This window comes from Pan troglodytes, chromosome 18 (assembly GCF_028858775.2).
Source record: "Pan troglodytes isolate AG18354 chromosome 18, NHGRI_mPanTro3-v2.0_pri, whole genome shotgun sequence".
NCBI lineage: Eukaryota > Metazoa > Chordata > Mammalia > Primates > Hominidae > Pan > Pan troglodytes.
In genome coordinates, this window is record NC_072416.2 from 32,029,622 (window position 1) to 32,151,517 (window position 121,896).

General features: G+C 51.6%; 7 protein-coding genes across 21 annotated transcripts; 4 read left to right on the plus strand and 3 right to left on the minus strand.

The window, feature by feature from the left end:
• The first annotated feature begins 50,321 nt into the window (after positions 1 to 50,321).
• MAPK3 (mitogen-activated protein kinase 3) lies at positions 50,322 to 59,470 on the plus strand. Its single transcript, XM_016928783.3, has 9 exons — positions 50,322 to 50,523; positions 51,556 to 51,738; positions 55,027 to 55,216; positions 55,402 to 55,518; positions 55,781 to 55,895; positions 56,280 to 56,411; positions 56,562 to 56,671; positions 56,775 to 56,929; positions 58,867 to 59,470. The coding sequence occupies exons 1-8, from the start codon at positions 50,354 to 50,356 to the stop codon at positions 56,895 to 56,897; spliced, it is 1,140 nt and encodes a 379-aa protein (XP_016784272.1). The 5' UTR covers positions 50,322 to 50,353; the 3' UTR covers positions 56,898 to 56,929; positions 58,867 to 59,470.
• Positions 59,470 to 68,823, plus strand: GDPD3 (glycerophosphodiester phosphodiesterase domain containing 3). Of its 3 annotated transcripts, none has more exons than XM_016928791.3 (10): positions 59,470 to 60,257; positions 60,533 to 60,575; positions 60,804 to 60,939; positions 61,029 to 61,074; positions 61,173 to 61,291; positions 61,376 to 61,465; positions 62,076 to 62,209; positions 65,187 to 65,246; positions 65,355 to 65,406; positions 68,624 to 68,823. In XM_016928791.3, exons 1-10 carry the CDS (start codon positions 60,119 to 60,121, stop codon positions 68,759 to 68,761), a joined length of 957 nt encoding a protein of 318 aa, XP_016784280.1. In that variant the 5' UTR covers positions 59,470 to 60,118; the 3' UTR covers positions 68,762 to 68,823. The 3 variants fall into 3 exon arrangements, 2 of the variants coding, with proteins under 2 accessions (XP_016784280.1, XP_063653043.1); XR_008540006.2 differs by having other exon boundaries at positions 60,022 to 60,257; positions 65,187 to 65,251; positions 68,624 to 68,642; XM_063796973.1 differs by lacking the exons at positions 65,187 to 65,246; positions 65,355 to 65,406; positions 68,624 to 68,823 and adding an exon at positions 63,840 to 63,992 and having other exon boundaries at positions 60,022 to 60,257.
• Positions 68,824 to 77,373: 8,550 nt separating this feature from the next.
• On the plus strand, positions 77,374 to 81,331 carry YPEL3 (yippee like 3). The gene is made up of 5 exons (XM_016928817.3): positions 77,374 to 77,540; positions 78,203 to 78,385; positions 78,491 to 78,534; positions 78,740 to 78,848; positions 80,846 to 81,331. Exons 2-5 carry the CDS (start codon positions 78,269 to 78,271, stop codon positions 80,933 to 80,935), a joined length of 360 nt encoding a protein of 119 aa, XP_016784306.1. The 5' UTR covers positions 77,374 to 77,540; positions 78,203 to 78,268; the 3' UTR covers positions 80,936 to 81,331.
• Positions 81,332 to 81,711: 380 nt separating this feature from the next.
• TBX6 (T-box transcription factor 6) lies at positions 81,712 to 87,856 on the plus strand. 2 transcript variants are annotated; one of them, XM_063796961.1, is made up of 9 exons: positions 81,712 to 82,022; positions 82,404 to 82,569; positions 82,653 to 82,887; positions 84,451 to 84,718; positions 84,822 to 84,968; positions 85,045 to 85,115; positions 86,798 to 86,871; positions 86,954 to 87,137; positions 87,211 to 87,856. In XM_063796961.1, exons 2-9 carry the CDS (start codon positions 82,452 to 82,454, stop codon positions 87,422 to 87,424), a joined length of 1,311 nt encoding a protein of 436 aa, XP_063653031.1. In that variant the 5' UTR covers positions 81,712 to 82,022; positions 82,404 to 82,451; the 3' UTR covers positions 87,425 to 87,856. The 2 variants fall into 2 exon arrangements, with proteins under 2 accessions (XP_063653031.1, XP_063653030.1); XM_063796960.1 differs by having other exon boundaries at positions 81,712 to 81,772.
• Positions 87,857 to 88,272: 416 nt separating this feature from the next.
• Positions 88,273 to 97,651, minus strand: PPP4C (protein phosphatase 4 catalytic subunit). Of its 8 annotated transcripts, none has more exons than XM_001148577.6 (9): positions 97,521 to 97,651; positions 97,140 to 97,300; positions 92,311 to 92,362; positions 91,097 to 91,147; positions 90,784 to 90,885; positions 90,061 to 90,234; positions 89,847 to 89,973; positions 88,791 to 88,980; positions 88,273 to 88,713 (listed from the first exon to the last, which is right to left on the minus strand). In XM_001148577.6, exons 2-9 carry the CDS (start codon positions 97,235 to 97,237, stop codon positions 88,584 to 88,586), a joined length of 924 nt encoding a protein of 307 aa, XP_001148577.1. In that variant the 5' UTR covers positions 97,238 to 97,300; positions 97,521 to 97,651; the 3' UTR covers positions 88,273 to 88,583. The 8 variants fall into 8 exon arrangements, with proteins under 8 accessions (XP_001148577.1, XP_063653044.1, XP_009428883.1 ...); XM_063796974.1 differs by having other exon boundaries at positions 92,311 to 92,421; positions 97,521 to 97,640; XM_009430608.4 differs by having other exon boundaries at positions 97,515 to 97,640.
• Positions 97,652 to 103,193: 5,542 nt separating this feature from the next.
• On the minus strand, positions 103,194 to 109,864 carry ALDOA (aldolase, fructose-bisphosphate A). 4 transcript variants are annotated; one of them, XM_016928493.4, is made up of 10 exons: positions 109,345 to 109,864; positions 109,091 to 109,172; positions 106,236 to 106,368; positions 105,942 to 106,153; positions 104,910 to 104,964; positions 104,632 to 104,792; positions 104,221 to 104,304; positions 103,937 to 104,111; positions 103,579 to 103,778; positions 103,194 to 103,491 (listed from the first exon to the last, which is right to left on the minus strand). In XM_016928493.4, the coding sequence occupies exons 3-10, from the start codon at positions 106,345 to 106,347 to the stop codon at positions 103,396 to 103,398; spliced, it is 1,095 nt and encodes a 364-aa protein (XP_016783982.1). In that variant the 5' UTR covers positions 106,348 to 106,368; positions 109,091 to 109,172; positions 109,345 to 109,864; the 3' UTR covers positions 103,194 to 103,395.
• On the minus strand, positions 109,751 to 120,458 carry LOC129135257 (keratin-associated protein 10-2). 2 transcript variants are annotated; one of them, XM_054669200.2, is made up of 5 exons: positions 120,368 to 120,458; positions 120,086 to 120,121; positions 118,657 to 118,800; positions 118,257 to 118,412; positions 109,751 to 109,864 (listed from the first exon to the last, which is right to left on the minus strand). In XM_054669200.2, the coding sequence occupies exons 2-5, from the start codon at positions 120,089 to 120,091 to the stop codon at positions 109,751 to 109,753; spliced, it is 420 nt and encodes a 139-aa protein (XP_054525175.1). In that variant the 5' UTR covers positions 120,092 to 120,121; positions 120,368 to 120,458. The 2 variants fall into 2 exon arrangements, with proteins under 2 accessions (XP_054525175.1, XP_054525176.1); XM_054669201.2 differs by lacking the exon at positions 118,657 to 118,800.
• Positions 120,459 to 121,896: the final 1,438 nt, after the last annotated feature.

The window sequence follows — 121,896 nt, forward strand, 5'->3', positions numbered from 1 at the left end:
TGACTGTATTTACTTTCACATCTGTTATAGCTGCCTTTGCAAAGGAAGAATAGTATTATCTTATTTTCCAAGAGATATACACAGAGCAATTTTTTTTCTGCAGGGAACTTGTGCAAACCAACGTAAGATCTAAATTCTCCATATAATATATCAAGCAGGAAAAGCCTCATCAGATTTCTTTTTTGAATTCTGGGATGCTGACACTTTCCAATTAGGCAATGGTTCTTCATCCTGCAGTTGGCTCAGAGCTGCAGCTGACTGTGGGTCTGCCATAGCAGACATGATTTCTTTATTTTGAGATGGAGTTTTGCTGTTTCGCCCAGTCTGGAGTGCAGTGGCACGATCTCAGCTCACTGCAACCTCCTCCCCGCAGGTTCAAGCAATTCTCCTGCCTCCACCTCCAGAGTAGCTGGGATTATAGGTGCCTGCCACCATGCCCAGCTAATTTTTGTATTTTTAGTAGAGATGGGGTTTCGCCATGTTGGCTGGGCTGGTCTCGAACTCCTGACCTCAGAGTGATCTGCACGCCTCGGCCTCTCAAAGTGCTGGAATTCCAGGTGTGAGCCACCACATCTGTCTAATTTTTCTATTTTTTGTAGAGACAGGTTTCACCATGTTGGCCAGGCTGGTCTCAAACTCCGGACCTCAGGTGATCCGCCCGCCTCGGCACCCCAAAGTGTTGGGATTCCAGGTGGAAGCCACCACACCTGTCTAATTTTTCTATTTTTTTAGAGATGGGGTCTTGCTATACTGCCCAGGCTGGTCTCAAACTCCTGACCTCAGGTGATCCACCTGCCTCACCTCCCAGAGTGCTGGGATTACAGGCGTAAGCCACTGCGCCTGGCCTGAACTAGGTATTGAATAGGAGTTTGCAAAGCAAAGAAGAGAGGCAGGAGGGAGAAGAGCCATTCAGATGAAGGCAGGAAAATATCATGACGTTTTAGGGAATGGAGAGCTGTCCCCCAAGGCTGGGGCCTCAGATGCTTGGGGTGAGAGGAAAGGTCAGAATGCTGGGAAGGTCCATAGGGGCAGAGCATGGGGGACCTCAAACAGAGCCTTCTCAAGGAGTTTTCTCCAGTGAGTAGCACGGAGCCCCCACAAGTCTCCAGGTAAAGAAGTAACAGTTTCATTGGCAAGAGGTTGCTCTGGTAGCCTGGCACCTCCTCATGTGGCCCTGATCTTCCATCTACCTGCAGGGTCAGCACTGACTCACATTCCGAAAGCACTCCTGCCCGGGCACAGTGGCTCATGCCTGAAATCCCAGCACTTCGGGAGGCCAAGGCAGGAGGATCATTTGAGGCCAGGAGATTGAGACAAGCCTGAACAACATAGTGAGACTCCATTTCTACAAAATATAAAATATGGGCTGGACACGGTGGCTAATGCCTGTAATCCCAGCACTTTGGGAGGCCAAGGCGGGCGGATCACCGGAGGTCAGGAGTTCGATATCAGCCTGACCAACATGGTGAAACTCTGTCTCTACTAAACACAAAAAATTAGCCAGGCGTGGTGGCGCATGCCTGTAATCCCAGCTACTTGGGAGGCTGAGGCAGGAGAACTGTTTGAACCCGGGAGGTGGAGGTTGCAATGAGCTGAGATTGTACCATTGCACTCCAGCCTGGGCAACAAGAGTGAAACTCTGTCTCAAATAAATAAATAAATAAATAAAATAAAATATTAGCCAGGTGTGATGGCATGTGCCTGTAGTCCTAACTACTCGGGAGGCTGAAGCAGGAGGATCCCTTGAGCCCAGGAGTTGGAGGCTTCAGTGAACTATGATTGCGCCACTGCATTCCAGCCTGGATGACAGAAGGAGACCCTGTCTCTAAAAAAATGTTTTTAAAGTAATGGTTCTCATTGGGCCCAAGGCCGATCCCTCTTGGGACACATTCCTCCCATTTCTTCAGTGATCTCACCTCATCGTTTCACCCTTTTCTCCTCTACTGGCAGGCCTCTCTCTGCAGACCCTCTCTTTTCAGGATATAAAACACACCCAGGTTCCTGTGTGCAGGGGGAACCTCTCTCAACTTGGCAACCTCAAACCACTTCCCTATTTCACTCCTATTGTTCACATGTGAGTTTCTTGAGAGAACGGTGGACACTCACTGTCTCCACTTCCTCATTTCCTACTTTTCCACCTACTTGAGTCTGTCTTCTGCCCTCGCCATTCCACATAGATTTGCCCTCACCAGCCAGGCCCGGTGGCTCACGCCTGTTATCCCAACACTTTGGGAGGCTGAGGCGGGCAGATCACCTGAGGTCAGGAGTTCAAGACCACCCTGGCCAACATGGTGAAACCCCATCTCTACTAAAAACACAAAAATTAGCTGGGTGTGGTGGCGCACACCTGTAATCCCAGCTACTGGGGAGGCTGAGGCAGGAGAATCGCTTGAACCCGGGAGACAGAGGTTGCAGTGAGCTGAGATTGAGCCATTGCACTCCAGCCTGGGTGACAGAGCGAAACTCCATAAAAAAAAAAAAAAAAAAAAAAAAAAAAAAAGATTTGCCCTCAGCAGGGCCACCAGTAACTTCCTGGTCATCAAGTCAGGCAAACACGTTTTGGTGTCCATCCAATGCTACTGACTACGCCTCCTCCTTGAACATGTTCCTTTTGAATCTGCGACGCACCCTCCCCTTGTTCTCATCTTTCTCTATGGCTTTCTCTATCAATCCCCTGTGGGGTGTCTCTTCCTCTGCTTTACTCATTACACCCAGAGTCCTCCCAGGACTCCACCTCTTAGTTACTTATTTAGATTCAGGGTCTTGTTCTGTCACCCAGGCTGGAGTGCAGGGGTGCAATTACAGCTCACTGCAGCCTCAAAGTCCTGGGCTCAGGCGATCCTCCTGCCTCAGCCTCCCAAAGTGCTGGGACTAAAGGCGTGCAACACCATGCCTGGCTAATACTTCTGGTTTTTGGAGAGGCGGGGGGGGGGGGTCCCATAATGTTGCCCAGGCTGGTCTTAAACTCCTGGCCCTAAGCAACCCACCCATCTCAGCCTCCCAAAATGCTGGGATTACAGACGTGAGTCCCCGCGCCTCCATCTCTTCTTATTGCACTCAAACTCCCCACACTATCTTATCCACATAGGCAGCTTCAATTGCAAACTCTGATGACTCTCAGCCTGTCTCTGAGGTACAAAGCTGTCTCTGTGTTTCCTGGTTCTGACCTGCATGTCCCATTAGAACCCCAGGGAGGGCCTCCTGGAGTGAGGAGTCTTGACCTTGAATCTCCCCTTTTCTCTTCATCACTACCGACACTACCTGAGTTGAGTTGCTTCTACCATTGCAGGAACCCCCTAAGTAATCTGCAGGCCATCTCACCTTCTTCTGATCCATCTTTTATTTATTTATTTATTTATTTATTTACTTACTTACTCACTTACTTATTTGAAACAGAGTCTTGTTCCATCACTCAGGCTGGAGTGTAGTGGCACAATCTCAGCTCACTGCAACCTCCACCTCTTGGGTTCAAGCGATTCTCGTGCCTCAGCCTCCTGAGTAGCTGGTGTTACAGGCACACGCCACCACACCTGGCTAATTTTTGTATTTTTAGTAGAGATGGGGTTTCACCATGTTGGCCAGGCTGGTCTGAAACTCCTGACCTCAGGCGATCCGCCCACCTCAGCCTCCCAAAGTGCTGAGATTACAGGCATGAGCCACCACACCCAGCTCCCATGACTGCTTAACTGATAGAATGTGGTAGAAGTTATTCTGTGACAATTACAGGCCTATCCTTTCAGTAGACTAAAAGGTTTTGCTTCCTTTCTCAGGATGCTTCTGCTCAAAACCCCAGAATAATGAGAAATAACAAAATGGTTGTCAATTTGGCCAGGTGCAGTGGCTCACACCTATAATCATAGCACTTTGGGAGGCCAAGGCGGGTGGATCAGTTGAGCTCAGAAGTTCAAGAACTGCCTGGGCAATATGGTGCAACCTTGTGTCTACAAAAAATATACAAAATTAGCTGGGCATGCACCTGTTGTCCCAGCTACTCAGGAGGCTGAGGTGGGAGGATTGCTTGAACCAGGGAGGCAGAGGTTGCAGTGAGCCGACATCACACTGCTGTACTCCAACCTGGGCAACAAAGTGCAACCCTGTTTCAAAACAAACAAACAAACAAAATAATAATAAATAATGGCTCCAGTGTGGTGGCTCACACCTGTAATCCCAGCACTTTGAGGGGCCAAGGCAGGAGGATTTCTTGAGCCCAGGAGTTCAAGACTAGCCTGGGCAACACAGAGAGATCCTAACTCAACGAATAATATAAAAAGTTAGCGGGCTGGGTGGTAGATAGAGCTCCCTCTCCACTCTCCCCTCCCCCCTCTCCCCTCTCCCCTCTCCCCTCTCCCCTCTTTCCACGGTCTCCCTCTGATGCCAAGCCGAAGCTGGACGGTACTGCTGCCATCTCAGCTCACTGCAACCTCCCTGCCCGATTCTCCTGCCTCGGCCTGCCGAGTGCCTGCGATTGCAGGCGCGCGCCGCCACGCCTGACTGATTTTCGTATTTTTTTGGTGGAGACGGGGTTTCGATGTGTCGGCTGGGCTGGTCTCCAGCTCTTAACCGCCAGTGATCCGCCAGCCTCGGCCTCCCGAGGTGCCGGGATTGCAGACGGAGTCTCGTTAACTCAGTGCTCAATGGCGCCCAGGCTGGAGTGCAGTGGCGTGATCTCGGCTCGCTACAACCACCTCCCAGCCGCCTGCCTTGGCCTCCCTAAGTGCCGAGATTGCAGCCTCTGCCTGGCAGCCACCCCGTCTGGCAAGTGAGGAGCGTCTCTGCCTGACCGCCCATCGTCTGGGATGTGAGGAGCCCCTCTGCCTGGCTGCCCAGTCTGGAAAGTGAGGAGCGTCTCTGCCCGGCCGCCATCCCATCTAGGAAGTGAGGAGTGCCTCTTCCCGGCCGCCATCACATCTGGGAAGTGAGGAGCGTCTCTGCCCGGCCGCCCATCGTCTGAGATGTGGGGAGCACCTCTGCCCTGCCGCCCCGTCCAGGATGTGAGGAGCGTCTCTGCCCGGCCGCCCTGTCTGAGAAGTGAGGAGACCCTCTGCCTGGCAACTGCCCCGTCTGAGAAGTGAGGAGCCCCTCCGCCCGGCAGCCACCCCGTCTGAGAAGTGAGGAGCGTCCTCCCTCCTCGTCCGGGAGGGAGGTGGGGGGGTCAGCCCCCCGCCCGGCCAGCCGCCCCGTCCGGGAGGCGAGGGGTGCCTCTGCCCGGCCGCCCCTACTGGGAAGTGAGGAGCCCCTCTGCCCGGCCAGCCGCCCCGTCCGGGAGGGAGGTGGGGGGGTCAGCCCCCTGCCCGGCCAGCCGCCCCATCCGGGAGGGAGGTGGGGGGGTTAGCCCCCCGCCTGGCCAGCCGCCCCATCCAGGAGGTGAGGGGCGCCTCTGCCCGGCCGCCCCTACTGGGAAGTGAGGAGCCCCTCTGCCCGGCCAGCCGCTCTGTCTGGGAGGGAGGTGGGGGGGTCAGCCCCCCGCCCGGCCAGCCGCCCCGTCCAGGAGGGAGGTGTGGGGGTCAGCCCCCCGCCCGGCCAGCCGCCCCGTCCAGGAGGGAGGTGTGGGGGTCAGCCCCCCGCCCGGCCAGCCGCCCCGTCCGGGAGGGAGGTGTGGGGGTCAGCCCCCCGCCCGGCCAGCCGCCCCGTCCGGGAGGGAGGTGGGGGGGTCAGCCCCCCGCCCGGCCAGCCGCCCCGTCCGGGAGGGAGGTGGGGGGATCAGCCCCCCGCCCGGCCAGCCGCCCTGTCCGGGAGGTGAGGGGCGCCTCTGCCCGGCCGCCCCTACCGGGAAGTGAGGAGCCCCTCTGCCCGGCCAGCCGCCCCGTCTGGGAGGGAGGTCGGGGGGTCAGCCCCCCGCCGGGCCAGCCGCCCCGTCGGGGAAGTGAGGGGCGCCTCTGCCCGGCCGCCCCTACTGGGAAGTGAGGAGCCCCTCTGCCCGGCCAGCCGCCCTGTCCGGGAGGGAGGTGGGGGGTCAGCCCCCCGCCCGGCCAGCCGCCCCATCCGGGAGGGAGGTGGGGGGGGGTCAGCCCCCCGCCCGGCCAGCCGCCCCGTCCGGGAGGTGAGGGGCGCTTCTGCCCGGCCGCCCCTACTGGGAAGTGAGGAGCTCCTCTGCCCGGCCACCACCCCATCTGGGAGGTGTACTCAACAGCTCATTGAGAACGGGCCATGAAGACAATGGCGGTTTTGTGGAATAGAAAGGGGGGAAAGGTGGGGAAAAGATTGAGAAATCGGATGGTTGCCGTGTCTGTGTAGAAAGAGGTAGACATGGGAGACTTTTCATTTTGTTCTGTACTAAGAAAAATTCTTCTGCCTTGGGATCCTGTTGATCTGTGACCTTACCCCCAACCCTGTGCTCTCTGAAACATGTGCTGTATCCACTCAGGGTTGAATGGATTAAGGGCGGTGCAAGATGTGCTTTGTTAAACAGCTGCTTGAAGGCAGCATGTTCGTTAAGAGTCATCACCACTCCCTAATCTCAAGTACCCAGGGACACAAACACTGCGGAAGGCCGCAGGGTCCTCTGCCTAGGAAAACTAGAGAACTTTGTTCACTTGTTTATCTGCTGACCTTCCCTCCACTATTGTCCTGTGACCCTGCCAAATCCCCCTCTGCGAGAAACACCCAAGAATGATCAATAAAAAAGAAAAAAAAAAAAAAAGCAAGCACAAAAAAAAAATAAATAAATAAATAATAAATAAATAAAAGTTAGCGGGCTGGGTACAGTGGCTCACACCTGTAATCCCAGCATTTTGGGAGGCCAAGGCAGGAGGATCACTTAGGGCCAGGAGTTCAAGACCAGCCTGGGCAACAAAGTAAGACCCTTGTCTCTAAAAATATTTAAAAATTAGCCAGACTATAGGTGGCGTGTGCCTATAGTTCCAGCTGCTTGGGAGGCTGAGGTGGGAGGATCGCTTGAGCCCAAGAGGTCAAGTCTGCAGTGAGCTATGATCACACCACTGCACTCCAGCCTGGGCAATAGAGTGAGACCCTGTCTATACACAAATAAACAAACAAACAAACAAACCACTCTTTTTGGCGACAGATGGGGTTTCACCATATTGGCCAGGCTGGTCTCAAACCCCTGAGCTCAGGTGATCCATCCACCTTTGCCTCCCAAAGTGCCGGGATTAAAGGTGTGAGCCACCACACCCAGCCAACTTCTTTTGATGTGGAAATTTACAAAGGATTGGCAGCCGTCTTTCATTCACTAGAGAGGACTGTGCAGGTAACATGAGCATCTGAGGCAGGGCGGGTGAATCAGAACAGGGAGTGGAGGGGCTGTGGTGGTGCCAGCCACTTGTCACCATGGAGAAATGCTGGCCCTGTGTAGCCAAACTTGGCTTTTCAAGATAAAGTGGAAATATGGATTTTTATGTGAAAGCTCTAGATCTTTCAATGTTGGCAACTAATTCAAAAATTTCTAAAAATGTTGTGCGAGCAAAACTAAATATGTCTTTGGTTTGGATGTGGTTTTTCTGGCCAGATTTTTTTTTTTTTTTTTTAAAGAAATAGAGACAGGGATTTGCTATGTTGCCCAGGCTGGTCTGAAACTCCTGGCCTCAAGTGATGCTCCCACCACAGCCTACCAAACTGCTAAGATTATAGGCATGAGCCACCAGGCCCTGCCCTGGCCAGCAATTTTTCTTTTTTGACTCTGTTCTTTGCCCTTGACATGGGCCTGAAATCTCTTTTTTAAAATTAATTAATTTATTTATTTTTGAGACAGAGTCTTGCTCTGTCACCCAGGCTGGAGTGCAGTGGCACCATCTCGGCTCACGGCAACCTCCACCTCCCTGGTTCAAGTGATTCTCCTGCCTCAGCCACCCAAGTACCTGGGACTACAGATATGCACCATCATACCTGACTAATTTTTTAATTTTTTGGTAGAGATAGAATTTCATCACGTTGGCCAGGCTGGTCTCAACCTCCTGACCTCAAATGATCCACCCACCTTGGCCTCCCTAAGTTCTGGGATTACAGATGTGAGCCACTGCGCCTGGCCTGAATTTATTTTTAATTTATATATTTTTTAGAGACAGGGTCTTGCCATGTTGCCCAGGCTTGTCTCGAACTCCTGAACTCAAGCTATCTGCCTCAGCCTCCCAAAGAGCTGGGATTACAGGTGTGAGCCACCGTGCCCAGCCTGGGCCTGAAATCTCTTACTCTTTGTTTCCTACCAAACTTTTATGTATCCTACTTATCCCTTGAAACTTGGCGAGGTGTGGTGGCTCGGCGAGCCGAGATCGCACCACTGTACTCCAGCCTGGGTGACAGAGTGAGACTCCATCTCAAAAATATAAAAATTAAAATAAATAAAACTCAAGTCAAGATTTCTTTCTCTGGGAACTGCCTCTCCCCTGACCCACAGTCACTGCCCAAATGCTTTCCTTTCTGCTTTGTGTTAGTGGCCCTTGCTGTATCCCTCAATCATTGTAACTGGTACATTGGATAGTCATTGTTTATATGTCCCCCTCTACCACAGACTGAGTTGTTGTCTGTTTCTTTGAGACAGGATCTTGCTCTGTCGCCTTGGCTGGGGTGCAGTGGTGTGATTATGGTTCATTGCAGCCTTGACATCCCAGGCTCAAGCAATCCTCCTCCTGCCACAGTCTCCCCAGGAGGTGGGCCCACAGGCACGAGCCACTGGACCTGGCTAATTTTTCATTTTTTGTAGATGAGATCTCACTGTGTCACCCAGGATGGTCTCAAACTCCTGGCCTCAAGTGATCCTCCTGCCTCAGCCTCCCAGAGTGCTGGGGTTACAGGCATGAGCCACACCATGTCTGGCCTTCAAAATGAGTTGCATTTGCCCAGCACAGTGGCCAACATATGGCTGGCATTCAATAGATAAAATCCTCTTTCTTTCCCAACACTGCTAAGCAATGAGCACTTGCATACTCTGCCTCCACCATGTTATTTCCTGGCCAGTCCATCCTCTGTTCCCACTGCTATTACCCTGGCCAAGCAGAACATACCTTACCTCCTCTTCCCCATGGTGATTAGTTTACAGAAGAATTTATGACCTACTGTAGACCAATGAGATTCTTCCCAAGCACCATTGCAGGAACTTTTGGGGATGAGATTTCTTTTGACTCTGGTCGGCAAAATGGCAGAAAGAAGAGGCTGCCTGAAAATGAAGCTAACAGCCGGGCGCAGTGGTTCACATCTGTAATCCCAGCACTTTGGGAGGCCAGGGGAGAATCACTTGAGGCCAGGATTTCAAGACCAGCCTGGGCAACATAGCAAGACCTCGTCCCTAAAACAAAAAATTTAAAAATTAGCTGGACAGGCCAGGCATGGGGGCTCATGCCTGTAATCCCAGCACTTTGGGAGGCCGAGGCAGGTGGATCATGAGGTCAGGAGATCGAGACCATCCTGGCTAACACGGTGAAACCCCGTCTGTAATAAAAATACAAAAAATTAGCCGGGCGTGGTGGCACGCGCATGTAGTCCCAGCTACTTCGGAGGCTAAGGCAGGAGAATCGCTTGAACCCGGGAGGCGGAGGTTGTAGCCGAGATTGCACCACTGCACTCCAGCCTGGGCAACAGAGCAAGACTCCGTCTCAATAAAAAGAAAAAAAAAAATTAGCTGGAGATTGTGGCACTCACCTGTAGTCCCAACTACTTTGGAGGCTGACACGGGAAAATTGCTTGAGCCTCGGAGATTGAGGCTCTAATGAACCATGATTGCACCACTGCATACCACCATAGGCAACAGAGGGAGACCCTGTTTCAAAAAAAAAAAAGTAACCAGGTGCTTGCCTATAGTCTCAGTGACTCGGGAGGCTGGGACAGGAGGAATGCCTGAGTCCAGGACTTTGAGGTTAGAGTGAGCTGTGATTGCACTACTGGACCCAGCTCTGGGCGACAGAGTGAAACTCTGTCTCTTAAAAAAATTTTTTTTGTTTTTGTTTTTTGGTTTTTTTTTGAGATGGAGTCTCACTCTTTTTGCCCAGGCTGGAATGCAATGTTGCGATCTCAGCTCACTGCAACCTCTGCCTCCCAGATGCAAGCAATTCTCCCTCGGCTTCCCGAGTAGCTGAGATTACAGGCATGCACCACCATGCCCGGTTATGCACCACCACGCCCGATAATTTTTATGTTTTTAGTAGAGACGGGTTTCATCATGTTGGCCAGGCTGGTCTCGAACTCCTGATCTCAGGTGATCCACCCACCTCGGCCTCCTAAAGTGCTAGGATTACAGGTGTGAGCCACTGCGCCCGGCCCAAAAATATGTTTTTTTAATTGAAGCTAACACAGGTAAGGGATTGGTGAGACAAGTTCCTGATGACATTCTTTGAACACCTATTCAGGCTTTCCTGAAGCCAGCTATACACAGGAATTTTAATTTATATCAGTCAATAAATTTATTTCTGGCTGGGTACTATGGCTCACACCTGTAATCCCAGCACTTTGGGAGGCCGAGGCCGGTGGATCATTTGAGGTCAGGAGTTCAAAACCAGCCTGGCCAGCATGGTGAAACCCCACCTGTACTAAAAATACAAAAAAAAATTATCTGGGCGTGGTGATGCACTCCTATAATCCCAGCTACTTGGGAGGCTGAGGCAGGAGAATCACTTGAACCCAGGAGGTGAAGGCTGCAGTGAGCCGAGATCGAGCTACTGCACTCCAGCCTGGGTGACAGACTGAGACTCTGTCTCAAAAACAGAAAAAGAAAAAAAAAAAAAAGAATAGAGGTGAGTTTCACTTCAGTAAGAGAAGACTAGCGACGCCGGGCACAGTGGCTCACGCCTGTAATCCCAGCACTTTGGAAGGCCAAGGCGGGCAGATCACCTGAGGTCAGGAGTTTAAGACCAGCCTGGCCAACATAGGGAAACCCTTTCTCTATTAAAAATACAAAAATTAGCTGGGCGTGGTGGTGCACTCCTGTAATCCCAGCTACTCAGGAGACCAAGACAGGAGAATTGTTTGAACCCAGGAAGCGGAGGTTGCAGTGAGCTGAGATCGTGCCACTGCACTCCAGCTTGGGGGACAGAGCAAGATTCTGTCTCAAAAAAAAAAAAAAAAAAGAAGACTAGCAGCACAGATTTCACGAGCAACCTATATATAGCTATTTCAGAATCACAGAATGCAGTCATCTTCTAAAACACAGCCTTAATGATACTCTCCTGCTTTGTAAACTGGAAGAGCTTCTTGGCACTCTCCTGTTAAATCCAAACTCTTCCTTATAACCTCTATTCAGAGTTATGTCCTTTCCAACAGAATTGCCTAATTTTAAGAGCTGGGAGATATTTCTGTTTACTATTTTACATTTCTTTTTTTCTTTTCTTACTTTTTTTTTTTTTTTTCTGAGATGGAGTTTCGCTCTGTCGCCCAGGCTGGAGTGCAGTGGCACGATCTTGGCTCACTTCCAGCTCCGCCTCCCGGGTTCACGTCATTCTCCTGCCTCAGCCTCCCAAGTAGCTGGTACTACAGGTGCCTGCCACCATGCCCGGCTAATTTTTTGTATTTTTAGTAGAGACGGGGTTTCATCGTGTTAGCCAGGATGGTCTCAATCTCCTGACCTCGTGACCCACCTGCCTTGGCCTCCCAAAGTGCTGGGATTAGAGGCGTGAGCCACTGTGCCTGGCCTTTTTTTTTTTTTTTTTTTTTTTAAGATGGAGTCTTGCTCTGTCGCCCAGGCTGGAGTGCAGTGGTGTAATCTCAGCTCACAGCAACCTCCGCCTCCTGGGTTCAAGCGATTCTCCTGCCTCAGCCTTCCAAAAAGCTGGGACTACAGGCGCCCACCACCACACCCAGCAAATTTTTGTATTTTTAGTAGAGACGGGGTTTCACCATATTGGCCAGGTTGGTCTCGAACTCCTGACCTTGTGATCCACCCGCCTCAGCCTTCCAAAGTGCTGGGATTACAGGCATGAGCCACTGCGTCCAGCCTCTTTGTACTTTTTATTTGCATTTCCTTAATGACTAAAGATGTTGAGCATCTTTTTATGTGCTTATTGGCCACTTGTACATTTTTGTAGAACTGTCTATTCAGATCCTTTTCCCATTTTTAATTGAGTTGTCTTTTTATTACTGTAGTGTAAGAGTTCTTTATATATTTTGGATACAAGTCCTATATCGACTTGCAAATATTTTCTCTTATTCTGTGGGCTGTTTTTTCACTTTCTTTTTTTTTTTTTTTTTTTTTTTTGCCTTTAAGCATCTGTTTAATAAAGCACATCTTGCACCACCCTTAATCCATTTAATCCTGAGTTGACACACCACATGTTTCAGAGAGCACGGGGTTGGGGGTAAGGTTATAGATTAATAGCATCCCAAGGCAGAAGAATTTTTCTTAGTACAGAACAAAATGGAGTCTCCTATGTCTACTTCTTTCTACACAGACACAGTAACAATCTGATCTCTCTTTCTTTTCCCCACATTTCCCCCTTTTCTTTTCGACAAGACCGCCATCATCATCATGGCCCGTTCTCGATGGTCGCTGTCTCTTCGGAGCTGTTGGGTACACCTGCAGAAAGGCTGTCACGTCACACTTGGAAGATTGCACAGCAGCCAGGCAGAGGCGCTCCTCACATCCCAGAGAATGGGCGGCTAGGCAGAGGCGCTCCCCACTTCCCAGACGGGGTGGCGGCCGGGCAGAGGCTGTATTCTTAGGACTTTGGGAGGCCAAGGCAGGCGGCTGGGAGGTGGAGGTTGTAGCGAGCCGAGATCACGCCACTGCACTCCAGCCTGGGCAACATTGAGCATTGAGTGAGCGAGACTCCGTGTGCAATCCCAGCACCTCGGGAGGCTGAGACGGGCAGATCACTCAAGGTCAGGAGCTGGAGACCAGCCTGGCCAACACGGCGAAACCCCGTCTCCACCAAAAATACAAAAACCAGTCAGGCGTGGCGGCGCATGCCTGCAATCCCAGGCACTCGGCAGGCCGAGGCAGGAGAATCACAGGAGCCCGAGGCAGGGAGGTTGCAGCGAGCCGAGATCACGGCAGTATAGTCCAGCCTCGGCAACAGAGGGAGACTATTGAAAGAAAGAAAGAGAGAGAGAGAGAGAAAGAAAGGCAGGCAGGCAGGCGTTTTTTCACTTTCTTGACGGTGTTCTTTGAATCACAGAAGTTTCACTTTTTTGTTTCAAATTCTTTTTTTTTTTTTTTTTTTTTTTTGAGACAGAGTCTCACTCTGTCCCCCAGTCTGGAATGCAGTGGCACGATCTCGGCTCACTGCAAGCTCCGCCTCCTGGGTTCACACCATTCTCCTGCCTCAGCCTCCTGAGTAGCTGGGACTACAGGCACCAGCCACCACACCCGGCTAATTTTTATTTTTATTTATTTTTATTTTATTTTATTTTTGTATTTTTAGTAGAGACAGGGTTTCGCTGTGTTAGTCAGGATGGTCTGGATCTCCTGACCTCATGATCCACCCGCCTTGGCCTCCCAAAGTGCTGGGATTACAGGCGTGAGCCACTGCGCCCGACCAAAATTCTTTTACACTTATTATGATTGTTGATTATTTTCTATATTTTATTTTAAATCCTGGGATACACGTGCAGGATGTACAGGTTTGTTACATAGGTAAACGTGTGCCATGGTGGTTTGCTGCACCTATCAACCCATCACTTATGTATTAAGCCCTGAATACATTAGCTTTATCCTAATGCTCTTGCTCCCCCCACCCCCTGACAGGCCCCAGTGTGTGTTATAAGTTTCACATTTTGATGAAGCCCAATTTATCTGTTTTCATTGTTGTTGCTTTCCTTTTTGTTGACATGTCTAAGAAGACACTGCTGGGATGGGTGCGGTGGCTCATGCCTGTAATCCCAGCACTTTGGGAGGCCGAGGCACGTGGATCACAACGTCAGGAGATGGAGAACATCCTGGCTAACATGGTGAAACCCCGTTTCTACTAAATATACAAAAAATTAGCCGGGTGTGGTGGTGGGCACCTGTAGTCCCAGCTACTCGGGAGGCTGAGGCAGGAGAATGGTGTGAACCTGGGAGGCTGAGCTTGCAGTGAACCGAGATTGCGCCGCTGCACTCCAGCCTGGGCAACAGAGCAAGACTCTGTCTCAAAAAAAAAAAAAAAGACACTGCCAAATTTGAAGCTACAAAGACTTGTCCCTATGTTTTCTTCTAAGAGTTTTATAGTTTTAGCTTTTACATTTGGTTTTAAAACAACAATAACAACAACCCTATTTTGAGTTAATTTTTGTATATGGTATGAGGCAGGGGCTCCACATTCCTTATTTATTTATTATTTTTTGAAACAGGATCTTACTCTGCTGCCCAGGCTGGAGTGCAGTGGTGTGATCACAACTCACTGCAGCCTTGAACTCTTGGGCTCAGGTGATCCTCCCACCTCAGTCTCCCAAGTAGTTGGGACTACAGGCACACACCACCATGCCTTGCTTATCTTTTTGTATTTTTTGTGGGACAGGAGTTTCACTATGTTGTTCAGGCTAGTCTCAAACTCCTGGGGTCAAGTGATCCACCCACCTCGGGCTCCCAAAGTGCTGGGATTACAGGCATGAGCAACCATGCCCAGTCAAGTTCATTATTTTGTATGTGTATGTTTTGTACATGTTCACTGTTACATAGCACTGTTTATTTAAAGACTATTCTTTCCCTCATTGAATTGTCTTGGCACCCTTATTTAAAATAAATTGACCACAGACATATAGGTTTATTTCTGGACTCTAGATTTTTTTTTTTTTGAGGCAGAGTCTGTCACTCAGGGTTCAAGTGATTCTCCTGCCTCAGCCTCCCAAGTAGCTGGGACTACAGGTGCCCACCTCCACACCTGGCTAATTTTTGTATTTTTAGTAGAGATGGGGTTTCACCATGTTGGCCAGGCTGGTCTCGAACTCCTGACCTCAAGTGATCCACCCACCTCAGCCTCCCAAAGTGCTGGGATTATAGCTGTGAGCCACCACATCCAGCCATGGACTCTATAGATCATTGATCTATGGGTCTAGCCCTATGACAGTATCACATTGTCTTGATTACTGTAGCTTTGTAGTAAATTTTGAAATTGGGAAGTGTGAGCCTTCAACTTGTTTCTTTTTCAAGATTGTTTTGGCTATTCTGAGTCCCCTGAGTTTCCATATGAATTTTAGGACCCATTTGTCAATTTCTACAAAGAAGTCACTGGAATTCCAATAGGGATTGGGTAGATTAATTTAACAATATTAAATCTTCTGATCCATGAATGTGGGGTATCTTTCCATTTACTTAGAAATCAAATCTTCTTTGATTTGTTTCAACAATTATTTCAAGGTTTCAGAGCATATATTTTGTACTCCTTTTGTTAAGTTTATTCTTAAGTATTTTATTTTGGGGGTGCTATTGTAAATGGAATTGTTTTCTTAATTTCGTTTTCAGAAATTGTTCATTGCATTTTTTTTTTTTTTTTTTTTTTGAGATGGGGTCTCGCTCTGTCACCAGGCTGGAGTGCAGTGGCACGATCTCGGCTCATTGCAACCTCCAACTCCCTGGTTCAAGCGATTCTCCTGCCTCAGCCTCCTGAGTAGCTGGGATTACAGGCATGCGCCACCACACCCAGCTATTTTTTTTGTATTTTTAGTAGAGACGGGGTTTCACCATGTTGGCCAGGATGGTCTCTATCTCCTGACCTCGTGATCCACCCACCTCAGCCTCCCAAAGTTCTGGGATTACAGGCATGAGCCACCACACCCGGCTTTTTTTTTTTTTTTTTTTGAGATGAAATGTCACTCTTGTCGCCCAGGCTGGAGTGCAATGGTGCATTCTCGGCTCACCACAACCTCCACCTCTCAGATTCAAGCTATTCTCCTGCCTCAACCTCTCTAGTAGTTGGGATTACAGGTGCCAGCCACCATGCCTGGCTAATTTTTTTGTTTGTTTGTTTTTGTATTATTAGTAGAGATGGGATTTCATCATGTTGGCCAGGCTGGTCTCGAACTCCTGACCTCAAGTGATCTGCCCGCCTTGGCCTCCCAAAGTGCTGGGATTACAGCTGTGAGCAAACGTGCCTGACCTGTCCATTGCAATTATATGGAAATATAATTGATTTTTTTTTTTTGCATATTGACCTATATCTTGCAACATTACTGTTTTCATTAATTAGTTTGTTTTTTGTTTTTTGTTTTTCAGATGGAGTCTCGTTCTGTCACACGGGCTGGAGTGAAGTGGCATGATGTCGGCTCACTGCAACCTCCGCACCCCATGTTCAAGCAATTCTCCTGCCTCAGCCTCCTCAGTAGCTGGGATTATAGGTGCGTGCCACCACGCCTAGCTCATTTTTGTATTTTTTTAGTAGAGATGGGGTTTCACCATGTTGGCCAAGCTGGCCTCCATCTCCTGACCTCAGGTGACCCACCCACCTTGGCCTCTCAAAGTGCTAGGATTACAGGCATGAGCCACCTCACCTGACCTTGGCCTTTTTTTTTTTTTTTTTTTTTTAGACAGTGTCTATCTCTATTGCCCAAGCAGGAGTACAGTGGTGCGATCTTAGCTTACTGCAGCCTCAACCTTCCAGGCTCAAGTAATTCTCTCTCTTCAGCCTCCCAAATAGCTGAGACCACATGCATGCACCACCATGCCCAGCTGATTTTGTTTATTTTTGTCGAGACGGGGGTTTCACGGTGTTGCCCAGGATGGTCTCGGACTCCTGGGCTCAAGAGATCCTTCCATCTCAGCCTCCCAAAGTGCTGGCATTACAGGTGTGAGCCACTGTGCCTGGCCAGTTTTATTTTCTTATTGTGATAAAACACATAACATGAGATGTACCCTCCTAGCAAGTTTTTGTTGTTGGTTTTTGTTTGTTTGTTTGCTTTTGACGGAGTCTTACTCTGTCGCCCAGGCTAGGGGGCAGTGGCACGATCTTGGCTCACTGTGGCCTCTGCTTCCCGGGTTCCGGCAATTCTCCTGCCTCAGCCTCCATGCCACGCAACCATCCCTGGCTAATTTTTATTTATTTATTTTTTAGTAGAGACGGGGTTTCGCCATGTTGGCCAGGATGGTCTCGATCTCCTGACCTCGTGATCCGCCCGCCTCGGCCTCCTAACGTGCTGGGATTACAGACATGAGCTACCACACCTGGACCCAAGCAAGTTTTAAGTGTACAGTACTTTAAACTACGATCACAACATAGTGCAGCAGATTCTAAAATTTTTCATTTTGCATGATTGAAACTCGATATCCAATAAACAGCAACTCCTCCTCTCCCCCTCCCCCCAGCTGCTAAACATCACCTTTCTAATTTTTGTTTTGATGAGTTTGACTACTTTAGATACCTCGTATGAGTGGAATCATGAAGTTTTTGTCCTTCTATAACTGGTTTATTTCACTTAGTATAATGTCTTTGTCTTAAGCCGTTCTTGCTTTGCTATAAAGAAATGCTGGAGACTGGGTAATTTACAGTGAAAAGAGGTTTAATTGGCTCATGGTTCTGCAGGCTGTACAGGAAGCATGGTGCTGGCATCTGCTTGGCTTCTGGGGAGCCCCCAGGAAACTTAAAATCATGGCAGAAGGCGAATGGGGAGCAGGCATGTCATGGCGAAAACAGGAGCAAGACAGCGAGAGGGTGAGGGGGGGTGCCACTAACTTTTAAAGAGTCAGATCTCGTGTGAACTCAGAGTAAGGGCTCACTTATTGCTAAGGAGATGGCGCAAGCCATTTATGAGGGATCTGCCCCCGTGATCCAAACACTTCCCCGCAGGCCCCACCTCCAACATTGGGGATTGCATTTCTACAAGAGATTTGGGCAGAGACACACATCGAAACTGTATCAGTCTTCAGGGTTCATCTGTGTTGTAGCATATGACAAGATTTCCTCCTTTTTACAGCTGAATAATATTCCATTGTATGTCTGTGCCACATTTTCTTTCTTTCTTTCTTTCTTTTTTTTTTGAGATGGAGTCTTGCTCCATCACCCAGGCTGGAGCGCAGTGGCGCAATCTCGGCTCACTGCAAGCTCCACCTCCCGGGTTCACGCCATTCTCCTGCCTCAGCCTCCTGAGTAGCTGGGACTACAGGCACCCGCCACCACACCTGGCTAATTTTTTGTATTTTTAGTAGAGATGGGGTTTCACCGTGTTAGCCAGGATGGTCTCAATCTCCTGACCTCGTGATCCGCCCACCTTGGCCTCACATTTTCTTTATCCATTCATCTGTTAGTGGACATTTAGGTTGTGTACACCCTTGATTATTGTAAATAATACTGAAATGAACATGGGAATGCAGATATCTCTTCGAGATTCTGATTTCAATTCTTTTGGATAAATACCCAGAAGTGGCCAGGCGCAGTGGCTCACACCTGTAATTCCAGCACTTTGGGAGGCCGAGGTGGGTGGATCACTTGAGGTCAGGAGTTCAAGACCAGCCTGGCTGACATGGTGAAACCCTGTCTCTACTGAAAACACAAAAACTAGGCTGGGCACGGTGGCTCACGCCTGTAATCCCAGCACTTTGGGAGGCTGAGGTGGGTGGATCACTTGAGGTCAGGAGTTCAAGACCAGCCTGGCTGACATGGGGAAACCCTGTCTCTACTGAAAACACAAAAATTAGGCCGGGCACGTGGCTCATGCCTGTAATCCCAGCACTTTGGGAGGCCGAGGTGGGTGGATGACCTGAGGTCAGGAGTTTGAGACCAGCTTGGCCAACATGGTGAAACCCCGTCTCTACTAAAAATATAAAAATTAGTCTGCATGGTGGCAGATGCCTGTAATCCCAGCTACTCAGGAGGCTGAGGCAGGAGAATCGCTTGAACTCGGAAGATGGAGGTTGTAATGAGCCAAGATCACACCACTGCACTCCAGCCTGGGCGACAGAGTGAGACTCTGTCTCAAAAAACATACACACACACACACACACACACACACACACAAATTAGCTGGACATGATAGCACACCCCTGTAGTCCCAGCTGCTTGAGAGACCAAGGCACAAGAATCGCATGAACCCAGGAGGCGGAGGTTCCCGTGAGCCAAGATCGCACCATTGTACTCCATTCTGGGTGACAAGAGCGAAGCTCCGTCTCAAAAATAAATAAATAAATAAATACCCAAAAGTGGGACTGCTGGATCATATGGTAGTTCTATTTTTAATATTTTGAGGAACATTCACACAGTTTTCCACATTAGCTGTACCATTTTACATTCCCGCCAACAGTGCACGGGGTTTCCAATTCGCTCTCATTCTTGCCACACGTATTTTCTGGTTTTGGTGTTTTTTGTTTTTGTTTTTTATAGTGGCCATCCTAACAGGTATGAGGCAGCACCTCATTGTGATTTGGTGATATATATATATACATCTAGATTTTGTCCACAGTTCCTGGTTCACAGCTCCCATAGCTCTTGCTAGAATGCTGGAGTGCTGCAATCCTCTGAAGCAGGCCTCATTAAAAAAAAGAATCTCTTGGCCGGGTGTGGTGGCTCATGCCTGTAATCCCAGCACTTTGGGAGGCCAAGGTGGGTGAATCACGAGGTCGGGAGTTCAAGACCAGCCTGGCCAACATGGTGAAACCCCATCTTTACTACAAATACAAAAATTAGCCAGGTGTGGTGGCGGGCGCCTGTAGTCTCAGTTAGGAGGCTGAAGCAGGAGAATCGCTTGAACCTGGGAGGCGGAGGTTAGTGTGAGCGGAGATCGCTGCACTCTAGCCTGAGCAACAGAGCAAGAATCCGTCTCAAAAAAAAACAAAAACAAAACAAAAAAAACTCTCTCTCTGTTTGACCTTCTGCTCTCCTTTCACCTGCTTCTTTTTCTCGCCAAGGCAGGAATCTTCCCCTACCTTTCTGTATTGAAACTGGCCATAAAGAAACTCTCTGACATACCTTGTCTGAGTGTAGTTGATGACACCTTCATTTCGGTAGGACTCCTGCCCATACCCTGGAGGAAGGAAAGCTGCACAGAGAGGCCAAGGAGCTGCTGAACACAAGGGCCTTGCTGGGGTTCCCCATTCAGGGTATTAGTATTAGATCGTGCCCTTTTTGACCAATCACCTTTCTACACATTTGTCCATGCTTGAGTCATGCCTATCCAATTAAGTCTCCATAAAAGGCCAAAAGGACAGGGCTTAGGGAGCTTCCGGATAGCTGACCATGTGGAGGTCATACAGGAGTTAAGAAGAAATTACTTAGGCAGATAGTAAGGGTACAGAAGTCTTTGGTAAGGTTCTCCTTTTAATGAAAAGCAGCCCCAAATTATTTTCCTTTCTAACGAAGAGTAGCCTGTAAAATCGAGCTGCAGACATAGATGTTGGCAGTTGTGCCAATCATGTTCAAGATGGTGGCTCCATCTTCCCTTCTCTTTGTCAGCCACGTGTACAGTAAAGAGCAGACAAGATGGCGAAGGCCAAGGGGAAAGTTCATTTGCATAATAAGATTAGGGTGAGGCAGCCAGCCTTCCCTGCATGCTATGTAATATCACACTTGATCAAACCAATCTGTGAGTCCTATGTAAATCAGGCACCACATCCTCAAATCTGACTATAAAATATGGCACATCCCCCACCTGCTGGTCTTTTCCTCTCAGAAGTCCCCAATCTCACCAAAGAGAGAGCTGTGCCAGACATGGTGGCTCATGCCTGTAACGCCAGCACTTTGGAAGGCCGAGGCGGACGGATCACGAGGTCAGGAGATCGAGACCATCTCTGGCTAACACAGTGAAACCCCATCTCTACTAAAAATACAAAAAATTAGCTGGGCGTTGTGGCATGCACCTGTAGTCCCAGCTACTCAGGAGGCTGAGGCAGGAGAATGGCATGAACCTGGGAGGCAGAGCTTGCAGTGAGCTGAGATCTCTGCCACTGCACTCCAGCATGGGTGGCAGAGGAGACTCTGTCTCAAAAAAAAAAAAAGAGGGAATCATGGAAACCCCAATTTGAAGCCAGTCGGTCAGAAGTTCTGGTGTGTGTAAGGGTGCAGTCTTGTGGGATTGAACCCTCAACTTGTGGGATCTGATGCTATCTTCAGGTAGATAGTGTTGGAATTGAATTGGAGGACACTCAATTCAGAATTGTCCATTGCAGAATTGGTTGTTTGCTTGGTGTTGGCAGGAGTTCCCCCCAACATTTGGTCACAGAAGACTTCTTTTTTTTTTTCTTTTTTCTTTTCCTTTTCTTTTTTTTTTTTTTTTTTTTTTTTTTTTTTTTTTTGAGACCAAGTCTCACTCTGTTGCCCAGGCTGGAGTTCAGTGACGTGATCTCTGCTCACTGCAACCTCTGCTTCCCTGGTTCAAGCATTTCTCCTGCCTCAGCCTCCCCAGTAGCTGGGATTACAGGTGCCTGCCACCACACCTGGCTATTCTTTTTGTGTTTTTAGTAGAGATAGGGTTTCACCACGTTGGTCAGGCTGGTCTTGAACTCCTGACCTCGTGATCCACCCACCTTGGCCTCCCAAAGTGCTGGGATTACAGGTGTGAGCCACCGCACCCAGCCCGGTCACAGAAGACTTCTGTAGTGATTGTTACTGTGGTGTGAGAGCCAAGAAAAAAAACAGTTTGTGTTTTTTCTTCAGAGGTTTTGATTTGCATTTCCCTGGCGATTAAAGTTCTGATTTTTTAGTGGGTTCCTTAGGATTTACAGGATCTTATATATTTTCTTTTTTTGTTTTTGTTTTGTTTTGTTTGAGACAGAGTCTGACTCTGTCACCCAGGCTGGAGTGCAGTGGCACGATCTCAGCTCACTGCAAACTCTGCCTACCAGCTTCAAGGGATTCTCCTGCCTCAGACTCTGAGTAGCTGGGATTACAGGTGTGCACCACCATGCCCAGCTAATTTTTTGTATTTTTAGTAGAGACGGAGTTTCACCATGTTTGCCAGGCTGGTCTCAAACTGCTGATCTCAAATGATCTGCCCACTTTGGCCTCCCAAATGCTGGCATTACAGGCATAAGCCACCACGCCCGGCCTTGGATCTTGTATATTTTCTATATACAAGATCATGTAATCTATAGATAGTTTCACTTCTTTCTTTCCAATCTAGATGCCTTTTATTTCACTTTCTTGCTTAATTTTCCTGGCTAGAATCTCCAGTACAATACAGAATAAAAGTGGTAAGAGCAGACTTCCTTGTCTTATCTTGATCTGTCAGGAACTTTCACCATTAAGTATGATGTCAGCTGTGGGTTTTTCACAGATGCTCTTTATCAGGTAGAGGAAGTTGTCTTTTACTTGTAGTTTGTTGCATGGTTTTTTTCTTACGAAAGAATGTTGAATTTTGTCAAAGTTTTTTTCTGCATTTATTGAGATGATTAATTGCTTTTTTCCATTTATTCTAAAATTATGGTGTATTAAGTTAATGTATTTTCAGATATTGAACCAACCTTGCATTCCTGGGATCATTCGCACTTGATCATGGTGTACTGTCCTTTTGATGTGGTGCTGGATTCTGTCTGCTGGTATTTGAAGATTTTTGCCTCTATATTAATAAGAAATACTGATCTGTAGTTTTCTTTCTTATGTCTGGCTTTGGCATCAGGGTAATACTGGCCTCATAAAAAGAGTTGGGAAATGTTGCGTCTTCTTCTATTTTTTGAAAGAGTTTATGAAAAACTGGTATTAATTTTTCTCTAAATGTTTAGTTAAATACAGCAGTGAAGCCATGTGGGCATGAGCCTTTGTGGAAGTTTTTTGTTTTTTGTTTTTTTTTTCTCGAGAGGGAGTCTCGCTCTGTTGCCCAGGCTGGAGTGCAGTGGCACGATCTCATCTCACTGCAAGCTCCACCTCCTGGGTTCACACCATTCTCCTGCCTCAGCTTCCCGTGTAGCTGGGACTACAGGCCCCCACCACAATGCCTGGCTAATTTTTTTTAGTAGAGACGGGGTTTTACGGTGTTAGCCAGGATAGTCTTGATCTCTTGACCTCGTGGTCTGCCCACCTCGGCCTCCCAAAGTGCTGGGATTACAGGCATGAGCCACCACGCCAACCTGTGGGAAGTTTTTTATTACTACTTCAATCTATTTACTTGTTATATGTCTATTCAGAATTTCCATTTCTTCCTGAAATTTGGTAGGTTTTTCTTGTTTTTCTAGGACTTTGTCCATTTTTCTAAGTTGTTTAATTAATTGGCATACAACTATTTATTGTATTCCTTTATAATACTTTTTATTTCTTTAAGGCTCATAGTAATGTCCCCAAGGTGTCTAATAAGAGGTCAGCTCTAGTTAAGTGGAGGCTGAAATAAATCATTTGAACCTCAAATAACTTTGGGGGAGGTCAGGTACTACATATATATATATTTTTTTTTTTTTTTTTTTTGAGATGGGGTCTCACTCTGTTGCCCAGGCTGGAATGCAGTAGTGTGATCTTGGCTCACTGCAACCTCTGCCTCCCAGGGTCAAGTGATCCTCCCACCTCAGCTTCCCAAGTAGCTGGGAGCTGAGAGCACAGGCATGCACCACCACACCCGGCTAATTTTTTGTATTTGTTGTAGAGACCGGGTTTTGCCATGTTGCTCAAGCTGGTGTTGAATGCCTGAGCTCAAGTGATCCACCTAGCTTGGCCTCCCAAAGTGTTAGGATTACAGGCGTGAGCCACTGTGACCAGCCTAGTACTACATTTTAAATCTTTCATTTTTGCTGACATGAAAAGCTATTTATCTGTAAAAGTGGAACCTATCAATTAATCAGATTAAGCAAAAACTTTACATGTGGTCTGTCCAGAATAGGCAAATCCATGGAGACAATAATTAGATTAGTGGTTGCCAGGGACTTGGGGAGTAGGGAGGGGACAGGGAGTGGCTGCCAATTAGTATAGAGTTTCTTCCTGGGGTGAAAATATTTTGGAATTACATAGTGGTGACAGATGAACTTTGTGAATCAACTAAAAACCAAACCCACCAAACTGTACACTTTGAAAGGGTAAACTTAATGGTGTATGTTTTATATTCCAGTAAAGCTGTTATTTTTTTAAAAGGTTATATGGGCCAGGCTCAGTGGCTCACACCAGTAATCCTAGCACTTTGAGAGGCTGAGGCAGGTGGATCACTTGAGGTCAGGAGTTCGAGACCAGCCTGACCAACATGGTGAAACCTCGTCTGTACTAAAAATACAAAAATTAGCCAGGTGTGATGGCGGATGCCTGTAATCCCAGCTGCTCGGGAGCCTGAGGCAGGAGACTCACTTGAACCCAGGAGGTGGGGGCTACATTGAGCTGAGATTGCGCCACTGCACTCCAGCTTGGGCAACAGAGCAAGACTCTGTCTTCAAAAAGAAAAAGAAAAAAAAAAAAAAGGTGGCCGGGTGTGGTGGTTCATGCCTGTAATCCCAGCATTTTGGGAAGCCAAGGCGGGTGGATCCCAAGATCAGGAGATCGAGTCCAGCCTCACCAACATGATGAAACCCCGTCTCTACTAAAAATACAAAAAAAATTAGCTGGGTGTGGTGGCACGCGCCTGTAGTCCCAGCTACTCAAGAGGCTGAGGCAGAAGAATCGCTTGAACCTGGGAGGCAGAGGTTGCAGTGAGCCAAGATCGCGCCACTGCACTCCAGCCTGGTGACAGAGCAAGACTCCATCTCAAAAAAAAAAAAAAAAAAAGTTATATGTGAGCTCTGTTCCTAATTTTAAGTTATGCTGTATGTTCCTACCTTTCAATGATGGAATATGAAAGGAGAACAAAAAAGGAAAAGAAAAGAGATAAGGGCTCTCTTACTGTCAACTTACTGTATTACCCTTCTAAAATATAAACCGGGCCGGGCATGGTGGCTCACGCCTGGATTCGCAGCCCTTTGGGAGCCTGAGCCGGGCAGATCACCTGAGGCCAGGAATTTGAGACCAGCCTGGCCAACATGGTAAAACCCTCTCTCTACTAAAAATACAAAAATTAGCTGGGCGTGGTGTCACGCACCTGTAATCCCAGCCACTCAGGAGGTTGAGGCAGGAGAATCACTTGAACCTAGGAGGCGGAGGTTGCAGTGAACATAGATTGAGCCACTGCACTCCAGCCTGGGTGACAGAGCAAGACTACATCTCAAAAAAAAAAAAAAAAAAAAAAAAAAGCTGGACGTGGTGGCTCACACCTATAATCCCAGCACTTGGGGAGGCCAAGGCAGGTGGATCACCTGAGGTCAGGAGTTGGAGACCAGCCTGGCCAACATGTGAAACCCTGTCTCTACTAAAAATACAAAAATTAGCCGGGTGTGGTGGCGGGTGCCTATAATCCCAGGTACTTGGGAGGCTGAGGCAGGAGAATCTCTTGAACCCCACAGGCAGAGGTTGCAGTGAGCTGACATCATGCCACTGCACTCCAGCCTGGACAACAGAGCAAGACTTTGTCTCAAAAAAAAAAAAAAAAAAAAAAGACCGGGCGCGGGGGCTCACACCTGTAATCCTAGCACTTTGGGAGGCCGAGGTCGGGGGATCACGGGGTCAGGAGATCGAGACCATCCTGGTTAACATGGCGAAACCCCGTCTCTACTAAAAATACAAAAAATTAGCCGGGCGTGGTGGCGGGTGCCTGTAGTCCCAGCTACTCAGGAGGCTGAGGCAGGAGAATGGCGTGAACCCGGGAGGCGGAGCTTGCAGTGAGCCGAGATCATGCCACTGCACTCCAGCCTGGGCGAAAGTGCGAGACTCTGTCTCAAAAAACAAAGTGATTAAGTTTGAACTGACAAGTAGTTTGTTTTCTCTACTTCTTCTCACTGATCTCCTCCTTTCAATTAATGAGTGCCCAGATAAGCTCTGTCCTCAATCTGTCATGCAGCCTAAGGGTGACTGCACACATTGGTAAATGAGTTTGATATTCCTGTGGCCCAGATTGCTCAGCCCTTGATCATGTTTTCCTTTTCCTTCACATCCACCTATGATGCTCAAGCATCAGGTACAATCCTGACATCCCAAACTTCTATTTTTTCACCTGTTAACTGGTGCAATCAATGACATCACTCACACCAACCGGGCATGAGGGAAAAGTACAAATTATCACATCCTGTCTATATTTGTAAATGTCTTCATCAACATTCAAATGTGCAAATGTTTTTACTGCAAGGCTCTGAAGCTGACTAACATGATAAAATGCTCTCATTCCTTCTAGCAGAAAATCCAGTCTTCTTATCCCAGCCCTCAAGGTCTTCTTTGCCATCTGCTGCTCCAATTGTTCTCCACACAACTCCTGTTTTTTTTTATTGATACATAATATATTCCAGGCCAGGCGCAGTGGCTCACACCTGTAATCCCAGCACTTTGAGAGGCCAAAGCAGATGGATCACCTAACATCAGGAATTCAAAACCAGCCTGACCAATATGGTGAAACCCCATCTCTACTAAAAATACTAAAATTAGCTGGGTGTGGTGGCGGGCGCCTGTAATCCCAGCTACTCGGGAGGCTAAGGCAGGAGAATTGCTTGAAACCAGGAGGCGGAGGTTGCAGTGAGCCAAGATTGTGCAATTGCACTCCAGCAACAGAACAAGATGCTGTCTAAAAAAGAAATATATATATTATATATATATCACATATATAATATATCACATATATTATATAATATATCACACATATCATATATAATATATATCACATATACCACATATATTATATATGATACATAATATACCACATATATTATATATGATACATAATATATCACATATATTATATATGATACATATCACATATATTATATATGATACATAATATATCACATATATTATATATCATATATATCACATATATTATATATCATATATAATCTATCACATATATTATATATCATATATGATATAATATGTGTTGCATATGATATATCATATATGTCATATATATATACACCATGCTTATGGGGTCCATGAGAGTATTTGTTACATGCATAGAATGTGTAATGATCAAGCCAGGGTATCTGGGGTACTCATCACCTTGAGTATTTCTCATTCCTATGGGTTGGGAGTAATTCAAGTTCTCTTCTAGTTACTTTGAAATATACAATTCATTGCGGCCAACTATAATCACCCTACTCTGCTATCAGATATTAAAACTTTTTTTTTTTTTTTTTTGAGACTGAGTGTTGCTCTGTGGCCCAGGCTGGAGTGCAGTGATCTTGGCTCAGTGCAACCTCTGCTTCCCAGGTTCAAGCAATTCTCTTGCCTCAGTCTCCGAAGTAGCAGGGATTACAGGCACCTGCCACCACGCCTGGCTAATTTTTTTTTTCCCAGAAGAGGTGGGGTTTTGCCATGTTGGCCATGCTGGTCTCGAACTCCTGGGCTGAAGCAATCCACCTGTGTTCACCTCCCAATGTGCTAGGATTACAGGTGTGGGCCATCACGCCCAGCCTAATTCTGTTTTATAGTCAAATAGTATTCCATTCTGTATACATACCATAGTTGATTTATCCACTCCTCCATTGATAGATACTTAGGTTGATTCCATATCTTTGCTTTGTGGATAATGTGGATAATGATGTGGTAAGAATATGACAACTCTTTTTTTTTCCTTCAAGACAGGGTCTTGCTCTGTTACCCAGGCTGGAATGCAGTGGTGCAATCACAGCTCACTGTGGCCTTGAATTCCTAGGTTCAAGTGATCCTCCTGCCTTGGCCTCCCAAAGCACTGGGACTATAGGCATGTACCACCACACCTGGCTATTTTTTTAAATTTTATGTAGAGACAGTCTCACTCTGTTGCCCAGGCTGGTCTCTAACTCCTGGCCTCAAGCAATCCTCCTGCCTTAGCCTCCCAAAATTTTGTGATTACAGACATGAGCCACCATGCCTAACCAAGACAAGGTTTACTTTTAAAAAGTTAGAAGGGGCCAGGCACGGTGGGTCACGCTTATAATCCCAGCACCTTGGGAGGCCGAGGCGGGCAAATCACCTGAGGCCAGGAGTTCAAGACCAGCCTGGCCAACATGGTGAAACCCTGTCTCTACTAAAAAAAAAAAAAAATTAGCCAGGCATGGTGGCAGGCGCCTGTAACCCCAGCTACTCGGGAGGCTGAGGCAGGAGAATCGCTTGAACCCAGGAGGCAGAGGTTGCAGTGAGCCGAGATCACACCATTGCACTCCAGCCTGGGTGACAAGAGTAAAACTCCACCTCAAAAAAAAAAAAAAGTTAAAAGGCATCAGGTTAAAGATAGTAGACTAAACACATGTATTTACTTCTGTTCTTGCCCCAACCATAATAAAATGGCAGTAAGAGAATCTTTCTAATGCCACACACCCACAGGAAGAGTAAGAATAGGAAAGAAGACAATAGGAACAAAAATGTTTAAGCCAGGTACTAAAAGATGGACTCATGGTAACCAATTTACTAGAACCAAGGAAGTGGAATCGAGCTGGCATTGGAAAAAATGAGAAATTGCCAGGTTTTCTTTGCAGAAGCCACAAAAGACATAGAAATTGGCACCTTCAGGCAGGAATTGGAAGAATCTTCTGAAGGGACTGTGATCAAGCCAAGAGGAAAGTCCTGAAGACACTGACATCAGGAGCTCCCTGGGAAGCCACCAGCAAGGTCACCCCCTAGCACACAGTGCCACACAGTGGAGAGAGGTTTTTGTTTGTTTGTTTGTTTTTGAGATTGGGTCTCACTCTGTCACCCAGGCTGCAGTGCAGTAGCACAATTACAGCTCACTGCAACCTCAAACTTGTGGGCTCGATCGTCCTCCCACCTCAGCCTTCCTGGTATCTGGGACTACAAGTGTGCACCACCGTGCCTGATTTATTTTTTTTCTTATTTTTTTTTGAGATGGAGACTTACTCTGTCGCCCTGGCTGAAGTGCAGAGGCACGATCTCAGCTCACTGCATCCTCTGCCTCCCTGTTCAAGTGATTCTCTTGCCTCAGCCTCCTGAGTAGTTGGGATTACAGGCGTCCACCACCACGCCTGGCTAATTTTTGTATTTTTAATGGAGACGGGGTTTCACCATGTTGACCAGACAGATCTCGAACTCCTGACCTCATGACCCGCCCGCCTTGGCCTCCCAAAGTGCTGAGATTACAGGCGCGAGCCACCATGGTCAGCTTTATTTTTTTATTTTTTGTAGCGATGAGGTCTTGTTATGTTACCCAGGCTGGTCTTGAACTCCGGACTCAAGAGATCCACCTGTCTTGGCCTCCCAAAGTGCTGGGATTGCAGGCATGAGCCACTGTGCCCTCAGCCTGGGGAACTTTTAAAAGGCTTTTAATAGCTCCAGCTTTAGTATGCACAGACACCCAAGATTCACCACATGTTTGAGGAAGGCATCCAATATAGAAGACAGAGGGTCGGGAGCGGTGGCTCACACCTGTAATCCCAGCACTTTGGGAGGCCGAGGCGGGCGGGTCATGAGGTCAGGAGTTCGAGACCAGCCTGGTCAACATGGTGAAACCCCGTCTCTACTAAACATACAAAAATTAGCCAGGCATATGGTGGCGGGCACCTGTAATCCCAGCTACTCAGGAGGCTAAGGCAGGAGAATCACTGGAACCCGGGAGGCGGAGGTTGCAGTGAGCTGAGATCTCGCCATTGCACTCCAGTCTGGGCAACAGAGCAAGACTGTCTCAAAATAATAATAATAATAATAAAGACAGAGGCTGAAAGGGTGAATGGATAAACAAACTGTGGTACCTACATACAGTGGAATATTATTCAGAATTTTTTTTAAAATAGGAAATTTTGATACATGCTACAACATGGCTGAACTTTGAGGACATTATACTATGTGAAATAACCCTGTCCCCAAAAGACATATACTGCATGATTCCACTTATGTGAGGTACCTGGAGTCAGAGTCATAGAGATAGAAAGTAGAGTGATGGTTGCCAGGGGCTGAGGGGAGGGGAGAGAGGGGAGTTGTTGTTTAGTGAGTTCAGAGTTTCAGTTTTGCAAGATGAAGAGTTCTGGAGATTGGTTGCACCACAGTGTGAATGTACTCAACACCACTGAACTGAACACTAAAAAATGGCTCAGATGGTACTTTGGGAGGCCGAGGCGGGTGGATCACCTGAGGTCAGGAGTTGGAGACTAGCCTGGCCAACATGGTGAAACCCCATCTCTACTAAAAATACAAAAATTGGCCAGGCGCACATCTGTAATCCCAGCACTTTGGAAGGCCAAAGTGGGTGGATCACCTGAGGTCAGGAGTTCCAGACCAGCCTGGCCAGCATGGTGAAACCCTGTCTCTACTACAAATACAAAAATTAGCCGGACGTGGTGGCACACACCTGTAATCCCAGCTACTCGGGAGGCTGAGGCAGGAGAATTGCTTGAGCCTGGGAGATGGAGGCTGCAGTGAGTGGAGATCGTGCCATTGCACTCCAGCCTGGCCAAGAAAGCGAGACTCTGTCTCAAAAAAAAAAAAAAAAAAGGTACATTTATGTTGTGTGTATTCTACCACAATCACAATTAACTTTTTATTTATTTATTTATTTTTGAGACGGAGTCTTGCTCTGTCACCCAGGCTGGAGTGCAGTGGTGCAATCTCGGCTCACCGCAACCTCCACCTTCTGGGTTTAAGCAATTCTCCTGCCTCAGCCTCCCGAGTAGCTGGGATTACAGCCTTGTGCCATCACGCCCGGCTAATTTTTTGTACTTTTAGTGGAGACGGGGTTTCTCCATGTTGGTCAGGCTGGTCTCAAACTCCTGACCTCAGGTGATCCGCCTGCCTTGGCCTCCCAAAGTGCTGGGATTACAGATGTGCGCCTGGCCAATTTTTGTATTTTTAGTAGAGATGGGGTTTCACTATGTTGGCCAGGCTAGTCTCTAACTCCTGACCTCAGGTGATCCACCTGCCTCAGCCTCCCAAAGTGTGGGATTACAGGCGTGCAGGCGTGAGCTACCACACCCAGCCTACAATGAGTGCATTCTTTTTTTTGAGACAGAGTCTAGCTCTGTTGCCCAGGCTGGAGTGCAGTGGCACAATCTCGGCTCACCACAACCTCTGCCTCCCGGGTTCAAGTGATTCTCCTGCCTCAGCCTGCAGAGTAGCTGGGACTACAGGCATGCAAGACCATGCCCGGCTAATTTTTGTATTTTTAGTAGAGACAGGGTTTCACTATGTTGGCCAGGCTGGTCTCGAACTTCTGACCTCATGATCCATCCACCTTGGCCTCTGAAAGTGCTGGGATTACAGGCGTGAGCCACTGCGTCTGGCCATGAGTGCATTCTTATAAAGCCCAAAATAGGCAGGAACTAAGCCTGTTTAGAAATGCATACATGGTGCAGCTGGGCGAGGTGGCTGATGCCAGTAATCCCAGCACATTGGGAGGCCGAGGCAGGAAGATCACTTGAGCTCAGGAATTCAAGACCAGCCTGGGCAACATTGCAAGACCCTGTCTCTACAAAAAATTTAAAAATTAGTCGGGTGTAGTGGCACGCATGTGTAGTCCCAGCTATTCTGGGGGCTGAGGTGGGAGGACTGCTTGGAGCCCAGGAAGCTGAAGCTGCAGTGAGCTGTGATTGCACCACTGCACTCCAGCCTCCGGTACAGAGCAAGACCCTATCTCAAAATAAAACAAAACAAAATAATATGAAATAAAACCAATAGAAAATGGAATATGTTTGAATGTGATAAAGGATTGACATCTCAAGGTAGCATTCAGGATTGAACTAGTGTTACATAGCAAAAAAACACAGCAGCTAAAATGTGACATAATGAACTCAGTGTGGTGGAGGGGAAAGAAGGAACAACAGTGCAGGGAAGAAGTGTTTGTGGAAAGGGCATGGTTCAGCTGTGAACAGTGTTTACATAGCTATAGGATATAGACTCTGAATATCTGTGTACCCAGAACCGAGGCACAGTGACATGGAAGAATGAAAACAGGAAGTGCACACGTGCATATGTAGGAATAGAGATGTGGGCTGTCGGGGAGAGGTGGAAGAATTGTAAAGCCTCAACCTTCAAAATGATAACAGGTAGTGCCTAAAACCGAGAAATCAGCAAGTACAATATGAACATGCTGTTTAGAGACATGGAAGTCAATACCAATGGCCCAGCCAAAGCGGTGGAACGTTCTTGCCTCTGGGGAACAGGAAATGGGTCATGAAGGAGCCCTGGTTTTTCATAATAAGCCTATAGAGCCCAGCTTCAGTGGCTCGTGCCTATAATCCCAGCACTTTGGGAGGCCGAGGCGGGAGGATCACTTGAGCCCAGGAGTTCAAGACAAGCCTGGGCAACATGATAAGACTCCATCTTTACAAAAAATTGAAAAAATTAGCTGGATGTGGTGGCATGCACCTGTACTCCTAGCCACTTGAGGGGCTGAAATGGGAGGATTGCTTCAGCCCAGGAGTTCAAGGCTGCAGTGAGCAATGATCACACCACTGCACTCCAGCCTGGGAGACAGAGTGAGACCTTGTCTCAAAGAAAAAGAAAAGCCAGGAGGCCAGGTGCCGTGATTCATGCCTGTAATCCCAGCACTTTGGAGGCTGAGGTGGGCAGATCACTTGAGGTCAGGAGTTCGAGACCAGCCTGGCCAACATGGTGAAACCCTGTCTCTACTGAAAATACAAAAATCAGCTGGTGCAGTGGCGCACGCCTGTAATCCCAGCTACTTGGGAGGCTGAGGCAGGAAAATTGCTTGAACCTAGGAGGCAGAGGTTGCAGTGAGCTGAGATTGCACCACTGCACTCCAGCCTGGGTGACAGAGCGAGACTCCATCTCAACAAAAAAAGAAAGGAAAGGAAGGAAAGAAGGAAGGAAGGCCGGCTGGCCAGGTGCAGTGGCTGACACCTGTAATCCCAGAACTTTGGGAGGCATAAGTGGGAGGATGACTTGAGCCCACAAGTTCTAGACCGGCCTGGGCAATGTACTGAGTCTCCACAAAAAATCTGTAAAAAAATTAGCCAGAAGGCCGAGGCGGGTGGATCACCTGAGGTCAGGAGTTCGAGACCATCCTGGCCAATATGGAGAAACCCCGTCTCTACTAAAAATACAAAATTAGCCAGGCATGGTGGTGCATGCCTGTAATCCCAGCTACTCAGAAGCTGAAGCAGGAGAATCACTTGAACCTGGGAGGCAGAGGTTGCAGTAAGCCGAGATCACGCCATTGCACTCCAGCCTGGGCAAGGAGAGTGAAATTCTTTCTCAAAAAAAAAAAAAAAAAAAAAAAAAGTTAGACAGGCATAGTGGCACACACCTGTAGTTGAGAGGCTGAGATGGGAGGATTGCTGGAGCCCAGGAGGTAGAGACTGCAGTGAGCTGAGATTGCACCACTGCCCTCCAGCCTGGGTGACAGACTGAGACCCTGCCTCAGAAAAAAAGAAAAGAAAAGGCCTGGCATGGTGGCTCACACCTATAATCTCAGCACTTTGGCAGGTGGATCCTCTGAGGGCAGGAGTTCGAGACCATCATGGCCAACATGGTGAAACCCCATCTCTACTAAAAATACAAAAATTAGCCAGGTGTGGTGGTGGGAGCCTGTAATGGCAGCTACTCGGAGGCTGAGGCAGGAGAATCACTTGAACCCAGGAGGCAGAGGTTGCAGTGAGTTGAGATCACACCACTGCACTCCAGCCAGGGTGACAGAGTGAGACTCTTGTCTCAAAAAAAAAAAAAAAAAAAAAAAGTCCAACTGTGCTTTCGCATACGGGTTGCCCCCTTACACACAGGCTGTGTGGTTTTCAGTCCCCTTTGGGCCTGAGCCTACCCTCCTGCCACTGCAGCGCAGGCAACAGGCATGTGACTAAAGCAGCCATCTGCGAAGCAGATCCCCAGCCCCGGCTGTTCCCTCCCCATCCATTAGAGTTACTGTTGGCTGTTCGGGTCACCCCATCTGAGGCTGAGGCTCAGACATCACAGAGCAGAGTATAGCTTTTCCCACTTTGCCCTTCCCAAACTCCACCCACAGAATCAACGAGCATTTGAAAAAAAATTTTAAAAGGTGGTTGTTTCATGCCACTAAATTTTAGGATCGTTTACCACACAGTCGTAAATAAATGAAAGCTAAGGGAAAAAGCAGTATGTAATTGTGTATTAATGTACTTGAGGTGAACAAGACAATGCCTATGACTATTAGGATGCTAAATTAATCATAGGATGCTAAATTAATGAACAATTATCTCATTGCATGTGCTAAATATTTATCTGTGTTCCAATACTGAACTAATATGTATCATTTTATTTATCATTTCAAGAATATCCAACCTCCTCCCGCCTCCCCAAAAAACCAGCCACTCCTTCATCCCTTTTGGGTCCTGATGAAGAGGCAATCGGAATAGCATTTATAGGAGCCAAAGTGGCTGCACAGGAAGTTCTGTAATAAAAGAAGATGTAAGAAGAGCCGCGTAACCCAGGGATAAACACAAAAGCTGAGCATAAACCTATGAGAACAGTGTCGGGATGGCTGTAACTCGGAATGAGCTGAGATTACAAAACATGCTATAGACAACAAAAAGGGCTTTGATAGCTATATCTGGAGCAAGAAAAAGGAAGAAATAGGCCCATTGCTTAGGGTAGATGTTGTAATACGAACAGATGACCAAGAGGAAGCAGAAGCTCTCCACTTTCATTTAGTTTCTCTTTTTTCTTTTTTCTTTCTTTTTTCTTTTTTTTTTTGAGACAGACTCTCTCACTCTGTTCCCCAGGCTGGAGCGCAGTGGTGCAATCATAGCTCACTGCAGCCTCCACCTTCCAGGCTCCAGGGATCCTCCCACTTCAGCCTCCCAAGTAGCTGGGACTACAGGCATGCACTGCCATGCTCAGCTTATTTATTTATTTATAGAGCTGGAGTCTTCCTATGTTGCCCAGGCTAGTTTTGAACTCTTGGCTCGGCCTGGCACAGTGGCTCACGCCTGTAATCCCAGCACTTTGGGAAGCCGAAGTGAGCAGATCACTTGAGGTCAGGAGTTCAACCAGCCTGGCCAACAGGGTGAAACCCCGTCTCTACTAAACATACAAAAATTAGCCGGGCGTGGTGGCACGCACCTATAATCCCAGCTACTGGGGAGGCTGAAGCATGAGAATTGCTTGAATTTAGCAGACAGAGGCCTCAGTGAGTTGAGTTCCCACCATTACACTCCAGCCTGGGCGACAGAATGAGACTCCGTCTTAGGAAAAAAAAAAAAAAAGAAAGAAAGAAAGAAAAGAAAAGAAAAAAACTTGGCTGGGTGTGGTGGCTCACACCTGTAATCCCAGCACTTTGGGAGGCCGAGGCGAGCGGATCATGAGGTCAGGAGATCAAGACCATCCTGGCTAACATGGTGAAACCTCGTCTCTACTAAAAATACAAAAAAATTAGCTGGGCGTGGTGGCATGCGCTTGTAGTCCCAGCTACTCGGGAGGCTGAGGCAGGAGAATTGCTTGAACCCGGGAGGCGGAGGTTGCAGTGAGCCGAGATCACACCACTGCACTCCAGCCTGGGCGACAGAGTGAGACTCCGTCTCAAAAAAAAAAAAAAAAAAGAAAGAAAAAGAAAAGAAAAAACTCCTGGGCTCAAGGATTCACCCATCTCAGCCTCCTAAAGTCCTGGGATTACAGGAATGAGCCACTGTGTCAAGCCTGGTTTGTGTTTTCTCTCTCTCTCTCTTTTTTTTTTTTTTTTTTTTTTTGAGATGGATTTTTGCTCTGTCGCCAGGCTGGAGTGCAGTGGCATGATCTCGGCTCACTGCAACCTCTCTGCCTCCTGGTTTCAAGCAATTCTCCTGTTTCAGCCTCCCGAGTAGTTGGGACTACGGGCGTGTGCCACTACGCCCAGCTAATTTTTGTATTTTTAGTAGAGGCAGGGTTTCACCATGTTGTCCAGGATGGTCTCAATCTCTTGACTTCGTGATCCGCCTGCCTCGGCCTCCCAAAGTACTAGGATTACAGGCGTGAGCCACAGTGCCCAGCCTGTGTTTTCTATAAAGAGAATGACACTCAAGATTAAAATGCTTTTAGGTCCACACTTCAGTGGAAATTGAAGCCCCAAAGAAGTGGAGAATGATAATAGGACACTAACTCAACTGAAATGTTCAAGACCCCAGATTTGGATGCAGTCCACCCCTCAAAATGCTGAAAGTCTCTAAGATAAAGTTTTGGAACCACTGAAGACCACCTTTGAGAAATTTTTAAAAATGGGGAAAGTACCGGGGATAGGCAAATCTTGTTGTGGCTTTCAAGAAATTTTAAAAAGTGGCTGGGCAAGGTGGCTTGAGCGCCTGTAATCCCAGCACTTTGGGAGGCCGAGGCAGGTGGATCACTTGAGGTCAGGAGTTTGAAACCAGCCTGGCCAACATGGTGAAACCCCATCTCTACCAAAAAATACAAAAGTTAGCCAGGCGTGGTGGTGTGCACCTGTAATCCCAGCTACTTGGGAGGCTGAGGCAGAAGAACCACTTGAACCCAGGAGGTGGAGACTGCAGTGAGAAGAGATCGTGCCACTGCACTCCAGCCTGGGCGACAGAGCAAGACCCTGTCTCAAAAAAGAAAGGTAACATAAATAAATTAAAAAAAATTGCCCTAGTCCCAGCCCACAGCCTCCAGCTCTGTTGCAAACTTAAAAAATAACAGCCCACATTCTCAGAGCAACCTGGCAGCCCCCCGAGGGAGTAAAACGGAGCTGGAGTTCTTTCAAAGTTGTGTTTCCAAAGAACTGTCATTACTGGAGCTGTCTTGAGGTTCCCTAGAAGACTCCACTTGCAAGTCCATCTGTATGTGACCTCACTGGAGCTGGCCCAGTGCAAAAGGCCCTCTCCCCAGGAGGCATTCATCAGAAACATTTACAGGCAAGATTTTTTTTCAGGGAGACTTCATTGGATAACAGGTAGGATTTTTAACTTTGAGGCTGTCTGAAGTAGTAGACAGGTGTTGGAGCAAGCAATAGACTAACCCAAAAGCCTGAAAGGAAAAGCTGAGGGATGTGGTTTAGAACTGTGTGCCCACCCAAATCTCATGTCGCATTGCAATCCCCAGTGTTGGAGGTAGGGCCTGGTGGGAGGTGATTGGATCATGGGGGTGGGGTTTCTCATGAATGGTTTAGCACCATCCCTTTGGTGCTGTTCTCTTGATAGTGAGTGAGTACTCAAGAGATCTGGTTGTTTAATAGTGTGTGAAGGTGGGTCGCAGTGGCTCACACCTGTAATCCCAGCACTTTGGGAGGCCGAGGTGGGTAGATCACTTGAGGCCAGGAGTTCGAGACCAGCCTGGGCAACATGGTGAAATGCCCGTCTCTACTAAAAATACAAAAATTAGGCCAGGTGTGGTGGCTCACGCCTGTAATCCCAGCTATTTAGGAGGCCGAGGCAGGTGGATCACCTGAGGTCAGGAGTTCGAGACCAGCTTGACCAACATGGAGAAACCCCATCTCTACTAAAAATACAAAATTAGCCAGGCGAGGTGGCGCATGCCTGTAATCCCAGCTACTAGGGAGGCTGAGGCAGGAGAATTGCTTGAACCCAGGAGGCGGAGGTTGCAGTGAGCCGAGATGGCACCATTGCACTCCAGCCTAGGCAACGAGAGCGAAACTCCATCTAAAAAAAAAAAAAAAAAAATTGGCCAGGCACGGTGGCTCGCGCCTGTAATCCTAGCCCTTTGGGAGGCCGAGGGGGGCAGATCACCTGAGATCAAGAGTTCGATACCAGCCTGACCAACATGGAGAAACCCTGTCTCTACTAAAAATACAAAATTAGCCGGATGTGGTGGTGCATGCCTGTAATCCCAGCTACTTGGCAGCTGAGGTGGGAGAATCGCTTGAACCTGGGAGATGGAGGTTGCGGTGAGCCAAGATGGTGCCATTGCATTCTAGCCTGAGCAATGGGAGCAAAACTCTGTCAAAAAAAAAAAAAAAAAAAAAAAAAAAAAAAAAACCAGTGGTGGCGCATGCCTGTAGTCCCAACTACTCAGGAGGCTGAGGCAAAAGAATCACTTGAATCCAAGAGATGGAGGCTGCAGTGAGCTGAGGTAGTACCACTGCACTCCAGCCTGGGTGACAAAGTGAGATTCCATCTCAAAATAAATGAATAAAAATAAAATAAGTAAAGTGTGTGGCGCCTCTTCCCTTGCTCTCTTGCTCCTGCTCCTGCCATGTGACATGCCTGTTCTCCCTTCACCTTCTGCCATGATTGTAAGTTTCCTGAGGCCTCCCCAGAAGCCAAGCAGATGCCAGCATCATGTTCCCTGTACAACCTGCAGAACCATGAGCCAATTAAACCTCTTGCCTTTATAAATTATCCAGGCTTAGGTATTTATAGCAATACAAGAATGGATTAATACACTGGGGGACATCAAAGCTCTAAGATGACAGTGCCGGAGCTCTGAGGATCTTTTCCCCAGCAAAACAAGCAAAGCTGGTGAAAACCATTTAAAAATAAATAAACACTTAAAGTTTCTGGGAATTATCCTAATGTCATATAACAGATGAATAAACACTTAATTTTATTTTTTATTGAGATGGAGTCTTGCTCTGTTGCCCAGGCTGGAGTGCAGTGGTGCAATCTTGGCTCACTTTGTTATTCAAGAAAATCTACTAAAACTCAGTAAGAACAGGGAGAATCTGTGGCATTGAATTTTATTACTTTTATTATTATTATTTTGTAGAGATGGGGTTTCACTATGTTGCACAAGCTGGTCTCAAATTCCTGGGCTCAAGCTATCCTGCCACCTCGGCCTCCCAAAGTGCTGGGATTATAAGCATTGTTATCGGTGAAAGGTTATCCAAGTTACCGGTGACAAATCTGTACGGGTCTGCAGCAACCTCAATTCTTGCCTCCACAGAAGAAAGAACCGCAGGGCATACGGCAGAAAAAGAGACCGAGGCAAGTTTCAGAGCAGGAGTGGAAGTTTATTTTAAATGGCTTTAGAATGGGAAAGAAAGGTAAGTACATTTGGAAGAGACTCAAGTGGGCACCAAGGTCAAGCGTGGTGTTCAACCTTGATCCTAGGACTTTATAGGCTGGCTCCTTTCCCATGATTCTTCCTTTAGGATGGGCTGCCTGCATGCACAGTGGCCTCCTTACCCTGGGAAGGTGAGCATGCACAGTGTGTGTAGGAAGTTGTATGCATGCCTATCTGAGGTTTTCTTCCCTTTTCCGGTGGTCTGACCCCGGAAGGTCATGCTCCATCATTTTGTCTCTTTCTTTTTTGTTTGTTTGTTTTTTTTTTTTTTTTTTTGAGACAGTTTCACTCTTGTTTCCCAGGCTGGAGTGTAGTGGCCTGATCTCAGCTCACTGCAACCTCCACCTCCCGGGTTCAAGCAATTCTCCTCCTTCAGTCTCCTGAGTAGGTGGGATATCAGGCACCCGACACCACGCTTGGCTAATTTTGTATTTTTAGTAGAGACGGGGGTTTCACCACATTGGCCAGACTGGTCTTGAACTCCTGACCTCAGGTGATCCGCTCGCCTCAATCTCCCAAATTGCTGGGATTACAGGTGTGAGCCACCGTGCCCAGACTATTTTGTCTCTTAATGCACATGTCCAGGAAATTGCTTCTCCCTGGTGTCTGCATTCAATTAACACTCTAACATAACAGCTGTGGACCATCAGGAGCTTGTCTCTCTCTCTGGCGCTGGCTGCCAAATTATTTAGAGAGGCAATGTGATCATTGTTGAACCATCACTTGACATTCCTGGTGGGTGGGGAAGAGCCCTCTTCAGCCCTGCTCATGCCTGTTTAACTACCTGTAACATTATGAGCCACTGTGCCAGGCCATCTGTGGCATTTAAGCCAGGAGGACCAACTATCTCCTGACTGCCCTCCCCCCACAGTTCAGCTGGAAGGAAACTGCTCTCTGAGTAGATGTGGCCAAGAGGACAAGCTCCCTCTCCCCTCAGCTGCCAATCAAGGCTTACCATATCTCACCAGGAGGAGCATGCTGCCACCATTTTTCATCCCCTCCAACTCCAAATTGAAGAGGCTACATTTCTGGTGAACGTGGTAAAGAAGTAGGGCACTCTTCTCCTCCACCCAGCACTCGCCCACACCATAGAATGAAGGCTGTACCATCAGTGACAGTCCAAGAATACTGGGACCATAATCACACTCCTCTCAGCTTGCTTGTGGAACAGAGATCCCATGCCAGGAGGGGCAAGCCACGAAAACCAGAGGCTACTGCTCCACCAGTGTCCAAAATAGGGTCTCAGAGGCTTTGCCCAGTGGGACAGACAGTTCATAAAAAAAGAGACCCCAAGGGCCAGGCATGGTGGCTCACACCTGTAATCCCAACCCTTGGGAGGCCGAGGCAGGTGGATCACCTGAGGTCAGGAGTTCGAGACCAGCCTGGCCAACATAGTGAAACCCCGCTCTACCAAAAATACAAAAATTAGGCTGGGCACAGCGGTTCACACCTGTAATCCCAGCACTTTGGGAGGCCAAGGTGGATGGATCACCTGAGGTCAGGAGTTCGTGACCAGCCTGGCCAACATGGTGAAACCCTGCCTCTACTAAAAATAAAAAATTAGCCAGGTGTGGTGGCATGTGCCTGTAATCCTAGCTACTGAGGCAGGAGAATCGCTTGAGCCAGGGAAGCAGAGTTTGCAGTGAGCCACGATCACGCCACTGCACTCTAGCCTGGGGGACAGAGTGAGACTCCATCTCAAAAAATTTAAAAAAAAAAAATACAAATATTAGCTGGGCATGGTGGCGCACACCTGTAGTCCTGGCTACTCAGGAGGCTGAGGCAGGAGAATTGCTTGAACCCGGGAGGCAGAGGTTGCAGTGAGTTGAGATTGTGCCATTGCACTCAGCCTGGGCAACAAAAGTGAAACTCCATCTCAAAATAAATAAATTAGATAAATAAATAAATAAACAAACAAGACAAAAAGAGACTCTTGGCAGCAGCAAGAGAAAAACAACTCATCCTGTACAAGGAAACTCCAATGAGAAGGAAACTCCAATGAGATTGACAGTTGATTTCTCATCAGAAACAACGGAAGCCAGCAGGTGGTGGGATGACACATTCAAAGTTGATTCTTGTCTCTGTGGTGGTTATATTCCCCAAAGTCACCACAAACAATGAATTAGAGAATACTGAACATTGCTTCTAGCGGAAATACATGGTGAAGTTCCTGCCAGCCTCTGATCACCACACTTTTGTCAACCAATCAGTCCACAGCTGTGTGTTACATGTGATTCTGTTTTGGGTTTTGTTTGTTTTTTGTAGGTCTTGCTCTATCGCTCAGGCTGAAGTGCAGTGGCACAATCAGAGCTCACTGCAGCCTTGAACTCCTAGGCTCATGCCGGGCGCAGTGGCTCACGCCTGTAATACCAGCACTTTGGGAGGCCAAAGCAGGCGGATCATGAGGTCAGGAGATCGAGACCATCCTGGCTAACACGGTGAAACCCCGTCTCTACTAAAAATACAAAACCTTAGCCGGGCGTGGTGGCAGGCGTCTGTAATCCCAGCTACTCGGGAGACTGAGGCAGGAGAATAGCGTGAACCTGGGAGGCGGAGCTTGCAGTGAGCTGAAAGATCTTACCACTGCACTCCAGCCTGGGCGACAGAGCGAGATTCTGTCTCAAAAAACAAAACAAAACAAAAATCCTAGGCTCAAGGAATTCTCCTGCCTCAGTCCTGTAGCTGGGACTACAGACGCGCATCACCACTGCGCCTGGCCCCCAAATCTATCTTTTCAGACTGGTTTGGGACTACAGGCACACACCACCAGGGGTGGTGTATGTGTGCCTGTAGTCCTAGCTACTCAGGAGGCTGAGGTGGGAGGATCACTTAAACCCAAGAGTTCGAGGCTGCAGTGAGCTATGATCAGGCCACTGCACTCCAGCCTAGGTGACAGAACAAGATCCTGTCTCTAAAAAAGATAAAATAAAAAATAAGGCCAGGTGCGGTGGCTCGCGGTGGCTGGCTGTAATCCCAGCACTTTGGGAGGCCGAGGTGGGCGGATCACGAGGTCAGGAGTTTGAGATCGGCCTGGACAACATGGTGAAACCCCGTCTAGGAAACTAGTCTGCCCAGCTAATTTTGTATTTTTAGTAGAGACAGGGTTTCACCACATTGGTAAGACTGGTCTTGAACTCCTGACTTCAAGTAATCCATCCCTCTTTGGCCTCCCAAAGTGCTGGGATTATGGGTATGAGCCACCATGCCCACCCCATAATTACTTTTGCACCAACAAAATATAAGAGGGCTTCAAAGGGAAGACACCAGCATAATGGCCTTCAAGATATTGTACGATCTAGCCGGGCACGGTGGCTCACGCCTGTAATCCCAGCACTTTGGGAGGCTGAGGCGGGAGGATCAGCTGAGGTCGGGAGTTCAAGAACAGCCTGACCAACATGAAGAAACCCCGTCTCTACTAAAACAAAATACAAAAAATTAGCCGGGCGTGGTGGTGCATACCTGTAATCCCAGCTACTCGGGAGGCTGAAGCAGGAGAATTACTTGAACCCGGGAGCCAGAGGTTGCCATAAGCCAAGATCGTGCCATTGCACTCCAGCCTATGCAACAAGAACAAAACTCCATCTCAAACAAAAAAAAAAAAAGAAAAAGAAAAAAAGAAAAGAAATTGTACAATCTAAACTGAACATGGTGGCTTGCATCTATAATCCCAGCTACTTGGGAGGGTGAAACAAGAGGATTGCTTGAGGCCAGGAGTTCGAGACCAGCCTGAGCAACATGGAGAGACCCCTATCTCCTAAATAATTTTTTAAAATTAGCCAGGGGTGGTGGACTTTATTTGGTAGTTAATGAGAGGAATTAGGCCAGGAGCAGTGGCTCACACCTGTAATCCCAGCACTTTGGGAGGCTGGTGGGGAGGACTGGTCTCAAGCCCAGGAGCTTGAGACCAGCCTGGGCAACATGCCAAAACCCCATCTCTACAAATATATATATATATATATATATATATATATATATATATATATATATAAACAAAAATTAGCTGGACATGGTGTTGTGTGCCTGTAGTTCTAGCTACTTGGGAGGCTGAAGCTGGAGAACTGCCTGAGCCTGGGTGGTCGAGTCTACAGTGAGCCATGATGGTGCCTCTGCACTCCAGCCTGGGGGACAGAGCGAGACCTTGCCTCAAAAAAAAAAAGGTGGGGGGAGGAATTAAAAATATATATATTATAATAGACACTGCTGTAACTGTCTGCTCAGCACTTTCTGGGGATGGTGCCCGAATTTTCCTTGGGAAAACCATCCCTTCCCTAGCCTACTTTATGTCATGCCAGTAGAGATAACTAAACCCCCAATTCCACACTGATTCAGGTTGAAGGATTTGCACAGGCTTCAAACAAAACTAGTAACTGGCCAGGCATGGTGGCTCATGCCTGTTATCAAAGCACTTTCAGAGGCTGAGGTGAGTGGATCGCTTGAGGCCAGGAATTTGAGACCAGCATGGCCCACATGGCGAAACCCCGTCTCTACTAAAAATACAAAAATTAGCCGGGCGTGGTGGCGGGCGCCTGTAATCCCAGCTACTCGGGAGGCTGAAACAGGAAAATCACTCGAACCCAGAAGGTGGAGGTTGCAGTGAACCAAGATCGCACCATTGCACTCCAGCCTGGGTGACAGAGGGAGACTCTGTCTCAAAAAAACTAGTAACCAATAAGAGTCAAATCTAGGCCTTGCATTACAAGAGACAGAGACAGGGAGAAAGAGAGACAGAGAGAGAAGAGCTTTCCCTTGCTGGAGTTACTGAAAAAACCAGACACGAATCTGCAAGTACTAGCTACCATCTGGCTACTCTGAGAGGAGGGGGTGGCTAAGAATGGAACCAACTCAGAAGAAAGTTGAGCTAAGGGAGGTATCAAAGTCCTAATGATACTGTTTGAGTCAGTGGAGCCAACTGTGTCTTCACAGTCAGTAAGCCAATGCACCTCCTTTCTTGCTTGAGTCCTTTTGAGTTGGGTCTTTGAAGACTTGTTACTGAAAGATTCCTGCCTACTACAACCTCATCAGGGCCATGTTTTAGGCATATCTGAGGAGGAAGGAGACAGACAGAAAGGAACCTAGTTAAGACTAGCCTGGGGCCGGGCGCAGTGGCTCATGCCTGTAATCCCAGCACTTTGGGAGGCCGAGGCGGGCAGATCACGAGGTCAGGAGTTCAAGACTAGCCTGGTCAACATGGTGAAACCCCATCTCTACTAAAAATACAAAAATTAGCCAGGCGTGGTGGTGGGCACCTGTAATCCCAGCTACTCGAGAGGCTGAGGCAGGAGAATTGCTTGAACCCAGGAGGTGGAGGTTGCAGTGAGTTGAGATCGAGCCACTGCTCTCCAGCCTGGGTGACAGGGCAAGACTCTGACTCAGGGGAAAAAAAAAGAACCAGCCTGGGCAATATAGCCAGACTGTCGTGTCTACAAAAAATTAAAAAAATTAGGCCAGGCGCAGTGGCTGTCACCTGTAATCCTAGCACTTTGGGAGGCCAAGGCAGGTGGATCACTTGAGGTCAGGAGTTTGAGACCAGCCTGGCCAACATGGTGAAACCCATCCTAATAAAAATACAAAAAGAATTAGCCAGATGTGGTATTGTGTACCTGTAGTGCCAGCTACTTGGGAGGCTGAGGAAGGGAGATCATTTGAGCCTGGGAGGTTGAGACTGCAGTGACTATGATCATGCCACTACACTCTAGCCTGGGCAACAGAGCGAGACCCTGTCTCAAAAAAAAGGAAAGAAATGAAATGAAAAGAAAGGCCAGGCGCAGTGGCTCACACCTGTACCTGTAATCCCAGCATGATGGGAGGCCAAGGTGGGCAGATCTCTTGAGACCAGGAGTTCAAGACTAGCCTGGGTAACATGGTGAACTTCGTCTCGATACAATACAATAGTAAAGGCAAAGTGACATGAGAATCACAAGGAAATATCAGACAAACCCAAACTGAGGGACATTCTACAAAATAACTGACCTATAATCTTCAAAAGTCTACGGTCATGAAAGACCAGAATACTACTACTAATAATAAGAAGAATAAATAACTATTTCAGGCCAGGCATGGTGGCTCATGCCTGTAATCCCAGCACTTTGGGAGGCCAAGGTGGGCGGATCATTTGAGACCAGCCTGGGAAACACGGTGAAACCCCATCTCTACCAAAAATACTAAAATTAGCTGGGCATGGTGACACATGCTTGTGGTCCCAGCTACTCAGAAGGTTGAGGTGAGAGGATCATTTGAGCCTGAGAGGCAGAGGTTGCAGTGAGCCATGACCGCACCACTGCAGTCCAGCCTGGGCGACACAGCATGACACTGCCTCAAAAAAAAAAAAAAAAAAAGAAAGAAAGAAAGAAAGAAAAAAAGAAGTGCCAGACCTTGAAAATCACAAAAAGCTAATAACTGGTTTAAGATTTAATCTGGAGCCAGCCGAAGTGGCTCATGACTGTAATCCTAGCACTCCGAAAGGCCGAGGTGAGAGGATCACTTGAGCCTAGAAATTTGAGACCAGACTGGGCAACATTAGCTAGAACCCTTCTCTACAAACATTGTAAAATTAGCCAAGCCAGGCACGGTGGCTCACATCTGTAATCCCAGCACTTTGGGAGGCCAAAGCGGGCAGATCACTTGAGGTCAGGAGTTTGAAACCTGCGTGGCCAACATGGTGAAACCCCATCTTTACTAAATATATAAAAATTAGCCAGGCGTGGTGACGTGTGCCGGTAATCCCAGCTACTTGTAAGGCTGAGGCAGGAGAATCGCTTGAACCTGGGAAGTAGAGGTCAAGGTGAGCCGAGATTGTGCCATTGCATTCCAGCCTGGGCACAGAGGGAGACTCCATCTCAAAAAAAAAAAAAAATGCTGGGCGCAGTGGCTCACACCTGTAATCTCAGCACTTTGGGAGGCCGACGCGGGTGGATCACGAGGTCAGGAGATAGAGACCATCCTGGCTAAGACGGTGAAACCCCCTCTCTAATAAAAATACAAAAAATTAGCCAGGCATGGTGGCACACGCATGTAGTTCCACCTACTCAGGAGGCTGAGGCAGGAGACCCGGGAGGCAGAGGTTGCAGTGAACTGAGATTGCACCATTGCACTCCAGCCTGGGCAACAGAGCAAGACTCCGTTTCAAAAACAAAAAAAAAAATTAGCTAGGCGTGGTTGTGTGTGCTAGGCATGGTGGCAGGATCAGTTAAGCCTAAGAGTTTGAGCCTGCAGTGACCTATGATGCCACTACACTCCACTCCAGCCTGGGCAACAGAGCAAGACCCTGTGCTAGAAAAATAATTCTGCCGGGCACAGTGGCTCACGCCTGTATTCCTAGCACTTTGGGAGGCCGAGGCAGGTGGATCATGAGGTCAGGAGATGGAGACCATCCTGGCTAACACGGTGAAACCCCGTCTCTACTAAAAATACAAAAAATTAGCCGGGCATGGTGGCAGGTGTCTGCAGTCCCAGCTACTCAGGAGGCTGAGGCAGGAGAATGGTGTGAACCTGGGAGGCGGAGCTTGCAGTGAGCTGAGATCGCACCACTGCACTCCAGCCTGGGTGACAGAGCGTAAGCTTCCACATCGTTTTCCCTCTCTCCCTTTTTTTTGGGGGGTGGGGGTGGGGGCAGGGTCTCTCACTGTCACCCAGGCTGGAGTGCAGTGGCACCATCAGAGCTCACTGCAACCTCAACCTCCTGGGCTCAACTGATCCTCCTGCCTCAGCCTCCCAAGTAGCTGGGATTACGGACGCACGCCACCACACCCAGCTCATTTTTGTGTTTTTGGTAGAGATGGGATCTCACTATGTTGCCCAGGCTGGTCTCCAGCTGCTGGGGTCAAGCAATCAGCCTGCCTCAGCCTCCCAAAGTGCTGGAATCACAGAGGTGAGCCACCATGACCAGCCAGCATCATTTTCCAGTTAAATGTTAATAGTATCTACTTCATATGGCTGCTGTGAGGATTACAGGAGGTAGTGTACATAAAAGTGCCTGGCAAGCCAGGTGCCGTAATCTCAGCACTCTGGGAGGCCAATGTGGGTGGATCACCTGAGGTCAAGAGTTTGAGACCAGCCTGGCCAACATGGTGAAACCTCGTCTCTACTAAAAATACAAAAATTAGCCGGGCGTGGTGGCTGGCACCTGTAATCCTAGCTACTTGGGAGGCTGAGGTGGGAGAATGACTTGAACCCAGGAGGTAGGGGTTGCAGTGAGCTTGCACTCCTGCCTGGGTGATAGAGCAAGACTCCGTCTCAAAAAAACAAACAAACAAAAAGTGCCTGGCACAGAAGAGATGGCAAGTCTACATTAGTTGAATATGCGTCTATGAACCAGAACAAATCCCAGTCCAGTCCTCCAAGGAAATGCCAACCTCAGTCACTAGAAGGGAATCTCAGTCACACTCTAACTGAGCTTCCAGCAGCAGGAGGTGGCAGCTTGCAGCTCTGATACACCAGCCTTTCCTATGCTGGGAAACTCACTCCCACTCAGCAAACCTGGCTCCATGCTGAACTCCATAGTGTTTTCTCTGAGTCACTATATTCTCCCGCAGTTGCAAAATGATCTGGCAAAAGTCCCTCTAGGGTTTTTACTGCTTACTGAGTAACATCCAAACTCCTTGCCAGAATCCAGAGCCTTCCTAATCTGGCCCCAACCTACCTCTCCAGGCTGAAACCTCATCATTTTTTTACTGCAGCCATGCTGGACAAGTTATGCTTCTGCCTTTATGCCTCAGCTCACCCCGATCCTTCTCCTTCATGCCTTTCTTCAGTCCCTACCTTCTGCAACCCTACTTTTTCTCTTCTTCTTTTTGTTTTTTGTTTTTGAGACGGAGTGTTGCTCTGTCGCCCAGGCTGGAGTGAAGTGGTGCAATCTCAGCTCACTGCAACCTCCTCCTCTCGGATTCAAGCGATTCTCCTGCCTCAGTCTCCCAAGTAGCTTGGATTACAGGCACGTGCCACCATGCCCAGCTAATTTTTGTATTTTTAGTAGAGACGGGGTTTCACCATGTTGGTCAGGCTGGTCATGAACTCCTGACCTCAGGTGACCCACCTGCCTTGGCCTCCCAAAGTGCTAGGATTACAGGTGTGAGCCACCATGCCCAGCCTACTTTTTCTTTTTTAAAAAAATTTTTTGGCCCGTTGCGGTGGCTCACGCCTGTAATCTCAACACTTTGGGAGGCCGAGGAGGGCAGATCATGAGGTCAGGAGTTTGAGACCAGCCTGGCCATGGTGAAACCTCATCTCTACTAAAAATACAAAAAGTAGCCAGGCGTGGTAGTGGGTGCCTGTAATCCCAGCTACTCGGGAGGCTGAGGCAGGAGAATCAGTTGAACCTGGGAGGCAGAGGTTGCAGTGAGCCGAGATCGGCGCCATTGCACTCCAGCCTGGGCAACAAGAGCGAAACTCCCTTTAAAAAAAAAAAAATTATTGTAGAGACAGGGTCTCCCTCTGTTGCCCAGGCTGGAGTGCCATGTTGCAATCACAGCTCACAGCAGCCTTGACCTCCTGGGGCTCAAGCGATTTCCCCACCTCTGGAGTAGCCAGGACCACAGGCATGCGCCACCACACACAGCTAATTTTTGTCTTTTTGTAGAGATGGAGTCTTCCTATGTTGCCCAGGGTGGTCTCAAACTCTTGGTCTCAAGGGATCCTCCTGCCTTGACCTCTCAAAGTGCTAGGATTACCAGTGTGAGCCCCCACACTTGGCCTGTTTATTTATTATTTTAGAGACAGGGTATCAATATTATTAAAAGAGAAAGAGGAAGAAAAAGAAATACAGACAGGGTTTCACTCTGTCACCCTGGCTGGAGTGCAGTGGTGCAATCATAGCTCACTGAAGCCTCAAATTCCTGGGCTCAAGTGATCCTCCTGCCTCGGCCTCCCAAACAAAGCACTGGGAGTGAGCCACTGCACTGGGGCCTAAATTGATTTATATATTTTATCTCTTCAATAGCTTGGAGTGTGTATTTTATCTCTTCAGTAGATCGGAGGCCTCCACCAAGAAGCCAGTAGGTAATGTGCCCAGGGTAACACAGGGTAAATAAGTGGCAAGGATGGAATTCTTTTTTTCTTCTTTTTCTTATTCTTCATCATTCAACTTGAACAAAGATCGGATTCTATCCCAGGCAATCAGGCTCTGGGGGCTTCTTTCTCTTAAACACAGATTCATACTATATAGTAATCCTTTATCAGCCACAGTACCTAGCTCAGAGCTTTGCACACAGTGCCATGCAATGCTTTATCAAATGAATAACTAAAAAAACTCATTGATCTAATTAGCACCTCTTGAACCTTCACTGACCTATGGGCCACTGGGAATCAGAAACTCAGTCTCATTAATCTGAGTGAGACTGCCTGGCTGTGGATCTAATTATGAGCAATTTCAGAATCATAATTACTGTTCCATTTTGTCTCTTGATCTGTAATGCATCCAAGGACCTACTCCCAGCTTCTCAGGGACAGAAAAAAAAAACAACCCACTACATGATTACTTACTGAAGCCTGGGAGCTGTGTGTTTTTGTGAAGCTTCCAGCTCACATCTTCGCTGTGAAATGAGGGGGATGGGCTGGATGATCTCCGAGGGCCCTTTCTTCAGTTGTAACAGTCTGAGATGGACAGGTGTGATCCCAGAGCTTTGGGAGGCCGAGGTGGGAGGATCCTGTGAAGTCGGTAGTTTCAGACCAGCCTAGGCAACATAGCAAGACCCAGTATCTACCAAAAAAAAATTATATTTTCTTTTTTCTTTTTTTTTTTGAGATGGAGTCTCGCTCTGTCACCCAGGCTGGAGTGCAGTGGTGCGATCTTGGCTTACTGCAACCTCCACCTCTTGGGTTCAAGCAATTCTCCTGCCTCAGCCTCCTGAATAGCTGGGATTACAGGCGCCCACCACCATGCCCAGCTAATTTTTGTATTTTTAGTAGAGACAGGGTTTCACCATGTTGGTCAGGCTGGTCTCAAACTCAGGTGATCTGCCCACCTCGGCCTCCCAAAGTGCTGGGATTACAGGCGTGAGCCACCGTGCCCAGCCCCCCAATTTTTTTTTTTAATTAGCAGGGCGTGGTGGCGCGCACTCGTAGTCCCAGCTCTTTGGGAGGCTGAGGTGGGAGGATCACTTGACCCCAGGGAGGTTGAGGCTGCAGTGAGCAATTATTGCACCACTACACTCCAGCCTGGACGACAGAGAGAGACCCTGTCTCTATAATAAAATAAAAACAGTCTAGGACTCTGAGAGGCATGGAATTGGAAAGAGTCTTTGTGTCAGAAGACACCATTTTGAGTCTCAGCTGTCATTACTAGTGACCTTACCCAAGTTAGTAAACCTAACTCTCAGATTCCCCATCTGTAAAATTTGATCCATTTATTAGAACATTATTTTTAACCTAGGGTGATCCCGGGCCCAGGTTCTGGTGGGCTGCCGCATACATTGGCTGGGTGGCTCTGGTAGGTCACGCCCTGGCCGCTTCGCCATCGAGGGGAGGGTGAGGACAGTCTCCGAGGCAGCGCTGCCGAACCTCCCGGTGACCTGGAGGCCGCGGAGCCCGCAGGGACCCATGGCCCCCGAACCTGGGGCAAGAAGGGCGGGCGCGCGCGGGGCGGGTCACGTGACAGCTCCAGGCCCGCGCGGGGCCGGGGCAGGGGCGGGGCCTGGCGCGCGCGGCCCTGCGGGTGACAGGCGGGCGGGAAGGGGCGGGGCCTCGGGCGGGGCCGCCGTGGGGAGGAGGGCGGTGGGAGGGGAGGAGTGGAGATGGCGGCGGCGGCGGCTCAGGGGGGCGGGGGCGGGGAGCCCCGTAGAACCGAGGGGGTCGGCCCGGGGGTCCCGGGGGAGGTGGAGATGGTGAAGGGGCAGCCGTTCGACGTGGGCCCGCGCTACACGCAGTTGCAGTACATCGGCGAGGGCGCGTACGGCATGGTCAGGTGAGGGGGCGTTCCGGGGGAGGGGGCGCCCTCAGGGGAGGGGGCTTCGCGGGAGAGGAGGAGGAGGCGCCGAGCGCTTTCCGGGACGTGGAGACGCGGAGCGTCCCGAGGAGGCAGGAGACTCGGGATGATCGGGAGCGTCCCAGGGAGGGGGCCCCTGAGTGCTTTCTGGGGGAGGGGGCGCTGCCTACGTCCTCAGGGGAGCGGGCTTGGAGGCTTTGAGTCCACCCTTCTGTAATGATGGGAGGGGCATCCGAGGCCCGCGGGGACCCTAGTGACACAGGGCGAGGCCCAGAGGATGAGTACTCTCGGGGAGGCGACATCCTTAGTGAAGAGGCAGTGGAGGGCCCGTTTTGGGGGAAAGGGTGTCTTGGATTCCCCCTGTGAGGCAGTGCCAGGGAGCCTGGGGGAGAAGAGCCGAGATCAGGGTGGGGCAGGGCTTTGGCCCCACCACCACCACCACCACCAGGGGCCCAGAGAGAGATGAGGCGGCCAGGAGTGCCACCTGCATGTTTTGGGAGGGGTCTGTGAGTGCCCCCGGCCCCACCGTGTGCTCTGGGCCTCTATCCCTCTGGGACAGCCCCGCTGCCCGGATCCCTCACCCTGGGACCCTCCCCTGCCCTGTCCATTCTCTCCTGCCCCTCCCCTGGCTGCCACCTTCCCAGTATTTGCCCCATGGTGTGTCCCCAGCATCTGCACCCCCGGACCTGTCTTGGGTTAAGGAGCCTTTCCTGGGAATGGGGGCGAAGGGTTCAGGGCCAGTAGAATGGAAGGGGATTGAGGAGAAGGGAAGTCAGTGAGCGGTCAGTCTCTTCCTCTGTTTGTAAAGTCACCGAAGGGCCGCCTGGCTGGTCCCCAGCTTTCTCTCTGGAGATCCCAGGCCTCCACAGCAGGAAGGAACCAGCATTGTTTATGATTTGACCAGAGCCAGCTCCTGCTCTCTCCCCTCCCTGCCAAGGCCTGGGTGGGGCCACCAGGCCCGGACTCCCCCTTTGTAAGGCCACAGCAGCAGCCTCTCTCCGGTCCCCTCAGCTCGGCCTATGACCACGTGCGCAAGACTCGCGTGGCCATCAAGAAGATCAGCCCCTTCGAACATCAGACCTACTGCCAGCGCACGCTCCGGGAGATCCAGATCCTGCTGCGCTTCCGCCATGAGAATGTCATCGGCATCCGAGACATTCTGCGGGCGTCCACCCTGGAAGCCATGAGGGATGTGTATCCTTCACCTTGGCCAGTCGGCTGGTCAGGCACGGCCTCGCAGCTGGGCTGGGGACCCGTTGCTTGCTTTCTGTTTCCATCTTACCCACCACCCTCCAAAACAAACCCAGTAAAATAAACTTTCCTGCAGAGGAGAAGCCACAGTGTAACAGGACTTGGAGACCTCTGATGAACCCAGGCCTGCAGCGGCCCAGGCAGTATGGCCTCGAGCAAGTGGGTTCTCTGCTCTGTGCCCCAGGGGGAAGGGCTAGGCAGGATGGTCTCTATGGGAGTGGTGTCTTCTGACGTCGGCAGTTCTGAGACATGACCCAGCCTCTGCCCACAGTCACTTCTTGCTAAGGAATGGATGATTCTTTCCTCTCTTTCCTCCTTGCCCAGACCGGAAGGGAGACAGGGAGAAAGAAAACTGTCAGCTGGGCGTGGTGGCTCACGCCTGTAATCCCAGCACTTTGGGAGGCTGAGGTGGGAGATTACCTGAGGTCAGTAGTTGGAGGCCAGCCTGGCCAACATGGTTAAACCCCATCTCTACTAAAAATACAAAAAAATTAGCGGGGCATGGTGGTGCAAGCCTGTAATCCCAGCTACTTGGGAGGCAGAGGCAGGAGAATCGCTTGAACCCAGGAGCTGGAGGTTGCAGTGAGCCAAGATCGTGCCACTGCACTCCAGCCTGGGTGACAGAGCGAGACTCTGTCTCAAAACTAAACAAAAACAAAAAACTGCCTTTCTTGAGGGCCTGCTGTGTGTCAGGTACTATACATGCCCAATGCTTTTTTTTTTCTATTACACCTCCCAACTACCCTATGAGATGGGCTTTTCAGCTTCATTTCAAAGATGAGGAGTGGAGTGCAATGGCTCACATCTGTAGTCCCAACACTTTGGGAGGCCAAGACCAGAGGATCACTGGAGGCCAGGAGTTCAAGACCAGCCTGGGCAGCATAGTGAGACCCCACCTCTACAAAAAATTTAAAAATTATCCAGGTTTGGTGGTACACAACTATAGTCCCAGCTACTTGGGAGGCTGAGGCAGGAGGATGGCTTGAGCTTAGGAGTTCGAGGCTGCAGTGAGCTATGATTGTGCTACTGCACTCCAGCCTGGGGGATAGAGCGTGACCCTGTCAAAAAAAAAAAAAAAAAAAAAAAAAGATGAGGAAGCTAAGGCCCAGAAAACCTAAAATCAAGTGTTTCTGTTGCTGTCTCCTCCTCTCCTCCCCCAGATGGGAACTTGTCCTTCTTCTTAGGACTTCTCACTCAGAGCCACACCCTAATCACCTGTGGACTTGCACCTTGCCCAGGGAGGGACAGCCTAGCCTTGGCTGTCCTCCCCCAATACTGCTTTCCTAGTTTGCTGTCCACTTCCTGTCTGGCTCTCCTTAGCAACTTATGACACCTGTCACTTCTTCCCTGCCCCACCCACCCACTCTCAGTCCCAGCCCTCCACCCAAGAGTGGGGATTTGTACTGAGGTGTCTGCAACCCCCACCACAAACTGTGGACAGGAAATCTCTGTGCTCACCCCCAGCTCGCTGTGTGATCTGAAGCAAGTCACTGCGTCTCGCTGGGCCTCCCCAGCCCTAAAACAGCAGGGCTGGTCCACATATTCTCTGAAGACCCTTTCAAGGCAGATTCTTGTTTTCTTTGTTTTTTGTTTGTTTGTTTTTAGATGGAGTCTCCCTCTGTCGCCCAGGCTGGAGTGCAGTGGCTCAATCTCAGCTCACGGCAACCTCCACCTCCCAGGTTCAAGCTATTCTCCTGCCTCAGCCTTCCAAGTAGCTGGGACTACAGGCGCCTGCCACCACACCCAGCTAATTTTTTTATTTTCAGTAGATGCAGGGTTTCGCCCTGTTGGCCAGGCTGGCGTCGAACTCCTGACCTCAGGTCATCAACCCACCTTGGCCTCCTGAAGAGCTGGGATTACAGGCATGAGCCACATGCCTGGTCTCAAGGCAGATTCTAAAAGACAGCCCTGACTTATTTTTCCAGAGACAAGCCAAACAGCATTTGTGGATTTATTTATTTATTTACGCATAAGCTTTTTTGTATCTTCAAATAGAAAAAGACATTTTACTCCTCCATCTTCGGAGGTATGGCCAAGCACTCTCCTTTGAGTGGGAGTGTGCTGTTGGGAGTGTCTCCTCATTTTTCTTGCACAAACCATTCCCATAAGGCAGGCATTTATTTTTAAGCAAACATTTATTGCATGCCAGATGGTGTTCATACATTATCTCATTTAACTCCCTCAACAGCCATGTGACTCAGGCATTCATATTAGTAATAATAGTTCATGTTTGCCTAGCACTCACAACTTGCCAAGCACTGGGCTGACAGCTTTACATGTGCCATCTCATCTAGTCTTCACAACCACCCTCAAAAGAACCATTATTTCATGGCTTGCACCTGTAATTTCCAGCACTTTGGGAGGCCGAGGTGGAAGGAACACTTGAACCCATGAGTTCAAGACCTGCCTGGGCAACAGAGCAAGAGCCCATCTCCACAAAAAGAAAACAAACAAACAAACAAACAAAACATTATTTCCCCTACATACCAGATGAGAAAGTTGAGGCACAGACAGGTTGAGATCCTAAAGCCAGTGAGTAGTAGAGAGGAGATTTCAGACATCCATGGGTTAACTCCAGAGTTGCTGCTCTTTTTGTAGTTTTTTTTTTTTTTTAATTTATTTATTTTTGAGACAGAGTCTCACTCTGTCATCTGGGCTGCAGTGCAGTGACACAGTCTTGGCTCACTGCAACATCTGCCTCCTGGGTTCAAGTGATTCTCGTGCTGCAGCCTCCTGAGTAGCTGGGATTACAGGCACATGCCGCCGTGCCCAGTTAATTTTGCTATTTTTAGTAGAGACAGGGTTTTGCCATGTTGCCCAGGCTGGTGGTCTCAAACTCCTGGCCTCAAGCAGTCCTCCCGCCTCAGCGTCCCAAAGTGCTGGGATTACAGGTGTGAGCCACCACTCCTGGCCCAAGTTGCTGCTCTTAACTGTGAAGTTCTCCTGCCTCCCACAGTTTATTATTATCCCCGTTTCCCCGGTAGGGAAACTGAGGCCACAGAAATGAAGCCCCTTGCTCAGGATCAGCAACTGTGATGCGACAGAGGCTCAGAGCCCTGCCGCTGGGTAATGGCAGCAGCTTCCCCAGCTGGTGGTGCAGGTTGGCAGATCTATTGAGTCCCAGGGGCCCTGGCTGGAGGAGGTGTGCAGCCTCGCCTTCAGAGCCTGTTTTCCTTAACCAAGTGCCTCCCACTGCCCCCTGCCTGGGGGGGTCTGCGGAACCATCCTCAGCTACATTGTGCAGGACCTGATGGAGACTGACCTGTACAAGTTGCTGAAAAGCCAGCAGCTGAGCAATGACCATATCTGCTATTTCCTCTACCAGATCCTGCGGGGCCTCAAGTACATCCACTCCGCCAACGTGCTCCACCGAGATCTAAAGCCCTCCAACCTGCTCATCAACACCACCTGCGACCTTAAGGTCAGAGGGTTGGGCACCTGTCCCCTCCTCCCCCAGGGTCTGGGGCTTCCAGTGACCAGTAGAAGAAGCCTTGGGCAGGAGAACATTGCAAGCAAAGGGAACAGTGGAGGCAAAGACAAGGGGGCGTGACTGCTTAGGCTGCAGAGGCCTTGAGCGCCGAGCTTAGCAGCTAGGTCTGATTCCAGATTTGTGATTTCGGCCTGGCCCGGATTGCCGATCCTGAGCATGACCACACCGGCTTCCTGACGGAGTATGTGGCTACGCGCTGGTACCGGGCCCCAGAGATCATGCTGAACTCCAAGGTAGGAGGGGCTGCCCACTCCTGAAAGGAACGGACCAGTTCCCAGGAAGCCCTGGAGCTACCTCTGAGCCAGACACTGACCCCCATGACACAGGAATTCTACCCTCTGGGCCTTGGGCTCTGCAAGGAAGCTGAGCATTGAGCCCTCCAGGCCTCTGCCTTCTGCCTGGTGTTGGATCTAACTTGGAGGTGGTGGCCTGGCGCAGACAACAGGACCCTGTTGAGGCTGGCCCAGGAGCTCACCACTTCCTCCTCTCCCCCAGGGCTATACCAAGTCCATCGACATCTGGTCTGTGGGCTGCATTCTGGCTGAGATGCTCTCTAACCGGCCCATCTTCCCTGGCAAGCACTACCTGGATCAGCTCAACCACATTCTGGGTGAGGGAGGCCCGGCTGGCTGAGTTGGGGATGATTAGCTTTTCCGAGGTGAGATTTCTCGAGAGTCCAAGTCAGGGATACCACCACGTGTGGGGTGCCTCCAGCATCTCATGGTATCTCAATGAGGTATAGATATTATCCCCATTGGATAGATGGGAAAAGCAAGGCTAAGTCCCACACCTGAGGAGGCACCAGACCTAGGATTTGAGCCTCGGTCTGCCTGAACCCAGCCCCCTTGCTCTGCACCACCATGCTAATGACTAGGAGGTGACTGAGGGATTGGCATGGGTTGCTGGGCTGGGGGGTCTTGTTCTTGCCTTGTTGCCTATTCTGTTCCCAGAAAGAAAGAGGTGATCATTTACCAAGTCACCTCCTTATCCACAGGCATCCTGGGCTCCCCATCCCAGGAGGACCTGAATTGTATCATCAACATGAAGGCCCGAAACTACCTACAGTCTCTGCCCTCCAAGACCAAGGTGGCTTGGGCCAAGCTTTTCCCCAAGTCAGACTCCAAAGGTTCGAGAGACATGAGGGTGGGTGTGGGATAAACCTTGGGTGTCGTGGAGGGTGTGTGAGCCCAGCAGCCGCTGGAGGAGACAGGCAAAGCAATGCTTCTCGGAGCTCCTCCAGTCTTCCCTGTGACCCCTGACTCCTGCCCTTCCATAGCCCTTGACCTGCTGGACCGGATGTTAACCTTTAACCCCAATAAACGGATCACAGTGGAGGAAGCGCTGGCTCACCCCTACCTGGAGCAGTACTATGACCCGACGGATGAGGTGGGCCAGTCCCCAGCAGCAGTGGGGCTGGGGGCAGGGGAGCAGGGGGGCACGTAGGCATCCCCCATGCCAGGCCTGAGCCTTGCTGTCTCTGCCACCCCAGCCAGTGGCCGAGGAGCCCTTCACCTTCGCCATGGAGCTGGATGACCTACCTAAGGAGCGGCTGAAGGAGCTCATCTTCCAGGAGACAGCACGCTTCCAGCCCGGAGTGCTGGAGGCCCCCTAGCCCAGACAGACATCTCTGCACCCTGGGGCCTGGTGAGTGTCTCCATGGCCCACACACGGACACCCTGATACTAAATATCTATATCTGTATATCTATATCTATATCTATCTGTACATGCCTCCATACAGCAGCAAGCTTACCCCACACCCATGGTCAATGTGTCTGGTGACAACAGAAGTGCCCAGGGGGCTGGGTGCGGTGGCTCATGCCTGGAATCCCAGCACTTTGGGAGACTGAGACTGAGATGAGTGGATCACCTGAGGGTCAGGAGTTTGAGACCAGCCTGGCCTGCATGGTGAAATCCCATCTATACTAAAAATACAAAAATTAGCCGGGCACAGTGGGTCACTCTGGTAATCCCAGCACTTTGGGAGGCTGAGGCAAGTGGATCACCTGAGGTCAGGAGTTCGAGACCAGCCTGCCTGGCCAACGTGGTGAAACCCTGTCTCTACTAAAAATATAAAAATTAGCCGGGCACGTAGGCATACGCTTCTAGTCCCAGCTACTCAGGAGGCTGTGGTGGGAGGACTGCTTGAACCCGGGAGGCGGAGGTTGCACCACTGTACTCCAGCCTGGGCAACAGTGAGACTCTCTCAAAAAAAAAAAAAAAAAAATGGCTGGGCACAGTGGCTCATGCCTGTAATCCCAGCACTTTGGGAGGCCGAGGTGGGTGGATCACAAGGTCAAGAGTTGAGACCAGCCTGGCCAACATGATGAAACCCGGTCTCTACTGTAAAGAATACAAAAATTAGCTGGGTGTGGTGGCACATGCCTATAATCCCAGCTACTCAGGAGGCTGAGGCAGGAGAATTGCTTGAACCCAGGAGGCAGAGGTTGCAGTGAGCCGAGATCGCACCACTGCACTCCAGCCTGGACTACAGAGCAAGACTCCATCTCAAAAAAAAAAAAAAAAAATGCCCAAGGGCTGCCCAGACTGGTGGCCCACCGAGTCCTCCAGCCCCAAATGTCTCTGCCTGTCAACACCTTGCATCCTCCAGCCCCACAAGCCATTCTAATCTCCTTCTGGGAACAGAACTGGCAAAGAGGCAAGAGGTCACTGAGGGCCTCTGTCACCCAGGTGAGGACCTGAGCCAAGCTTCAGCTCTGGGTGTGGCAGAAGCAGGTGGGGCCATGATTGCTTTGGGAGGGGCCCAGCAGCGCCCAGCCTGACCCAGATTGCCAGGCCTCCTCACACCTGCTGCCAGATCAGCAGTTCACATAGCTGTGGAGACCCCGCTGGCCTGCCCCCACCCACGCTGCCTCCTTGCCTCCTCCGGTCTCTTCCTGTCTTCAGCCAGGTGTGGCCTGATAGAAAGAAGGCATGCACACCTGGGCTCAAACTCCAGCTGTGCCACTTAGTAAGTGCTGTGTGATATTGGGCAAGGCACCTCACCTCTCTGCGCCTCAGTTTCCGGAGTCAATCTATTTATCTTTTATTTTGGTTTTGTTTTTTTGAGACAGTGTCTCGCTCTGTCACCCAGGCTGGAATGCAGTGGTGCAATCATAGCTCACTGCAGCCTCAAAACTCCTGGGTGCAAGGGATCCTCCCAGCTAGCTGGACGAGCCATTGCAACCGGCTAATTTTTTTTTTTTTTTTTTTTTTTTGTGGAGCTGGGGTCTTGCTATGTTGCCCAGGCCAGTCTCAAACTCCTGGGCTCAAGCGATCCACCACCTCAGCTTCTCAAAGTGCTGGGATTATAGGCGTGAGCCACTGTGCCCGGCCGAGACAGTTCTAATAATGAAAGCATAAAGCCCTAAGCATTGTTCTAAGAGGTTTACATGTATTAATTCCTTTAATCTTACAGCAGTACCTCGAGCTAGGTACTATTATTATCTCCATTTACAGATAAGGAAACTGAGACCCAGCCTATCCAGCTGTGAGGGTGAAATGAGAGATGTTGAGGTCAGGGCTCCAGTGGGTCTGCCCGGGGGTGCTAACGACTCCTCTCCTGCCTGCTTCTCTCTTTAGGACCTGCCTCCTGCCTGCCCCTCTCCCGCCAGACTGTTAGAAAATGGACACTGTGCCCAGCCCAGACCTTGGCAGCCCAGGCCGGGGTGGAGCATGGGCCTGGCCACCTCTCTCCTTTGCTGAGGCCTCCAGCTTCAGGCAGGCCAAGGCCTTCTCCTCCCCACCCGCCCTCCCCACGGGGCCTCGGGAGCTCAGGTGGCCCCAGTTCAATCTCCCGCTGCTGCTGCTGCGCCCTTACCTTCCCCAGCGTCCCAGTCTCTGGCAGTTCTGGAATGGAAGGGCTCTGGCTGCCCCAACCTGCTGAAGGGCAGAGGTGGAGGGTGGGGGGCGCTGAGTAGGGACTCAGGGCCATGCCTGCCCCCCTCATCTCATTCAAACCCCACCCTAGTTTCCCTGAAGGAACATTCCTTAGTCTCAAGGGCTAGCATCCCTGAGGAGCCGGGCCGGGCCGAATCCCCTCCCTGTCAAAGCTGTCACTTCGCGTGCCCTCGCTGCTTCTGTGTGTGGTGAGCAGAAGTGGAGCTGGGGGGCGTGGAGAGCCCGGCGCCCCTGCCACCTCCCTGACCCGTCTAATATATAAATATAGAGATGTGTCTATGGCTGACCCTGGCTCTGTCTGTGTTCGCGACGCCCCCGCCCTGCCCCGTGCGGCTCTGAGGACAGACTTCTGCAGCCCAGCTGCTGCTTGACTTGGGCTTTCAGGGGCCTGGTGCCCTTCACTCCCAGCTGCCCAGGGCTGGGGACGGGACTCTGGAGAGCTCCAGACTCCTAGAAAGAAGGGGGTCAGTTTTCCCCTTAGTCACCGTCCTGTCCTCTCGCTAATGGCTTCCTGTCTAACTGGCTGGGGGTGATTCGGGGTGACTCAGGAGCACCCTACACACCCCTGGATCCTCTGAAATGGCAAGGGGTAGGCATGTTGGATGCGCTGGCTACAAGTACCAGAGAGAGGGAGAGGTCCTAACAGTCCTGGGTGGTTTTTACTCCCCTCATGTAGCCCAGGACAGGGGGCTGCTGGGGTCTGGGAAGGGCCTGGGGATATGAGAGCCAGGGCTACTTGCCTCACCTCCTGACACTACCCCAGCTTCAGCCGAACCCTGCAGCCTGGCTCCAAGCCAGCCCAGCGGCAGGCTCAGCAGGTCCCAGGGGCGTGGCAGTGGCCAGTAGTAGAGCCGGCCCACACTGGCTAGGCAGGCAGCACAGTCCCGCGGACGGCTGAGCGTGTGGCTGCAGGAGCTTCTGTGGGAGTACGGTCATGAGCCTTTTGCTGTACTATGCCCTCCCTGCCCTGGGCAGCTATGCCATGCTCTCCATCTTCTTCCTGCGCCGGCCTCATCTGCTGCACACGCCCAGGGCTCCCACCTTCCGCATCCGCCTGGGGGCCCACCGAGGAGGTGAGCCGGGTAGGGGTGAGAACAGGCGCCAAAGTGGACTGCACAGAGGGGTAGGTCCAAGGGGGCATGCTAGAAACGGGGCAGGGACCAAGAGAGAAGGAGAGCGAAGTGGCAGGGCAGGGTGTGGACGAGGAAGAAGATGCTGGCGCAGCCTGGGCTGGCTGGGGAGGTGAGGCCAGAGGGAGGATGGAGCCCAGAGAGGGAATGTGGGTGATGAGGTTGGGCCAGGCCCCTAGACCCCAAGCCCCAGGGGCCCACTCCAGTGCCCCCCACAGGATCTGGAGAGCTGCTGGAGAACACCATGGAGGCCATGGAGAAGTGAGTGTATCTGCCCCTGCCCAGGCTGCCATGTGAGGGTGTGCAGGTCGTGGACTGCATCACAGCAAGGGACGCCATTCACTTCCTAGCTGCGTGACTGGCGCCCCCTGGAGGTGGCCTGCACATCCCGCCACGAACTCTGCTCTCACATTCCCGGCCACCTCCCAGCCACCATGCCCCTCATCCCAGTCCCCTGCCCCTGCCCCCCGCTGACCTTCACCCCCACAGCTCCATGGCCCAGCGCTCGGACCTCCTGGAGCTCGACTGTCAGCTGACACGGGACAGAGTGGTGGTGGTGTCACATGATGAGAACCTGTGCCGCCAGTCGGGCCTAAACAGGGATGTGGGCAGCCTGGACTTCGAGGTGGGCCCTGCCCTGACACCCCAACCCCCACCCTGAGAGTCACCATGCCCAATGCAGGCCTCTAGTGACATCCTTCCTGTCCTCCCCAGGACCTGCCCCTCTACAAGGAGAAGCTGGAGGTTTACTTCTCTCCAGGTGAGAGCAAGGGCTTCGAGCCCTGCCTGGGCCATGCCTGCCTTCCTTGGACCTCCGCCTTGGCTTCCCTCTGACCCCTTTTCCCACACCACCCCCAGGCCACTTTGCTCACGGGTCAGACCGGCGCATGGTTCGTCTGGAGGACCTGTTCCAGAGGTTTCCAAGGACACCCATGAGCGTAGAGATCAAAGGGAAGAACGAAGAGCTCATCCGTGAGGTGGTGCTGCAGGCAGGGCTAGGGCAGCCACCGGGGGCGTGAGAGAGGCCTGGCTCTCCCTTCACCTCCTTCTCCTCCTCCCAGATAGCAGGCTTGGTGAGACGCTATGACCGTAATGAAATCACCATCTGGGCCTCGGAGAAGAGCTCGGTCATGAAGAAATGCAAGGCTGCCGTGAGTCCCCCCACCCCTCCCCCGTCCTCTTCCTCCTCCAGGGGCCCCTCCTCCCCAAAGCTGGAGCCCACCCAGCATGGGGACCCGAGCTAGAGGGGTCTGGGAGAGTTCCCAGTGGTGTGGCGGTGGCAATGAAAAGGGTGTGAACTCAGGCCTCGAACACAGAGCCAAGATGTGACTTTTGTTTTTTTTCTTTTTTGAAACACAGTCTCTCTCTGTCGCCCAGGCTGGAGTGCAGTGGTGCCACCTCGGCTCACTGCAACCTCTGCCTCCTGGGTTCAAGCGATTCTCATGCTTCAGCCTCCCGAGTAGCTGGGATTACAGGTGCACGCCACCATGCCCAGCTAATTTTTGTATTTTTAGTAGAGATGGGGTTTTACCATGTTAGCCAGGCTGGTCTTGAACTCCTGATCTCAGGTGATCCACCTGCCTCAGCCTCCCAAACTGCTGAGGTTACAGGCGTGAGCCACCACACCCAGCCCCAAGATGTGACTTGGATCCTGCAGGTAGTAGGGCCTCTGGAATGCCCACCACGGCTCCCCTGCAGCTCATGCCTCCTCTCTGCTTCCCCAGAGCAGACAGATTCTCATGCCTCTCCTTGCCTCCCCAGAACCCCGAGATGCCCCTGTCCTTCACAATAAGCCGAGGATTCTGGGTGCTGCTTTCCTACTACCTGGGGCTGCTGCCCTTCATCCCAATCCCTGAGAAGTTCTTCTTCTGCTTCCTGCCCAACATCATCAACAGGTACCAGTGGGGGGCGGACCTCAGAAAAACTCCCCACTGCTTAGGGTCTCCGTGGAGAAGGAGCCCAGATCTTCCCAGCTCCCCAGCTCCCCTCAGAGATAACCCCCAAGGTCTTTTAAGGACAGTGGTTCTTACCCAGCATTCATGAATACTAAGGGAACTGTGAACACCCTGAAATTCTGTGCATATGTGGAGTTTTAGGATAGAGAGGTCATTTATCCATTTCAGGCCATCTAGCATATTTTATTGAATGTCTACTCTGTCCCAGGTGCAGTTATAATGTGTAAATGAGACCAGTGAGGGTGGGGAGAGGTCCTTGGTGAGCTTACAGTCTGGCTGGGGAGACATTCATTCATTAATTATAGCACGGCTGTCTCAGACTCTCAGCAGGAAAAGGCCAAGTCAGTGTTCTGCAGGAAGGCAGGGGTTAACAAAGTAACAGCTGGGGAAAGGATCAGGAATTTGGATACTTCGCTGGCACTTAAGCCTAGTCCCTCCCTTTGCTTTACAATTTTTTTTTTTTTTTTTTTTTTTTTTTTTTTGAGACAGAGTCTTGCTCGGGCTGGAATGCAGTGGCCAGATCATGACTCACTGCGCCTCGACCTCCTGGGCTCAGGAGATCCTCCTGCCTCAGCCTCCTAAGTAGCTGGGAGTATAGGCGTGCAACACTGCACCTGGCTAATTGTTAAATTATTTGTAGAGACAAGGTCTCACTATGTTGACCAGGCTGCTCTTGAACTCCTCAGCTCAAACGAGCCTCCCACCTCGGTCTCCCAAAGTGCTGGGATTACATACCTGAGCCCCCGGGCCCGGTCTCCCTTTGCTTTCTGACAGCTTCTCTGTGGTAGTCCCAGAGCTCTCTGCTCCCCTCTGTTGTCCAGAAGGAAGTCCCACTCAGCCCCCACAATCCCTTGCTACAAAGAGATCAATGATATTTGTGTACCACCTTTTTATACCGGATTTTTGTTGTTGTTTTTTGAGGAGTCTTCCCGTTGCCCAGGCTGCAGTGCAGTGGCGCGATCTCGGCTCACTGCAAGCTCTGCCTCCCTGGTTCACGCCATTCTCCTGCTTCAGCCTCCCGAGTAGCTGGGACTACAGGCGCCCGCCACCACACCCGGCTAATTTTTTTGTGTTTTTAGTAGAGATGGGGTTTCACCGTATTAGCCAGGATGGTAATCTCCTGACCTCATGATCCGCCTGCCTCGGCCTCCCAAAGTGCTGGGATTACAGGCGTGACCCACTGCGCCCGGCCTTATACAAGATTTATAAAGTGTTTTAACATATTTTGGGTTGACTTTTACCTTGCAGCACCCCCAGGAGGTATAAGACTCATGACTCCCATGGTACCCTAGAGAATATGAGGCCCAGAGAGGTTCTGTAATTTGCCCAAGGACACACAGCTGGAAATCCAGAGCTTAGGTTTTCCCTGGGTCTGACTCCAAAGCCTGCCCTAGGACACTATCAAGGGCCTCTAAAGTCACCCCTGGAGTGGGATAATTAGGGGTCGTCCCACTAAGTACTGTCTGGTCTCAAGAAGCTGGCCAATGGGCATAGTGGCTCACGAGGTTTTTTGTGGGTTTTTTTGTTTGTTTGTTTGTTTTTGAGACGGAGTTTTGCTCTTTTTGCCCAGGCTGGAGTGCAATGGTGCGATCTTGGCTCACCGCAACCTCCGCCTCCCAGATTCAAGCGATTCTCCTGCTTCAGCCTCCCAAGTAGCTGGCATTACAGGCATGCACCACCATCCTGGCTAATTTTGTATTTTTAGTAGACACAGGGTTTCTCCATGTTGGTCAGGGTGGTCTTGAACTCCGGACCTCAGGTGATCCACCCGCCTCGGCCTCCCAAAGTGCTGGGATTACAGGCGTGAGCCACCGCGCCCGGCCATTGTTTTTTGTTTTTGAGAAGGAGTCTCACTCTGTGGCCCAGGCTGGAGTGCAGTAGTGCGATCTTGGCTCACTGAAACCTCCGCCTCCTGGGTTCAAGCAATTCTCCTGCCTCAGCCTCCCAAGTGGCTGGGACTACAGGGTCTGCCACCACGCCCGGCTAATTTTTGTATTTTTAGTAGAGACGGCGTTTCGCCATGTTGGCCACGCTGGTCTCCTCCCACCTCAGACTCTCAAAGTGCTGCGATTACAGGTGTGAGCCACCACACTTGGCCGGCTCGTGCTTATTATCCTGGCACTTTGGGAGGCTGAAGCGGGAGGATTGCTTGAGTCCAGGAGTTCAAGACCAGCCTGGGCAACATAGTGAGACATGTCTCTACAAAAATTTTTTAATGGCCGGGCTCGGTGGCTCACGCCTGTAATCCCAGCACTTTGGGAGGCCAAGGCGGGCGGATCACAAGGTCAGGAGATCAAGACCATCCTGGCTAACAGGGTGAAACCCTGTCTCTACTAAAAATACAAAAAATTAGCAGGCGTGGTGGCAGGCACCTGTAGTCCCAGCTACTCAAGAGGCTGAGGCAGGAGAATGGCGTGAACCCGGGAGGCGGAGCTTGCAGTGAGCTGTGATCGCACCACGGCACTCCAGCCTGGGCGACAGAGCAAGACTCTGTCTCAAAAAAAAAAAAAAAATTAATTTAAATTAATAATAAGATAAATAGATAAATAAGAAGCTGGCCAGGCCCAACCAGGAGGGCCTGCAGCCTGGATGTCCAGCTTTGGAACCGAGCGAGGCCCTGGCCCAGCCCCACCACCACTCTGCTTTGGGCCTGGCAAGTCCCTTTCGTTCTCTAAGGCCCAGATTCCTTATCTGGTGAATGGTGACTGGAGGGCCACACCCTTGAAGCGTGGTGGTCAGAGTAGGCTCTCTGAACAATGGGTGAATTGTTCACTGGGGCAACTACAAAGGTTATTCTGGGGGATTCTGGGGGGTGGGAGGGCAGCGCTACCCTGGTTGGCGGGGGCACTACCAGCCCACCCCACCTCTGGGACAGGGGAGACCCTAGGAGCTAACCCCCACTTCCTTCTCTCTGCAGGACCTATTTCCCATTTTCCTGCTCTTGCCTGAACCAGTTATTGGCTGTGGTTTCGAAATGGTGAGGTGGGCAAGATGGCTGGGTGGAGTGTCCCCATAGAGACCTACTGCTGCCCTTCTCCCATGTCCCCTCTCATCATCACCTCCCACGTCCCCACCCCACCCCCAGGCTGATCATGAGGAAGAGTCTGATCCGACACTTGGAGGAGCGAGGGGTGCAGGTGAGGCCTTGACCACCACTTCCACCGCACACAGACCTGGCAGCAGGGTTCCGGTCCCACTCTGCTGCCAACTAGCTGCATCACTCGGGCAGGTGACCTCACCTCAGTTTCTTCGTCCCTAAAATGGGAAAATGGTATATTTAACTCTCTGGATACACACACACACACACACACACACACACAAATTTTCTTCTTCTTCTGTGTGTGTGTGTGTGTGTGTGTGTGTGTGTCAAGAGTCCCACTCTGTCACCCAGGCTGGAGTGCAGTGGTGCAATCTCGGCTCACTGCAACCTCCACCTCCCGGGTTCAAGCGATTCTCCTGCTTCAGCCTCCCCAGTAGCTGGGACTACAGGTGCCTGCCACCATGCTTGGCTAATTTTTGTGTTTTAATAGAGACGGGGTTGCACCATGTTGGCCAGGCTGGTCTCGAACTCCTGGCCTCAAGTGATCCGCCTGCCTCAGCCTCTCAAAGTGCTGGGATTACAGGTGTGAGCCACCACGCCTGGCCACGCACATATTTTCTTAACCTGACATTGCCAAAATATGGATATGTAACTAGTACTTATTAAGGGCTTGATAAATGTTAGCCATTATGATGACAACAATGATGTATCATGATCCCTGATGAGAGGGGGCTGGGGAAAGATGAGAGATGGGAGAAAACAGGCCCAGCCCACCCCCCTCTCCCCTGAGCATTGGCTTCCACCAGATCATTTAATTAGTAAACGATCCTTGAGAATGTTCCAGGCACTATGGTACTAGGGGTGGGAGCTTCCCATCAAGGGTACAGGGAAGAAATGCCATAGGCAGAGGCTGAGCCCGGTGGCTCCCACCTGTAATCCCAGCCCTTTGAGAGGCCAAGGTGGGAGGATCACTTGAGCCCAGGAGTTTAAGACCAGCCTGGGCAACATACTGAGACCCTCGTCTCTACAAAAAATTTAAAAATTAGCCAAGCACAGTGGTTTATACCTGTAGTCCCAGCCACTCAGGAGGCTGAGATGGGAGGATCACCTGAGCACGGGGTTTCGAGGGTGCAGTGAGCTATAATCAGAATCACGCCACTGCACTCCACACTCCAGCCTGGGAGAGATAGCCAGACTGTCCCAAAAGAGAGAGAGGAAAGAGCGTGAGAGCCAGAGACAGGGAGAGGGAGGAGAGGGAGGGAAACAGGAAAAAGGAAAGGAAAAGGGAAAGGAAAGAAAAATGCAGAGGCAGGGTGCAGTGGCTCATGCCTGCAATCCCAGCACTTTCGGAGGCCAAGGCCAGCGGATCAACTAAGGTCAGGAGTTCGAGACCAGCCTGGCCAACATTGTGAAACCCCATCTCTACTAAAAATGTAAACATTATCCGGGTATGGTGGCGCATGCCTGTAATCCCAGCTCTACTTGGGAGGCTCAAGCACGAGAATCACTTGAACCCAGGAGCTGGAGGCTACAGTGAGCCGAGATCACACCACTGCACTCCAGCCTGGGCGACAGAGCAAGACTGTCTCAAAAATAAATAAATAAATAAATAAAATATTAACTGGGCATGGTAGTGCATGCCTGTAGTCCCAGCTAGTTAGGAGGCTGAGGTGGGAGGATCACTTGAGCCCAGGAGGTCAAGGCTACAGTGGGCTGTGATTACACCACTGCACTCCAGTGTTGGCAATACAGAGAGACCTCGTCTCATCTGTATTTTTAATAAAATAAAAAATTCCCATCTCCACCTACCTCAGTGCCCACTCAACGGGCAGGGAAGGGGCAGAGCTGCAGGAGCTGGGGCAGGTGGCAGTGGAATGGGGGTCTGGGGGAGGGTGGTGCTGGTAAGTGGTCAACAACTAGCTCTCAGAGAGGAACAAATGAAAGCCCTGATTTGAGGATTAGTTTTCCTGGTTTAAATACTCCCATCTTGGCCAGTTTCAGGCTGCCGACATGAAGCCACTAAATGCAGAATGGGAAGAGATGCATGGTGGCACCCCATCATGTAGTATTTCCATCTTGCAGCCTCAACAGACTTAATCACTTCAAGAACACAGTAATAGGAAACTGATTAGCAAGAGATATGCTTTGAATATTTATTACTGGGTTTTTGTTTGTTTTGGGTTTTGTTTTTTGTTTTGGATTTTTTTTTTTTTTTTTGAGACAGAGTCTTGCTCTGTTGCCCAGGCTAGAGTGCAATGGCGTGATCTCAGCTCACTGCAACCTCCACCTCCTGGGTTCAAGCGATTCTCCTGCCTCAGCCTCCTGAGTAGCTGGGATTACAGTCGCCCGCCACCACGCCCAGCTAATTTTTGTATTTTTAGTAGAGATGGGATTTCACCATGTTGGCCAGGCTGGTCTCGAACTCCTGACCTTAGTTGATCTGCCTGCCTCGGCCTCCCAAAGTGCTGGGATTACAGGCGTAAGCCACTACGCCTGGCCACTTGTTGTTTTAATAATTTATTTAGGGCCGGGCGCGGTGGCTCACACCTGTAATCCCAGCACTTTGGGAGGCCGAGGCGGGTGGATCACGAGGTTAGGAGATCGAGACCATCCTGGCTAACACGGTGAAACCCCATCTCTACTAAAAACAGAAAAATTAGCTGGGCGTGGTGGCGGACATCTGTAGTCCCAGCTACTCAGGAGGCTGAGACAGGAGAATGGTGTGAACCCGGGAGGCAGAGCTTGCAGTGAGCCGAGTTCGTGCCACTGTACTCCAGCCTGGGCGACAAACCAAGACTCCATCTCAAAAAATAAATAAATAAATAAATAATTTAATTGTCAGTATATATAATTTTTTTTTTTTTGAGACGAGGTCTTGTTGTATCGCCCAGGCTGGAGTACAGTGGTGCAACCATAGCTCACTGCAGCCTTAGAGTCCTGGGCTCAAGCAATTCTTTCACCTCAGTCTTCCAAGTAGCTGGGAGCACAGGCGCAGCATACCACCACACCGGGCTAATTAATTTTTACAAAGTTTTTTGTAGAGATGAGGTCTCACTCGATCTTAAACACCTGGCCTCAACTCCTGCCTCGGCGTCCCAAAGTGTTGATATTACAGGCGTGAGCCACTGCACCCAGGCTATGATTTAATTTTTAATAATGGCTGGGTTTAATAACCACTTTGCAAAATTCCTGAGAATTTAACAATCAGCTCCAGCCTACTGCTGCTGGGGAGTCTCCATAGAGGAGGAGGTAGGTCCCCACTGTCCGGATGTAAAATTGTTCAGAATCTACAGGCCCCCTCCCTCCCTGCTCAGGTGGTCTTTTGGTGCCTTAATGAAGAGTCGGATTTTGAAGCAGCCTTCAGCGTGGGAGCCACTGGCGTCATGACGGATTATCCCACAGCCCTGCGGCACTACCTGGACAACCATGGACCAGCTGCCCGGACCTCCTAAGTCCAGAAGCCTCGAGCTCTCCTGTTTCTCTTCCTGAAAAATAAATATTTGCCTTTCGATCACATCGTTGTGCTGAGGGTGAGGAGTAGAGGGGTGGGTCCTGAAGATATGAAGATGGCAGCTTAGGAGGGAACAGGCCAGCCCTGAGGCTGGAGCCTGGGGCCCTCAGGAGCCTGACCCACTGGTTCCACTGCATTCCTGTCCTCCTGCCACACCCCGCCCCAGCCTGGCCTCCACTCTCCTCAGGAATGTCCCCTCACGGCCAACCCAGGCATCCTGGCCCCCAGCCACTTGACAGCAACAGGTAATGGTTCCATTTTCCTGAGGCCATCAACAGCCCAGGCACCGGGCAGGGAACTTGATCTCTTCCATGTCTTGCCCTGTGAGCTTCCTTCTCGGGCTGCAGAGGATGGGCCTGGGTGGGACAGCTGAGTTCACCCAGCCCCTCTGCTGCCCCCGCCATTCCAACCTTCTCCTCCCAGGTCTCCTTCTCCAGAAGCTCCCAGAATGCTTCTGCCATCTTCAGCCCCAGGGCCATATTCACTGAAGGAACTACACATTCACATTTCACAGATACTTCCTGAGCGCCTCCTCTAGACCAGGCTGGGCCCACTGCAGTGAGCAACACAAGCCAAAGAACTGCAGACACGTGTTGAAACAGACATGCCCTGAGATCAGACCTAACCCAGCCTGGAGCACAGGGGTGTTGGAAACAAGTGCTCAGTGTAGTCAAGAAAAACCAGCACTGAGACAGATTTCCCAGCAAGGCATCTTTACTTCAGAACGGTGCTACTTGCGCTGCTTGTAATCGCAAGAGCACCCCAAACAAAGGAGAGAAGGGCTTTTTAACCCTAACGCAGTTCCTGTTTCTGTGTCCTTTCCCCATTGACTGGGGATGGACTGCACAATCTGAGCTGATCCCGACTGGCTAAGGTTTAAACTTTCCCAAACAGGGTAGACTGGCGAAAAAGAAGAAGAAGGGGGAGAAGTTTATGACCGGGAAGTTGAGTCTTTGAAGAGCTTAGCTGTCCCAACAATTTCCTCTCTTCTACTTGATACTTCTTCCTCTGCAAAAAATTTTAACAGGATTTGGCTTCGTTGTTCTTCTTGATTATCCAGGAGCAAGAGCTTGTCCAAGTATGGAGGGAGAGAAGAGAGGGAGGCTTTAGTGAGGGCTGTTTCTATGAGCCTTTGAGTTAACCCACGAATACAAGGTATGATGCGGCAGCCCACAAGGATAAGTACACTTGTTACAATTGCAAGAGAGGTAAAGATTGAAGCCAGGAGTCCTTTCCATTTTCCAAACCACTTTTCCATGAGACCCATAAAAGGGTTATCTAGTCCAGAATTTTCGGCTAATTCATTTGCCAGGGTGGTAAGGCCTTGTAAAGCTTTTGTGATGGTCCCGTCGGCGGCTGTATTATTAGGGATAAAAGTACAACATTGGACTCAGATCATGACACAGACTCTGCCTTTTCCTGCCAATATCATGTCAAGGGCTAGTCTATTTTCCCAGGTCATCTGGCTGGTGGGGCCTAATTGTTCAGCTATTCCTTTGATGGCATCCCTGGTATAACTGACGAATCGCTGCTCACTGTAGTATATATAATTTATCCAGTCTACATTTTTATTTATAGCAGACCACCAGAACAAAACAGACTTAAACCCAGCGGCTATTTGATTCCAAGCTTTAAATTCACTTGGTAGCTCCCGTGGGACCCCGCTACTGTCTATGTAAACATGGGGGTCAAAGGACCCACGAGGGGCTTCTCTTTTTCTTTGGGTTACTTGCTTCCTGTCTGGTTGATGAAATGCCAAGGTGAAAGGGATGGCCAACTGGATTAGAGCAAAAGTGCTGCTCCAATTGCTTGGCAGCACACCCAGTAACAGTCCTCCACAATACCACCATACATCTGCTCGGGGATAGACAAGGGCCGACTGATTGGTTAGCTCTTGAAAAGGTTTAGACTCCCATTAGATTTCCAAGGAATGTCAATTTGTCCCGTTGTGGGAGACACAAGGTGTAATTGGCATTGAGAGGTGGAAGTCAAATGGTCCTTGGGAGCTGACCCATAGGGCTCCTGATCTTTGGGAAATGTAGTGAAAGAGTGGCGCACGTCTTGTTTCCCCAGGCTGTGGTGTGCTGGAAGAGAGCTACCATACAGTCCATGCCTGGTTGGTTGGCCCATCCGAGTGGAAAGGGGACAATCTGGGTTTCTGGCCTGCCCGCTGCACAAGAGTAACAATCGCTTTTATTCAGGGTGCGAAAAGAATATTTAATCCATTCCAGCCAGGCATTTGCATCTTGATACCCGGTCTCAATGGCTAGGGTTTGCTTTAAGTCCTTGACTTCTACTATAGCTACTTTGGTTTTGTCATTGGGTAAGAGGTGAGGAATGGTTTGATTTGGTGGGCTTGGGGAGGGGGAGACGGTAGGAGGTGGAGAAGGGTGAACAAAACATATTTCAAAGAAGCCTATAGGGTCCCTTCCAGTAACATCGGCTCCTAAGCCATAGAAGCAACCTAGAGTGGAGTTAGGGTCGGTGGAGGTAGGGGTAGTAATAGAGGTAAGTAGTGGGTTGCACTAGTTGGATTGGCAATTATAGGGGTGGTTCCCTTGATAAAGTAAAGGCTGCTTCCTTCGGGTTTTATTAGTTTTTTTGCACACTAGGCAACTATCCGCCACCTGACTAGCGAGGGTAGAGATTCCTATATACCCATAGGCTTTGAGGACTGTGTCACACATAGCTTGGGGACCCCAGTGAGTTTCTTGATAAAGCTGTGATAATATTTCCCTCATAAGAGGTTTAGACAGCATTTCCCTCCCGTCTGGTAATACCCACCTTCCCTCTGAGCTTTCCTTAGCTCCTATTCCTTTTAACTTTTCTTGGTCCGCGTCGGAGAAGATGGGGATTGCGACTGGAGGGGAAGGCAAGGGGTCAGATGGAAAATGGGTGCCTCTCAGGAAGAGGCAACTTGCTTGGCTACTTGATCTGTGAGGTTATTTCCCCGGTTTTCAAAAGATGGGTTTTTCTGGTGTCCTGGGACGTGGACCACCACTATTTCTTCTGGCAGTTGAAGATTTTCTAGTACTTGCATAATCAATTCTTTATAGACAAGGTCCTGGCCCTTACTATTAATGAGGCCTCGTTCAGTCCAGATCTTTCCAAAGGTATGGACTACTCCAAAATACTTGGAGTCAGTGTAAATAGTTCCTTCCTGATTTTGCTGAGATTTTAAGGCCTGATTTAATGCAAAGAGTTCACATGTTTGAGTGAACCAGTTATTGGGCCGTCTCCCTGACTCTACCTCCATGAGGGTTTCCCTGTCAACTACAGAGTACCCGTTATGCCTCCTTCCTTCAATTACCCGAGAGGAGCCGTCTATAAAGAGGTAACGCCCAGTTTGGAACAGGGTCTTGCTTAGATGCAGTCTGACTCTAGTCTGATAACTGATCAGATCTAAACATTTATGCTCAGGTTCCTCCCGGTTCGGATTTCCTGTTAGGAAAACATCGGAGTTGAGCGAACTACCAGTGGTCAATGTTAAATCATCCCTCTCTAATAAGATAGCCTCAATTTTTTGGGGGGGTGGGTGGAGGATGGAGTCTCGTTCTGTTGCCCAGGCTGAAGTGCAGTGGCTGATCTCGGCTCACTGCAACCTCTGCCTCCGGGGTTCAAGCGATTCTCCTGCCTCAGCCTCCCAAGTAGCTGGGATTACAGGCGTGCACCACCATGCCTGGCTAATTTTTTGTATTTTTAGTAGAGAGGGGGTTTCACCATGCTGGGCACTCTGGTCTCAAACTCCTGACCTTGTGATCTGCCCACCTCAGCCTCCCAAAGTGCTGGAATTACAGGCGTGAGCCACCACACCCACCCGATAGCCTCATATTTTAAAATCCTTGAGTCAGTGAGCTATCTTCCTGCCTTCTGATTAAGAATGGTTCTAACGTGATGAAGGGTACATACAATGAGGCTTCCCCCAAAGGTTATTTTCCTGCTTGGTTCCGTTAGCAAAGCAGTTGCTGCTACAGACCGGGCACATTCGGGCCATCGGTGGGTTACTGGGTCAAGAACTTTTGACAGGAAGGCTGTGGGCTGCCAGTGGCCTCTGTGTCTTTGGGTGAGTACCCCTAAAGCCAACCCCTTGTTTACACTGATGAAAAGGTGGAATGGCTAAGGAGGGCAAAGCTATTACGGGAGCAGTTACAAGTAGGTGTTTTAACTCTTCTACTTGTTGGACTTCTGATAGGGTCCAAAGAAGGGGGTCTGGTCCTTCTTGGGTGAGTTTTTGATGTAGAGATTTTGTTTTTCAGGCATAAGAGTCAATCCATAGACGACAGTATCCAACTAATCCCAAGAATTTTCTAAGTTCCTGCTTTGTTTCAGGCAAAGGTAGAGATGTGACACCTTCAATTCGTTCAGGTACTATTTTCCGTTTGCCTTTACTGATTAGGTGTCCTAGATATTTTACCTCAGGTTCTACAAACTGAATTTTACTCCTTGAGACCTGTAACCCTTGTTCCCTTAGGAAATTCAGGAAGTTAATTGAAACTGTGGTTATGTGGTCCTTGCTATTTCCTGAAATGAACAGGTCATCTGCCTATTCGAGTAGGCATATGGATGAAGGAAGGGAAAAGTTTTCTAGGACTTGTTCTAAAATTTGACCGAATAGATTTGGGGAGTCTGTAAACCCCTGGGGTAGGACTGTCCACTGGTACTGCTGTTTTCAACCTAAGTGAGGGTCCTCCCACTCAAAAGCAAACATGTCCCGGCTGTCTTCCACTAAAGGGCAAGCCCAAAAGCCATCTTTCTTTTTTTATTTTTTATTTTATTTATTTATTTTTTGAGACAGAGCCTGGCTCTGTTGCCAGGCTGCAGTGCAGTGGCACGATCTCGGCTCACTGCAACCTCAGCCTCCTGGGTTCAAGCAACTCTCCTGCCTCAGCCTCCTGAGTAGCTGGGATTATAGGCGCATGCTGCCACGCCCGGCTAGTGTGTGTGTGTGTGTGTGTGTGTGTGTGTGTGTGTGTATTTTAATAGAGACGGGGTTTCACCGTGTTGCCCAGGCTGGTTGCAAACTCCTGAGTTCGGGCAATCTGCCCGCCTCGGCCTCCCAAAGTGCTAGGATTACAGGTGTGAGCTACCGTGCCCAGCTGGCATCTTTCAAATCTATCATTGTGAACCACTGGTGATCGTATGGGATTTTGCTGATAATAGTGTAAGGGTTGGGAACAACAGGGTGGGTAGTTTGAGCTGTTTGATTAACAGCCCAGAGGTCTTCTACTAGCCGGTATGACCCATCTGACTTTCTTACAGGCAATATTGGAGTGTTATAAGGGGACATACAGGGTTCAAGGGGTCCGTCATGGACAAGGCCCTCAATTATAGGTTTTAGAGCCATTCTAGCTTCTAAGGGAATAGGGTATCGTTTTCTCCTTACCACTTCCCTGGGAATTTTTTTAAATAAATAAATCAATAAATCAATAAATAAATCTGACGGTAGAACCCAAATCAGAGTTAATCACTTTCTTTCTTTTTTTTTTTTTTTTGAGATGGAGTCTTGCTCTGTCTCTCAGGCTGGAGTGCAATGGCGTGATCTCAGCTCACTGCAAGCTCCACCTGCCAGGTTCACGCCATTTTCCTGCCTAAGCCTCCTGAGCAGCTGGCACTACAGGCGCCCGCCACCACGCCCGGCTAATTTTTTGTATTTTTTTAGTAGAAACAGGGTTTCACCGTGTTAGCCAGGATGGTCTCGATCTCCCGACCTCATGATCCACCCACCTCGGCCTCCCAAAGTGCTGGGATTACAGGCTTGAGCCACCGTGCCCGGCCTTTGGGCCTCTCTTAATTAAAAGTTCCTCTATGGAGCAGTCTTGCCAATATTCTATCTTTTGTAATTTCTTTCTAATGTCCGGCCGACTGTTGGTGATAAAATAGAGCTTTAACATCCCTTGTCCAAGTGGGTCCTCTATGTCTAAGCCTGAATATTTTCTTATTTGCTCCTTAAGTCTCTTTAAAAATTCCATGGGCCCTTCATCTTTTTCTTGGTGTACATTAAATGCTCGAGAAATATTTTGGGTTTGAGGCACCAATTCCCGAATCCCTTTAATTATCATATCCCTGAGGTCTTTCATGTTTTCTCAGTGGGCTGCATTGTTCCTATTCCACTGAGGGTCCTGGGCTGGGAATTTCTGCTCTGCTGCAGGGATGTTTTGACCAAGAGGGTGTTCACATTCCCAGACTATCATAGCAGCCCTGCGGATCATGGTTCTTTCCTCCCCTGAGAAGAGAATACCTAAGATGGACATTAATTCAGCCCAAGTATACAATTGCGGCCCTAAAAATTGTTCAATTTGATCTGTGACTCCAAAAGGATCATCTGATAATGGTTTGAGTTCCTTTTTCAGATTTCTAACCTCTGAACTAGTTAAGGGGGCATTTACGAAACCAATACCCCCTCCTCCCAGTGGTACTTAAAGGAAAAGGGGTTGGGGCAGACCCCTTTGAGGAAGAGGGAAAAGGAAAGTTCTGAATATCCCTCCGGCATTGTTCCATCTCGTGCTGGAGTTTTCCTGAGGAAAGGACATGTTCGGGTGGCTGCTCAATGGGGATGTGGGGCCACAAGGCCCACGGGGCAGGGTTATGTGGGGGAGGGACTGAGTGATTAGCCTGGGGTGGGGTAGGCGGGGGAAGATGGTCTAGGGGATCCTATACATTGGCATCTTTAGATGTAGAATCTGACTTAACTGGGTTGTCCTAGGGGGGTACTGAGTTTGGTTTCTCTTTTACGTCATCCTTTAAGGGAAAGGGAAGGACATGTTCCTGTCTCCAACACAGAGCATAATCTATTTCCTCTTGAGAGACTGGACTTTTTTCATTAACATACTGGATTAAGAGTTGGCATATCCAATCCTCGTCTGATCCAAACTTTGGCCAAAAGACTGAGGGTCTGAGGATAGGTTCTTTGGTCCAAATAAAACAGCAATATTTTATCATTCACTGTCTTTCCTTGTGTTACATGGTTCTTTCATTATACCTCCAGTACTCTAACATAAGGCCCAGAGGACTGTCAGGGGGAATTTTATTGTCTGCTTGGCCTTTTGTACTCCCTGTCTTACTTGGGGTATTTCCCATTCTGGAGGTTGGTGCCCATTTCCTAGGGGCTTAACCTCTCCCTTTTCCCATTGGAGGTTTCTTGCACTCATATGAATAATCGCTTCGTACTTTTTGGCCGCTTCCCTCGTGGGAATTTCAGGCCCCTCTTAGCATTAGCGGGTCGGTATAATCCCCGACTGGAAAACCGCCCTAAGCCTTAATGAGGTGACCATGGAACCAAGTCTGGACTCCACACTCGATTCGTGTCCACTGACATGTCTCAGCCATGCACTTTCAACCTCCAAGTGACCCCAACCACCAAGGAAATACTTTGTCACCCCAGTAGCAACTTTTCTTACCTTGGTCTGTGCACAGAGTTACCCACTTGCCTGGGAATTTTAAGGCTCCTTCCTGCCCACGTTGCTGAAAGTCCGGATTTATTCCTCACTTTGGGTGGACCCGATCCTCCGCTCCTTGGGCCACTGCAACAAGGCAGTGGGACGTGTCTCACGAGGAAAAGTAATCGCTACCCCTCCCAAAGGAGAATGGGATCCCAGAAGACCCCCAAATTTGTTGAAAACAAGTGCTCAGTGTAGTCAAGAAAAACCAGCACTGAGACAGAAGACTTCCCAGCAAGGCATCTTTACTTCTGCAGAAAGGTGCTGCTTGCGCTGGTTGCAATCGCAAGAGCACCCGCCAACAAAGGAGGGAAGTGGTTTTTAACCCTAACGCAGTTCCTGTTTCTGTGTCCTTTCCCCATTGGCTGGGGGGTTGGACCGCACAATCTGAGCTGATCCCGATTGGCTAAGGTTTAAACTTTCCCAAATAGGGTAGACGTGCGACAAAGAAGAAAAAGCGGGAGTAGAATCTGTTTACAGCTTATGACCAGGAAATTGAGTCTTTGAAGAGGAACTTAGCTGTCCCAACAGAGGCATCCGAGAGGCCTGGAGGAGGTGATGCTGGACAGTAGGAATTGCCTGGTCCGACGCCCTGGCTGCCAGGGGCGCGCATCTTTGGGTCTTCCCTGCTAGAAGGTGAACTGAGTGTGTCCCTGGCGCTCTGGCAAAAGCCATGGAATGGGCCCACAGTGAGAATTCCAGCTTCGCCTCTTACTAGGTGGATAACCTAGGGAGCCGCGAGACCTCCCTGGGCCTCAGCCCCCGGTACAGTGGAGCCAACGGGAGAAACGGCCTCACGGGATTGATGCGGGGATTGAGCGGGGCACGGGCGGCGGACAAACGCGGGTCATTATACTCATCTCCCCCAGAGCATGCGTCCCAGCGCCACCCGCTTCCTCGCTCCGCGCCCGGCCTAGACCCTCCGACCCCGCCCCTGCGCGGGCCACAAGCAGGAATGCGAGCAGGCCGGGGGCGCGCGGGCCGCAGCCGCATTTCCGGGCCGGCGTGAGCGGGCGGCGGGGGAGGGGCGGTCGGGGCCTGCGCCGGCCGCCGTGTGACGCACCCCCTCATTTGCATGCGGAGCGCCCATTGGCCACGGCGGCCGCCGGGACAGGAGGCGGGTCCCCTCCCCCTCCCGCCGCAGCGGCGGCAGCAGCTGGGCTCGGTGTAAACAAGTCCAAGCGCCTGCGAACCCGGGCCCGGGGGGGACGGCGCCCGCCAGGAGCGCCCCCCACTCCCAGGCCAGCCCACCCCTGTGGACCGGGCCCCGCGCGCCCAGGCGAGGTGAGGCCCGCGCCGTCAGGGCTGCGTGTCGCCCCGCGCCCCTGCCCAGCCCGCGAGGACTGCCCCCTCCCCCGGCGCCCGCCCCCACCCCCGCGCCCCAGGTGAGCCCCGGGGTCCAGGTAAGGCTCCGCGATGCAGGTAAGAGGCCCTGAGCGTAGAGGAGGCCTTGGCGCCCTCAGGTGAGAGCCCCTCCCCTCCTAGGTGACCCTCCACCTTCACGGCGAGGCCTCCTACCTCCTCCAGGTGGGGGACCCTCTACCCGATGAACCCCCTAAACCACCAGTGAACCCCACTGCTCTCCAGATGAGGTCGCAAGGACCAACCAGTGCCTACCCGCCCATGCTCCCCCGAAACTGGGAACTGACAGCCCAGCCCCTCCAAAGCCCCTTCCTCCAGCTTCAGCTGCCAGGTCAGCAAGGGTGAGGCCAGAAGCAGGCGGGTGACTCACCCTGGGCACCTCCGAGCCTCAGTTTCCCCATTGATGCAACCTGAGGCCTCCTCACTGAGTCAAAACCGAGACGCCTCTGGTCCCCGGAGAGGCTGCTGGCTCTGGGGAAAGGAGAGAGCAGCCGAGTGTGACAGAGCGAGTCCCCACGGCTCTGGGAGTGCCTCGCTTGTGTGTGGCCCAGGTCCTGACAGCCCACCTACTCCCTCCCCGGCAGGCACTGGGCTCCCTCTGCTCCCCGTGGGCCGCTCCCCGCGTGGGGCCACTGCCCCCGGCCCCCGCCATGGTGCGGATTTCAAAGCCCAAGACGTTTCAGGCCTACTTGGATGATTGTCACCGGAGGTATAGCTGTGCCCACTGCCGCGCTCACCTGGCCAACCACGACGACCTCATCTCCAAGGTAACCAACAAGGCCACAGTGGGGCTGGAACCTATAGGGGCTGCCTGGCAGCTCCCCACCGGCAGCCCTGACCCCCTCCTCTCTTCCCACCCTCTCACCCTTTAGTCCTTCCAGGGCAGTCAGGGGCGTGCCTACCTCTTCAACTCAGTGTGAGTATCTGGCCTCCCTTCTTGCTTTCCCTGACCTCTGTTGTGACCTGTGACCCCTGGCATCCTGCTGAGACTCCCAGAGTTCCCCGGTGCAGGCAGGAAATTGTGAGCATCATTTCTTGGATGCTGAGGACAGACACAGTGCTTGAGGGGGCGGGCCCTGTGATGGCAGGACCCTCCCTGGGACTGCCCCATGTCCCCACAGGGTGAACGTGGGCTGCGGGCCAGCCGAGGAGCGGGTGCTGCTGACCGGCCTCCATGCTGTCGCCGACATCCACTGCGAGAACTGCAAGACCACTTTGGGCTGGAAATATGTGAGTCACCCACCTCTGACCCCAGGCTAGCCTTTGACTTGAACTTCCAACACCTCCTCCTGACAAGCTGTCACCCTATAGCCTTTCAGATTGCATAGGCCGCGCTCACACAAGTCAGCATCCCTGACCACATTCTCTTTATCTTGCACCTTGCAAGGGGTGTAGAACTTTTCTCTTAACCCATCCCTTCTCTCCCAGGCACTGGGATCCCCATTTGAGAGTTAGGATATAATCAGAGTCACTATTTATGGAATGTTTATGTGCCTTGCACTGTTGTGTGCCTGGCATCTATTATCTCATTCAATCATTGCAGTGATCCTCTAGGTAGAAGCTATTATTATCTCTACAGAAGAAGACAGGGAGGCCCAGAGATGTTAGGTAACTTGCCCAAGATCACACAACTGGTAAGTAACAGAATAGGGACCAGAATCTGAGTTGGTTGGTTGGTTTTTTTTTTTCACTCCAAACCCTTGGTCACCAGCTTATATTGTCATTCAGAGTATCAGAAAAATTGCCCCAGACTCTGCAACAACATGGAGCTTGGGTTCACCAGCCTCCCTTTCCATAGTCCTCATTGCCACTGCTGCTGTCCAGGGTCTGATTTCACTACCCTGAGTCTCATTTCCTTATCTCTCAGTGGAAGATAAAGCCACTGCCTAGCACCCAGGATTGTTACAGGGATCAGATTAGATGCTCAGGAAGATGCTCTTGGGACACTGCAAGGGACAGGATTCTTCAGGCGTCGCTTGGAACTGTGGTGCCTCTGTCAGGTGGATGTCCCAGGCAGAGCCAGCCAGCCAGCCCTGACCTGAGCTCGCTGCTGACCCTGCCACAGATTGGCTGTGTGTCTCTGGACAGGTGGCTTGGCCACTCTGGACCTCTACCAAATAAAGAGCTGGCCTGCCAGGCGCAGTGGCTCACACCTGTAATCCCAGCACTTTGGGAGGCTGAGGCGGGTGGATCACAAGGTCAGGAGATTGAGACCATCCTGGCTAACACAGTGAAACCCCATCTCTACCAAAAATACACACACACAAAAAAATCAGCTGGGTGTGGTGGCGGGCGCCTCTAGTCCCAGCTACTCGTGAGGCTGAGGCAGGAGAATTGCGTGAACCCAGGAGGCAGAGCTTGCAGTGAGCAGAGACAGAGCGAGACTCCGTTTCAAAAATAATAATAATAATAATAATTAAATAAAGAGCTGGCCTAAACAAGAGGTCAAAAACTCAAGTGCCAGGCTGGGTGTGGTGGCTCATGCCTGTAATCCCAGCACTTTTGGGAGTCTGAGGCAGGTGGATCACCTGAGGTCAGGAGTTCGAGAACAGCCTGACTAACATGGTGAAACCCCATCTCTACTAAAAATACAAAAATTAGCTCGGCGTGGTGGTGGGCGCCTGTAATCCCAGCTACTCAGGGGGCCAAGGCAGCAGAATCACTTGAACCCGGGAAGCAGAGGTTGCAGTGAGCCGATATCGCGCCGTTGCACTTCCAGCCTGGGCGACAGAGCAAGACTCCCTCTCAAAACCAAACAAACAAAAAAACCTCAAGTGCCTGCAAGGCCAAGCAGATACTGTAGATGTGTAAAGGGTAGCATAGATTGGCGGGGTTGGGAGTTGGGGGCAGGCTGGGCAAACTGGAGTGAGCAAGGCCTACTTATATTTTAATACTTTAAAGTTATTTTTATTAAACTGTCTGCTGTCCAAACATAATACATGTTGTAGGCCAAAATGGCCATGAAGCTACCAGTTTGCAAACCCTGAACTGTGAAATCTTTTAGCCACTTCCCTATCTTCTCTGTTGGAGCCATCATTAGTACTTAAAAAAGTACCTTTGAGTCAGGGAGTTCTATTCTACTCTGTGTTTGTGAGAAATACGGCCCTGCCCCTCTGGGCCACAGTTTTCTCATATGTAAAATGGGGCCACTCATGTCCACTTCCCAACCCCAGTGCCTTGTGGTGAGACTGTTGCTCCGGGGATGACGGTCCCACCCCTCCTTCCAGGAACAGGCCTTTGAGAGCAGCCAGAAGTACAAAGAGGGGAAGTACATCATTGAACTCAACCACATGATCAAAGACAACGGCTGGGACTGACCCCGGCTCCCCCGACGCATGTGGCTCCAGCCCGGCCTGGCCGCCAGGGAGCGCCACCGGCTTCCCGCCGCCCGAAGGGAGCTCTGGACCCTCAGAGCCCCTGCAGAGGACGGATCTAGCTCCTGTATATATATTTTATTGCATGCACTGTGACCTTGGGGGGAGAACAGAAGGGGGACGACGCCCCCGCACCTCCTGCGATCTGGCTGGCTTGGATCTCGTTTTTAACCCGTTCCTGCCCCACCTGCCCTATAGTTATGGCCTGTGTTCTGCTCTCCTGGCCCCAGTGCACCGTCTGCTCTGTGAACTCCTCCCACCAGGCCCTTCTTACCCCACGCGTGTCTGTCCCCCTCGTTCTGTAGCGTTTGTACATAATAAAACAATGGAGTGGAGACAGCTCAGGCTCGCGTGTAATCCGGGAAGGGGGAGCTCAAGCGGAGATTTCCGCCCCTATAGACCTGTGCGGTTCTGAGCCCCGGCGGGGCATGGGGTAGGCACAGCCGTCCAAGCTGGGTCTCCGGGAACCGGGACGGTTTCACTGCTGGCGGAGGTCCTGAGCCCACTCTGGCTGCCTACGCCGTGACCTCGGCTGATCTGCGTCTGCTCATCTGCAGCGTTTGGCCGCCGCCTAGGGGCAGCGTCCCAGGGAGGCAACCGCGCCGCCGGCCTCGCAGCCCCCTCGCGGTCGGACTGCAACTCCCAGCGGCCCCCGCGTGGTCCGTCCGGCTCCTTCGGGCGCGCCTCAGCGCTGAGCCTGCCGGGAAGTGTAGTTCCGAGGGTTCCCCAGCGCGGGACCTTCGGGAAACCCTGGCGCGAGGCGTCAGAAGCTGTCGGACTGTGAGCGCCTTCGAACTTTGGAGGCTTGGCTCGGGATGGAGGTTTTTTTAGCATGGGGACCAGGGAGGACTACGGTGCTCGGGACTGGGCTGCGGCCTCCTCGCGGCCCCGAGTGCCCTGTGAAATCAGCTCAGGCCGCGTCCCTCTAGCCTGCACTTTCCCTCTGTTCATGCTGCTTCCCTCCAGGGCCCGGCCTCCAAGTGAAGGGGGGCGGAGGGCGGTCACCTGCCAGAAGGTCTGGGGCTCCAAGGTGTGTCCCGGGACTCTTGGCTCCGTCCAGGTTCCAGGCCCCGCCCCCCAGCTTATCCCTAGCCGGGGCTCCCCACCGTGGGAACGGGGACCAGCTGGCCGGAAGCGCCAAACTGCGTCCCTGTCCGAGCCCTGGGGATCAATCAAGCCGAGGAGTTAATTATGTAATGAGGGGGCAGGGGGTCGAGGCTAATGAAGCCTCCCGGGGTGGGGAGGGAGGGGAGGAGGGGACCGTACCCAGGTATCCGACCCCCTCTCGGACCCCTTCGAGGCCCCAGGGGTCTCCACCCCAGCCCAACTCCAGGGCCCCAAAGAGGGGAGGGGCTGTGATCCTGGATCTGGAAGGGGCTGAGCTGTGAGCTATAAAGGGGGCATCTCGCAGCACCGGGGGCCCTAAGCAGCGAGACCTGAGGCCAGACGGAACTACAACATGTACCATCCACGAGAATTGTACCCGTCCCTGGGGGCCGGCTACCGCCTGGGGCCCGCCCAACCTGGGGCCGACTCCAGCTTCCCACCCGCCCTAGCGGAGGGCTACCGCTACCCCGGTGAGCGTTGGGACCAGCTCCTGGGTAGGAGAATAGGGGGGCTGTGGCCCTCGGCTGGCTCCTCATTCTTCCCCGGCTTCCAGAACTGGACACCCCTAAACTGGATTGCTTCCTCTCCGGGATGGAGGCTGCTCCCCGCACCCTGGCCGCGCACCCACCTCTGCCCCTTCTGCCCCCTGCCATGGGCACTGAGCCGGCCCCATCAGCTCCAGAGGCCCTCCATTCCCTCCCGGGGGTCAGCCTGAGCCTGGAGAACCGGGAGCTATGGAAGGAGTTCAGCTCTGTGGGAACAGAAATGATCATCACCAAAGCTGGGAGGTGAGGGGCTGGCCAGGGTCCGTGTTTCTGGTGGGGGTCTCTTGGGAAAGGCAGAGTCCCTGGGGAGAGGGCTAGGACTGGGTGGTTCCCGAGGGGCTAGAGCTCTGCCTAGGCCTAGAATCTGACTATGGCCTGGGGCAGGGGTTACTCTGTGGCTGGAATCAGGAGTCACTCTGTGACAAGGGTTAAGGGCCAGTCTGTGGAGTCTGTGGCTGAGTTTAGGGACCAATCTACGGCAAGGGTCATGGGTCAGTCTGGGGCAGGGTCAGGAAGTCCCTCTGGGTTATAGGTTAATGTGTGGCTTAGACCAGCATCCAGACAAGGACAGGGGGTCAAGGGCCAGCCCATTGACCAGCATCAGGGAAATCTGGCCAGGATTCGGGATCAGTATGCAACTCGAATAGGAGTCAGTATATGACTAGGTCCAGGGTCACCCTAGAGGCAGGGACACAGTCAGTGTTTGACCTTAGATGAGGTCTTTATCTGGGGCAGGAGCTCAAGCCCTAGCATGGAAAGTCCTCGGCCCTACTGCAGGCAGGGTATATTTTTTCTAAAGCAAATTCATCTAAGAGCTGCAGATTCTGGTGCTGCAGATCAGGGAAGGAGAGGAGGGTGGGGACAGGAAGCTCCTAGCAAAAAAGTTAGTCACCCCTGCTTCTGCAAATAGGCTTTGAGGGGTAGGAGTCATGGCTCTGTTCCTAACCTGCTGTGTGACAGATCACTTAACCCGTCTGTCCTGTTTCCCCAAATGTAAAATGAGACAAGAAAACCTTCCAGCTCTAAGATTCCGCCCTCTGGGTTTTTTTTTTTTTTTTTTTTTTTTTTTTTTTTTTTTTTTTTTGAGATGGAGTCTCGCTCTGTTGCCCAGGCTGGAGTGTAGTGGCGCGATCTCGTCAGCTCACCGCAACCTCTGCTTCCTGGATTCAAGCAATTCTCCTGCCTCAGCCTCCCGAGTAGCTGGGACTACAGGCACACACCACCACACCCGGCTAATTTTTGTAGTTTTAGTAGAGACGGTGTTTCACCATATTGGCCAGGCTGGTCTCAAACTTCTGACCTCATGATCCTTTCACCTCGGCTTCCTAAAGTGCTGAGATTACAGGCATGAGCCACTGCGCCCGGCCCTTTTTCCTTTTTCAGAGACAGTGTCTTGCCCTGTTGCCCAGGCTGGAGTGCAGTGGTGCAATTGTGGCTCACTGTAGTCTTGACTTCCCAGGCTCAAGTGACCCTCCCGCCTCAGCCTCTGTAGTAACTGGGACTATCAGAGTGCACCACCATGCCTGGCTAATTTTTTAATTTTTTTGTAGAGATGGGGTCTTTCTATGTTGCCCAGGCTGGTCTTGAATTCCTGACTCAAGAGATCCTCCCACCTTGGCCTCCCAAAGTATAGGGATTAGAGGTGTGAGCCACAGCCTCCAGCCTGCCCTCTGGGTTCTGATTCCACCTCCTTTGATGTTTCTCTGACAGCTCTGGGGAGCCCGTTGCTATGTCCCGTTACTGGTGCTGGGCCCACCCCTGGCCAGTGGGTAGCTCCAGGCCTCTCCTGTCCCCTCCCTTGCACAGGCGCATGTTCCCTGCCTGCCGAGTGTCAGTCACTGGCCTGGACCCCGAGGCCCGCTACTTGTTTCTTCTGGATGTGATTCCGGTGGATGGGGCTCGCTACCGCTGGCAGGGCCGGCACTGGGAGCCCAGCGGCAAGGCAGAGCCCCGCCTGCCCGACCGTGTCTACATTCACCCCGACTCTCCTGCCACTGGTGCACATTGGATGCGGCAGCCTGTGTCTTTCCATCGTGTCAAGCTCACCAACAGCACGCTGGACCCCCACGGCCACGTGAGGCCCAGGCTGGGACTCCAGGATAGGGTTGGGGGGTGCTGGAAGGGAGGCCAAGGCTGAGGCGCAGGGCAGGGAATCACTCCCATTTCCTCCCTCCCAGCTGATCCTGCACTCCATGCACAAGTACCAACCCCGCATACACCTAGTTCGGGCAGCCCAGCTCTGCAGCCAGCACTGGGGGGGCATGGCCTCCTTCCGCTTCCCTGAGACCACATTCATCTCCGTGACAGCCTACCAGAACCCACGGGTGAGTGACCCTGCTTGAGGGGTGGTGGCCCCCTGCCCAGACCACAGTTGCTTTGACCCTGCATGTGTGTCCCCAGATCACACAACTGAAGATTGCAGCCAATCCCTTTGCCAAAGGCTTCCGGGAGAACGGCAGAAACTGTAAGAGGTGGGAGTTGTTCATTCATTTGTTCATGCATTCAACAAATGTTTATTAATCACTCACTGTGTGCCAGGCACCGTGCTGGATATCAGAAATGCAGTGGTAAGTGAAAACATTCATTCACTGACTCAGCAAATACTTATATAGTACCTGCTATGTGCCAGGGACAGTTCCAGGCACTGGAGATAAAACAAACAAAGCAAACCAAAGCCCCGGCCCTCATGGAGCTGATTTCTAGTGGGGAGAGTAGACAAGCAGACAAGAGAAATAAATAAAATGTCATCTGTTAGGAAGCCATTCTAAAGAGAAGAGAGACCAGGTGTGGTGGCTCACGCCTGTAATCCCAGCACTCTGGGAGGCTGAGGCGGGCAGATCACCTGAGGCCAGGAGTTCGAGACCAGCCTGCCAACTTGGTGAAACCCTGTCTCTACTAAAAATACAAAAATTAGCCAGGCATGGTGGCAAATGCCTGTAATCCCAACTACTTGGGAGGCTGAGGCAGGAGAATCTCTTGAACCCAGGAGGTGGAGGTTGCAGTGAGTCGAGATCATGCCATTGCATTCCAGCCTAGGCAGCAAGAGCAAAACTTCCTCTCAAAAAAAAAAAAAAGAAAGAAAAAGAAAACTCTCTCTCAAAAAAAAGAAAAAAAAGAAAAAGGAGAAGAGAAATAAACCAGGAAAAGACAGGAAGGACTGGGGTGAGGTATTAGATAAGAGGCCTGGAAAGGCCTCAGTGGGAAGAAGACACTTGAGAAAGAGCTGAAGGAAGTACGGGAGGGGGCCAGGTGGGCATCTGGCAAAGCACACTAGGGAGTGGGAACAGCACGTGCAAAGGCCCTGAGGTGGGGCTGTGCCTGTGGTGTGGCTGCAGTGGAGTGACTAAGAGTCAGGCAGGGGAGGGGAAGCCAGGTTATGTCGGATAGTAAAGGTTCCGTAAGGCCATGGGAACTGTTCCAAGTGCAGCACCTCAGAGCTGGCCCCTGCCCTCAAGTAGCTTCCAGTTTGTCAGAAGAGACAGACATGAACCAAGGAGTCACTCCATCAAATGCAAAAGCAGAACTGTGACGGATGTTATGAGGGAGGGGTGTGTGCTCTCGGAGGTCAGGGAGGACTTCCTTGAGGAACTTGCGCTTGCAGTGAGGCAAGGATAGGTTTGGTGGCTCATGCCTGTAGTCCCAGCACTTTCGGAGGCTGAGATGGAAAGATCACTTGAGCCCAGGAGTTGGAGGCTGCAGTGAGCTGTGACCTGTGACTGTGCCACTGCACTCCAGCCTGGGCAACATAGCAAGACCCCATCTCAAATTTTAAAAATGAAAAGAAAAAGGACAGGTTCAGCCCATGAAGAGGGGACAGAAGAGGATTCCAGAGAGAGGCTGAGAGTGGAGATGGGGCAGAAAGATGAGCTAGGTGAGACTGTGCCCTGGCCTTGCCACTGGGAAGGAGTTTCCACTGATACTAAACACAATAGGAAAGCATGGACAAACTTGAGCAGGGACAAAATTCCAGCTCTGCCACTTTCTAGTTATTTAATTTTCTGGCCTTCAGTTTCTTCATCTATAAAATGGGTATAATGATGGCCCCTACCTGACAGGGTCCCTGGGAGGGTGAAATGCCTGGCACCGGGTAAGTACTGTTACCATCACCATGGCCATCACCATCATCATCATCATCACCACCACTGTTCCCCAGGGAGCGAGACGCCCGTGTGAAGAGGAAACTGCGGTGCCCAGAGCCAGCAGCCGCAGAGGCCTATGGGAGCGGAGGTGAGTGTAGTCCTGATGGCGATGGGGCCAGGCCTGAGACAGGGATCCTCCCTAGCCCAACCTCTCCCTTCCCTCTCCCCAGACACACCAGGTGGTCCCTGCGACTCCACCCTGGGTGGAGACATTCGTGAATCAGATCCAGAACAGGCCCCAGCCCCCGGGGAAGCCACCGCTGCCCCGGCACCTCTGTGTGGTGGCCCCAGTGCTGAGGCCTACCTCCTGCACCCTGCGGCTTTCCATGGGGCCCCCAGTCACCTTCCCACCAGGTGAGTGGGACAGGGGACCAGGCGGGGCTGCAGGTCCCTGTGCCCTGCTCTGACATCCCTCTCTCCATGTCAGGAGCCCCAGCTTCCAGGAGGCTCCAGACTCCGGGCGCTCAGCCCCCTACTCGGCTGCATTTCTGGAGCTGCCGCACGGGTCAGGGGGCTCCGGGTACCCAGCGGCTCCGCCGGCGGTACCCTTTGCCCCGCACTTTCTCCAAGGGGGCCCCTTCCCTCTACCATACACCGCACCTGGGGGCTATCTGGATGTGGGCTCCAAACCCATGTACTGAACCACTGCTGGGCCCCTCTGCCTCCATCACAAACCTCCCGCTCCCTTCCCCCAGCCCTGGAGCCCCCTCACCTCCACCGGCCCCATCCCCCACACCAAATGGCCGCCTTGGGCCTGCCCACCCACCCCCCCAACTTCACACCTTGATTTCACTCCCACCCCCCTCTGGCTTCAAAGCCTAACCAAGGCTGCTGGGAGTCCAGCTGGGGCCGGCTTCCCCTTCCCGGCTCTCACCTCCGTGTGAATGGAAGGGGCTCTGCCTGGCCAAATGGGGCCACAGACCAGCATCCCCACTTACCGGGCCTCCCCATGGGCTCTGGAGGGGCTCAATCCCCACCCCCGCACACACACTGGTGCAGGCCACACCAGTCTGTTGTTCTGGGACCAGAGTATTTTTGTTAATAAAACTCAAAAGCCATCCATGCTCAGGAAACACTGGGCTCCTGTGTTTGGCCCTGGGCGGGGCTGGGTGAGCAAAGGCTTTGCTAGGAGACCCAGGCCCAGATCTAGACCTGTGTTTCCAGCTGCCTGACCTAGCACAAAATCCACTGGCCCTCTAGGCCCATCTCCTCTTCAGGAAAATGGAGAAATCAGAATCCTGTGATTCTGTGTGTGCCTGTGTGTGTATGCTGTTAATAAGATAAGGCTGCCCATGAGAACAGAGCCCTCTCCCTAGGGCTGGGGAAGCCAGCAGGCAGCGGCCCCTGGAGGCCGTGGGCAAGCTGAGTGGCCTGAGCCTGGCCCTCCTGGCAGGTCGGGGCCCTGAGGCAGTCAAGGCCCTGACGTCCACCCCAGGTCCCAGGCCAGCAACCCTGTGCATTCCCAACCAAGTCTGGCACAAACCCAAAAACCATTTTTCTTCTTTTATTAGAATTTTTTCATTTTTTTCTCAAAATTTTTATCTAAAAACAAACAGAAAAAAGGAGAAAAAGAAAAAAAAAATTATTGGAAACTTCATGGTTCAAGTGGGGAGAGAGGAGGAGGAACATGGAGCTAGGTCTCCAGGCCTCTCCAGAGAAGTCCTCACCCTCGAAGCACCCTCTTGGGGGACAGCAGAGCCAGGACAGCCCCTGCCACGCCCAGCCTCCGTCTGAGGAAGATGGCAGAGTCACAGTGGTGCGAGGGCCAGAAGGGTTGGAGGGGGCAGAGGCCGGGCGGGGTCACAGGAAGTAGTCGGCCACGGGCTTCTTGGAGGGGATGCCCCGTGTCTCTTGGGGAGCAGCCTCAAAGATGATGAAATCTTTCTGGAGATGCTCGTCCAGCTCCAAGATGGCTGCCACATTCCCACAGCTGGAAGGCGGGGCAGCAGGGTCAGGAGCAGCTCAGCTCAGATGCCCGCCCATCCCAGCCCGGCCCAGCCGGCTCACCGGTAGCAGTAGTTGGGTGCCGACCACACAGTGAGCACGGTCTCATTGAAGTGCCACTTGTAACCTTCCATCACCAGTTGGTGGGCACGGCAGATCATGTCAATGTCATTGGCTGCGTTGAACTGGGCCACCACGTCACTGCCAAATAGGTAGCCGGCTCCTCGGGGGCTCACGCCCCAGCCTGTGGTGTCTGATGCGGAAAGGGAGGGATGGAGAGGGATGTCCTCAGGCTTCTCTGGCTGCCCGCGCTGCCCCTTGAGGGTGAGCAGCCTGGCCCCTCCCCAAGTCCACCAGAGGCCCGTGGGACCAGAGCATGGGGCCTGAATATGGTCTGTGAGATGGCGGGGACCAGGACAGCAAATGTAGGGGCAGATAAGCTCCAGAGGAGAAAGAACTCCCAATGCCTGGGGCCCCCTCATAATCACAGTGATCATACAATCCCCGTCCAAACAGCACATAAGAGTGAAAGGGGCACTCCCAGAGACAGAAGGGCACCCTGTGTTGTCACAGGGAGGTCCAGAGTGGCTGTGGAGCAGCGGCTGCATGTGTGTGGCTGTGATGGAGCAGAGGCCTCGTGTGCGTGTGTGTGGCTATGATGGAGCAGAGGCTATGTGTATGTGTGTGTGTGTTTGCGCTGGAGCAGAGGCTGCCTGTGCGTGTGTGCCTGTGTGTGTATGTGACAACAGGAACTCTGGCTGGTCCTCAGAAGACCTGACTTTAAATCTCAGCTCTGCTCTACACTAGTGGAAAACCCACAAAATGAGGGGTCTCAGGGGGCTACCATTCTGGGGTTCTGACCTCTGAAGAAGCTGCTGTCATGTTCTAAGGCCCCTTCACTTCAGGGAGCCATGACTTGGTTGTCCTCCACAGCCCTCTGGGCCATGCCCCAAGCCACTGTGTGCTCAAAGCACCTGCCATGCAGGCCTCCCTGCTCCTCCTCCAAGGTTCCAGCCATTTGGCAGGTGGAGGACGAGTGACAGTGAAGACCAGCCCTGCTCCCTCTCTTTCCCAATCCCTCCTGGCTGTCCCTGCCTGCCCCTGCCCACATGCCCTCACCTTCTGGGTCAGACCAGAGGAGGTCACACATGGGCCCATCATGAGGCACCTCTTGCTTTCGGTCGATTGTCCGAATCTGATCCAGGGTCTGGATGGAGGGGGAGAGGCCCCCGTGCACGCAGAAGATCTACAGGGGAGAGCAGGGAAAGAGGACGGGGCTGAGGCCTGAAGCCCCCCTCCTCTCCCTGTCCCATGGAGCCCTGGGCTGGCTTACCTTGCCATCGATGATGGCTGACAGGCTGAGGTAGTCAAAGATCTCAGTGCAGTAGCGCCACACAGTCACCGAGCCGTACTTGCGCAGGCACTCATCGTAGAAGCCATAGACCTGCGTGATCTGGCGACTCTCATGGTTGCCCCGGATCAGCGTGATGCGATCAGGATAGCGAACCTGGGGGTGGCCACCAAGCCAGGGCTGGCGCCTAGACGGTCTCTCCACACATCCCTCTCTGACCTCCTCATGCCCGCCAGCCTCATGCCATCCTCACAACCACTGCCCAGCACACTCCTGGCACCTCTTGCCTGAATCATGTGGCATGAGCCACCTCCCAGGCCCACACGACCCCTCCAGAGAATGTAAACCTGACCCATTCCCTCAACTATGAACCTAATGGCTCTTCTTTCACCTGCCAGACACAGACCGGGTCCCTAGCAAGGCACCCAGGCCCTTTGTCATCTGGCCCCACACTGCCTCTCCCACCAGTGGCATCAATGACCTGCCACATTCGCAACAGTGAGCCTCTGCCCCTCCCAGAATGCTGCCCCGCTGGCCTCAACCCCCATCAAGTCTCTGACCACCCCCAAAAGCAGAATTGGTCCATCACCAGTGACACAGCTCCAAGGTGGGGCTGGTCACGATAGGAGATGAGGGTGGAACGGACTAAGACAGGCCCGGCCCGAGGTCACCCAGGTTGGGGGCGCAGAAGCCGGGGACTGCCACCTTAAGTGCCAGCAGCAGGAGGAACGTTTCGACGCTATAGAAGCCACGGTCCACAAAGTCCCCCATGAAGAGGTAGTTGGTCTCAGGGACATCGCCACCTACCTGTGGGGAAGTAGAAAGTTTTGCCCTGTCATAAACAGTCCCCTACCCACTACCTGTTTCTGTCCAGCGGAGGCCCTTCTTCCACAACCGCCCATCTAACTTGGGGCCCCTTGCCCCCACTCCATGCCCCAAATTAAGGCTCCCACCCTCAATTACAGGGGTCTTCCAGTCATCCCCCCGTTACATTTCACAGTGTTGGCCACACTCTTACTCTGAACAGCTCTTTGAGGTCATAGAATTGTCCATGGATGTCGCCGCACACCTGGGGAACAGGAAGAGTGGGGTTAGAACTCAAGCAGTGGGAGTTGCCAGGGACTACCCTCCAAACACCCGCTGCTTTAGTGAGCTTTATCACTCTTGGCTGCACTTCTACTTCCTAGGACCAAAATTCTCCTCTCCCACCCCAAGTCAGTCTGGTCTGGAACCATACCCACTGTCCTATGCTGAGTACCAACTATTCTGTAGGCAAGAGCTAGAACTAAGTCCTTCCAGGTAGATGTCCCGGCCCCCTCCTCTCTCTACTCCCCACAAAGTACCCAGAATCAAGTTACTAACACAGACTGGAGATACGTGAGCAGAATCACTCGCCAAATAGGAGTCCTTCTGCCCTGGCCAAGAATCTCCACTAACAAATCCAAAGTCCTTTCCCACAACCCCTCTTTCTTTTCTTTCCTTTCTTTCTTTTTTTTTTTTAGACGGAGTCTCGCTCTGTCACCTAGGCTGGAGTGCAGTGGCGCGATCTCGGCTCACTGCAAGCTCCGCCTCCTGGGTTCACGTCATTCTCCTGCCTCAGCCTCCCGAGTAGCTGGGACTACAGGTGTCCACCACCACACCTGGCTAATTTTTTTGTATTTTTAGTAGAGATGGGGTTTCACCATGTTAGCCAGGATGGTCTCGATCTCCTGACCTCGTGATCCACCTGCCTCGGCCTCCCAAAGTGCTGGGATTACAGGCGTGAGCCGCCGCGCCCAGCCTGTTTTTTTTTTTTTTTTGAGACGGAGTCTCCCTCTGTCACCCAGGCTGGAGTGCAGTGGCCTGATCTCAGCTCACTGCAATCTCCACCTCCGGGGTTCAAGCGATTCTCCTGCCTCAGCCTCCCAAGTAGCTGGGATTACAGGCACGTGCCACCACGCGTGGCTAATTTTTGTATTTTTAGTAGAAATGGTTTCACCATGTTGGCCAGGCTGGTCTCGAACTCCTAACCTCAAGTGATGTGCCCACCTTGCCCTCCCAAAATGCTGGGATCACAGGTGTGAGCCAACGTGCACAGCAACCCCCACTTCTTTTAGCAGTGCTCCGTTGAAGGTGAGGGAAAGGACAGATAAAAGAGGCTTAGGGTTGGGCTTATAGAGCCCCCAAGATGAAGAGGAAACTTCATGTGCCTGAAAGACCAGGCCTGGCTCTGCAGGGACAGCAGGTACTCACTGTGACTGGCGAGTCCACCCTCTGCACGTTGCTCTCCTCTACCAAGATCTCTCTGGAGACAGGAGAAGACCAGGGTCACCACAGCCAGGCCAGCCCAGCCCAATTCCTGACCTTTTTTGGGGGGAGGGGAGGATATGAGGCGGTCCTGGAAGCTCCAGGGGGCAGGAGTGAAGCGTACAGTCTCCCCAAAACAGGCTGACCACGGCCCTTCAGCATGCAACACCCTTCCGTGGCCCCCTGCTGCCAAAAGGACAAAGTCCAACCTCTTATCCCAGCGTTCCAGGCCTTCTGAGCAGGCTGGGACTTTTCCAGCCCTGACTCCCCCTGCTGCTCCCTCTTCCGCATCCAGGACTCACTCCTGGGAGGCGGGTCTCCCCATCCTCTCCACAGCAGAGCTTAAGTCACTCTTGGCCAATCACAGAGCCCTTCTCCCAGGCTATCCAGACACAAGGGTAGGTGCCCAGGGCAGGCCCACAGTGGATGCGCCTTCAAAGTGATGCGCTCTTGGCCAGGTGCAGTGGCTCATGCCTGTAATCCCAGCACTTTGGGATGCCAGGGTGGGCAGATCACGAGGTCAGGAGTTTGAGACCAGCCTGACCAACATGGTGAAACCCTGTCTTTACTAAATATACAAAAATTAGCCAGGCGTGGTGGCGCGTGCCTGTAATCCCAGCTACTTGGGAGGCTGAGGCAGGAGAATCGCTTGAACCTGGGAGGCGGGGGATGCAGTGAGCTAAGATCGCGCCACTGCACTCCAGCCTGGGCGACAGAGCAAGACTTCATCTCGGAAAAAAAAAAAAAAAGTGAGGTGCTCTTGCCATGTGTTCAGTATTTCTTTATGACTATGAGGACTTAAATATTTTTTATTTCTCCTTGCAGTGCAGTCTACTTCTACTTGAGTGAGCAGGAGATGAAATCACTTTGCCAGGTAAGACACCCAATTTTTTTTTTTTTTTTTTTGAGACAGAGTCTGGCTCCATTGCCCAGTCTGGAGTGCAGTGGCGCCATCTTTGCTCACTGCAAACCTCTGCTTCCTGGGTCAAGTGATTCTCCTGCCTCAACCTCCCGAGTAGCTGGGATTAGAAGCATGTACCACCACGCCCAGCTAATTTTTGTATTTTTAGTAGAGTCGAGATTTCACTATGTTGCCCAGGCTGGTCTCGAACTCCTGACCTCAAGTGATCTACCCACCTTTGTCTCCCAAAGTGCTGGGATTACAGATGTGAGCCACTGCACCCAGCCTATAGATACCCAATTTAAGCAACACTGTATTTCCAAATTTTGCCTGGTAATAGCAGCAGTGAACATTCGAGCTCATACTGTGTGCCACGAATGTTATTAAGAGCTTGGCAGGCAGGTACTATGATGATTCCTGGTACACAGATGAAGAAATTGAAGCAGGGAAGGAGGCTGGCTTGGTGCCAGTGACACAGGTGGGATATGAACCAGGGAAGCCTGGCTCTGGGGTCTGACTCTTTATCAAGATATTCTGATGTGGGAGGCCCAACTCGCCTGGCTCCCCTCTTTCTGCCAATCTCTTCCCTTAGAATGAGTTTCCTGAGCTCAGTGGACAGGAGGATTCACTTATGCCCCTTGCTCTGTATGGCAGAGGCAGCACGAAGGAGGTCTGCCCTGGCTTTCTGGGAACAGAAGGCAGCACTGGCGGTGGTCCAAGAGGCCACACCAGTACCCGGACTCTCTCACCTGCACTGCTTCTTGTGCTGAACATCCTTCCCCATCAACTGCTCATAGTGACCTTTCCAACAGACTGGGGAGGTTCTCTTCAGCCTCACGTAACAGTAAAGAAACCGAAGCTAGGCCGGGTGCGGTGGCTCATGCCTGTAATCCCAGCACTTTGGGAAGCCAAGGCAGGCAGATCATGAGGTCAAGAGATTGAGACCATCCTGGCCAACATGGTGAAACCCCGTCTCTAGTAAATATACAAAAATTAGCTGGGCATGGTGGCGCGTGCCTGTAATCCCAGCTACTTGGGAGGCTGAGGTAGGAGAATCACTTGAACCTACGAGGTGGAGGTTGCAGTGAGCCAAGATCAGGCCACTGCACTCCAGCCTGGGCAACAACAGCAAAACTCTGTCTCAAAAAAAAAAAAAGAAAAAAAGAAACCAAAGCTTACAGAAAAGCGGGAGGGTCAAGGTCACCAAGCTGGAGAGTGGCTAAATTGAAACCCAGAAGCCCAATTTCCTGAGAATTTATGCCAGCCCCTTCCACAGACCCTGAGTGAAAACCTGAAGCCCAGGGAGGTCACATGCAGGGCCAGTGCTCTCTGCAAAGCCCCCCTCAGTGCCAGCACAACCCCAGTGTGGCCTGGGAATCAGGCCCAGATTCCAGCCCCAGTTCTGCCACTTGCAGCACTTCCCCAGCCCTATCAGGACCTGCCTGCAGTAACGGCTACCAGCGCAGCAGGCCCTGTGCCCGGATACCCGGACTCTCAACTGCATGTCATTATCACTTCAAAAAATCAGAAAGTGTCTTGACGAGGGTCATATTGCTTCTAGGTGACAAGGCAAAGATTCATACTGAAGACCACCTGATTCAAAAGCTCAGCTCTCCTACTGTGCTAATATTTCTAGTAGCAGCAATTTCAGCTCAGACACTGCGGACCTCTGTGCTTCCACCGGTTTCATCTGCATGTCTGTGCCCTCTAGGCAAGCCGGTGCTCTTGACACCACCAGCCTCAGCCTGGGTCTCTGGTGGGTCACCAGGAGGCCATAACCAGGTATCAGAGATGGCCCTGCTTCAGACTGAGCCTGGGACAACAGCGGCCAACTCAGGCCTTGGCCTAGTACCTCCTAGTTCCACTCAGTTTCAACTGGGCAGGACCCTCCACCCCTCAGCCTTCCATGGCTTCCTGCTGCCTCACACCCCACATCAAAATCTAAATGCCTCTGCCTGGCTCTCAGTGACCACGGAGCACAGTCAAAGACCTGGATGCAAAACTAACTTCCCCTCCGACTAGCTGCGTGATGTTGGGCAAGACATTATCTACTCAAAGGCTCAGTTTCCTCTGCTATGAAATGGGGCTAAGTACTCAGCCCACTCTGCGTATTCCTTAGGCTGTTGCAAGGAGCCATGGAGACTGAATATACGACTTCCTGCTATTCTGCAAACTCCAGCATGCTATCTAAGCTTTGTCTACCATCACCACCACACTGATCCAGGGCCCGTGAGGGAGACAATACTTCGAGGTTAAAGAATAGTGCCAGGCAACAACAGGTTTAAGTTCCTAAAAATGCCAATCAGGACTGAGGGAGAGGGGACAACTAAAAACACCATGGGGCTGGTCTGGTCAGCTGGCAAAAGAGAAAAGCCACAGACAGGTGGCGAAAAAGAGGCCGACCCTGCTCATCATCCCCTCACAGGCCCTGTCTGGCTGCAGGGAGTATATGTGAGGCAGGGCCAGGCAAAGAGCCTGAGGGCCACAGATTCAGGACCCAGCTCTGCCACGTCCTCAGTGGGTGACCTCAGTTAAGTCACCAGACCTCTACGAGTCATGGCTTCCTGTTCGAGAAAATGCAGCAAATGATTCCAACCTCATAGGATTGCTGGGGGGAAGAGATGGATAGAAGTTTTTTGCCAGTACCGGGCCAGGCCAAATAGTGGCCCTGTAAAGGCCAATGTTTACTGTTCAATAAACGTAGGGTAATTCTGTGGGCTCTTCTGCCACAATTCTCCAGCCTGGTAGAAGCCACAATCACACAGTTCCCCAGAGGAGGCAGGTAATTAAACCCCTGACTGTTCCCCACGCATCTCAGGGCCTCCACTGTTACATTCGTCCTGCTTGGAATGCCCTTCCCTCACTGGCCCTGCCTCCATCAGCTAGCCAAATTATCTTCATCCTTCAAGGCCTACCTCCACTCAAAAGCCCTCCCTGATGGCTTTAGCCCATCTCATTATTGCCCTCTTCCAAAAGAAATAGAATACCTGGTGATTATCAAGCACGTATGCTGTACCAAAACACTGTGCTAACCTCATCTCCAGCACCAACTCACTGAATCTTCACAATCATCTTATTAAGTACTATTAATTCTGCTTTACAAATAAAGACACTTAAGATTACTAACACAGCTAGAAAGCGGCAGAGTTCAGATTCAAACCTAGAGCCATCTCACACCGCAAAACCTAGAGCCTTAACCACTACATCATCCTACTTCCCACAGAACTCTGAACTGGCCTCCCTATCGTGCTTAATTCTACCCTGGCTTACTTGCTACGATTTCTCAGGCTCCCACCCTGAACGTGAATGATCCAACTCCACCTTTTTGCATTATGGCCTGAAAAAGGACAGGACACTAAGAGCTGGCTTCAGACCCCATTCCTTACTTGTGGGTAACTTTGAACATGAAAGTTCCCACCTGTAAAATGAGTACAATACCACCAACCTTTAAGGGTTGTTGTTGTAATTAGAAGACTTTTATAAATCACAGGGTCTTTAACTTTCCTGTCTTAAACCTTTGGTTTTTGGCTGACTCTTTTACCACCTCCTTATTCGAGGCCTCTCCCACAGTTCGGCCCCCCTCCAACAAGCTTCCGTCCCCCGACAGATGGACTTGTTTCCTTGAGTTTCCTAAGTACTTTATGTAACACTCTTACTCCACTGGAAACACATCGTCTAATAAACTTTAAGTGTCTTTATCCACTCTGTCTTCCCCAAGCAGGCTAGCTTTTCCTCGAGGGCAGCAGCTCCATCCTGCTCCTCTCTGGGAAAGCTTCCAGAACGAGGCAAGCCCAAAGTTCTCAGTTGGGTTTGCCCCAGGCCAGAACCCGTGGGCGGCGGCTTGGCCTCCCTTCCCCAGGGCCAAAGGGCTCACCTGGCCTTAGCGCACAGGGCCTTGACTTCGCTCTCCTTGATGAGCTCGCAGCGACGCAGCTGCTCGATCTGCCGGTCCAGGTCGCTGATCTCCGCCATGGCCCACCCCCGGCGCGGGTCAGAGTCGGGGCCGCCGCCCCCTCCGCACCGCACAGGGGTCTCCTGGGAAAGGCCAAGACGAGCCCGCGGATCAGTGTCCGTCCGGGGCGCGGAGCGGACAACTCGATTCTAGAGCCGGCCCGGCTCCCCCACCCCCGCCTCCCCTCACATCGGCCCCAGGACCCCCCGGCGTCCAACGGCCTGGCCGCACCCCCGCTAACTCCCGTCGAACCCCGCGGTCCCGCGCTAAGGACGGTGACTTAGAGGAGTCTCGCACTATTACCGCCGCTGCGACTCCGGTTCCGGCTCTCCGGCTCCCTGCCTCCCTCTTTCACTCCGCTTTCGACCGCCGCCGCCGCCGCCGCTCCTACTTCCGGCCCCGCCGCGGAAGCAAAGGGAGGCCAGTTCCGCCGCGCGCCGGATGTGGCGTCATACACGCTCCTCTCCTTTCGCAGCGACCCCTGCACCACTTCTCCAGCCTGAGATCGGGAAGGAGGTGGAGGAACCCGGTAGCGGCCAGTGGCAGTTTTGTGGGCTCTGCCGCTGGACGATGTGGAGGCTGTTAGAAACCCTAGACCAGTCCCCTCCCATATCATTTCATAAAAATGTTTAAACAACTGTCTTTTCTTTTTTTGAGACGGAGTTTTGCTGTTGCCCAGGCCGGGGTGCAATGGCACGAACTCGGCTCACCGCAACTTCCGCCTCCCGGGTTCCAGCAATTCTCCTGCCTCAGCCTCCTGAGTAGCTGGGATTACAGGCATGCGCTACCACGCTGGGCTAATTTTGTATTTTTAATAGAGACGGGGTTTCTCCATGTTGGTCAGGCTGGTCTCTAACTCCCTACCTCAAGTGATCCGCGCCCCCCCCCCCCCCCCCGCACCACCACCCTTCGGCCTCCCAAAGTGCTGGGATTACAGGCGTGAGCCACCGCCCCCGGCCACAACTTTCTTTTTTCTAAATTACAGACAGGGTCTCGCTCTATCGCTTAGGCTGGAGTCGGTGGGGCTATCATAGGTCACTGTGACCTCGAACTCCTGGGCACAAGCGATCTTCCCGCCTCGGGCCTCCCAAAGTGCTGGGATTACAGGCATGAGCCACCGCGCCCGGCCATCCCCCATTTCAGCTAGGGAAACAAGCCGAGCTGGGGCTAGGCTTTGTTACTTTATTACACTTTTTTTTTTTAACATTACACTTTTTTTTTTAATGTTACACATTTTTGTTACTTGTTTTGTCAGCCTTCCCCACCACAGTCCTTGGAGGATCCAACTTTGTCTGTTTAAATATTGCAGCCCCAGTGGTTAGAATAAGGCCTGGCACGGTAGGCATATATAGATACTTGTTAATACTTGTTCAATGGATGAGGGAAGCCAAGTTCAGATCTCTTCCTGTGCCGTCAGAGAAATATTTGCCGTGGACAACTTCAGAAGTTAACAGATTGGAGTCCACTTTTCCCACGCCAAGCCTGTGCCTCAGTCAGCATGACTTCTCTGATTCCAAAATGGCACTCTTGACATTTCTTAGTTGCTTCCGTTTTTCTTTTTGAGACAGAGTCGCCCAGGCTGCAGTCCAGTGGCGCCATCTCGGCTCACTGCAAGCTCCGCCTCCCGGGTTCACGCCATTCTCTTGCCTCTGCCTCCTGAATAGCTGGGACTACAGGCGCCCACCACCAGGCCCGGCTAATTTTTTTGTATTTTTTAGTGGAGACGGGGTTTCACCGTGTTAGCCAGGATGGTCTCGATCTCCTGACCTCATGATCCACCTGCCTCAGCCTCCCAAAGTGCTGTACCACAGGCGTGTACCACCGTGCCCGGCCTCTTTTTTTTTTTTTTTTTTTTTGAGACGGAGTCTTGCTTTTTCACCCCGACTGGAGTGCAGTGGCACAATCTCGGCTCACTGCAACCTCCGCCTCCCAGGTTCAAGCGATTCTCCTGCCTCAGCCTCCCAAGTAGCTGGGATTACAGGCATGTGCCACGACGCCTGGCTAATTTTTGTATTTTCATTTATTTATTTTTTTAAGACAGAGCCTTGCTCTTGTCGCCCAGGCGAGAGTGCAGTGGAGCGATTTTGGCAGACCGCAACCTCCGCCTCCTGGGTTCAAGCAATTCTCCTGCCTCAGCCACCTGAGTAGCTGGGATTACAAGCACCCGCCACCACACCCAGCTAATTTTTGCATTTTTAATAGAGACGGGGGTTCACCATTTTGGTCAGGCTGGTCTCGAACTCCTGACCTCAGGTGATCCACTCTCCTCGGCCTCGGAAAGTGCTGGGATTACCAGCTTGAGCCACCGTGCCTGGCTTCTTAGTTGCTTTCTATTAAGTTTTGTGCCTTTTTTAAGAGGAGGAAACTGGCTCAGAGGGGTTAAATAACTTGTTCATTGCTTGTATAACAGTGGATTGGGGATTTTACACTGAAATTTGAATCCGGGGCCAGGTGTGGTGGCTCAAGCATGTAATCCCAGCACTTTGGGAGGCCGAGGCGAATCACTTAAGCCCAGGAGTTCAAGACCAGGCTGGGCAACAGAGTGAGACCCAGTCTATAAACAAAAAGAATAAGAAATTTGGGCTGGGCGCGGTGGCTGACGCCTGTAATCCCAGCACTTTGGGAGGCCGAGGCGGGCGGATCATGAGATCAGGAGATCGAGGCCATCCTGGCTAACATAGTGAAACCCCGTCTACTAAAAATGCAAAAAAATAGCTGGGCATGGTGGCGGGCGCCTGTAGTCCCAGCTACTTGGGAGGCTGAGGCAGGAGAATGGCGTGAACCCAGGAGGCAGAGCGTGCAGCGAGCCAAGATTGCGTCACTGGACTCCAGCCTGGGCAACAGAGCGAGACTCTGTCTCAAAAAAAAAAAAAAAAAAAAAGAAATTTGAACCTGGCTGTGTGTGGTGGCTCACACCTGTAATCCCAGCACTTTGGGCAGCCGAGGCAGGTGGATCACCTGAGGTCAGGAATTCAAGATCAGCCTGACCAACATGGTGAAACCCTGTCTATCCTAAAAAATAAAAAATAATAATAATAATTAGATTTGGTGATGCGCTTGTAGTCCCAGCTACCTGGGAGGCTGAGGCAGGAGAATCGCTTGAACCCAGGAGGCGGGGGTTGCAGTGAGCCGAAATTGTGACACCGCACTCCAGCTTGGGCAACAGAGTGAAATGCTGTCTCAAAAAAAAAAGAAATTTGAACTCAGAAAGTTGTGTCCTCAGGTGTAGTTTTTTTTTCTATCAATTACTCTTTCGGGAACTCAGATTATCATAAAATTAAGAGGTCCAGGCCAGGCATGGTGGCTCACACTTGTAATCTTAGCACTTTGGGAGGCCAAGGCAGGCGGATTACCTGAGATTGGGGGTTCAAGACCAGCCTGGCCAACATGGTGAAACCCCGTCTCTACTAAAAATACAAAAAACTAGCCGGGTGCAGTAGCGTGCACCTGTAATCCCAGCTACTCTGGAGAGTCTGAGGCAGGATAATCGGTTGAACCCAGGAGGCAGAGGTTGCAGTGAGCCCAGATCGTGCCACTGCCCTCCAGCCTGGGCTACAGAGCGAGACTTCGTCTCAAAATAAATAAATAAATAAAAGTCCAAATCTCCCAAACTGGTATATGACGTTCTCTGCTTCTCTAGTCTTTTTTTTTTTTTTTTTTTTTTGAGACGGAGTCTCGCTCTGTTGCCCAGGATGGAGTGTGGTGGTGCAATCTTGGCTCAGCGCAACCTCCACCTCCTAGATTCAAGCGACTCTTCTGCCTCAGTCTCCCAAGTAGCTGGGACTACAGGCGCGCACCACCATGCCCAGCTAATTTTTGTATTATTAGTGGAGACGGGGGGTTTCACCACATTGGCTAGGCTGGTCTTGAACTCCTGACCTCGTGATCCGCCGGACTTAGCCTCCCAAAGTGCTAGGATTACAGTTGTGAGCCACCGTGCCCGGCTGAAACTATTGATCTTTAAACAATCTCTCCAGTCTCTGAGACTCTGCACATGTTCCCTTTTGGAATGCCCCCTTTGCCATCTTCTACCGACCTTCAATTTTTATTTGCTTTACTTCAGTGTTTGTTTCCCAGAGTTGAATGAGCTAGGCAGACAAATTAATCCAAAGTTTAGAGGGATAATAGTGATTGGTTTTGTTTTAGATGTAGGCAATAAAAGCAAAATATGCAGAAAAGGGAAGGACCAAGTTTTATTTTTATTTTTTGGGACGGAGTCTGGCTCTGTTGCCTAGGCTGGAGTGCAGTGGCACAATCTCGGCTCACCATTACCTCTGCCTCCTGGGTTCAAGCAATTCTCCTGCCTCAGCCTCCCAAGTAGTTGAAACTACAGGTGTGCGCCACTATGCCCGGCTAATTTTTGTATTTTTAGTAGACACAAGGTTTCACTATGTTGTCCAGGCTGGTCTCAAACTCCTGACCTCATGATCTGCCCACCTTGGTCTCCCAAAATGATGGGATTATAGGCGTCAGCCACCACACCCGGCCTAGGACCAAGTTTTTATACTCCTAGAAGGTTCTAGGTAACTCCGTTCTACCTGAATCACTGCAGAGATTCTCTAGGTCCAGAGAGCTGATGTAGTTACTGTACACCCCAGCCTGGGTCATTGGGGAAAGGCTCAAAGTAATGGCATGGCACGCTCATTCTAGCTTCATGGAAAGCAGCAGCTGCAGAGACACAGTTCTTCACCTGGAGCCTGAGCTCTACAGCTTAACTTCTGTATCTGCATTACCAAGGGGGTATTGGAAACAATTCAAGGTTTTTATGGGATTCCACAGCCCAAAAGAGACTAAGAAGCCCTAATTCCATCTCCTGTTAAAATGGGAAAACAGGCCAGGCGCAGTCACGCCTATCATCCCAGCACTTTGGGAGGCTGAGGCGGGCGGATTACCTGAGGTCAGGAGTTCGAGACCAGCCTGGCCAACATGGCGAAACCTCGTCTCTACTAAAAATAAATTAGCCGGGTGTGGTGGCTTGCGCCTGTAATCCCAGCTACTGTGGAGGCTGAGGCAGGAGAATCACTTGAACCCGGGAGGGGGAGGTTGCAGTGAGCAGAGACCGTGCCATTGCACTCCAGCCTGGGCGACAAGAGCGAAACTGTCTCAAAAAGAAAAAAAAAAAAAGATGGGAAAACAGAAAACTCAATAGTGTAGATTAAGGCGATAAGCATTGGCTGGGCGCAGTGGCTCACGCCTATCATCTCAGCACTATGGGAGGCTGAGGTGGAGGAACCATGTGAGGTCAGGAGTTGGAGACTAGCCTGGCCAATGTGATGAAACTCCACCTCTACTAAAAAACACAAAGATTAGCCAGGCGATAGTGGCGTGAGCCTGTAATCCCAGCTACTTGGGAGGCTGAGGCAGGACAATCGCTTGAGCCCAGGAGGCAGAGGTTGCAGTGAGCCAAGATCGTGCCACTGTACTCCAGTCTGGGTGACAGAGTGAGATTGTCTCAAAAAAAAAAAAAAAAAAAAAGAGATATGCATTGATAATCCTTTCCACCAAGAAACAGTTCAATCTTGGGCAAAAGAGCCTTAGGTATAAATTAAAAATAACAGCATCTACTCATATAAAACACCCATTATGTTGCCTGGCTCATGTCACTCAGGAAAAGTGAGCTAGTTAGTGGGTTTTTGTCACAGGGGTCTTCTGCCCCCCTTGAGTTCTGGACCTAAAAGTGCTGAGGCTGAAGCCTCCTAAGACATGAGCAGTTACAACCATACTCCCCAACTGTTAGCCCTATCTTATGCTGTTAGGTGAAGGGGCAGAGCCTGCAGTGGCTGGAAGAAAATGTCACAAGCTCTCAGCCTTTCTTGAAGCCCTGGCCAAGTATAAAACAGAGCAGGAAGGTCCTTTCACCTTTCACTCCTTTTCTGCCCAGAAAAAACAGAGAACAGGGGCTCTTTCTTCTTCTGGGCTCTGCTACCTCCCCAGGCCCTCCCCTGCATTAGACACCACAAGACACGGACGGCCGACTCCCCCTTAAATAGCTGTTTATTTGGCAGTGTGCCGGAAAGGGTGATGGACTTAGCATTCACAGACGACACCACACACCACTGTCACGAGGGAGGAAAGAGCGCGGGCAAGCCAGCCTGGAGCCCCGAGGAGGAGGCCTCCTCTTCAAGAGTGGGAGGGGGCAGGGCCTGGAGTGTTGGGGGCAGCCTGGGAACAGCTCCGCTTAATAGGCGTGGTTAGAGACGAAGAGGGACTCGCTGGCAGCAGCCCCAGCCTGACCGCTCGGAGTGTACTTTCCTTGACAGGCAAGGCTGTTGGCCTAAGCAGGGAGAGGGGTGGAGTGAGAAGGGCTCTTCTCCGAGTCCCATCCACCCAGGCACCCTGCCCACCTCCTGCCTATCCTTACCAGGGCTCGCTTGACATACTCCTCCTGCGCAGCCTTCAGGTTCTCCTTCTTCCCGCCCCAGGCCTTCAGGGCAGAGGCCTGCAGGGCTCGGCCGTAGGAGAAGGTCAGGGCCCAGGGCTTCAGCAGGGGGCACTTGTTAATAGCATTGAGGTTGATGGACGCCTCCTCCTCACTCTGGCCTCCAGACAGGAAGGTGATCCCTGTAGAGCAGGGGTGAGGCGAGAGGGGCTGTGGTCAGAGACCCAGGAAGCTGGCAGGAGCTGGTGGAAGTTGCCATGGAAATCCGTCCAAATGGGCATAGGGTTGTGGGTGGAGCTTATCTACTGCATAGAGATCAAGATGAGAGTGTGGGCCTCACCAGTGACAGCGGGGGGCACTGTGCGGCGCAGCGCTGTGACAGTCGCCATGGCAATCTCCTCATGAGAAAACTTCTGGGTGCAAGCATGGCCTGGGGTGACCATGTTGGGCTTCAGCAAGGTGCCTTCCAGGTAGATGTGGTGGTCACTCAGAGCCTTGTAGACAGCAGCCAGCACCTGGAGCAGAGCAGGCGCACGGTGGGTAGTGGGGTGGAGGAGAGGATAGGGGTTAGCCCCAGGGTCCCCGCCCAGCCACCTTGCACTGGTCAGGCAGGTAGCCATTTACCTTCTCGGTCACATACTGGCAGCGCTTCAAGTCATGGTCCCCATCAGGGAGGATCTCAGGCTCTACGATGGGCACAATGCCATTCTGCAGGGCGAGGGACAGGGTCACTGTGAGGCCTCCTAACCCGGAGTCCCACCTACAGCTCTCCACAGCCACTGGTCAAGACCGTATCTTGATGATGCCAGGGACTCAGGCTTCAAAGCCCTCAGATTACAGGAGACAGGAGCCACCTCAGATCCACCCACCATCCCTCCTTGGCCCCTCTGCCTCGAACAGCCCTTGAGTGTCCTCCACGGGCCAAAGCTGATGCTTGCTTTTGGGGAGGTAGGCATCATGGCAGGTAATAGGCAAGTTAACAACACTGGAACCAAATGAGGTGGGAGGTGGCCTATTGAGGACCTGCAGGCCCACCTGCTGGCAGATACTGGCATAACGGGCCAGAACATTGGCATTTTCCATGATGGCGAGGGCTGAGGGGGTGTGTTCCCCAATCTTCAGCACACAACGCCACTTGGCGAAGTCAGCTCCATCCTTCTTGTACTGGGCACAGCGCTCAGACAGCCCATCCAACCCTAAGAGAAGAGGGAGGGGTCAGAGCACGGTGGGGAAGGGCATGTGGTTTCCACTCCTCCCAGCACCCAAACCTGCTCTGGTTGGGTTCGTAGGGCAGAGAATCAAACAGTTCTCACCTTGGGTGGTAGTCTCGCCATTTGTCCCTGCCAGGGGGACCACGCCCTTGTCTACCTGTTGGGGTCAGGGTAACAACATTAAGACACAGGAAATGACCTCTAGCACCCTTTCCACTGTCGCCCCGGCTGGAGTACAGTGGTGGAATCTCAGCTCACTGAAGCCTCCACTTCCTGGACTCAAGTGATCCTCCCGCCTCAGCCTCCTAGGTAGCTGGGCGTGCCCCTCTTTCCTCTTCTTTAGCCCCAGTCTTCCCCCACATTTACTTAATCCCTTAAGCTGCATCTCAGGGCTGGCAAATATTTTCACTTAGTTACAATTAAAATATTTAGTTACTTAAGCCGCGCATGGTGGCTCATGCCTGTAATCCCAGCACTTTGGGAGGCCGAGGTGGGCAGATCACGAGATCAGGAGATTGAGACCATCCTGGCTAACATGGTGAAACCCAGTCTCTACTAAAAATACAAAAAAAAATTAGCTGGGTGGTGGCGGGCGCCTGTAGTCCCAGCTACTCGGGAGGCTGAGGCAGGAGAATGGCGTGAACCTGGGAGGCGGAACTTGCAGTGAGCCAAGAGATCGCGCCACTGCACTCCAGCCTGGGAGACAGCGAGACTCCATCTCAAAAAAAAAAAAAAAAAAAAATTTACTTAAAATGTTTAGTTACTCAAATACTTAGTTACAATTAAATTAAAATATTTTCACTTAGTAACAATCCTCTGAGACAGGATACACTGGGATGTTATTTGACAACAGAAATGTTGAGTGAATTGGGTGTCAGACTGGGGCTCTGCCACTTACTCTGAGCAAAACACTTCACTTCCCTGAGCTTCTGAGATTTTCATGTGTAAAGTGGGAATGATACCGTTCTCTCAGAATTGTGAGGATTAAAAATGTCGAGTAAATGCCCTAAGCCTGAAGCAGGCTCCATGCAAGTCTCTAGGCCACCAATCCAGCATTCATTCCCTGCCTCACTAACCTGGATTTCCTTCCTCCACTTCCATCTCAAACCTCACGTCCTGAGGCCCTCCCCTTACCTTGATGCCCACAACACCGCCCTTGGATTTGATAACTTGGGGGAAGGGACGCCCATCATCCGCCTTCTGGTAGAGTGTCTCATGGAAGAGGATGACACCCCCAATGCAGGGGTTCACGCGGTCGTCAGCTGTCAGCAGCAGCTGGCGGTAGAAGCGCCGGTTCTCCTCGGTGTTCTCGGTGCCAATGGACTGCAGCCGCTTGGCAATGCTCCCTGGGAGTGTCACATGGGAATTAGGGATCAGCCTGCCACTCCCAACCCTGCACCCTCCACCCATTCTGTCTCCTGCCCGCACCAGTGGACTCATCTGCAGCCAGGATGCCCTTGCCAGGTGCCACGATGCGGTGAGCGATGTCAGACAGCTCCTTCTTCTGCTCCGGGGTCAGTGCTGGATATTGGTAGGGCATGGTGCTGGTAGTAGCAAGTTCCTGGATACAGGAAACAGAGGGGAAGGACTAGTTAGCTAGGGTTTCCCATCATCTCCCGATGAGCAGGGCCCCTCTCCTGGAGGTCAGGGAAATGTTCCCTACCTCCCCTGCCCCACACCCAGCAGGCCCTGGGGCACTTCTGGTCCCCAGCTCTCTCTTACGCCCAACTTCCCTTTGCTAGGCTTGCCCCTGTACCTTTCCTAACTCTGTCTGGTGCTGGGTGTTGCCCAGCTGAGGGTGGAGTTGCCCACTGGCAACTGGGGGAAAGGAAAAGGCCATAGCCATGGACAGGTGGGTCATGTTGAAGCTGGACCCTTCTGGCTTGCGCCTTGCCATGGGGTCACCTTGCCTGAAAACAAAACCGAACCGGAGTATTTTAGAATGTAAAGATCGTGAATCAAGCAGAGGGCCCAACACCCTCGTGGGAAAGGGCCCAGATATGGGAAAGGTCTGTGCTTCAAGCCACACAGCAACCCCGGAGCCAGATCTGAGATTAGAACCCAGCTCTTCTGACTGCCACTGGGGTGTTCCTTCCAATCCACTCAAGATCCCAGGGCTGGCCCGGGCTCCAAGGCTTCAAGGACATCCCAAGGTCAGGCTTTTCCCCACAAGGGAGGGGGCAGGTGGTAGGAAAGGGGCATTAGGAAAAATATAAGAGAGCAAGGAGAAGCCCAGGAAAGGGCGGCGGAACAAGCCCTAGCCCGAGGCGAGGAAAGCGGTAAGCTTTGCCATCGTCACTGTTCCTACGGGGCAAGAACGTGGAGGAGCAAGCGCCTTCCCCTGAAAAATGCTCCCGTCGCTTCGCATGGCTGCAGCTGTTCCGGGCTCAGAATCAAGGTAGCCCGATAAGGAGAGACAGGGAAAGTGTTAAGGGGGCACCAAGCACCGCGGAGGGGTTCCCCTCCTCGCGAAGGGCGCCCCGTTTCCCAGGGCAGAAACCAAGCTCCCACTTGCGAGAACCCTGGGGCTGTACATGGGCCGGCCCCCACCCCTCACTGCCTCTTAGGATCCCCGCCAGGGCTAAGGGGCCCTAATCCTTTGCCACAGGGGTCCCTGCAAGAAAAGGGGGGAAATGGTCCTTCATCTCGTCCGGCTTCCTCCCCCGCCATGACTCAGCGCGCGCAGCCGCTGCATTGCGCAGTTAGAGGACCTCAGGCTGGAGGGGCCGGGGAGCCTGTGTGTGCCTGGTAGTGGGGAGACGCTGGCATGGGGTGGGGGAGGCCTCCACGCGGACGCCCAACCCGCCACTGCCCCCAAGATCCCTCTCCACGGTCCCTGGTCCCCGCACGTGAAGAGGGGCGCTCACCTGGCACAGGAGAGGGGCGGGTGTGCAGGGTGCGGCGGCAGAGGGCGGCGGGCTGGCGAGTGGATTCAAGGAGAGAACGCGGGACTCGTCACCAGGACCCCTTCTGCGGCGCGTTCCGAGAGGAACGCAGCCGATTTAGCCTCGGAGGGGGCGGCGCAGGGGGCGGGCAGGCGGAAAGCGGCGCCCGGCCTTTTAAAGGCACCACTCCGCCCTCCGCCGAGCTTTTTCCTTTACGAGGAGCGGGCGGCGTCCAATGGCAGGCGACGGACTGGGCTATGGGCCGCCCCCGAGAGGCGCAGCCCAGAGGCCGCGCTAGGAAGGGGCGGGTGCCGAGAACACGATCCCTCCCCACCCCCCTCGGACGTGACTCGGACCACATCCCGCGGGTCGCTAGGGCCCTCCCTTCTGCTCCTTTCCCCCAGCCTGGCGCGCTCTGGGGCGCCGTGACTCAGCCAGAATGTTGGCAATGGAGGAGGGCGGAACGGGGAAGTGGAGGACGCGGATGGAAAAGTCGGAAACGAAGGAGGCTGAGTTTCGCATTCCAGGCCCAGCGCGCGCGGCCCGGGACCGCCCCAGCTTCCGGCCTTCGCGGCTGCAGCGCGTGTCACCATAGGGGCCACATCGCGCAGTCGTGCGTTAGCCTGCCTCGCCCGCGGGCTGAATCGGCGCGGAGCCGACACCCTGTCACTGGCCCAGGCGTAAGGGAGGCGGAGGAAAGGGCATCGAGAGGACACGCAGGGAGCGCGAGAAGGCGGCGGAACTAGCGGCGCGCGGAGGCGAGACCTCCCCATCCGAGTTCCAGGCTGGCAGGCCGGGCTGGGTCGCGCATGCGTGCGCGCTCTCCGCCGGGCCGCCGCAGCCAGGCTGGTAGTCCTCTGCGCCACAGAAAACCAGAATGCGCGGCTATGCACCGGCCGCTGCTCGGCCTCTGGCATGCGGGGTCACAGTTCCTGCCAAACGTCTTCCTTGAGCCTGACTTCCTTCTCCAAAAGAAAATCCGTCCCCGAACTGATCTGCCTCCCAGATGCTGAGCCCCCTGCTCCTATCTTCCAAATCTCCCCTCCTCACCCGGACCCCATCTGGACCCTGTTGGCCCAACCCCATCCCCACCCCGGCCCGGTCCTGCAAGGGGCCCACCTGCGGCGAGGCTGAAGGAGCCGGCAGAGCCTGGTCAGCAGCGAGTGAGCTAGGGGTTCCCGGGCTGGTTATAAGGCAGCTCGTGCCCGCCCCACATGTGTCCCCGATCTTCTCTAATGACCCCTGCCCTTTTCCCGCCACGGATCCTCTGGCAGGGACCTATATTTAGGGAAACCTGAAGCCCCTGACATTCACACTAGCATGGGGCCCGGCATGGGGGAAGGGGGAGGAAGACTTGGGTCGGCCCTATTGATGGGGAGGGAGCCCCTGCCCACTCACCGGTGCTTCAGAGGAAATTCTTCCTTGGAAATCCAGACGGAGGCCCTTGGTTGTCAAGAGAAATAAATCTTTGGCCAGGGACCTGTGGGAAGGAAAGGGGTGAGGGGACTCGGATCACGTGGCCTCCCTGCCACCCTCCCTGGCTCCTCTAATCTCCCTCCTCCCTTGACTCCTTGCGGTGATGGTGGCTGTTCTGATTCTCTGGAGCCCTGGTTTTTTTTAAGAAGGAGAGTAGATACTGGCACTACACTCACCTCCTAAAATAACGGAGAGTCCGTGGACGGAGTGTGGTTGAGGCACCCCTGCGTACCCGGTACTCAAGGGCCAGACTCCTCCTATAACACTTGTGTGTGGTGAGCAGCGCCACCCCCCTGCCCAACTTCAAATAGAATCGTTGACGTGTGGAGGGGAAGGGAAGCCAGGGCACCTGCCCGAGCACTAGCCCCTCTCTTTTCCGGCCCTCCAGAGGAGCTGCCGTCCAGCCGGCCAAGAGTCCTGCCCTGCAGGGAGCCAGGCCCTGCGCTGCCACTTCCAGTTCCCAGGCCTGGGTGCTCGGCAGGCCATCTGTGGTTCCAGTGGCGTGGGGAAAGGCTCTTCAGGGAGGAGGGCACATGGGCCCTGGGGGCTGGCCGCTCCCCAGAGGGCAGGGGCCCTGGGTCCTCATCGGAGCTTGATCTCGAAGCAGAGACAGTTGAGGCTCTGGCAGTCGGGGAGCTGGCACGTACAGGCACAGTCGCAGAGTGGGCAGCAGCGGGGGCAGCGAGGTGCCCAGTCCTGAGGGAGGAGAGAGAGGGTTGAGGGAGGTGGGATGGGGCCACGTCTGTTGCTCTCTAAGGGAAGAAGGGAACAGAGAGGCCTGGGAAATCTCACTTGCCCAGTGGAACAGAGGGTACTGTCCATCATTCCCAGGAACAGTGCAATTCCCTGTGCTGTTGAAAAATCAGCAGTGAGTCCTTGTTCTGAACAACTGAGTTCAGGAGCTAGAAGCAATGATTCAGGGTTCTCTCCTTCCCATTTTATGGGTGAGGAGACTGAGGACCACAGAGCAACTGGCCCTGGGTCCCATGCTAGAATTTGGGCCTCCCGGTGTCAAGCTCAAAAGATGGTTCTGCTACAGTCCCGGGGTCTGTGCAGTTGAGGCAGTAGACAGAGAAAGCACACACATTTTTCTGTCCATCATGAAAATGACTTGTGGGCTTTATGGACTTCTTCAGCATGAGACCAAAATAGAGGGTCTCATTCACCATTTTCGAGCATCTACTCTGTGCAACGAACAGACCGCATTCATGAATGATTTTAAAAATCTTTACAGGTATCTTTGAAAATGGCAATTTACATATTTTTAATTTTTTTTTTTTGAGACAGGGTCTCACTCTGTTGCCCAGGGTGGAGTGCAATGGTGCGATCTTGGCTCACTGCAACCTCCACCTCCTGGGTTCAAGTAGTTCTGCCTCAGCCTTCTGAGTAGCTGAACTACAGGCGTGAGCCACCACACCCGGCTAATTTTTGTATTTGTAGTAGAGATGGGGGTTTCACCATGTTGGTCAGGCTGGTTTCGAACTCCTGGCCTCAGGTGATCCACCTGCCTCAGCCTCCCAAAGTGCTAAGATTAAAGGAGTGAGCAACTGTGCCCGGCCATTTTTTTTTTTTTTTTTTTCCGAGATGGAGTTTCACTCCTGTTGCCCAGGCTGGAGCACAATGGCGTGATCTCCACTCACTGCAACTTCCACCTCTGGATTCAAGCGGTTCTCCTGCCTCAGCCTCCCAAGTAGGTGGGATTACAGGCATGTGCCACCACACTTGGCTAATTTTGTATTTTTAGTAGAGACGGGGTTTCGCTATGTTGACCAGGCTGGTCTTGAATTCCTGACCTCAGGTATCTGCCCGCCTTGGCCTCCCAAAGTGCTGGGATTACAGGCACGAACCACTGTGCTCGGCTCATTTTTTGTACTTTTTTTTTTTTTTTTGAGACGGAGTCTCGCTCTGTTGCCAGGCTGGAGTGCAATGGCGCGGTCTCGGCTCACTGCAACCTCCGCCTCCTGGGTTCAAGCGATTCTCCTGCCTCAGCCTCCCAAGTAGCTGGGATTACAGGCACGTGCCACCACGCCTGGCTAATTCATTTTTTGTATTTTTTTGTAGAGACAGGGTTTCATCATGTTGCCCAGGCTAGTCTCAAACTCCTGGGCTAAACCCACCTTGGTCTCCCAAAGTGCTGGGATTACAGGCATGCGCCACTGCGCCCAATCAATTTTCATGTTTTTAAAAGAATTAGATCTATTTGTTTGTTTGTTTTTTCAAACAGAGTCTTGCTCTGTCGCCCAGGCTGGAGTGCAATGGCGGGATCTCAGCTTGGGGCAACCTCTGCCTCCCAGGTTCAAGTGATTCTCCTGTCTCAGCCTCCTGAGTAGCTGGGATTACAGGCGCCCGCCACTACGCCCAGCTAATTTTTGTATTTTTAGTAGAGACAGGGTTTCACCATGTTAGTCAGGCTGGTCTCGAACTCCTGACCTCAGGTGATCCGCCCACCTCGGCCTCCCAAAGTGCTGGGATTACAGGTGTGAGCCACCGCGCCCAGCCTTATATTTTTTAATTACCAGAATCCTGAGTAATGGGCTTCTTTACAAAAGAGAAAATGGATGGTTGGACATGGTGGCTCATGCCTGTAATCCCAACAACTTGGGAGGCCAAGGTGGGCGGATCACTTAAGGTCAGGAATTCAGGACCAGCTGGGCCAACATGGCGAAACCTCTTCTCTACTAAAAACACAAAAATTAGCTGGGCGTGGTGGCGTGCACCTGTAATCCTAGCTACTCAGAAGCCTGAAGCAGGAGAATCGCTTGAGCCTGGGAGGCAGAGGTTGCAGTAAGCCGAGATGGACCCACTGCACTCCAGCCTGGGCAACAGAACAAGACTCTGCCTCAAAAAAAAAAAAAAAAAAAAAAAAAAAGGAAATGGAGGCATAGACAGAGAGGCAAGTGATGGGAATGGAGCTGGGATGTACAGTCCTGCCTACAATCCCTCTTGAGCCCTCTGCCTCCCAGTGCCAGGAGCATCAGCCTCTCTCTGGGTCTGCCAGGGCAGGGGCAGCTCATCCCATATTGTCCACTGAGCTAGCACTGGACTCATGCTCAGCAGGTGTCTGAGATATAAATGAATGCTGAATGAATGGATGAATCTAAGCATATCATTTGCCTTCTTTAGGCAAAGAAGAAAGAAGAGGGCTTCTCAGCTCCTGGAGGAAACAATGTCTGTCTCTTGGGGGAATAGGAGCAGCGTGTCCTTAGAGGCAAGAAGGGAGAACTGGTCTATCCAGTGCACTGCTGTCCTCCCCTGGGACAGGGATGACCCGCAACTGCCTTAGGCATGGGCTGGAGTCAGGCCAAATGGCTGAAGTGGCCCAGGATGGCTGTGTGACAGAAGATTGGCTCCTTGAGGCCAGAGGCAGAGGTAGTGACAGTCACAGTTGTACAGTTCAATCAGAAACTTGGCCAAGCCAGGAATAGGGGAATGACCTTTCCAACAGCTGAGGTTTCGGGGTGTGGTGTCAGATGGCTGGTGAGATCAGATATCACTAGGGGCTGCAGTGAGGGGAGGGGACCTGCCACCTGCCGGGACAGGGGTCTGAATTGGGCTGTGCTACTGTCAACAGAACTGCCTCCTTGGGGGAGGCTAGAACCGTCATGGTGGAAGGGGGAGAGAGAAGTGATTTTCTTGTGTTTGATGAGGGTGTGATTTGGGGTGTCTCTAGGGAGTCTCAGTCTGGGGATGAAATCACTTCTGCAGGCTTTTGAAGGACCACACCATCATTCTGTGCACAGAACCCATGGCTGAGAGAGGCTCTGCTGCCATTACCTCAGAAAAGAGGGTATTAAAAGCATTTCTTGGCTCTCTCCCTTGGAAGGGTTTAGATCTTGTCATTAATAACTGGCTAATGGATTTCTCAACCGTTACAAGCAGCCATGTGGCTTCTGGAAGGAATCTGCTGTTTAAGTACATTAAACAAGGACTCCGCAAGACTGTTAACCCTTGTGTCTCTCCTGGCTCTCAGGAGAGTTTTTCACTTGAATTTTTCCTGTTGTCTCTGTGAGAGCCAGCCATCATCGTATAGATGGTTAAAGCTCAGGCCCTAGAGTCAGTAAGGCCTGGGTTTGAACCTCAGCTTGGCTAATTCATTTTTTCAGCCTCAGTTTCCTCATTTATAGGAATCTTACACCTAAGGCCAGGTGTGGTGGCTCACACCTGTAATCCCAGCACTTTGGGAGGCCAAGGCGGGCGCACCATCTGAGATCAGGAGTTCAAGACTAGCCTGGCCAACATGGTGAAACATCATCTCTATTAAAAATACGAAAATTAGCTGGGCGTGGTGGCGCACGCCTGTGGTCCCAGCTACTTGGGAGGCTGAGGTGGGAGACTTGCTTAAACCCAGGAGGTGGAGATTGCAGTGAGCCGAGATTGTTTTACTGCACTCTAGCCTGGGCAACAGAGTGAGACTCCGTCTCAAAAGAATAAAATAAAATAAAATGAAAAAATATAAGACCTAGTTCATAAGGCCATTGTGGGGAATCGGTGGAAGGAACTAAGCACGATGCCTGGTAAGTAGTGAGTGCTGGACGAAAGAGAGCTGTTCTTGGCCGGGCACGGCGACTCACGCCTGTATGTAATCGCAGCACTTTGGGAGGCCAAGGCAGGTGGATCACCTGAGGTCAGGAATTCAAGACCAGCCTGGCCAACATGGTGAAAACCTGTCTCTACTAAAAATACAAACTTTAGCCGGGCATGGTGGCAGGTGCCTGTAATCTCAGCTACTTGGGAGGCTGAGTCAGGAGAATCACTTGAACCTGGGAGACGGAGGTTGCAGTGAGCCGAGATTACACTACCGCATTCCAGCCTGGGCAACAGAGGGAGCACTGCACTCCAGCCTGGGTGACAAGGGAGACCCTGTCTGGGGGAAAAAAAAAAAAAGAAAGATATTATTATTATTTTTTTTTTTTTTTGAGACGGAATCTTGCTCTGTCTCCCAGGCTGGAGTGCAGTGGCACGATCTCGGCTCACTGCAAGGTCCGCCTCCCGGGTTTTACACCATTCTCCTGCCTCAGCCTCCCGAGTAGCTGGGACTACAGGCGCCCGCCACCACGCCCGGCTAATTTTTTTTGTATTTTAGTAGAGACGGGGTTTTACCGTGTTAGCCAGGATGGTCTCGAACTCCTGACCTTGTGATCTGCCCGCCTTGGCCTCCCAAAGTGCTAGGATTACAGGCATGAGCCACCGCACCCGGCCTGAAAGAGAGCTATTCTTATCATAGCTTCTTCCCTCAGCAGTGGTTCTTAACCTGGTGTGCATCAGAATCATATGAGAACTTGTAAAAGATTCACAAACTCTAGCCCCAGCCCAGACCTCAGTGTGGGGCCTAGATGCCTGGCTTTCCTTTTAAGTCCTGTACCTGCTTCTGATCGCATGCAGGGCTGAGCAACCGCTGCTCCATAGCACGTCATTTCTCACCCTCTGTTGTAATGGCCTGGTTATTTCTCTCTCTCCATCACCAGAATGGAAGCCCTGCGAGGCTGGGGACCTTCTCCATCTTGTTTCTGCTGAGTCCCCAAGGCCCTAGACAGTGCCTCAACAGTAACTCCATAAATCTTTGGTGAGTGAGTCAATGAATGAATGAATGAATGAGAACCTTGCAACATGCACATGAAAGCAGCAGAGCAGGCCAGGCGTGGTGGCTCACGCCTGTAATCCCAGCACTTTGGGAGGCCAAGGCGGGCGGATCACGAGGTCAGGAGATCAAGACCATCCTGGCCAACACGAAACCCCATCTCTACTAAAAATACAAAAAATTAGCCAGGTGTGGTGGCGGGCACCTGTAATCCCAGCTACTCGGGAGGCTGAGGCAGGAGAATCGCTTGAACCCGAGAGGCGGAGGTTGAAGCGAGCCAAGATTGCACCACTGCACTCCAGCATGGGTGACAGAACAAGACTCCGTCTCAAAAAAAAAAAAAGAAAAAAGAAAAAAAAAAAGAAGCAGAGCAGGCGAGCAGGCATGTTTCTCCCTCAGTAAGGAAGAGAAACCTGGGTTTCTATTCCAGCTGATCCAGCCATATAACCTCCAAGTCACTCCAACCTCCGTAAGCCTCAGTGTCTACAGCTGCCAAGTGGCAAGACATTTGTAACCTTCTGGGCTGTTATTACAAGGAAACTGAAGAGGGAGGGACTTAAATGTACTTTGTGGAAAGATAGCTCAAGGACAGAAAGAACCTGCCCTGCCCTCCACCCTGTTAAATCCCTTCCTAGCTCCAGCAGAAACCAGAGAGGATCAGGGCCTGATGTCTCCAGGTTTGAAAGTTCTTGCAGCCCTCTGTGGGGAAGGTGGGAAGGCCCAGTCTATCCTTACAATGCACCTCACCCATCCTCTCTCCCAAGGAGGTGATGAGTCCCTGGCTATTCACTTCAAATAGACAGAAGGGGTAGGGGGCGGCATCCCCAGGACAGGGGGCCAGAAATCATTTTCTAATGGAGCATCTCCTCTAAGGCAGGAGGTTTTTTTGCTTTGGTTTTTTTTTTTGAGACAGAGTCTCACTCTGTCACCCAGGCTGGAGTGCAGTGGCCTGATCTCAGCTCACTGCAACCTCTACCTCCCAGGTTCAAGCGATTCTCCTGCCTCAGCCTTTCCAGTAGCTGGGATTACAGGCGAGTGCCACCACGCCAAGACAGGAGTTTTCAGAACCCAAGGTCTCCTCCTTTTGCCCTTCTGCCCCTCAGCCCCAAACCTGAGACCCCTCTGCTGACTGCCCCTGGCAAACCAGAAGGTGATTATCTGAAAAAGCGCTCCTTGCCCCACAATTTACTTCAAAACTGAAAACATGCCAGGGATTAGCACCAATCACCATATGCCCAAGTTATGAATTTGCTTTTATCCTCCCCTTCCATCCTAGGGAAGGAAGGTCACCACTCCAAGGGCAGGGGCTTTGCTGTCTGAATCGCTGAGCTCAAAATAATCATTCCTCAGGAAGGTGGTCGATTACATTTAACATCTTTAAACCCACAAATAGAAACAGGCTTGTCTTCTCCAAGCCAGGCTTCTCCCCTGAGGATTCTACCTCAGCTAATGCTGTGGAGCTATTTGCGATGCAAGGCTCTCCTGCGTAACACTCTGGAGAAGCCACTAAACTTCCCTAAGCCAGCTTACTCCCCACTGCAGGAGGAGGACAGTAACCCTTATGTGTCTACACATACAGGCATGGATAGGTGGCGAAGTGTGATGTCAGGTTAAAAAGGGCAAGTAGAGGCTGAGCCCGGTGGCTCACATCTGTAATTCCAGCACTTTAGGAGGCCGAGGCAGGCAGATCACCTGAGGTCGGGAGTTCGAGACCACCCTGACCAACATGGAGAAACCCTGTCTCTACTAAAAATACAAAATTAGCCTAGTGTGGTGGCGCATCCCTGTAATCCCAGCTACTTGGGAGGCTGAGGCAGGAGAATAGCTTGAACCCAGTAGGCAGAGATTGCGGTGAGCCGAGATTGCACCATTGCACTCCAGCCTGGGTGACAAGTGCAAGACTCGTCTCAAAAAAAAAAAAAAGGGCAAGTAGAGGCTGGGCATGGTGGCTCACGCCTGTAATCCCAGCACTTTGGGAGGCTGAGGATGGCAGATCGCTTGAGCCCAGGAGTTCAACACCAGCCTGGGCAACAACATGAAACCCCATCTGTGCGAAAGATATAAACATTAGCTGGGTGTGGTGGCATGCACCTATAGTCTCAGCTACTCAGGAGGCTGAGGTGGGAGGATTGCTTCAGTCCAGGAGGTAGAGGCTGCAGTGAGCTATGATTGCACCACCAGACTCCAGCCTGGGTGACAGAGCAAGATCCTGTCTCAAAAAAGGCGGGGGATAGGGGGACAGTAGCAGGTATGATGAAATAACCTACATGATACCACCCCATTTTTGCCAAATAATGGTAAAATACAGCAGTGATAGTACTGTATTAGTATATGAGAGATACATGTAAAACACAGCAACTTTGGGATAGAGAGCGGGTTTGTAACGTGATTGGTACTTTCCATGTATTTCTATATGTATACTTTGTAAATAATACTTTTTGTAATCAGAAAAAACATATAGGTTTTAAAAAATACCCAGCTCTGGATCACCTGAGGTCAGGAGTTCGAGACCAGCCTGGCCAACATGGTGAAACCCCGTCTCTACTAAAAATACAAAAATTAGCTGGGCGTGGTGGCACACGCCTGTATTCCTACTACTCAGGAGGCTGAGGCAGGAGAATTGCTTGAACCCAGGAGGTGGACACTGCAGTGAGCTGAGATTACACCACTGTACTCTAGCCTAGGCGACAGAGCGAGACTCCGTCTCAAAAAAAAAAAAAAAAAAAAAAAAACCATGGCTGGGCCATGGTGGCTCACGCCTGTAATCCCAGCACTTTGGGCAGCCAAGGCGGGTGGATCATTTGAGGTCAGGAGTTCGAGACCAGCCTGGCCAACATGATGAAACCCCGTCTTTACTAAAAATATAAAAATTAGCCGTATGGTAGTTGTGTGAGCCTATAATCCCAGCTATTCAGGAGGCTGAGGCAGGAGAATCACTTGAGCCTGGGAGGTGGAGGTTGCAGTGAGCCTAGATCGCACCACTGCACTCCAGCCTGGGCGAGAGAGTGAAACCCTGTCTCAAACAACAACAAAAAGAAAAGAAGAGGGGAGGGGAGGAGACGGGAGGACCCAGCTCTGGAGGGAGGAAAGAAAAAAAAACAACTTAGTTCTCAGTTCTCAGGGTTGTTGGGAAAAACAAAGGTCCGTAAAGAGGCCCTATACCTAGAACACAGTTCATTCGGTGAACGGAAAGGAGCTGTGTGAGCTGTTTTTTCATTTAGCTCACTTTCATTTAGCTCACTTTTATTTAGAAGTGCTTGCTATGTGCTCTACATGTTACCCACATCACCTTTCTCCAGCTGGCACCCTATTTTATTTTCTTCAAGTAGCTTTCATCACCAGACATTATCTGATAGGTTGTTTTTACCTGGCTGCACATGATTCATGCCCTGGAACCGTGCCTGGCCTTGAGAAGGTGCTCAGTAATAAATGTTGTTGAGCAAAAAAATGAATGCACCGATCATACCTAGATCAGGGCTCAGTGGGGCAGGGGGTAGGAATGGAACTCACAGCTCTGGTGGGCTGGGGGCAGCAGGCATCCAGGAAGTGGGCCGGGCTAGGCAGAGGAAAGTTGCAGGCTTCTGCACAGGTCCAGCAGCAGTCTGGGGGCCCGGAGGAACCTTGCTTCCTGCAGGGGGAGCTACCGTCCGCGCAGCAGCCCTGGGCCTAGGTCACAGGGTTCAGGATGTGGAATAGGCAGCAGGTAGTGACAGCCAAGGCAGCTTTCCCGAGGGGAAAGGAAAAGGTTTGGCTGGGGACAGGAGAGGAGGGACCCCCTGGTACCACAAAACGGATAGATGCAAGGGCTAAATGTCAAGTGTCTCAGGGTAAGAGCCTGCAGATGAAGGGACAGGTTACCGGGATTCCTCTTCCCCAGAGCCCACCCTTTATCCCCGACCAGACCCCTCACCAGCAGGCAGTTCCTAGTCAGCAGGACTAGACCCAGCAGCAACAAATAGATGCCCACAGCGATGAAGACGATGGCAGGGATGGGGAGCAGCAGGGGAGGGCTGCTGACAGGAGCCGGGGTTGGATTCCACGGGCTAGAGGAGGCCTGGACGAGTACAGGAGGAAGGGGTGACAAGGAGATGGAGAGGGGCTGCAGGAACACGGGAATACCATGAGGGACGAGGAGGTGGCTGGGAGAGGAAAGGCCACCAGATGGTGGGGAGAGCGTCAACAGGACTACACCCTGACTCATTATCTTGTGCCCCGAGCCTGCCTTTTTCCCTATCATTCCCAGTTCAGCAACATGAAGCACTTCAGCATTCTAGAGTCTTCTAGGGCTTACTGATTTTCCTTCTGGAATGCCTCTCCAAAGAGATCTCTTGTCTTTGACTCCCTTGCCACTCCTTTACCATCCCTCAGCCCACATTACCGGCTCCTGTCATCCAACCTGCAATTTTGCCCCTTTCCACACCAGATGTCCTTGTGTATCCCTCCCTCCCTTACAATCCGTCAATGGCTCCCAGTAACTCACTTAAAACTTTTTCTATTATTTATTTTATTATTATTATTCTTATTGAGATGGAGTATCACTGTCACCCAGGCTGGAGCAGTGGGGCAAGCTTGGTTCATGCAACCTCTGCCACCTGGGTTCAAGCGATTCTCCTACTTCAGCCTCCCTAGTAGCTGGGATTACAGGTGCGCGCCACCACGCCCAGCTAATGTTTGTATTTTTAGTACAGAGGGGGTTTTGCCATGTTGGCCAGGCTGGTCTTGAACTCCTGATCTCAGGTGATCCGCCCGCCTCGGCCTCCCGAAGTGCTGGGATTCCAGGCATGAGCCACCGCACCTGGCCAATTTTTTTAGAGACAGTGTCTCACTCTGTCACCCAGGCTGGAGTGCAGCGGCATGATCATGGCTCGCTGCAGCCTCGAGCTCCTGGGCTTAAACGATCCTCCCACCTCAGCCTCCTCAGTAGCTGGAATTACAGGCGACAGCCACCACGCCTGGCACTTAAAACTTATGTCAGTGACAAAATTCCCAATTTAGCCCTGCCTACCTCTCTCCCTCCCCCTCTTCCAAACACACGATAGCCCTAGCAGTTCCCCAAATGCTGCAGCCTCCCTCTCACCCCCAGGCTGTTTCCTCTGCCGGAAATGCCTTTTCTCGTGGATTACTTGGTCAACTCCTTATCTTGCCAGGAATACCAGAAATGTGCCCTCCCGTGGGAAGTCCATTCCTGGACTCTTCCTGACAGCTCTCGTCCTGAGCTGGCAGGTTGTAGTCTCTGTTGGGTAGAAGCCCCCTCCCCAGTCCGTGCTGGAAGACAGGCCCATTCGGGGTTAGGAGAGGGCGCTGAGGGGGCCCAGAGAGGGGAAGGGGCCCGGACTTACGTCCATGGGGAAGGGCAGAGCCAGTCAGTCCGGGAGCTGCAGAAGGAAGGTTCTGGGTCTCAGAGGCTGAGAGGCACCGTTAGACCGGGGTGCCCACCCTCCTTCCCTTTCCTGTTTGGGGAAACTGAGGCCATGGCTGGGCCGGAGGGTGGAATTCGGGAAGGGGAATGGGGGGCGGGGGATCCGAGGCGGCGCCTTCCTCGCAGGCTCCAGCGCGCCCCAGGCCACTCCCCTCCTCAGTCCCCACACTCCGGGCTTCCCCAGTCGGTCAGCACCCATCACCTGCACCCTCGGGCTGCGGGCAATTCACGGATTCCGCGCCAAGCTAGGTCCAATCGTCCGAGGGACCGGCCCCGCCCAGAAGCCGTTCGCGGCATCCCGCTGTTGCCATGGTGACCAGAGCGGTGTTTTTACGGCGGCTGCCGAGGCCCAAACTCCCTCTTCCCGCCTCGCGCCTCCCGCTTCCCGCCTAAGCTTCAGCTGTCACCGGCTCTGCGCCGCCGCGGCCCTCGGGGCTTTCTCGCGGGGAGCGAAGGGGAAGAGCGAATCCCGCCGCCGCCCGCCTGGGTCGGATCCTCATCAGATGCCGGACGTTGGAGGAGGCACCGGGTTCTGGGGCGCCACAGGAGGATTGAACCCCCAGGCTACACCCACCACTTGGATGTATCTCCGGCCAAGCCACTGAGCATCTGCAAAAGGGAGAAACGCCTGCCGCTCAGGGATATTGTAAACATCAATGCTACTTTTTATATTTTATTTATATTTATTTATTTATTTTTTAGACGGAGTCTCGCTCTGTCGCCCAGGCTGCAGTGCAGTGGCGCGATCTCGGCTCACTGCAACCTCCGCCTCCCGTGTTCAAGTGATTCACCTGCCTCAGCCTCCCGAGTAGCTGGGATTACAGGCGCGCACTACCACACCCGGCTAATTTTTGTATTTTCAGTAGAGACAGGGTTTCGCAATGTTGACCAGGCTGGTCTCGAACTCCTGACCTCAAGTGATGCGCCCGCCTCAGCCTCCCAAAGTGCTGGGATTATAGGCGTGAGCCACCGCGCCGGGCCCGGTTCTTTTTTACTGATTTATTTATTAATTGATTTATTTATTTTTTGGAGACGGATTTTCGCTCTTGTCTCCCAGGCTGGAGTGCAATGGCGTGATCTTGGCTCACTACAACCTATGTCTCCTGGGTTCAAGCGATTCTCCTGCCTCAGCCTCCCGAGTAGCTGAGATTACAGGCGACTGCCACCACGCACACCTAATTTTTGTATTTTTAGTAGAGACGGGGTTTCACCATGTTGGCCAGGCTGGTCTCGAACTCCTAACCTCAGGCAATCCTGCCCGCCTTGGCCTCCCAAAGTGCTAGGATTACTGGCATGAGCCACTGTGCCCAGCCTTTTTTTCTGAATTTTTAGAGATGTGGTCTTGCTATGTTGTTAAGGCTGGTCTTGAACTCCTGGGCTCAAGCAGTCCTCCAGCCTCAGCCTCCCAGGTAGCTGGGATTACAGGCATAAGCCACCTTCAGTAGGATCTGCTGAAGCTTCCTGAACCAGTGTGTAGGGTCTCACATTTCCACAGCTTTGCAGTTGCTGATCCCTCTGCCTGGAACACCCTCTGTCTTCCCCTCAAACCTCTTCCTCATCCCTCAAGCACGTCCTCAGTTTTGCCTCTGTGAGGTCTCCCTGCCAACCTCAGGCAGAGGTGGCTGCTTTGGACTGTGAATTCCCACAGCATCCTACAGATACTGTTGTTCTCACACTTCTCACAAGATACTTGAATTCCTCACTTCCATGTCTGGCTCCACAATTAGACTG

Excerpts from the sequence above, each read along its gene's own strand:
- GDPD3 (XM_016928791.3), top strand. The coding sequence starts at position 60,119 with ATGAGCCTTTTGCTGTACTATGCCCTCCCTGCCCTGGGCAGCTATGCC. Across the intron at positions 60,258-60,532 it reads CCTGGGGGCCCACCGAGGAG|GATCTGGAGAGCTGCTGGAG; the intron begins GTGAGCCGGGTA and ends TGCCCCCCACAG. Across the intron at positions 60,576-60,803 it reads ACCATGGAGGCCATGGAGAA|CTCCATGGCCCAGCGCTCGG; the intron begins GTGAGTGTATCT and ends TCACCCCCACAG.
- TBX6 (XM_063796961.1), top strand. The coding sequence starts at position 82,452 with ATGTACCATCCACGAGAATTGTACCCGTCCCTGGGGGCCGGCTACCGC. Across the intron at positions 82,570-82,652 it reads GGAGGGCTACCGCTACCCCG|AACTGGACACCCCTAAACTG; the intron begins GTGAGCGTTGGG and ends CCCGGCTTCCAG. Across the intron at positions 84,719-84,821 it reads CGCTGGACCCCCACGGCCAC|CTGATCCTGCACTCCATGCA; the intron begins GTGAGGCCCAGG and ends CCTCCCTCCCAG.
- MAPK3 (XM_016928783.3), top strand. The coding sequence starts at position 50,354 with ATGGCGGCGGCGGCGGCTCAGGGGGGCGGGGGCGGGGAGCCCCGTAGA. Across the intron at positions 55,896-56,279 it reads TCAGCTCAACCACATTCTGG|GCATCCTGGGCTCCCCATCC; the intron begins GTGAGGGAGGCC and ends CCTTATCCACAG. Across the intron at positions 56,672-56,774 it reads ACTATGACCCGACGGATGAG|CCAGTGGCCGAGGAGCCCTT; the intron begins GTGGGCCAGTCC and ends CTGCCACCCCAG.
- YPEL3 (XM_016928817.3), top strand. The coding sequence starts at position 78,269 with ATGGTGCGGATTTCAAAGCCCAAGACGTTTCAGGCCTACTTGGATGAT. Across the intron at positions 78,386-78,490 it reads ACGACGACCTCATCTCCAAG|TCCTTCCAGGGCAGTCAGGG; the intron begins GTAACCAACAAG and ends CTCACCCTTTAG. Across the intron at positions 78,535-78,739 it reads GCCTACCTCTTCAACTCAGT|GGTGAACGTGGGCTGCGGGC; the intron begins GTGAGTATCTGG and ends ATGTCCCCACAG.
- LOC129135257 (XM_054669200.2), bottom strand. Across the intron at positions 118,413-118,656 it reads TGACTAGGAACTGCCTGCTG|GCCCAGGGCTGCTGCGCGGA; the intron begins GTGAGGGGTCTG and ends CCTGTGACCTAG. Across the intron at positions 109,865-118,256 it reads GCCCCCAGCCCACCAGAGCT|GACTGGGCACCTCGCTGCCC; the intron begins GTGAGTTCCATT and ends CTCCTCCCTCAG.
- ALDOA (XM_016928489.4), bottom strand. The coding sequence starts at position 106,704 with ATGGCAAGGCGCAAGCCAGAAGGGTCCAGCTTCAACATGACCCACCTG. Across the intron at positions 104,112-104,220 it reads GCCAGTATGTGACCGAGAAG|GTGCTGGCTGCTGTCTACAA; the intron begins GTAAATGGCTAC and ends GCTCTGCTCCAG. Across the intron at positions 103,492-103,578 it reads AGTATGTCAAGCGAGCCCTG|GCCAACAGCCTTGCCTGTCA; the intron begins GTAAGGATAGGC and ends CTCCCTGCTTAG.
- PPP4C (XM_001148577.6), bottom strand. The coding sequence starts at position 97,237 with ATGGCGGAGATCAGCGACCTGGACCGGCAGATCGAGCAGCTGCGTCGC. Across the intron at positions 90,235-90,783 it reads TCCTGCTGCTGGCACTTAAG|GTTCGCTATCCTGATCGCAT; the intron begins GTGGCAGTCCCC and ends GGCCACCCCCAG. Across the intron at positions 88,981-89,846 it reads CCTCTGGTCTGACCCAGAAG|ACACCACAGGCTGGGGCGTG; the intron begins GTGAGGGCATGT and ends TTTCCGCATCAG.